The sequence below is a fragment of the Saccopteryx leptura genome, chromosome 12, assembly GCF_036850995.1.
Source record: "Saccopteryx leptura isolate mSacLep1 chromosome 12, mSacLep1_pri_phased_curated, whole genome shotgun sequence".
In the NCBI taxonomy this organism is placed as follows: domain Eukaryota; kingdom Metazoa; phylum Chordata; class Mammalia; order Chiroptera; family Emballonuridae; genus Saccopteryx; species Saccopteryx leptura.
Window position 1 is genome coordinate 32,947,844 of NC_089514.1, and position 144,179 is coordinate 33,092,022.

Here is a 144,179-nt window from a genome sequence, read left to right on the forward strand (position 1 = left end):
AGAGAGAGAGAGAGAGAGAGAAAGGAGGGAGGAGCAGGAAGCATCAACTCCCATATGTGCCTTCGGCAACGTCAGCATTCCAGGTCCACGCTTTATCCGCTGTGCCACCCACAGGTCAGGCGATTAAATAATTATTAAGTGGCTGTTGCCTTAAGAAATCTGTCTATTTGAATTCAGTTTGACAAATGTCATTATTATTATCATCTAGCATAGTGTTTGGCTCATAGTTGACATTCAATAAATGTTGGTTTTCTTCCTTCTTTTTCTCTTTCTCCCACCTTTTTACTAACCTCATGGTTGTGTCTTTTACTGTGAGTCTGGGGGCACAGATTATATTTAATTCAGAGATTTCTAACTGGTTTTCATGTAAGTTTGCCTTGGCTATTTTCAATTACTAATTTGTGAAGTGTTATTAGTATTCTGATCCCAGAGATTTAGTTTTCTTTATATTATTTGGTCAGCTGTACTGACACATTGTTGCCATCGACTATTATAGCCCAATGAGTGCACATCAGAGTTTTGCAAGGTGTTTTTAGAATACTGATTCCTGATAGGTCTGAGTTTGGTAGATGAGCATTGAAGATCTGTATTGTACTAAACATCCAGTATTTGACTTAGGTAGCAGAAGGACCATAATTTGAAGTTTTTAATTTGATTAACAGACCTTGCTAACTTTTTAGAATTAATGTTAGATTTTCATCAAATTCAGTCTTTAACTTTTAAAACTAATTGAATCTTGAGATGACTTATAACAGGCGGCAAATATTACAATCAGAATTATGTTCTGTTACAGGAAATAAGCTCTAAATGAATCTTAACATTTTACTCGACACATTACTATGTTTAAGTGTATTAAAGATGTCATTGAAAGGTGCAGTGAAGGCAAGTGAACTTGATTTGGCAGGTAGGTGTTCATGGTATGATTATCTACCACTGTCTGTGCTGATTGACAGCATACACATTACCTCTAAACAGGCATTTGTACTCAGTTGCATCAGATTTAACTGTATGGCATTTTTTTTACTGAATATTTGAAACTGTTTTAGTTAATAGTACTAACTGTGCATAGACCAACTCTCAGCCACTGTTTCAAAGTGCTTAATGGATAATAAAACAAAAGCTTCTAGGGTCCTCTGCTTAGAATAAACTTAGGTCAACAATGCCATGTTGCTTAGGGCAAATGTTTAATAGTTCAGAGAAAGAATCTTCCTCATATTGCAGATATAGAAACTGAAACTCAAAAAGGTGACATGCTCAAGGTCAATCAGACAGAAGGGGCAGAGCCAGAATTGGAGCTCAGATCTCCTGGGTCCTTGTTCCCTGCTCTTTCTACCAGTCCAAACGGCCCATTTTGCCTAGCTTCTATCTAATGAGAAACCCTCGGTCTAGTGGTTGGTAGAGATGCCACAAACCATCTTTATACTGCAAGGAGCATGGAAGCAAGGAATTTTACTCACTATTTTCTTTTGGAAAACCAAACATGCTTTATTTCATTTTTTTCACAATTTATTTAAACATCTCACATATACAAAATAGGTACAATTTAATTCTTCTGCTTGTCTGAGAAACAAGGCTTCTTTGGAACCATGGGAGCGAATGAAAGTGAGACTGGCAAAGAACAAGTGCTGAGTTTAAAGAGGGGACAATGTTGGGCAAATGATCGGCATACTTTTATTCAGGGAGAAGATGTAAAATACTGATGCAAAATCAAATGAAAACAAAAAACAATACAACTCAGTACAGAGGGATATCTCTTCTCAAATTCTTCTAGCACCATCAACATTCTTCAAGTATCTGAAATACTGTTAATTAGCACCTTTGTATTTTGAACAACACAAAACAAGTACCTCAGCTCATCTCTGTCTGGGTCAGCACCGAACGGTATGGATCACTCTCACAGCAAAATGTTTTTTGAGGTAGTTTAAACCATTGGAAGTTTGGGTTTTAAACTTCCCTCTGTGGAAGATATTCAAAAGCCACAAGTGGTGCAAATGTTCATGGTTTTTATTTTTCAATTTTTATTTTGGTTTTCTTACAAAGGTTGACATTTTCCACAACAGGTGTAAGAGTGTTGAAAAAAAAAAAAATCCAAATCTTTTGGGGAAGGGGAGAGGGAGAGGGAATTAATTAAACCATATTGCACAATGCTCTGATCAATCCTTCTCCTCTTTTGCCCACAATTTAAGCAAGGAGATGTGCGGAAGAAATGGAAGGATTCAGCTTTGAGTTAAAAAGAAGAAGAAGAAATGGCAAAGGGAGAGAGAAAGTTTGTTTCAGATATTCTTTCTTTTAATTTAGGTGGAGTTCATCTATTTGAAACAGACTGGGCCAATGTCCAAACTGAATTCTTGGTCAGCATCACCGATGTCCAAAAGTGCAATATCAAGGAAAGGCAGGCGAGATGGCTTGTTTGTTTTGTATTCAATGATTGTCTTTCCCCATTCATTTGTCTTTTTCTGTTTAAAAAAAAGAGAAGAAAAATATACATTAAGCCGCAATACTTTGGAATCTAGTATCATCTGAACCTTAGATATTATGTGAACCACTTTTTGGCTTGTGTCATTCTGAAGACATGTGTCCCTGGCCAACAAGTTCATCATTGAAACTGCAGCACAGCATCAGAAGTGTTTATAGGAGGGAGAAGAAGCTTTCTACCATTCTAGTTTTTTTAAAAAAGAAAAACATTGCAATATATATTCCAAGTGATTTATAGCTACATTATCATTTTCAAGAAGTGTGTGTGTCTGAGAGAGAGGAGGAGAGTTGGGGGGTATGCAGTATTGCTATTACTGCATTTAAATTTTTCTTCCATTTATAGCCTATTGTAGAGAAAGCATGAAGAAAAATCAAATGTAGGTCATACTATTAAGTCAAATAAAATACATGTAACTATAAATTATAGCTTGGGTCTTTTTAACCTCAAGTAATTTTAAGTTATGGATATACATTATCATTTAAGCAAAGAAAAGAAACTAATTCAAAAGAACAACTGTTAAGAAAAATAACAACTGTGTGGACATAGTATATATATATATATATATTACAGTATTTCAGAGAATTTCAGAAGGCAAGATCTGATAAGAATACTCTCGGGATTTACCATCTGAATTTAAATAAATACATTCATGAAAAAAGATTGCATATGTTAAGTCACTCATTTATCTGTTCATTTACTGGTGTAAACTAGGACTCCGTACTGTCCCCACCCCCCCACCCCCAAGTAAGTGATACTTGCTATATCCAGATTTCGTGATTACTTACAGAGCAGCCGTCTACAAGAACAGTGTAAGTGAACCTGCTGTTGCCCTCAGAAACAAGTTCAACATCATTGGAACCTTGCAGAATGACAGACTTTTTCAGGTTGCCGGTTTCATCCTCCATGTATGCAATGCTGTTCTTGCAGTGGTAGGTGATGTTTTGAGAGGCATGGTTGGCCAGCAGGCGCATAAAAGCGAGTTGGGTAGCCATTTCTTTGGTAGTTACTCCTTCAACATTGTATTCAAACTATAGAGAATGCGATGGAAATACCAGTTAAGTGGAGAAGGACTGAAACACTAAGAATTAAATTTGAAAAGAAGAGTCTAGTATAGGGAAAAATAATGGAGTCAGGTCAAGACCTTAAGAAGAAGGTACTTTTAAAGAAAACAAAATCCACTTGTCTTTGAAGAATTAGTTACCCAGAAGGGATATAGAAACAACCTAGTCAAGTCAAGGTCATCCCAAAAAGATAATTCTTTTAGACAAGCTTTTTATGTCTGTTTCTTATTTAGAATAAAAAAGCAAGGAGATAAAAATTGGGACCATTTTCTTTTTCTGTAATTCCCACCAGTAGGCATTCAATAAAGTTGATAAAAAGGTTGATTAAAAATTTAGAAAAGCTCATGTTCTGAAAATACATTTGCATGGCCAATACTCCTTCATACTAAGTGATATTAGTCAGTTTCTCCAGTGATTATCAATTAAGTCAAATTTTAATAATAACTTTGAACTGTATGGATAGGTCCAATCAATCCATCTTTAATGTGTAATAGAAGATAGGACTGGAGCCCCGCCCCCCAAAAAAAAAGAGCAGATTCTTTTAATAAGCCCATTTTGGTAAAGGATTAAAAAACAAACCTAACAAAATATTGTTTAGTAAGGGAAAGAACATTTGTAGGATTCCTCACCTGGGTGCCGCCATTGATAGTTTCTCCTAACCAGACATGCTTCTTGGCTTTGGAGCTTCTGTGCCAGTTCTTGGCAGGAATGTTTTCAGGTTGAGCCCGAATGCAAGTTTCGCCAGTAGAGAAATCACAGTATACTTTGATAGCATCCATAGTGCATCCTTGGTTAGGGTCAATCCAATAGTGACCTTTCAAGAAAACAAGACCCAGACCATAAAATCTCTCATTGATTGGAGCATAAATTCTAATAATCACTAGTCAAAGATTCTGATTCTCATAAGTAACATTTTAAATTGTGTTGTTATATTATCTACTGCACATTTAACAGAAAGAAAGAAGCTCTTTTGAAGATTAGGTAGTTCCTCTTTCCCTCTCCTCCATGAAAAATCAAATTAGGGTACATATTAACATGAAAAAGGAAAAATATTTATGTATTAAGAGAAGCTTGAGAATGAAAGATGGCTGGGAGATGTGAACGTTTCATTAGCTGAATATGGTTTCCCATAATGCAATTGTTACCCAAATACTTTTCATTCTAAGTGTCCGTGGGAAATGATTTTGAAAAGCCCAGCTTGTGGGAAGAGTCAGTCTGGCTTGGCCATCTCGACTTACCGCTGCTCCACTCTGGGTGGCTGAGTCTCAAGTCACGGCATGTGCGAGCTGGGTTCTTCCTAGAGCCTTCGGGAGTCAGAAGGGTCTCAATCTGGTTGTTGAGAGATTTCAGAGTAGCATCAACCTCATAATCCTTGGGTCTGAGAGAAGGCGGTGAGCGAGGCTGGTCCGCCCTGTAGAAGTCCCCATCAAAACCGAAGTCATAGCCACCACCACCTGCGCCAGGAGGGCCAGGCGGGCCAGGCGGACCAGCAGGGCCCTGCAAAGGGGAAAGTGAAAAAGAAGAGGCTTTGAATTTGGCTACACTGAGAGACGTTAACGACAGCAGATTTTTCAGATGGGCATCACACAAAAGCATGTTTTAATAAGAAGAAAATAATTAAGTCTCTATAACTAGACAATTTGCTCCCAGGCATACTTGCAGGGATGGACCCATCATTACATACAGACTACCTCTGCATACTTTAGAAAACATATGGAAGAAGGGGGCTGCTTTCATGCATGGACATAATTCTCTTGGTTTAGTCTGAAGGAAACATTCCTTAGGTTAGTGATGCTCTTTCCTCTTACCCCAAATAATACTTACAGCAGGACCTTGGCTACCCTGAGAGCCACGAATGCCAGCAGGTCCGACTGTACCAGGATGTCCACTGCGACCATCTTTGCCAACAGGGCCAGAAGGACCAGCAGGGCCCTAGGGGAGGAGGAACTGTGTGAGCCAGTGAAAACCCCATATGACAGCAGAGGCCCGGGGCTCACTGCCTGCCATAAGCTCTATTTTTGAAATAAATGTCTCTTAGGTTGACTTACCCTAGGACCAGCGGGACCCACAGGGCCAGCAGCACCTTGATCACCATGATGACCCTTTAAAGAGAGAATTGGAAAAAATCACATTTTCAGAACATGTGTCAATAAATGGATTTTTAAAACACTGAATGGAAAACTTTAGTTTCAATGAACTCTGGATTGAGAAAATTGAAAATGTAAAATGGGGCTCTTTTCTCCCATTATGTCTATTATAGTCAATTACTTTTTCCCTGTAAGCTATTCAGCAGTGCAGTATTAGTCATTCCTCTAATTATATTTGTTTTAAGTGGGGTTGAAGGACCTTGTTGCCAGGAGATTTTAATATATGTATATTTTTATTTCTCTTAACCCTCACCTTTTCGTGTTGGGATGAAACTGCATTATCTCCAAGAGATGAAGTTAGCCAGAGAATGGGAAATGCATTTGATGTAGGACATTTTAGAATAATAGCAATGAAAATCTGAGCATTAGTTTGAGTTGAAGGCCTTTAAGATCTGCATATATGCTAGATGTCCACACTTTACTCACAGCAAGACCAGGAAGACCTTGCAGTCCATTGTGTCCCTTTAAGCCAGGAAGACCTCTGGGCCCCTTGTCACCAGGCTCTCCCTTGTCACCCCGAATACCTTGTGGGCCCTGTAAGGAAAAAGATGGATGGACATATAGGATGTTTACCTTTTTTAGAAACATGACACTCACTTCTCAACAAATATTGTTTAATCTGTTCATATATGTAATTCAAGACATGCAAAGGTCTAAAAGTCATGTGGAGGCCACTCCCATTTTAATCTGCTTCAGTTGAGTTGTCTATAGTGTTGGCTAGATCTTTGTGACTACTTAATATAATCAAGCAGAAGAGATTCGACATAGAAGAGATTTAAAAGCTAGTTTTAGCAATTCTTAACATGGATTAAATAAAAAAAGATTGCCTATATATTATTTATTTTTCTAAGTGGACAATCTAAACTGCCTCTAAGTGTTAATTTGTAAAGAAATCTTCACCATGTACATACACTAGGACCTCTAGGACCCATGGAACCGGCAGGACCAACAGAACCAGCAGGACCCTGTGAATTAAAAAAGAAAAACATAAGTCATCGGCAAGCCCAAGATTTTCCTCCCAGCCCCTCACAAGTTCCCAAGTGCGGGGAGGTCAGGAGTGAAGCCTATGAGGATGTCAGCATTAAGGGACTGGTATTTACAACTTACAGGTTCACCACGGTTTCCATGTTTGCCAGCAGGACCCACAGGGCCATGAGCACCAGGTGCACCCAAAGCACCAGCTGGACCAGCGTTACCAGGGTAACCACGATCTCCCTATGAAAGGCAAAGCGAAGCTTAGCATCAATCTGGCCTGTGGTTTAGCCACTTTTAAATCAGAGGCAGATGAAGAGGTATACCAACCTTGTGTCCAGGCTGACCGTCACGGCCTGGGGGCCCATCGTTGCCAGGGTTGCCCTGTGAAGACACCACACCAATAGAGGCACTTAGTGAGGCTCTGTCATCCACCAGCCCCTAAAATTCCACCTTCACCACTCCCAGGGCTCAATAGTGAACTCCCTTTCAGACTTTTTAAACTAGGAACAAGAACTAGCCAACTTAGACTTTTTAAAGAGGTGTTTTTAATATTTTGGCCAACTTTAAAATATGCTAAAGACCTATCCCAAAGCCCAAGTAATTTTTCTTATTTTCAATACTGGGTTTGGTCAGTATACGTAGATATTATGGAGAAACAGACACCATGTTTAGAAACTTGGAACACATAAACCTCAACTCAGGATATAAAGTTGCACATGATGAAATATTGCTGGGTTTTATTTTAGAAACCAAGCGTTGGACTCACATCACGACCAGCTTCACCAGGAGCACCGTTGACTCCAGGATTACCCACACCACCAGGGGGACCACGGGCCCCAGGGGGGCCTGAGATTCCAAGAGGACCAGGTTCACCCTAAAAAGGTAAAGAAGACAAAACAGCATTTCTCTCATTGAACTAAGCACCAATCTCCCCTTCCCAGAACAACCCTAACTGGGAGTTTTCTGTTTGAAAAAAGAATGAAAATGAATAGGCCACCAAATGGTAAGAACTATCATTAGTTGTCACCCTTTTCCTCCTCCTATACACTCAGGACGATCAGCTTTATGTAGTTTGGAAATGTTCTCTGTATAAGGTGAGCCTAGTTACATCCGACAGCCCAACTGAAATGAATTCCTAAAGCTGAGAGAGTTGATGGAGACGAGATGGTTCCTAGTTGCTGTCACGTATAAGGTTTAATGGAATGACTCAGAACTTCCAGAGTTTCATTCTTCCTACAGGATAAATGATGCCAGCACTTCATATTGCAGAGGAGTCAATGCAATTAGAGCTTATATCATTCTTGAGCATGTAAAAAGAACAGAAAATCATTCTGCATAATGTTAACTGGTGTCTTTATTGTGTGTGTCTAAGTAAGGTGGTATTAAAGCTTCTTAGGTAAGTGACATGTGATCTGTATAAAGAAAATGCCATGAATAAAAAAATCTTAAGTGGAGTTATTCAGTGATCAATCTGTCACATTTGAAGTGGCAGCTTTTAAAATCTTTTATTATGTTAAAGAGAATAAGAATGGCGTCAAACACTCACCAGAGCTCCAGCCACACCTGGTAGACCACGTTCACCTCTAGAGCCAGGGAGACCCAGAATACCAGGAGCACCAAGAAGACCCTGAGGACCTGGAGTGCCAGGAGGTCCCTGAACAAGATGAAAAAACACTGAGTGTAGTATACTGGTTAACGTCATAGGTGATAACACAAGTTGGCTTGAAGATTGTGAGAATGAGGTATCCTCAGTTTAGATAAAGTCCTTCTATTAGCAGGACATATCCTTGGATGCCTTTTCTTCTGTGATGACTAGGAGTTTCCATCTTGGTGTGTATATTTTCCTTTTATTTTTTTTACAGGGACAGAGAGAGAGAGTCAGAGAGAGGGATAGACAAGGACAGAAAGACAGGAATGGAGAGAGATGAGAAGCATCAATCATCAGTTTTTTGTTGTGAGACCTTAGTTGTTCATTGATTGCTTTCTCATATGTGCCTTGATCATGGGCCTTCAGCAGACTGAGTAACCCCTTGCTTGAGCCAGCGACCTTGGGTCCAAGCCGGTGAGCTTTTGCTCAAACCAGATGAGCCCGCGCTCAAGCAGGCAACCTCGGGGTCTTGAACCTGGGTTCTCTGAATCCCAGTTTGACACTCTATCCACTGTGCCACCGCCTGGTCAGGCTTGGCATGTATGTTTTCATACATGATTCCTTTTGGAGACCAGTGGGAAAACATTAAAAAAATATGTGGTTGAAAATAATGAAGCCATCTGGAGTTATGGAATAGAGTTTTTATAGAATCTATGCCAGGAAGCAAATTTGGACCTTGACTTCTAACTGAACCAGGTCCAATAAAGGCACATTTCAGAGGGCAATAATACTGGACAATGCAAGTTTAAAGAACTGGTAGCTTACTGAGATGGATTCATGTACAGTAGGTGGCCATGTACCACCGGTGGTCATTCTACTGTACAGTAAGCTATCAGTAATATCCCCAGGATCAGTAAGGTGCTCTCAACAGCCTAAAGGGCTGTTTTGGTAAGACAGTTTTCTCACTTATTGTTATCTCCATCGAGTGCCTTCTGAGCATCTGCGGAAGCTATGACACCTCAATTTCTGTTGGACAGATTTCCTGGCTCACTCGAGCTCTACTTGAAAGCCTGCAATACTCATCAACAAATATACCCCATTTGAAGATTTGTGTAAGGGCTTGACTTTAATTCAACACAAGGTCTTAAGAAAGAGGAGTTAAAAGTCACTTACAGCAGTACCAGCCTCTCCGGAAGGACCCTTCTCTCCAGTGAAGCCAGGTGGGCCAACTGCACCTGTTTCTCCAGTTCGGCCAACTGGACCTTGGTCACCACGAGGCCCACGAAGTCCTTCTTTACCCGCAGAACCAGGGGGACCAGGAGGCCCAGTGATTCCCTGTGGGCAAATGTACAAGGTCATGTACTTTCTGTTAATCACCATGGACCTGGAAGAGAGCTGCTGCGGTTTTCATCTTGATATTAAGATGCAGGGTGAAGCAACAAAGTAATATCCTGGCCATTTGGGGCATATGTTTAGACTTTTAAACATTCTTTCTTGTCCAAAGAAGCAACTCCTATCTCTTTTTTCCTGAGGCTATAATAAAGAGACTGAGGCAGGAGCTATGGCAAATGTCTGTGAAGGAAAGCAATGCTGTGGCCCGATTAACCTGCATATTGGAATGATGTAAAGTTATAGAAGGTAGTTGTAAATAAATGGGGCTCTGGGTTTTGGAGGATTCTAGTCATTTTTTTTTTTTTTTCGGAGAAAGCCAATACCGGCGCTTTGTTCATAAATGAGGAATCACATATGCTCCCAACTAGCTTTAATTAAATGCCTACAGGGAATGAAGATTTTTCTGTTATGAACCTGTAAAAGGATTCCAAGAAATCAACATCTTTGCTATTTTTTTTCCCTTGAAACCTTAACTAGAAGACTTAATCCTGGGTAATTAATTAAATTCTCTTGAGTCCTGACAGAAGAGTCTGAATCAGAATTAAATTAGAGGCCAAACCACCTTTAAATTCGGGAACAATTATACCTTAACAACGGAGGCAGAATGTTGGCCATAAAGGCTAATTAGATATAGATATATCTTGATATGTGACTAAAACTATTCTGTTTTTTATTTCTTAAAAAAGACCATGCCCTTAACACGGGGCTTGCATTGACATGAATAAAATTTTCTTAAACCGGTATTATCAAATATAATTTGTGATTATTTTTGCTTTAATGGTTCAGAAAAACTGATTTTAGGCTAGGAAAGTAATAGCTAAATATTAGCAGCATGTTTTTATACAGCGTTTCTGACCAGCTTCCCACCCAAGGCCAGGCCTTTTGGCTAGAGTAAATGAAGACCTATTTTGAAGTGATTTACTTACAGAGGGTCCAGGAGGACCAGTGCGTCCAGCAGCACCAGGGAAGCCAGTCATGCCCTAAGAAACAAGCAAATTAAAATTCTACAGTCGACACCAACCTCAAAGATTTGGGTACAATGGAAATTTCTCCTCTGACATATCCTCAACACATGTGACAAGGGATGGACCAAGGAGTAGGTAGTGGCAGCCTCCTATAGGGTCTTATTTAATCAAGACCCCAAGGTCCTCCATCTCTACCATCTTCCTTACCAGCATGGCCCCAGTTACAACACCCATAGTTTGCATTAAAGCTCTGATGGTTGTTTTGAAAAGTTAACATATTAGCTGATGGTTGTAAGAGCAAGAAGGCAAGACACTCTGGAGTTATTACACATGGATGTGTATATATTAATAACTATATCTTAGCCACCTGGGTGGGTGCTAAGGGAATGGCCACTGACTAAGTAATTTTGTTTATAGAGGAGGACACAACAAAAGATTGAGTATGAATTGCTGTCCAATAAAAGAAGGAAAAGGTCAAAGGAGTTTATTCATGGGGAGCTCTGGGTCTCTAGTCGGCGCGATAGCACTGGCTGCCCAGGTGAAGGCCTTGGTTGGGCGGAAGAGGAGAAGCAACAACAAGAGGACAAACAGGACCAAGAAATGTTTTACTCACTTCATCATTATACTGCTAGGGGACAATTTTGGTTATTACCTCAGATGAAGTAGTAACAATGTATACGACACTGAGTTATACCTGGGATTATCTTAATATCCTATGAACCTGACCTTAAATTCAATATCAGAATTTCTCTAAATAGAGTTAACTTGAATCTCAAGCATCTCCTTATTTTAGTCCAAATTTACCAGAAATTTCCAAACTTTCAAGTTGTCCCTACTATATTATGAAGAAATAAAAGTTATCAGAGTCCATTTTAAATACTCACAGGAGGGCCACCATCACCACGACCTCCAGCAGGACCAGGGGCACCATTTGGACCCTAAATGGAAACAAGAACAACAAAAAAAGATGGGGTCAAATCACAAAACAATTCTTACAAATGTCATTCTTTTCTTCAAAGGAATCATTCCCATTTCTATTAGAAAAAAAATCCAGAAATTAAAAATAATTATTTGTGTCATGTAAAATAAAATAATGTTCTTACTTCAATATTATACCCCTATGGGATTATCAAAAAAGGTAATATAAATGAGACTTTTCCAAACTGTAAAGTAGTATGCAAATGTTAATGCCTATTTTAAAAATCATCTTTTATGTGGCATATTCCCTGGTGTAGATAGTAGGCACTTGATTGATGGATGTGAAACTCTAAGAGTTCATGGGCAATTACACAGGCTGTGTTGATCACCACTGAATTCAACTTACAGATGGTCCAGCAGCTCCAACGGGGCCAGTGGGACCAACAGGACCGTTTTCACCCTTGGGTCCTTTGGATCCTCTCTCTCCTTTAGCACCAGGTTGACCAGCAGCACCCTGTTGGAAAGGAACAGTTTTATAGTTCAGGTACTCCAACTCATTTACTTGCCAACTTTGGATGTTTTTCAGATTAGCCTGCATTATATGATACTCACAGCAGGGCCAGCAAATCCATTGGGACCAGCAGGACCAACTTCACCACGTTCACCCTAAGTAGGAGAAGGGATTTGAAAGTGTCTTAGCCATCTTAGGTTCGTCAATGTCTAAAAGTGGTGAGTGTTCAAAATGACCCAAGTTTCTACTTACAGGGCTACCACGAGGACCAGCAGGACCAGCAGGACCAGCAGCACCAGCTTCACCCTGGGATGGGACCAAGGATGCATTTATTAATGTGCCTCACAAATGCTCATACTGGTGGAAGGAGAGGTGACTGCGGTGGACAGCTGTCCCTTGTTAGAATTTGCAGTGCATTGGGAAAGATAACTAACACACAATGAAGTGAATTCTTACTTGGCTTATTGTTTGTATTCATTTTGGGGGTTGAAGTGGGATTGGTCACACACTTGCAAAAACTCTCTAAATTAATGCCTACACTACCAGAAGGAGGACACTTTAATTTTTAGATGAACATAGGGCTGATCTATTTGCTGCAATCTGTGTAATACAATAAATAAGGTCTAGTTTAAGTGTGAAATGAGCACACTATAGATCTTATTGATTTTTTAAAAATTACAATTGAAGGTTTTGAGAAGGCTGAGTGCATTAAGATATTTTTGATATCAAAAATATAGGGATTAAAATGTAGATCAGATAGCTGGCATATTTATAGGAAGAGAAAGAGAACTCCAAACACACAGTGTATGTTTCCTGCTGCCCATTACAACACATAGCTTTTAAAGTGAGTTTAAAAGCAAGCCATAATAATGAATTGCTGGGGCTTTGGGGGAATAAGGCAGGCGGGAAATTTTAGATACTGCTGTTGGCTCAGAGTGGTGCCGCTCAGTGAAAAGGCATGCTTACCCGGTCACCTGTGGCTCCGGAAGGACCAGGGGCACCCATGGCACCAGGAGCACCCTAGTACCAAAAATGAAACAAGTCTTACTAATAGCACTCCCATCCCATGCAAAGTGACCCTTGCTAGTCCCCTTTGCTGTGCTTATATGGTGACTGAACACTCTTACTGCACATTCTGGGTGGACATCAAGAAAGCCTTTGATGCATTTCAGTTCTAATTATCAAGACTATTAGAAGCCACTGCCAGGAGGAGAGTACTTCAGGGGAAATGATTATGGAAATGCATAAGGGAAGGGCAGGTTAGGAATTGAGAGCTGAACTCTCTGCTCTTGTCCAGTTCCTTGGAGGGCAACATATGAGTAGCCTTGCCTGGAACGGCAAGGACTGTGATTCAGAGAGAGGACTATTATGAACGTGCCACAGTCAGTTATCATCTCCGAGAGAGAGATAAGAAGGAGCCAAACCAGCCTATGGCCTGGAAGAGTCATTATGCCAACACCCTAGGTGTGGTTATTATACATGTATGGGGTTATCATTGGCACCTCCACAGCATTGAATGCTAACCTTTGGAGCTGCTCTTTGAGTGATAAAACATATATTTAAGAAACAGGATCTTGTTAGAAGTTCTGGCTTCTTAAAAATGTAAGAGTAATTGTTTTTTTTCTAAAGCCTATGATAACTTAATAATCCTTTAAAGTTCCATTAAGCTCAGAGTTTTGAAGGGTGTAGTTTTTACTTTGGTACAGTTAACAACGAGGAAGGTAGAAAATTCAGACTATCACTTTCAAAGGGGAAAGCCCTGTTGACTTTTTCTTTTGGAACATGTCAAGTGATATCATTAGTCATAGATCCAGGAAGGAATGGAATACTCTCTCACTGAACTTGAATCCTTCTTTTGTCAATTCTGTATTGAAAAACTTCTCAACTGAAATTGAGTGAGAGGTAAGGAAAAAAAAAAAAAAAGATAACCTAAGTACAAACAAAGCTTGACTCACCCGAGAACCATCTCTGCCTGTGGTACCAACTTCACCTCTGAGGCCAGTTTCACCCTGAAAATATAAAACAGGAGCAACTTTTTGTTTTCTGACCAAATTTTTGAATCAAAATTAATCTGAAGTGTTTTCACAGAAGATGCTCTAAGACCTCAGTCATTCAACACCTTCAGTCATGCCTTGATGCCTTATCATTCTACTGGAGGTTGAATGAGGACAATAGAAAAAGAAAAAAATAATCAAGGTCCTTTCCAGATTATCGTTAAATATCCTTTTCTAATTTTCATAACGCCCCTGAAGCATAATCGAGCAAAGTACAAATTCATGTGGACAGAATTAAAAGACAACGTCACAATGGGCCCCGGTGCCCGACCACTCCTATGGCATAACGAATGCGGCAGCACGGTTGACAGCTGTTCAATATAGCTTCTTGCCATTAATTAGGGCGGGATGAGGCATTATTGTTAGTGGCATTAAAATGAGCCTCATGTATTACTCAACACCATCTGTTTGTGTGAAATTCCATGGTAGCAAGGAATTGTGCCAGATCAGTGAGTTTAGAAATGTGAAAGGGCTAGTGGCAAAGGGAAACATGCATACACAGATATCAAAACGCCCCCAGACCACCTGCCAAGAATGGTAAAAAACAACAACTGGGCAACCTGGTGCAGCCCCCTTGCTAGAGTGCATCAACGATATGTATCAAAGCCCAGCGCTGAAAGAGGGCACTGACAGAGGTTACCTTTTCTCCCTTGCCTCCAGGGATGCCGGCAGCACCTCTCTCTCCTGGGAGTCCACCAGGACCAGAGGCACCAGCAGTGCCTGGAGTACCAACGGCACCAGGTTCACCCTTCAATCAAACACATGAAAATCAATGATTTCCGTGGCAAAGGAAGAAAATGAAAATTCAAACTCTTGAAGGATTCCAATTGAAACATTTAATAGATAGCATTATTGCCTACTTAGAGACACAAAGGAGGGCTAGGAAAGGAGGGAAAATGTGACGGAGGAAGATGCTATTATGACACAGTGACCAAAGAGAAGAGAGTAGTAGGAGGGGGTGCTGTGACTTTTCTATAACCGGCTCCTAGTCCTCCCAAGGGAGGCAGGCAGGGAAAAGAAAGATAGGATAATGGGAGGTAGAGAGTAAAAAATACTTGCCCAACAACATTTTTAAAATAAGTCTCTTAGCCCAGACAGAGATGGAAAGAGACCTTAACAATGGTGGAGATGTTTACATTTTACTCTCCTTAAAAGTGAGGACTACAGCTTCCATTTTTATATAAAGCTCCACAATTCTACTTACTTAAAAACCTGTTGACTAGCTGCTGAGATGAAACTCTCTGAAAGTACCACCTCACAGAATCATATTTACTTTCTGATTTCCACTCTGTCTCTTACCTTGCTTTTCCCCCCTCAATATCCTACCACATATCAAAATAGCATTTTGTAGCTAATCATATATATATATATTCGTAAAGGTAAGAATCTAAATATCAGTTGCCTTCTCTTTATTGTGGTTAAAGTGATATGCTTTTCAGAATGTATAATTACACTTATTTTAAAATCTAAACCATAGATTCTGTTTTGAAACACAAAATTTCAAGCTTATGTTTTGGGCATGCATGTACTGTCTATTAAATTCTTCTTATTATAAACTATTTTATTAAAATTTAGACTACTTTTTGAAATTTTACTCTGATATAGGATAATGAGAAGGTAAAAGTTTGTTCTCTAAAAATAGTGTCCAGATGTATTGGATGTTTCCCAACTAAAACAGAAGTATAAACAGTGTGATGAGAAAAGAGTGAGAAACCTATACTAATTCATTTATGTGTGTAGATCAGTGGGAGTTCCCTTTTTTGGAATAATTCAGGTCCACTGGAAACAGATTGTTATTTACTGGGATGAATATCATCATAGAACTGGAAAAATAATCTGAAAAACAATTAACTTACTATTGCAAAGGATCTAGAACATAGTGGGCCAAACCAGCAATATATAATGTGAAAATTTACCTTGTTTCCATCAGGTCCTGGGGGTCCAGAAGGACCTCGGCTTCCAATAGGTCCAGAAGGACCAACAGCACCACTTTCACCTGGGGGACCACGCTCGCCCTGTAAAGAAGAGATTAGAGGAAGTGTTGCACTGCTCACGATTTTCAGAGCTACTGTTCTACATACCAACATTCACACCCGTTTAGCTTTTGAATCCTGGTCTTTCCACTGATTAGCAAGTCATAATTATTGTTTCTTAATTTCTCTACTACTAAAACAAAGGGATGAGATGAGATGATCTTGAAAGCCTTATTCAGCTCTGATATTCTATGGCTACAACTCCAAAATTTGTTGCTCCTAGAGTATAATATTCAGCCTTTGGAATGACTTTCTTTTTTCTGTTTTTGCTTTTTTTAGTGATAGATTTATAGGTAAAAAGAGATGCTGGTTATTCAGAGGGAAATATTATGTCATTTTAGGTGAATAGCAATACCAGGTGTAAATAAGATTAGATATTATCATACCTATGCTCCCTTTTTACAATTGCATGCAATAATGATGTAACGGTTGTAGTATTTAACAGAGGAGCTATATAAATGTGTGTGTGTGTGTGTGTGTGTGTGTGTGTGTATTTGTGTGTCTATCTAAATATCTCCCAATTTGCCTGTAAACATTATTATGACAACATTTTGTGGCCCAGAATATTTAACAAGTAAGTCTACATTGCAACTGTTTCAAAGTTCCTTGTTCTAACTTAGCCCTATGGTACTATGGTTCTATGACACTAAATCTGCTTGGCTAGCCTAGATATATAGTAATTAGCCACCTAACAGGACACTTTAGGGGCAAGCTAATCATTCCAGTTATTCTAATGATCACAGACAAATTAAATGTATACATATATACATATATACAAACGTGTAAGTTAAAAATATAAATATATATATTTTGTAAGCGTAGACTCGCAATTTTAGCTTTAGACTTTGAATATCAGCACACATTGCAAAACTTAACTTTAAATCTTAGTAAGATATTACTTTTTCTTGGCCAAGTTTGAGCCATTGTCATATATATATATATATCATGCTTGTCTATATAAATCACTGAATATAATACATATATTAGTTAATTTATATTTCTTATAATCGTTTGGTTATATAGGCAATTAAAAAGTCTACTATCAATGCAGAAATCAAATCCTCTCTACAGAGTACACCTGGCTGGAGAAGAGTGTCAGGAACTTGTTGCAAGGTCATTGATAGTTTTTAGGAGAAAACAGTACTTGTTTTACAAACACATATCCCAAAGCTTATGAAAAGTTAGTTAAGTAACACTTACTCTTGGACCAGCAGGGCCTGGGAGACCAAATTCACCAGGGAGACCCTAGGCAAAACACGAAAATGAATAATGCTTGAAATCTATGTATGTCCTCTAATCTACTTATGAATATGATATTTAGAAAAGTTTTAAAAGAGCAAAAAAAAAAAAAAAATGCCAGATAAGCCCTACCTACATGAGTATCTAAATACATGGGTTATTAGGAACAGGAGAACTTTTTATGGTGTGTGGAAAGATACAAAAAATGACAATCCTGTTGCTCAAAGCTTTATCTATTCTTGAACCTCGTATCAGGAAATTTAAATTTCCCATTATTTAGTTTATTGCTTTTAAAAGAGTGACCAAACAGACTATCTTCTTTGATAATATGAAAAATAATGATGAACAATATCAGCCATTACCTATTTTTAGTTATATAACAGACTGCTGATTTTTTAAAATAAAAATGATCATATTCACACTATCCAGTTAAATTGAATATCCAAGTATACCTCTGTTATTACTGACCAGCTGTCTCTTTAATGTGCCCCACTGTTGACAGAGGAGACCAGGCCACATAATGTAACTGAATTGAGAAACATTCATCACAATTACCGAGAAAATGGCTCAGAAATCATGGTCAGTGGGTCGCAGCATCATGTATGAATGCCAAGAAAAACATTAAATGCGATTTTTCGTGGTCTAGTTTGATGAAAAATCAGTACATTTACTTTTTAACTGCAGAAAAGGACATAATTTGTATTTTCACATTACCAAGAGCAATACAAAATAAAAAGTGACTAAGTGGAATGTTCATTGATTTATTTTATTTCCATAGTGTGATGTTTCATCCAATCCTTAAAACAAAGTAATTTGAGCAAACTTGGGTAACTTGGTTCATTCTCTCCATCAGTACCAACATATCTAGAACACTATCATTCACATATAAAACATGAAGTTACCTTTTGCATATTACAATTACACCGCAGTGGGTAGTAAACAGGGGGAAAGTCCCAAGTGCAGGTTTATTTACTAAACTTGTTTTACTCACCCTTTCTCCTGGTTTGCCAAGTTCACCAGCTGTACCGGCGGGGCCAGGCAGTCCCTAGATGAAAGAAATATGAATCTCCATCTTATGGCTATATTCAGGGGATTTGCTGAATATAACAATTTGGTTTTGGAGGGAACTATTTAATATCAACGTGGCCACTAACTATTGTGTGTTATTAGAACATGTCTCAAAAGTTTGCCTTGAAAAAATACGTTTTCTTTGCTTTAGTTCCGAAATCGTGTTCTCTGTGGTGGTGATGAGTGGTATGGTGACCCAGAGTTGGATAGTCTAGCCAAAGGCAGTACTCTGTATGTTTTAGATAACTTACCTGGAAGCCTGGAGGACCAGCGGGACCCTGTTCACCTTTTCCACCTTGGACACCCTGAAAGTGATAGGAAAGACGGCATAAATAATGGTATATGCCACCATGACTATGTAGCAACAGCACTTTTGGAGTGGAGAAAGGAGATGGTCATTTTGTGGGACTAGATGTATTTTAAGGCAGCAAAGAGAAAGAGTGGGAGAAGTACTCACCTGTAATCCAGGAGGTCCCTGAGCACCATTGTTTCCGTCTGGACCTGGAGCACCCTAGAATGTTTAACAAAAAAGGCTCAGCATTACCTGTGGGTCAGGCAGTTTAAGATGCCTCAAAGCCTCATGCATTGCTTGCTTAAAATAAAGCTTGTCATTTTAGCATGAATTAAACTCATTGTGGGTCTCCTGCCAAGGCCCCAAAATCAACTACTAACTTTTGATATGGTTCACTGGAAGTCCACTGGTGGAGGGCAATTAACAAAGGCCAAAGAATGAATGAAATAAAATCCAAATGCATCTATAAACATATCTGACTTAATATGTATTCTGTTTTGTTATAGCTTGCTTCCTTTTAAGTGTGGTTTTCTTTTTAAAACAAACAAACACACAAACATTTTTTAATGAGCCCTAGGGAATGTCATCTTGGAAGCAAAGTGACGGAATGGTATCAAGTGGCCTCACAGGAAGTGTTTCCCAAGTGACTACTACATGAATAGATCTGCAGAGAAGTTAGTACCTACCCGAGCACCAGCTAGACCAGCATGACCTTTTTCACCACTTTTGCCAGGTTCACCCTATAATAAACATTAAAAAATTACACATTTATGTTAAATTAACCATGATAATTTTGAAATGTTAATTTCCTGCCCCCCCCCTCCTTGTTTTTTACAATTTCTATCCTTGAATTCTGTTATCTGAGGTAGGAGCCATTGTCCTGCAGCGCCATATACAACAAGCTACCCCTGTCTTTGCTGATGCATGACTTGGAAGATGGCTTTCAGCAGGTGCACCATGATACACCGGAGTCCGAATTTTAATGTGTCTTGTAATTTTCCCGTGTTGAAAGAAACCCCCTTGAGGTGGAGTGAGTTGAGGTTAGAGAGAAACACTAGAGTTTTGGTAAAATGTGGCAGAAAAAAAAAAAGCACCAAGGGAGACGAGGTTGTGGTAGTTCTTACACTGGGGCCTTTGGGTCCAGGGAATCCGATGTTGCCGGGCTCTCCTCTGGCTCCAGCGGGGCCGATCGGTCCAGGCCTGCCGTCGATACCAGGGAGACCCTGAAACCAGAGTTCAGTTAAACTTTGCTCAGCATCAGCAGGTCTCACGACCTCAAGTGTGTGACGCTGCCACAGGATGAAACGATCGTTCCGAATGCAGAGCTTCCTGTGTAAAGCATCGATGAATTATGAATCCGTTTTCCCTTTCTAAATAGGATGTCGATACACACATAGCCAGTCAATTTCAGATGTACACAATTCCCCCTCTCCCTCTTTCCCATATCCTTGTCACCCTCTTCAATTTCCCCTGCCCTGTTTATCTTTTCCCTGTTCTCCTTTCAGTCCTGCATTTGTTTGGACTCCATAATTACAATCTATTACTTCGCGTTCCCAGATGATATATGTGGCTGATATTTATTTTCAACATGTTCGTGTATAAATAAGCAACAGAATAGACTTGATCAGAGTGCACTAAGTGTCCTTGAAAATATAATGGAAAATGAGCAATACTTACCACAGGACCTTCTTTACCAGCTGGGCCAACACTTCCAGGGGAACCAGGAAAACCCTATAAAGCAAATGAGGATGCTCTCATATTGGCACCTTCATGCGCATACTCCAATTAGTATGTGCATGAGGCTCCAATTAATTGAAATCTCACAAAAGCACTTTCCCCCACTTCTTGTTTGTTGCCTAGGATAAATAATTAGGAGTATTAGTCACTAGCTGGGAAATATGAAAAGAACCCTAAAATCCTTTTCTTTCTGTTCTATTTGTGCCTTTCCTTTTATTGAATTTTAATACAAATGATCTGTTTGTAGATATCTCAAGAAACTTAAGCAACATACTATAGGAGCAAAATATGTTATTTACTCATAATAGGAAAATGAATCCTTTTAGTAAGCAATTTTTAAAGTGGATTTTTTTTATTGCTATAGTTGGTGTCTTTATTACTTGTTTATGGTACAATTATAGTTGATATTCATCCATAAGAGATAATGGAGGAAAAAAATTAGTCTATTTCTATGGATTAGAGTGTCTAAGGATCTAAAGGTCATTTCTCCATAGCAAGTGTGATGCTGAATACATTATAGCACTTTGTGATTGCTGGAAAAATGATTTCACTCTAAATCTAATAAACTGATAATGTATAGTCTTAATACATTTCATGAACACCTTATATAAAACTCACAAATTGAGATAAAGGATTCATGCTGATAGGAGAACCAACCTAATTTGGATATATTAAAATACATCTATTTTCCCCCAAACTTCATAGCCATTGTACTACATAATAAATAGGAAACTGATGAACTAACCAAATTCATAAAACTATCTACTACTACTAATCTTTGATGAAGATAAATTTCAAAAGCAACCATCAGCAAGCCTACTAACATATTAACTTTTAATTTTTTTATTATTGGTTTCAAATATTATTCATCTCTTTAAAAAAAGAAACAATGTCGTGTGTGACTTGCTCAGAATCAATCTGAAACTTACTCGGGGTCCCATGAGGCCGGGTTCTCCAGGGCGACCAGCGTCTCCATTGGGACCTCTAACACCAGCAGGACCAGTTGCACCACGACTACCAGCAGGGCCCTATTTAAACAAGGGACGGAGGGGCAGGGCTAAAGTGAATGACACACCCACCACTAGAACGTCAATTTCTTCCCAGGAAATAGATCACAGACAACCTACCATGACACCAGCTCTGCCATCGGCTCCAGGAAGACCACGAGAGCCAGGATTTCCCTGTAAGAAAGTACATGAAACAGAAGAGAATTGTAGACAATCCCTGAATCAGAGAGGGCAGAGTTTATTGAAACATGGCATGATGCAAGAAATCTTGATTTCCTCAATGGGGAGATATGAACACAAACCAAGTTAAAAACCTTCACACAATACCACAAAGGAATGTGTAGAGGAAGCATTTTGCACAAGTAGGTCAACATTGTTTCCAGACTAATTTTATAACATTCCAAAAGGAGAGTCACTGATTTAATAAACCAGATGAAAAGCAGATGCCTCCTTTGTCTAGAAAATGCACTCAATAATCCTGACTCATTCCCAACAAAAGTGTGTCATCATCTGTGTCTGGTGTGTCTGGGTGTCAAGAGCATTTGAACCTACTCTCAGTCCAGCAGGTCCTGGGGGCCCAGCGGGGCCAGCTTCACCGTTGGAACCTCTCTTTCCTTCTTCACCACTGGGACCAGGAGGACCCTGGGCTCCAGCAGAGCCCTGATTAATGAAAAAAACAAAAGAAGGCAGAATAAAAAAAGTAATTTTTGTTATATCCAGGTAGAAAAAAAAGTGATAATTTTGTAAAAAAATTAAAGTATTACTTTTTGGATTAAAAAAGTAATAACTTCATAAAATTGTGATTCTAGAACTACTTACAGGCTCACCCTTGTTACCGCTCTCTCCTTTGGAACCAGCTGGACCAGGCTCCCCCTAGGGTCAAATACAAAAGAGTGGTCAAATGACAAATATCTGTCACAACTCTCTTATAGACAGATAGCTTGGAATGGTTATGAATCAAGGTAAAGGTAACTCAAGTTCTCTAAGGAATGTGTCCAGTTCATATTTGGCTTACAGGGAAATAGTCTTAGTCAAAAGGACAACATGGACAGTAGAGCACTGTGCCTCACTGACCTTTGGGTAATAATCTGGGATAGCAGGAGGGGTGTGTCAGTACATGTTTGTGTGAGGGAGGGAGAGACTGTACATATATGTACATGCGCGTATAGAAGACATACAATGTAAAAATGCTGAGAGGAAAAAGAATCATAAGAAACTATAAGAGGAAGTCTAGGTGGTGATGAAATGACGGTAGAGGTGGTAGTTCTGGTTCGTGGGAGCTGCAGCCCTGACCACTTACAACAAGTCCTCTAGCACCAGTAGCACCGACAGCACCAGGAGGGCCAGGAATCCCACGGGGTCCAGGGAGGCCAGGAGCTCCAGCAACACCGGGCAGGCCCTGTGAAGGAAAACACAGAGCGGTCAATCCGGAGGCCGTCGACGGGAGAGGCAGCTCTCATTAAAATGCCTTTAAAACCACAGCAACAAGTTTTAGCCCTTCTGCCTCCCCCCTTTATTCCCACTGTATACTCACAGCAGCACCCTTAGCACCCGTAAGGCCATTGGCTCCAGGGTTTCCCTATGGGGAAAAGGAAGGGAGAAAGATATCAGTTAGTATTTTTCTTTGACCTCCACCTTCACTCTTGTTCTTTTCCTTCCACTCAATGAGGTTAATGGCAGTGGCCACTTACAGGAGGTCCAACGGGGCCAGAGAGACCTGGAAGACCCACTTCACCACGGGGACCCGCGGGGCCAGAAGGACCAGGGTTACCAACAGCTCCAAGTTCACCCTAAATGAAGGAAGACATGGATATTAGCCAGAAAGTAATGAAACAGCATATCTCCATTTTTTTTTTTTGCAAATTATTTTATAAAATTTCCTCAGAATTATGGGCAATTATTTTTCTTATCTGGTCTGGTACCATAAGGTTTGGTTTGGGGTTCTTATTTCCCTGGCCTGGTTCTGCCATCCTTGCTACCATTTCTCCCTTCACCTACCTACTTCTGTCTCCCTCTGGTAGATGCTGTGGTTCTCAGCCAGTCAATCCTGGCTAGTTTAGGAATATATTCCAGAGGAGCCCCATAGAATCAATTTTGATGTTGCCATGTGTGCCTACTACATTCATAGTGGTCAAGTGTAGAGAGATGATATATTTCAAAGTTAGAATGAAAAAAAACTGGTCATTCTGAACCCATTAAGGTACCTGTTCTGTACTTATCTCTCCTCAAACAAAGTCTCTCTCTCTCTCATCACAATAAGAATTTATCAAAGTATGACAGTAGTCACCCAGTTCTTACCTTGGGGCCAGGGGCACCGGGGAAGCCTGGAGGGCCAGCAGACCCAATGGGACCCTGAAGTCAAAGTAGAAGCTGGTAAGAAATTTCCTCCCAGTAAATGAGCAATACAACAACAACGGAATATTGAAGAGCTTAGAGGGGCTTGATCTTATTTAATATTGACAAAGAAGAAACTGAAAGCTAGTCTGTTGTCATTAGTATCATAGCAAAGAGAAGATATGCAAGGTATCCAAGGTAAAGTAGATTTTACTTTATCTTATCATTCAAAAGCCCCAGGGAGAGTATGTATAATGAGAACCTTCCAAAGAGCCCATTGAACACCTGGTAAGACATCTAAAATGCTGTATTTCATAGGAAATTAATGAAGAAGATAGCTCCCATCACACACTCTTCAGTGTCAAGACTTACAGCAGGACCCACAGGACCCACACTTCCATCACTTCCACGGGCACCCTACGAAGAAAATAAAGAGACAAAGTCAAGTGGAAAGTTAAATAGCAGTTATCAGAAGATCTTTTAAAAGGATGAAAATGAAAAACAAAAACCAAAAACCAGAAGCACTCACAGCTGGGCCAGGGGCACCGACTCGTCCTCGCTCACCAGGCAGCCCACGGGCTCCCTAAAAGCAAAAACATTTTCAGTGAAATCCAGAATGCTAATTAAAAAGAACTCACAGGCATCATTTGTTTTGTCCAATTTCCAACATGTGCAAATCCACCGGAAATAAATAGGTCTTATTCTAATTCTAACTAAAAGGTAATAGATTTCAATTGAGTATGCAGAAGCCTATTAAAGCTATTAGAAGAACATCACAGAATACAATGCTGAGGGAAATACTAATTAGCAAAAGTGTTGAAGAAGTTCCAGCTTGCAAAAGCATACATATTTAGGTTCACAATAAAGTAATTACTACTTACTGTTTGACCTGGAGTTCCATTTTCACCAGCAGCACCAGGCTCGCCCTACATGAAAAACAATTGAGCTTTTTGTTCATTATATATATATATATATCCATTTTTTTCTAATTGAGTAATTTTTACTCTATTGAACTATTTTACTCCATTTGAACTATTCATATATTTTGTAACACTTCTTACGCATTTAGATTGTTTTTTAATTATGACAAACATAAATTAAAATTTTTTTTTTAAATATGGGTTTTTATTTGGATAATACCAGATATGACAGTACCAGGGAGATGTGGTTGAGTGTTACTCCCTCCTCAATTTTTCCTTTAGATTTTTGGATATCATTCAGACTAGACTTATATATTAAGAACGATATCACAAAAAGATGGTAGAAGATAAATTTGTTCTCAATGTTACCATATTTTACCCTCTTTCAAGTTATTTTAACACTCAATATTTTTATTTTTGTAATATGTACAATGAAAATTTGAACTTCATAATATATTTTTGGACCTATCTTTTTTATTTCCAATCTAAAACCATGGTGGTGATGGTAGTGGTTTAATTTAATACCATGGCACATGTAGAAAGAACTTTCCTTCACAATAATCTGACTTAGATATAGAAGAAGAAACAGGGTTTGAGCAATCAGGTAAGGACGCTTCATTTCTAGGATTCTGTGTGATGTGTATTCTGTAGGAACAGGCGCGAGTGTGGGAGTCAGGAGGTCTAGCCTATGGGCTTCTAACCACTGGATGTGATTTCAAGCAAGTCACTCATTCCCTTTAAGCCTCAGTTTCTCTCAGCTGCAAAATAAGGAAGTCCCCAGAGCTCCTCGCAAGCTCTAACGTTTTATGATGCTGTGATTAGTAGTCTGCACTATTATATTAGGCTCCAGAGAGAATGAGTTTGACCTTATCCATTTGTGTGGCAGCTGGAAAGTTAGAACAGATTCTCCATATTCATGTTCATTTCTGGTCCCGCTAGTATTCGTTACTCATTAATTTGTAATTACGTTGGTATTCACTTTAATATCCCATTATCTCCTTAATAGGAAAGAGAACATTTTATAGTTGAAAACGCTGTCAGAGAAGAGCCAGGCCAAGAGATAACACACTTCTGAGACTTTAATTACCTAATTAAAAAAATTTTGAGTGTGCAGAGATAAATCACAGGAAAGAGGTTTTGAAAAGTATATTGTGACATGAATGTACCTATCTAATTAGTGTATGGCAAAGGAGAATTTACAGTTTAAAATAGTGTATAGTGTCCTAATATCTGTCTAATATATTGTATGTTTATTTACTTTTATTTTGGCTGCAGATATAGACTAAAACCATAGGAGGAAAGAAAATGAAGAGAGAAATTATTTATACTCTTATCTCAATTATGTAATCAATAGTGAATTAACTAAATATTATTAATGTTTGGCCTTTTGTCACAGAATCCCTTAGTCCCTACCATTGAAGGATTTGAAGTATAAAAGAAGGAATAAGATACTGTTTAAACTGTTAGTTGCCTTTAGTTAAAAGACACTTTCTGGTGGTGATGGGAAGTTACAATCCATTGCTTTATTTCTTTTTATTTTATTTTTATTTTTTTTTATTTTAGTGAGAGGAGAGGAAGCAGAGAAACAGACTCCCGCATGTATCCTGACAGGGATCCACCTGGCAAGCCCACTAGGGGACAATGCTCTACCCATCTGGGACTGTTGCTCCATTGCAACTGGAGCCATTTTTTAGTGCCTGAGGTGAAGGCCATGGCATCCTTAGCACCCGGGGTCAACTTGCTCAAGCCAATCGAGCCATGGCTGCAAGATAGGAAGAGAGTGGGGGAGAGAGACAGAAGGGAGAGGGGTGGAGAAGTAGATGGTCACTTCTCCTATGTGCCCTGACCAGGAATCGAACCTGGGACATCCACACACCAGGTCGACTCTCTACCACTGAGCAAATGGGCCAGGGCCACAATCCATTGTTTTAAAACAACATTTCTGACTTAGTATTTACCTTAATACCTGGAGCACCGGGCTGTCCCTTTAATCCATCCAGACCATTGTGTCCCTGAAAGACAAATCTTTACTATTAAAATTCCGTTCCATTATAGTGCTTGGTTGAATCAAATATCTTCTCTTTGCAGTTACTATCTCCATGGTGAATCTTGTGACCACTTTGGCAGAATGCAGTCCCAGGGCTCCGAGTCCCCATCAAACTTCCTCTATTGCCATAGCAGAGCTCCCTGCTTTGGAAAGGGAAGGACATGGGAACAGATGCTCTCTTTTGTCCTTTCCATCTTTAATAATTTTACTATCTTCAGATGGTTCTAAATACCTCTTAAGCCATTTTATGCAATTTTCTCTGTAGGGATCCTTGTTTCTTGGAAGCTATAAACAGAAGGGGGGGGGGAACTACACACTACCCTACTTTCCAGTGATCCTTAACTCTTTGACTCTCTATTCTAGCAAACTCCAGGGCTTTGGATGCAAATATGTGTTATCCAGGAGTTAACTAGAGTTGAGGTTTTCCCTAAAAATATTCAACATTACCTCCCATGGGGAAAATAATGGACTCACCCTAATGCCCTTGAAGCCAGGAAGTCCAGGAGTTCCAGGGAAACCACGAGCACCCTTAGAAACACACACACACACACAGAAGAAGATAAATAACATTTTTGTTCCAAATAAAAAGACAATAATTTCTTCCCTCCAAAACTAGTTCTTCTTACCAAAATTCAAGCTACAAATAAAAGACATACATTTTTAAGCACAGAGCACTAAATTAACTTGCTCTATTTGAGTAGCTAATACTGTGGTGTTTGTAGCAAATATCATTTAGTTGTTTATAGTATGTTTCCTACTACATGATCTACATTAGTAAAAACTGTACACATTCATTCTTTACTAGGCATTGTAATTTGTCAGATGCCTTTAATAAGTATTATAAGTATGCAGACATCTGTGTTGTTATTTAGACTGAGTTTTGTTTTAGCAACTATCTTGTATGTGAGATGGACTATATGCTGTTGTAAAATGCCTTACCTGTGGTCCAACAACTCCTCTTTCGCCAGGTCGTCCAGGTTTTCCAGGGTGACCCTAAAACACGCAAACATCATAAGGTTAACCCTCCTTGGTAAACCATCAGATAAAAACAGCCATCTTGGTTTTTATAATAAAGGAAAATGGCATCACATAAAAGTATGGGTCCAAATATATATTTAATTAATAATTATATTTTCTTAAATCCAATCCAATTAATTAATATTTCACAGAAGTACTATTTTCCATATGGGGACAGTGATGTCAGCCATATTCATCTCTTGGCAGAGTACTTCATCTGAACTAGAAATTCTCTCTGATGTGCGAGTGTTTAAGAGTCAATACTTACATCCTCACCAGCCTTTCCAGGAGGGCCAGTTGGACCACGACCACCTGCAGGACCCTAGAGAAGGGGAGACCCATAATTTAGTTAAGGATATATGAACACATTTCTTGAAAAAAAAAATTTTATCACAAAGGGGGAAAATGTACTCACAGTTTGACCAGGTTCACCAGGCTCACCAGCAGGTCCTTGGAAACCTTGAGGGCCCTAAGAGAAAACACTATGTCACACCCCAAGCCTTTATTTGATTCTGTCTTTTTACATAAGAGTCATTACAAGCTTTTGATACTTACAGGGGCTCCAGGAGCACCAGGAGGGCCTCTGGGTCCCATCAGACCCTATAAATAGGACAGATATAGTTAGCTGTGAAAAGTTGTCATGGACTTGGTTAGGGTTAGAGAGAACCAGCTTAGCAGTGCCGTAGACAATTTAGTGATGCACAGCTGCACAGAACTGTCCTGGCTTTATTTCTTAGTTTTTGTCCTTCCCAAAGGAAACATTTAAGGACCCAAGTTTCCTCAACTATTACTCTGCCTTTACCTTTCCTTTTCCACTAACCCAAATTAGTAGAACTTAATGCAAATTGGATGGCGTGACCACAGGGTCGCACTTAAAGTTGTGCACAGTGGGCATACTGAGATTTTTCGAATACAATGAAGCGAATCCGTCTCTTCACAGTACAGAACACACAACTGCCTTCTATGCAGCTGACGAGGCCTTTCCATTTGGATTTCCTTCATCAGAAGTCATCTCCCCATATCATCCTTAGCTAAGAAGTTGGTATTTTTATTGCCACTGGGGCATAAATTAAAAAGTATTAAAAAATCCTTCGTGATGATTAGAGGGAAGTTTGCTACAACCTTATAGCTCTTTGAAGGGCTGTTGGTGACCGATGGAAATGTCAGACAAAAGTGGATGTAATGAGGAGTAAAAGGAAAGCAAATTATTATTAAAACATCCTCCTGGAAGAACCTATTGTATAATATAATGATTGAAAATAGGGCCCAAATGGCAGCCGATGGTTCTCCCTTTTGTTCTTGAACTCTGTAGCACGTAAGTAGAGTAAAACAGAGTGTTACTAGTTTGCAAGCTAACTATCCATTCTTGATTCCCCCTTGCAGAGATCAGGGCCTGTGCAAGCTCTTCGGTGGGGGCCCGTTCCTCTAATACTGAAACGATCACATAGACAAGTCTCAGATAATTTGTTCGTAACACATGGGGACTTTGCTGTCAAGTCTGTTCCCCTATATCAATGCCTACAGTAAAATAATATGAATTTTATTAAAGAGCACATCATCTTAATGATAAGAATTATGTACTAGGTTTTGAAAATTGCATTGACATGAAAGAAACTGTCACTTTTCAATCCAAATAATTTTTTAGGTATAAATTACAAAATAATTTTCTATGAGGCATAAATTTTTAATTATATTTACTCATTTTTCCATGTATTTGCAACAATTTCATTTACATAAGAAGTAGTTTATTTTGTGAAGGCTGTGAGACAAAGATTACTCATTAATTCAGAGAAGAACCCTGTGGGGTTTTACAGTTATTGATTTTCTAACAAGGAAAATTATTTTAATACTTTATTGCTGCCTATATTTCCTATTTGTGAAACATATCTGTTGATTACATATGTCTGTGAATGTGGGTGGATGTGCAAGCTTAAATTATATTTTATTGATATTTAAAAGTAAAACACTCTGCCTTATGCCCCCCAGAGATGTGTTCCAAAGTCAGGGGAATCTGAAATCCATATTCATTTTCTGGGCTTCTGTAGGCTTTTTTTTTATTAGTGCTTTTTTATTTTTATCCCTTTGGCTTCTTCTTGAAATATAGGTACTGCTTTAAAGCTGACTAATGTCCAGCATTAGCTTAGATGGCGAATTTCAAATATCCAATATAAACAAAGCCAAAAGAAAATCTCTAATTTTTCATTTCTTATACAAATGTTTTAAATTACCAAGAAAAGTCAGGAAATTGCAAATCATCAATTAAAGGCACATTACTTTCAAGTGAGAGTTTTAATTTACAGAAAATATTATCTTGCCCTTATACTGTATTAGTTTATTGAGGATCATTAACTCCAGCAAAACATCTTCTTTTGACGATAGAGTACTGAATACATTGCCCAGGTAAGAATTATTTTTCAAAAACCATGTTACCTTTGGGCAGATAAATACCTTTGCTCGAAAACAATTCATTAAAATCACTAAATTGTATGTGTGTATTAAACTGTGGTGTTTAATCAACTTAATGTTTTTACTTCCAACCTATTGTCCCCCTATTGTATATATATTTTGCCTGCCCATATCAATTTTTTTCTTAACATCTCTCACTAATGCTTGTTGAAAAGTTCATGTGTTAAAGATAGAATATCATTGTCAAAATCATATAGCATTTTCTAAATGCTACTCAAATTGTAGGATATTTGAACATTTGTGCTGAGTGACGTAAGTGCTAAATTTTACTCACATTCTCTCCTATATTGATTTTTAATTAATAGACTAAAAATAAATTTTTATCAAAAAGAAAAAAAAAGAAACATTTCCTACATTTTCAACTTTTTTTAGGGAGGGTGAGAATCCACTATATTCACTGTTATATCCCCAATACATAATATAGTTTGGAGTTCATCATAGGCACCTGATAAATATTTTTTGAATAAATTAATATTTTATTCAAGTACTAGATACATGATGCCATCCAATATTAGACATCTCACTTAGAAGATAATTCTAGCCTGTCATTAACCACCTGCATGACCTTGGGAAAGAGCTTAAACTCTCTAGTTATAAAAGGAATGGTCTACACTAGACTTTGATCCTTTCCAACAAATTAATAAGACTTAATATTTCTGGGTCTCTAAGGATTGCTTAAAATTTTAAGCAATGTTAAAGGATGTTAAAACAAAAAGTAATCAGAGTGATCACTCTTTTGAATTAAATCGATTTACCTAAGTTATGATTGCTATGTCCAGAGATTACTTCTTGGTTATAAATATCTGGACTATTCTAAGGAAGTATGTTTGTAAAGAACATTGAACCCCCTTAAACTAAGCTTAAATTTTTATAGATTTAAATACAAAAAACGTTGCTACTTTTATCTGATCTAAGTAGTGAGTGCTAACCAAAATAGTTAAATAAATGGTAATGTGAAATTTAACATCAAAGAAATTCTCTATTCAGCAACTTTCTGCTAAGATAAAAAGAGATAAGCATACCATTGGTCCAGGGCCACCTCCCTTTCCATCAAACTGGGCAGCAAAGTTCTAGAAGGAAAAATATATATATTTATTAAACATAAGCATATATATATATATAATAATTGCCAGCCATGTATTTCATTATTTTATTCTATTTGTAAAGATTTGTTCTGTTATTGTTTAAAAGGAAGCAATATTTTTGATATAATTATTAGTTTATAATTCCATATTAAGCTAACCTTTAAAAAACTGAAGAAAATACAAGTTTAAATTTTAGTCCACACTTAGTTTGAAGTGTGTGTGGGTGGAGGGCTTCCCTACCTTATTTTTCAAGCTCTTTCCTGTCCCGTTACTCTTCTCTTTCCACCACCCTCCCTCAACTGTACACTGAGAAAGGGGGACTTTCTGAACTGTAAACGTCACAAAGGCCCCTGACAAATGAAGCAGAGACCAACTCTGCATATCCACCTGTTGCCCCACTCCTCCAGAATGACACAAAATGACTAAGACACCTTTTTCTTGCTGGAGTTTCAAAGAAAAGATATAAGGAGTTTTCAAGTTGAGAGGAAAATTAAATTAAAATGACCCTCAGAAGATTAAACTTTTAAAAAATAATTCACAGTAATAACTTTCCTGTTAAAAGATCTCTCTTATAGCGGTAGATCTATTAAAGAAGGTACTTTTTAATGCACTCAGCAGATAAGCAATCATAATAAGATCTTCGGGGGAGAAAGGTCTCATTTTCAGGCATACAGTTGGGTATTGGAATCAGGCTTCTGATTCATAGTACTAACCAATTAAGCAAATATGTTTTCCTTCCTGCAGCGAGGCCATTTGGCACTCATACCATTGTTAAAGACATAAAGCTAAAAGAAGATATTAATGAAAAAGGGAAATGTACTTTTCTCAAATTAGTTTCAAGCAAATTAAACCTAAAACTGCTTGAATGTTGGTTCAGCAGGCTTCAAGCCAAGGAGAATAAAAAAGAGTAGGATGTTTGCGAAATTGCTTAAGAGCAAGGATTTCAGTTATAATTCAATCTAATCAACTCTTTAATAATGCAACACCTCTTATTTGTGCCCTACTGATAAAAGATATTAAATTCTCAAATTAAATAATGGTGGTGAGAGCTGCAACTACCTTCAGTAAACACAAAGACCAGTTCTGTAATTGGCAAAAGCTCACAAGAGAATGGGCAAAGCAGACTCTTGAATGAAGAAACCAAAGAAATGAAATAAAATTTACTAATATCCACACGGCAAACTTAACTGCTAAAAATAAATTACACAATGAGCCTTCTTCCAACAGAGGTACAAAAAACTGAAATTAACTAAAAGTTAATAATACTTGAAACCTTACCCCACCAAGGCCAGGGGGGCCAGGAGGACCAGGTGGACCAGGAGGGCCTGGGATACCATCATCACCATCTTTGCCTGGTGGACCTGGTGGACCCTGTTATGTAAAAAGTAAATTAGCTTAGGATTAGGCAGATGCCATAGGAATGTATACATGAAATATGATACATAAGAATACACGTGGTAATATCAGTTGTTCAGACCTTTCAATGTGCAAGTGGTGTAGAAATTTAATATGCCGTATTTGTCACTGATTGAAATCGACTTATGACATGAGTTTGTTTTAGAAGGAGGTGTAGTAACTGATATATGAAGAAGACACAAGATAGGATAGTTCTGCCATGAAGAGAAATAACTCAGTCATTGACTGTTAATTAATAACGGAGCTCCAATATTCAAATAAAGATAGAAATTATAGCTAAAATTTATGGTCCTATAAACTTCATATGAGTAACAATGCACAGTGATGAGCCATGTATATTGATTTCCAGTTTCTGACTGTAATGAACTTATTCAATTGTTTTGGTATGTTATGTGTAAATGATAGATTAATTAATATGATAATTAATAAAGTAATTTTATTACAGGTTAGAAAAATCCTGAAGATTTCCTACTATTAACACTATTTATGTTATTAAAGTAATTTATTGACATGATGGTATCTCTAATAGATTGTTTGACAGGAATACATTTAAGTCTTCATTTCCTGATTGATATAAGATAAAGGTATTTATGCACTGGCAAAACATTATCTAATGCAAAATCATATATACCAAATAAGCATAGCAGGGAGATCTCAGCATACCATAAATAGAATGTAAGCCTAATTTGTACATTTATGACAGGTTGATTGCTAGTTCACTGTTATTTTCAGGCTATATAAGTTATCTTATTTAAAAAGCAAACAAATGCATTAAAAAGATAAAAACTATGTGGTGGTAGGTAGATATATTTCCATGATGTATGTGTTGGACAGGTCAACTAAAAACAAAGAAAGATAGACCATGTAAAGAATATGGCTGTCTGTAATAGCTTTGCTTTTTTGAAGAATAATCTTGGCCTGAAAAGAATATTGATCATATATAATAATGCTCATTTGTTTCTTCTGCAAGGTATTATCTGCTTAAAAAGTGGTACAATTATTCTTATAAACTGTCAGTCTTCAGTAGTTTCTAATATGTAATTATTCAATTATGGGCCAAAGCCCTTTAATAGTTCAAAAGTTATATACCCTTTCTCCGCGTGGTCCTCTATCTCCTGTTGGGCCCTACAAGGAAGATACAAATAGCACAATTCTAAATGTCTAAGCAATTTCCATTGAACAAGCAAAGCATTCTTGATAAAAATCAGTTAGTAACTCATCTAACAATACTGTTATTAGATAATAGCTATAAAAATTGCACAATACAATAGATAAGAGTATATTGTCTTCATTACAATTACATGTAATTTTTTTAAACTGGGAGATTGGAGGCAGAGTCTCCAGTCATTAAGACCCAGTATTATAACTACTATTTTTTAGAGATGGTGTCTGTGGATTAAGTGACCACTTTGTTTGTTGTTAACACCATATTCATAAAGTCAAAGTCCTTTAAAATACTTTCAGCTATCATCTATAATTAACATAAGTCATTTCATCTCCAGAATAATAACAAGTTTTAATTTCTTTAGTATGTATATCATCAGTTTGTATAATATAAGTGTAATTAGAGATGATTTGAAAGATAAAACTTTATCTTAAACATCAAAGCTACTTTATTTTATGGTTTAGCTAATGCATATTTATAAAGGTAAACCTTGATAAAGTATTTTTCTTTTATAGTCTACTATAAATTTAGTAAAATTGAAAGTTATCATGAATCATTTCAGATATTATGGACTCTTACCTTTCTTGCAGTTGCCTAGAAATAAATAAGTAAAACATTATTATGAGAGAAATCATATACATGTATTTTAAAATGGATCTCATTTTCACATAGTAAACAAATATAGTTATGGAGTATATACATTGTGCATTACTATTATCTTAACATTTCAAAGTATAATCTTTAAATTTTACAAGTAAATTAAACATGTACAGAACTGAAATAGATACTTATCTGTAATTATGCCTCAATACACAAGCTAAGAATTTGTTCATAATACTCTTCCAAATGATTCCAGGGGGATGACAAAATTCTCTAGCTGTGAAGTCTTCTCTTTGTAGTAGCTGATGCTAAAACCCAAACTTCCACTGGGTTATTTACTCTCTATTTCTTATGGGTGATCTTATGAGACTGGTCTTATTCAGTAGCCCTGCCCATTTTAGAAATTGGGGTGGGTATTTTCTAAGGGAGCCAGAGAGGTTTGACTACGTAACTCTTGATGATTTTCTTGGGAATCCAGATTGGTCAATACCAAGGTAGCTTCCCCTTCCTTGCCCAAAGAGGACATTACTTTGGCCAAGGCAACCAAAGTATAGAAAAAACAAATTCTCAAAATAATTTTCCTTACCTCTTGTAAAGCTGTAGAAGAAAGGAGAAAATGGGAAATAATTATTAGTATTATTTCATTGATCAAGAGCAGTGATTACTAAATAAATATATTAGTCTATAAAATTAACTTAATTAAAGAATCAACTGTATTTTTTATTAAGGATATTTTAATGACTTAGAAATTATGCAGGTCAAAAGAATGGCAGGGATCAGCAGGGTGATTTGCATGCAATATTGACATGTAACTATTTTCAATTAAATGGTTAATTATTTACTATTTTACAAACCTGTGAAATATTAATGTATTTGAAGGATATTTCTAATATTTAATACTCAAACTGGTAAATTGCATAGGTAGTAAGACCAATAGGTTGATAAGAAAATAATTTATGGTTAGATAATTTTTGATATATAAAAATACAAAAAAGAAAAAAATTTGGAAAGTATGTTACTTGAAGTCGACTTTGGTTTTTATAAAACATTAAAGTTACTTAGTACTTCACTGAGTTCATATCATTCTTAATGGCCTTTTCAAAATGTCTAATTGGCAAATACTCATTATGAAAATGAATTCATATAGATATCTGAAATTTTGCTTTAAATTAATTCACTTAAATTAGATAAGTTCATTTTACCAATACATACTTTTTTCCCTTAGAAAGAATTGCTTCTATAAATAAAAAAAACTGTGGATTAAAAATCTTGAAAAATAATGGGCAAAATACACTAAAGTAATATTCCCTCCTTTGCCATAATTGCTGTAAGTCCTTAAGACTGAATTCCTCTCCTGTGGTATAAAAATTATAGGTTAACACAGGATATAAGTGTGGGCAAGCTGGCAATAAGATGAATCACCTCTAAAAATTGCTTTAATTAGGTGGCCAAGAAGTTTGTCATTTGTAGTGAGAACAGCTATTGCAATAGTCACACTTCAGGAGGGTGGACTACATCCAGGACTGACCTTTAAGGGTAATTCATGAAAATTACTTTTAAATTAGAAAAATAATGTTTACTTCACCGTATCCATCAGCAGGAAGAATAATTATGCCCGGATTTGATTAACAAAAGTCCTTATGATTTTGAAAATTTGACTTTTGATTACTCAGACTGAGCTGTTTTAAAGAATGTGTGTTTGGTACATTTATTCCAGACCGTGGTCTGCTGTGGATCAGAAGGCAAGTTGCCTTTTGTACTTTCAGATGTCCTGAGGTTGGTTTTCACCTTTTCTCTAGGAGCCAACTCTTTCCCCTCAGCCTCAGATCTCATTTAAAAAAAAGAAATAAAGAACTTGGTAATGTGAATTTGCTCAATGCCATGACTCTTAAAGGTGGGTGAAGGGAGAAAACACACACACACACACACACACACACACACACACACACACACACACACAAATGCATCAGCCACGATGCAATTGTAGACATGATGGCAGGTGGGTGGAGCTAACATTTTGGACTGTTGGGTGTGGCCAGACACCACTCAAGCTCTATCCAGTTAGTACCTTTGTCTGGTGGTTAGGCAGCCAGTTTCAAGACAAAAACGTACTGCTTTTCTTCAGTCTTTCTTGACATGGAAGACTGGTCATAGGACTGGCAGCTGGAAAGCAGCCTTGGGGTTCATCTATCTTATCTTGCATTTTAAGAAAGGTCTAGTTTGATTTGACCGAGGTCACTTGGTAAGTCCGTGGCAAAGTCATGGGAAAAACCCATCTCTTGAGTCTCAGATCAGTGATGGTGTTTCCCAACTAGCTGTGTCCAAACTGTCTGCTTGCCATTGGAAACATGTTGAAGAGGTAACTCTCTGTCTCAACAAAAGGCAGAGCATATTTGGTTAAATAATATAACCATTTTTATGGCCAGATAATGAATTGAGAAACTAATCTTACTTTTCAGAATGTATCCATTCCAAGTAACATCCATTTTATTTCCCAGAATACACTGATTAGCTTATTGGAAATGGCTTCTGTCAGAAAGGAAAATAACCTCTCTGTCTGAACCTGTGTCTTCCATTAGCTTAAGGCTTGGTCCCTAGCACTTTCATGGTCCTCCCTCCAGAGGGCGCCCCATTATCATCATCATCATCATCATCATCATCATCGTCGTCGTCTTCGTCGTCGTCATTGTCATCCTCATTGACATCATCATCACCTTAACCATCATCCGACCAAGTCTTAAAACACCCAGTAGAGAAGAGAGCTTAGGGGATCAGTTTTATATTACTAAGTCAGAGGGCTTTCTGAAGCAGGCCTCAAGTTAGAGGGTGGGGTATCAGTGCAGTTATGGGGCCTGCTAGGGTCTTGGCTTCCTTCATCAAGTCAGTTGTTAATATCCCAACCTGGGAAAAGACCTTCTTCCTTTGAACTTCACTAACCCCAGGATCCAGATTAAGTCAACAGTCTCCCTGAGTTCAGAGAAAAGTTCCCTAACTTTCGGGAGTCGGGAACTTTCTGTTTCCATTCCTAAGATAAGTCATGTGTTTCTTATCAATGCCAGCGTTTCTCCACATGCCAGAGAGCCTTCCCTCCAAGCTGCACCTCGACCTTACTTTGGATTTTCCTTCTTGCCCAATCGGCTAACCTCTCCTCACCCCCGACCCCGTCCCGAACAAGCTGAAGGCACTTACATTGGCATGTTGCTAGGCACGAAGTTACTGCAAGCAGCAACAAAGTCCGCGTATCCACAAAGCTGAGCATGTCTACCACTTAGACATGCAGACTCCTTGTGTCGCAGAGCCCCTGGGTCACCGGCGGAGGTTTCACCTGGCGGGCGCAGGCATGCAGTCTTAGCCAGTACCTCCAACTTAGCCGAAACCTCCTGCCGCCTTGGTGCTAAAATAATAAAGCCCGGATCTGCCCTATTTATACGGCCAAAGTTTCTCTGGCCCGAGGGTGCCTCCAAAAGCGCTTCCACCAATGGGAAGGCTGGGGCTGGGGGCCCGGGCAGCCACAGCTGGGAGGAGACTGCGGGGGCGCGGAGGAGGGAGCGCAGGGGGGAAGGGACGTGGCCACGGGGCTGGCTTCTTAAATTGGTTCCATTCTTTTTGAGGACGTGGACACTTTTGAGGCTTTCGAGGGGAAACTCTGACTCGCTGTCTCCATACCTCCGCCCTCCCCTCCCCCTCCCTCCCCCGCCCTTTCCAAGTTTGGAAACACTTTTGGACACGTCGGAGCGCTCGGCGGACACCGATGTGGGCCGAGTTTGCAGACTTGGGGCAGCCGGGCAGCTGTAGACGGGACAGGAGCCGGGATATCAAAGCAGGAGCTGTCCAGCCCGGCCTCACCTTGTGCCCTGCGGGCCACCTGCAGGGTGGCAGGGGCCCCGCGGGCGCGAAAGGGGCAGGGGAGGCAGGAGACGGGACCCGACGACGTGGCGTAGCTGGGGCCGCCCCCTGCCCCCCTCCAGCCCGCCCCAACCCCCTCCAGTCCGCCCCAACCCCCTCCAGCCCGCCCCCTGCCCCTCCCCAGCCCCCGCCCAGCTTTTCTCCCGCTTTGGGAGTGTGCGCGCCCACTTTTCCAGCAGTAACGCTCTCAATTCTGGCTCCAGGAGAGGGAGAGAGGGGGGTTTTGCCTGTGGAGGGTTGGGCTGCAGACCGAGGCCACTTACTGTCGGGAGGTGGGATGGGGAGCAGAGGAAGGGCGGCGTGGCACCCAGCACCAGGCGGGATATGCTTTGTGCACATGCCTTTCGCACATTAGAGGGAACCAAGCCATCGGGGCGTCCCTCTGCTGAGGCTAATTTAACACCGAGGTTTGGGGGATTATCTGGCCCTGCGAAATGACTGCAGTGGACCTACCGGGACACCTCTCTTAGGCAGTCGCCTTTCTGAGCTTGCGGTGGAGAGTCCATGCCCTCCCTTCAAGTTTCCAGTCTCCCTACTCTTCTTCACAGACTCCTTGTGTCTGCATTTATTAGCTCCATCCTGAGCCAGGACTCAGGTAAATCTCTAGGGAACCCCCCCCCCCCAATCCCTCTTGGCCTCCCTGCCCGTTCATTAACCCGACGCTTACAGGCGATCAGGGCCCGAGCACCTCCCTGCCTTGGTCCCAGCTTCTTCCACAGCTTGGGGAAACCGCTTACTCCATCTTGAGGGGCTTCTAATTCCAGTTTGGGATAAGGGCTGTCTTCTCTGGTAACACCCCAAGCAGTGCCGGATCGACAACCAAGGAGAACCTCCTTCTCCCCCTGTGGCCCCATCCCACTCCACGACGTTCCCCACCAGAGAGAGGAGGAGCTGGGACCTTGACCTGGAGACACTCACTGGGGGTGGGAGGCCAGAGCTCCTGAGGATTGTGAAATACTGAGTGCAGTCAGTGGAGGGCCTTTCCCCAGCCCCCTTCAGATGTCATCACGCCCCCGAGGGAAGGCCATGGGTCTCCCCTTCCCTCTGCTTGCCCTGCACCCCTAATGATTCAGCCGTGGATTAAAGTGGCATCCTCTCCCAGAAGTCAATGCAAAAGGGACATTTTTAAGGTCAATTCCATCTCCCCGAAAGCAAAATTAAGTGGGCTATAGTTTCTTACTAATCTTTTTTCCTTTCTTCCTCCCATCCCTTCCCTCTCTCCTCCCTTTTTTTTTTGGGTTGTGCTTTAAGAAAGAATTTCTTTCTACCTCACTCATCAGCAGCCTCATAAACCAAGAGATTGAATACCCTTAAACTGTTTGCTTCCTCTATACTTAAAAACAAACAAACACAAAGGTAATGGAAATAAAGAGAACAGCCAAAAACTATAATAAACTCTTCTTTTGCACTAAATAAGGGGACCTACTTGGGAGATAACTTTGGAAGACATTTGAAATAACTTGAAGTGAAGGAATTTGAAAGGGTGTCAGTTCCAGTCTAGGAAGATGTTTGCAAAGAAGAATGAATTCTCCATCTGATCATTTAAACTGTAGAACAGTTTTTGGAAGTGCAATTATAATTTTCCTTTTAGCATAAAAATGCTCAGCTAGTTTTTGAGAATTAGAGAGGTACGTGTCCAAGCACACATTTAGAAACTTAACGGAAAAACCTCTCTGCACAGCAAACGGGTGAACTTGCAAAGCATTCCTGAAAACTGATGCAAATACCAAACGCGGCTGGGTTCCCTCCCTGCTGATGTGGCAGCGGATAGGAGCAGGCAGTCCTCCGCGACTGGTGGGAGGCCCTGGCTCCAGATAGAACAATGAAAATGGAGAAAAGTAAAGGGGAATTTTTCTTTTTAAAGTGAGAGACAGATTCCAGTTCTCGTAGTTTTTATGCATTATTTTGACCCTCTTTTTTCCTCACCACTTAATGGGAAAACTAGTTAATCAAGTGTTTGTATTATAGAGGAATTCTTTAATGCTTACATTAATATCTCTTTAATATTTTGTGTCTCCAAACAGCGAGAGACTTTTTGTGTGAATAGGGGTGGGGCAAGGGAGAGGACTGACTTGAAACTTAAAATGAGTGTGGTGATGATGGCTGTGATGGTGTGTGTGGATTTAGGGGAAGCCTGGTGACTAGGGGCAGAGACTGGGGTGTTGGGGGGTGGGGAGTTTGGAGACTGAGCGGGAGGGGCAAGCAGTAAGGGAAGAGCACAGAGGTTGAGAGTAGGGAATAGAAGGCAAGCAGAGAGCCAAGACTTCCACATTTTGCTGCTAGACAGTTAACATCTGGGTTCTTGTTCCTAAAACACTCTCTGTTGAAAAACAAACGAACAACAGATGATGTCTACAGATCCCTGTGACCTGCAGATGACAAGTTGCGGCACCCTTTAAAGCAGGGGTCTCAAACTTGCGGCCCGCCGAACAATTTTGTGCGGCCTGCAGACTAATCCACGAAGTTCAAAATATTTTGGATAAAGTTAAGTAAGCCTAGGGGCCTACTTGTATTTTTCATTTCTCTAGCATCCTAGCTAGATATTAGCTTAGTTAACAGCGGTTGTGATGCGAACTACAGTTTCTGGTTGTTTTGTGACACTGAAAAGTGTTGCGTAACAGTTGCCTTTTGTAGACCTAGTGCGGCTCACCGAATGGCTGTGATCTTGCTCTGCGACCCACATGCTGAGTTGAGTTTGAGACCCCTGCTTTAAAGTATGGGAAGAGGGTGGCCCATAATCCTGACTGCCGAAGGAACACAGAACAGCCTGAAAGAGCAGATTGTCTTACACCTTTATTCTTTCTTTGATCAAAGTAAACATCTGACTGACATCTCCTTTCGAACACTTATTAAGGATCCACTCTGTGGAAAGCATGAATACTACACTATCTCATTGTAGTTCTAGCTCTAGCTGAGATCGTTGTCAAACAATTGCTAAGTAGGTATTAGCTGACAATTAAGATGGCAGCTGGAAAGTTTTGAGGGCTGACTGTCTGTGTGATACTTCTTTGCAAAAAATGGAGATTCCTGCCCTACATTATATCAGTTAGGTTATTCAGTTCTTGCTGATTATTTAAATGAGACCATATATATATATATATATATATATATATATATATATATATATTCATGTAAGATTTATTGTTGTGTCAATTACTGTATTAAATGGTGGGTGTCTGTGAAACAAAATGACATGGTCATTGCCTTCAGGAGGCTTATAGTCTGTGGGAGGATAGAAAAGAATGTAGAAAGAGTACTGTGAGGGGGAGTACAGGGAATTTATGTGTTTATGGGAGGATTTAAGATGAATAACTAATGTAGATTTAGGTGGGTGGAATCAGGGAGGGCTTCCTGGAGCCTGCAACAAGCTCAAGCCTTACATGTGAACAGGATTCAGAAGAGACGGGGACAGACCCAAGCACAGAGGCATGAGAAAATCGAGCAGTTCTGAGGAATGGAAGTGTTTCAGCCTGCAGGATTGTGGAGGGGAAGGGGAGAATAGAGGGAGGAACTAGACATCAGACTGGTGGATTTAGCTGAGATCAGATCAGACATCCCCTTTTACTGTATTCTCGTGCTTGTGTTTTCTTAAGTCTGCTATGGGAGTGTTCCGAGGGTTTAAACACAGAAATGATGTAATGAGAAAGTGCTTTCAAAAAAACGACTGCAGCTTCAATGATTAGAAGGAGAACAGAGCAGAGACAGAAACTGGTTAAGAGGCTGCAGCAGTAATTCTGAAGGAGAATGACCGTGGTGGGTGGTCTGAACTAGGGGAATGCTAGTGGATTTGGAGAGAAGTTGCTGGGCTTTAGATATATTTTAGAATTAGAAGAAAAAAACTCTGACATTTGGTTGTGACAATTAAGGGAAAAGGACTAGAGGAGCATCACCAGGCTCCTGGCTGCCTGCAGGTATTATTGTCTACCCAGGAGGGAAACATTCTAGGAGGAGAAGGCTTGGGGCATGAAAGGGGAGGAAAAAGAGGTCTAATCTGAGTATGTTCAGTTTGGGGTGACTGTAGACCATTAAGTAAATAGATGTCATAGATTATTAGGTATTTAAGCTTTAAGCCCTAAATTTATACTTGGCCTAATGGATAAGAAGTCATCAGATTACTGAAGTCATTTGCATGGAGGAAATCCTCCAGGTTGTATGTGTGTATGGAAATAGACAATAATAAAGCCCAGGACAGAACCCTGAGTAGCTCCATCATGTCAGCAGTGAATAGAAGAAAATCCATAAAGGCGCCTAAGAAGCAGCCTCATTGGGTGGAAGGAAACCACAGCGTCTCCATCACAGAGGGCAAGGAACAGGTGGTTTGGGAGAGAAGAGCTTAGTTTTCTGGGTGCTGAAATTTTCTGTTTCCGAGAGGTCAAGTAAAGGCTAAAGAGGTTACATGAGTTAACAGCTTAAAGGTCACTGGTGACCTGGATGACAGTGGTTTCAGTGGAATGGAATCCAGTTGAGAGAAGGTGGAAGAGGGAGGTAATAAACACATTTGAGAAATGTGTTACGCAATTTTGTCTGTGTGTGAACATCATAGAATGCACTTATGTCAACCTGGGTGGTATAGCTTACTGCTGGAATTGTGTGTGCTATACTTTCATACACCTGGCAGCCCACTAGGTGTGTTTACAACAGCATCACCACAAACACGTTGAGTAATGCATTGCTCTACAATGTTGCAACAGTTACATCATTAGGTGATAGGAATTTTTTTGAGCTCCATTATCATCTTTTTAAAAATTAAGTCTATTCAGGTAACATTGATTAATAATATATAAATTTCAAATATATAACAATATAATCAGATATCTGGATATTCTGTTGTGTGCTTACCACCCCAAATCTAGTTTCCATTATAATCTTATGGGACCACTATTATGCATACTGTCAGTTATAGACCAAAATGTTGTTATTTGGCACATGACTATATAACAGAAATTAAGAGACAGCTGGGGTGCAGTTTAAGGATGATGGTAGGATTAATATGGGAGAGAAATTTGCATGTTAGAATGAAACCCTCCAAAGCAGATGTTTAATCTCACCCTATTTTAAAGACTTTCATTGGAACATTCTCCTTTTTGAGGTTTTCTTGATTCTACCCCCCTCATTTGCTTTTAAGTATTAAAACTTGCAACTATTTTTTTTTAACTTGTAGTGAAGGATCAATATTTTTGGAGGTCTTTTAAAATGTGTAGACAGAGTTGATTTATCTCATAGTTTATAAAGCCTAGTTTAATCTGGGGAATTAATCTGGGATTTAGTGCCCCATTTTTCAATTTTAGAAATATGAAATAACCACTTGAGTATTCTTGTATTCATACTGATTGTGTGGATATGATTGTTTTGTAGTATCTTGTTATTGACTATTCCATAGTCAATAGTCCATATTTCAGAGGGATCTATTAGGGCACACAAATTCCAGCTTTAAATTAAGTCTACTTTTCCTTTGAGAAGATGCTGATTACATTTCTTCAGCTAGTTTCAAATTCATCCTTAAATTGTAGAGCACCAGAATGCTGAAGCATTCCAAAAGTTCACTCTAGCTAATTAGAAGTTTTGTTGGCTTGGTTTCCAGGCTCATATTTCTCAATTTTTTTTTTCAAGTGGCTGGAATAAATAAGGAGACTTTACTTCAGTTGCAAAAACAGTTCTGTGTGTTGTTAATTGATTGATTCACCCATTAAGTTGAATCGAAATACATTCTCTTTGGTTCCTACACTACCAGAGCAAACAAATTAGAAAGACTTAATTGTATATTTAAAATTTATATATTTTCTATGATTGATATTTTATCTTAAAAAAAAACTAGCAAATTAAGTTAATGGTATTACTGACAAACTCTTTAGAATTTAAAATTTGATTTTTTTGACCTTTGAAATTTTCTCCTTGCATGAACAATCTTTCAGTTGGTTAATATGACACTATTACTACCTTTCATATAGTCTGCTAAGCACTGTGCCAGGAATTTTACATAAATTATTTCAAACCTTTAACAATCATCTACCAGGCATCCCCAAACTACGGCCTGCGGGCCACATGCAGCCCCCTGAGGCCATTTATCCGGCCCCCGCCGTACTTCCGGAAAGGGCACCTCTTTCATTGGTGGTCAGTGAGAGGAGCACTGTATGTGGCAGCCCTCCAACGGTCTGAGGGAGAGTGAACTGGCCCCCTGTGTAATAAGTTTGGGGACCCCTGATTCTAGACCTTAGTGGAGTGTGTTTTATTATTTTCAATGTTTCAAGCAAAAGCCTGAGGTCTCAAGAGATGAAGTGACTTGTCTAAGGTTTCCTAGATATTCTACAATGGATCAAGTCCACTTGCACATCTTTAGAATGCCTATACTCCTAATATCTAGTATGTGTCACAATGATAACTGATTAATTAATTTGATTATTTAATAAAAGGAGCTAATTGGTCACTGACTGACTTCATTTGAATGTGAAGTCTTTAATAGCAGAGATGATACCCATTTTATTCATACTTCCAACCTAGATATGGGCATAGTGCCTACTGGAAAATAGATACTTAACAAGTGTTTGCTCAATAAATGTAGACTGACTTGGCATGACATAACCAAAAACTGTAGAACCAAAATGTAAATTTTGGTTGTTTTTTTATTGATGGTTTACCATTTATTTAACTCACAGATTTAAAATTTCCTTTTTATTGATAGGTAAGAGTGGCAATTAACACAAACAATTTACTTGAATAATATGCAAATGTTAGCCAACTCACCCAAAAGTAGCATAGTTATGATATCTCATAAACATTTTGCTTAATTAAGTCAGATTTATGAATAATAAAGTGATTGAAGAATAGGAAAAAGCTAATTTTATTAATTATAATGTCACAAAATTTTAGAGTTAGAAGATAATTTACATGTCATCTAAATCGTAATTATAAATGAATAGAATCAGAATTCATTTTTCTAACATATTTCTAATGTCTAGCCAATGTCAGGTACACAGCAGATATTCCATACATTTTAGTTGCATGAATTAATACATTTTATTTTTTTTTAGTGAGAGAAACAGAGACAGACAGGCAGGAAGGGAGAGATGAGAAGCATCAATTCTTCATTGTGGCACCTTAGTTGTTGTTCATTGATTGCTTTCTCATATGTGCCTTGATCTGGGTGTGTGTGGGGGGGTGGATCCAGCCAAGCCAATGACCCCTTGCTCAAGCCAGCAACCTTGGGCTTAAGCCAACGACCATGGGATCATGTCTATGATTCCACGCTCAAGCCAGTGACTCCATATTCAAGCCGGCAATCTTGGGGTTTCAAACCTGGGTCCTCTATGTCCCAGGCCAATGCTCTATCTACTGTGCTACTGCTTGGTCAGGCATAAATTAATACATTTTATAAAGGAGTAAACATTCCTAGAGAGTTGTGTAATGAACTAGCTCATGGTCAGCCTGTAACCAGGGCATCTCCTGATTCCCAGTCTCTTGCTCTTTCCTTTAAATTAAGATAATATCTATAATTTGTCAGGAATATTTTGCAATATTTAACCTTTATAACAGCTGTAAAATTAGTTATTATTTTATGGAGGAGAAAATTGAGGCTCAGAAAAGTTAAAAGTTTTCTTTGGATCAGTGGTTTTCAAACTGTGGTCCCTGGATAAGTAATACTAGCATCGCCTTCAGACTTGTCAAAAATACAAATCACATGCCTCCTCTCAGACCTACTGACTCAGAAACTCTGTGGGTTAGCAGCTATCTGTGTTTTAATAGTGCTCCAGGTGATTGAGTATTGAAGAATGATTAACCTTGAGATAGATCTAAATTTAACATCATGGAGGATAAATGTGACCAAGATGAAAAAGGAGGAGAATTCACTACTGTGAACTATAAGATATTCACTCCTGTTTTTTCTCTTCACTCCAAAAAGCTTCCTTCAACCCATTTTTGCTCTCTCTCTCTCTCATATATATATGTTGCCTGACTGCTTTTTTCTTGATTCTCCTTGGTACAAGGGGATAGGTAACCAAACATTCTGAAAGACTATTAATTGCTCTTTATTTACAGTATTTGTAACAGCAAAGGTAGGCTGTAATAAGTCCTTTTTTGTTGTTGATACAAACTCTATTTAAGTTTATTTAGGTAACTTAACATTTACAATGGAAAAATGTATTCCGAAGGATATATATTAACTCTTCAAGAAAGCTGTGTGGTTGAACCAATGGGTAGAACTCAGTGCTCATGAATTCTGGGTGTTGCCTCAGTTCTATGGACCAATTACCTTCTCCTTGTTACAGTACTTTGAAATTTAGCACTCTGGAGACCTGGTATGTAATTCCCTAGGTAATTAAACAATTCTTAGGTGAGACAAGAAAGATTATGGTTTACTGCAAATCCATTTACTACTCATTCTAGAAAATATCCCCTACTGCCAAGGCTCAGATGATGTTTTGAAACATTTTATCTATTGACGTCACAGACATATGCTTCTATTTCCTATACTTCCCATGTCACAGACATATGCTTCTATTTCCTATAGTTCCCATGTCACAGACATATGCTTCTATTTCCTATAGTTCCCATGTCACGTTGTGATGCTGGAATAAAATGAAACTCTGGAGCCTTAAAAAGCAGACTTTCCTTGTGAAGCACCCAGAGGCTAAGTAAGAGAATAGCTGTTCCTATATCAGGATGTGCAAGATGCTGGACTAAAACAATCAGAGAAATTATTGTTTTCTGCCTGAGTCCCTGCTGGGCTTTCTGACAGCGTCCTTATTTTACAACTGTGGCCTCATATGCACACCTGCAGACCCAGTCCTGCACAGACTTGAAAACAGGTTCTGTCCTTATATAAGATGAATTTAAGAAGCTCCAGAGGTCGTGTTTTCTAACTGCTATTCATTGGATTTCATTCTGTAGCACTGTTCTTTTTCTGGACTTCATATATCTAAAACCCAATCTAAATTTCACCCAATCTAAATTAAAGTATGCTTCTTATAGCATACTTTCCATATTCTTGCACCTGAGTTCCTCTTTTGATAATAGGCCGGTTTCCTCTATAGTTAGCTTTATTCATTTTATTCACTTATTCATTTATTTGTTCATTTCACTCAACAAGTCTACTACTGTTTAAGCAAGATGCAATGCTGAAATGAAACTAAGCCTGAAGTGTGATCTTGACAACCTTCCTGACACCCCGGAGACCAGAGTCCTACCCCTAAACTTTAGCATCATGTGTCTGTGTTCATGTCTTTACTATTGCAGACCGGGCTGCTTGGATCTGCAGTGATGCTTCCCTGGGGCTCTATATCCCAGCACCTGCTGCAACACCTGCAGTCCTTCTTGCGGGACCTCACCGACGGCGGTCCTGGCTTGACCCAACACATACTGGTATCTCCATGCTGTCTCTGCTTCTGAATTCCAGCTATTGCCTGCAGCTGAGTCTGTTTCTGTGGCACCTGCTCCCAGTCTTTACTTTTTTCTCAGACTTTCCATCTGAGAGAAGAGGATGGGTTTTTGCCAGTTCCTCTAGCCACGTCCTGTTTTGGATTGTATGCTCAATGAACAATGATGGTGTTCCAATTATGTGCCTGGTGCAAATGTGGAGATAGATAGAAGGATGAGATATAGATTCCAAGCTCAGAAGATGTCACAGAGATAGTAGATTCTTCCTAATTGTGAGGATAAGGAGATATTTCAGTTTGAGATACTTCAGAATTCAGGTGGGGGGAAATAAGGTTAAAGAGGAACCAAATGCAAACCTTTATAAATCTCTGTATAATCTCTAAAGTAGAACCATCAAGACAGCATGCTAAATAAGCACAGCATCAGTGACATTTTTTCACGTCTCAAATTGCTGATAATGGTTACAGTACAGTTACTTTCGTTTACCATTTTTTGCTCAACAGAAATTTCTCATAGTCTTTCCCCCCTGCTATTTCAATGAAATGCCCATAAATTTGCTTTGCTTTGTTTTGTTGAAGATAATATACATATGAAAGGATCTCCTCCCCCTGTATTTGGTTCTCCATCCAAATTCACAATGTCTTTCTGATTTCATGATTTGGAATTGTTGACTCCAGACCCTTAGTCCAAGACATAACTCCCCAGAGCACATGCCACCAGTCCCCTCTTACACAAAGGCCACTTCCCTCCTTACTTGCAGCTGCAGGTGTGCCATCTTAAGGTCCTGGTTTATGTCTTCTCAAATTCCCTTATTTCCTAAAGCTTCAAGGCAAAAAATAAACTCTGTTCCTGCCATGCCTTCTGCTTTACTTTACTTGTTTTATCCCTAACATCCAATTTTCCCCCCTAATTATTCCCAATAGGAGTGACTCATAATTCTTATATACTGAAATTAAGATTCTTGCGGTTGGAAAAAGATAGACAAAGCTAAATCTGTATTTACTAGTACCTCTTGTTTTCTAAAAGCTGAAATAGGGGAAATTCACTAATGGGGAAGGGTTACTTTACCTGACAGGAGAAAATAGTGCATTAGCTCATTAAAACAAAGACATTTTGATCTCTGTTACTATGAGTCTGCTTTTGTTTTATTTGTCTGTGGGTATATTTTTAAGATTCTACATATAGCTGAAATCCAGAGGGAAAGGATGGGGAGATGTGTGAAAAAGGGGAGGGGAATATAGTCAATAATATTTTGATAAGTTTACACGGTGACAGATGACCGCTAGACTTTGTGAGGTGATCACATGGTAAGGTAGAAAAATGTCAGATCACTATATTGTACACAGGATATTAATATAATCAATATGATTCTATACCAACTACACTTAAATTTAAAAAGGTAATAAAATATTAATATAAGAACATATAATACTTATAAGATTATAGAGGTAATTCCCCAGGGCTTTTGGGATGAGTATTTAAAACATACCATGGGTCTTGGATTGATGGACAAGAAACAGAATAAAGGTATTTGATCTCAAAATAAAATAAAACAAAAGGAACATACAAAAATATCTGCTATTTATTCAGTGAACAATGTATTGAGAAGGTCTAAGGGAGTCCACAAGGAAGCTCCGAGAGCAAGAAGGACTCGACTCTACTCGCGAAGGTTGGGCCGGGGAAGGAAACATTGAGACTGAATCTTGGAGGAATTCACCAACCTGAAAGGAAAAGAGAAGCCCTTTCCATGGCGATGGTACAACATGTGAAGAGACAAGTGATATTTTATCATAATTTCTAACTTAAACATACATTTCCCTCTAAAATCGTGGTTCTCAACCTAGGGTGATTTTGCCTTCATGAGACATTTGGCAATATCTGGAGACAGTTTTTGCTGTCACAACTGGAGGAGAGGGTAGTGTGCTACTGGACGGTAAAGGTCAGGGATGCTACTGAATATCCCCCACACACGGACAAACTCCATAACGTATAATTATCCACCTCAAATGTCAATATTGTCACTGCTTTATATGTTATGTCCCATGAGGGCTAGGACCTCCTCTGTCTTATTCATCTCTGTGTCAATAAGACCTACTGTGGTAGGAGGCAGCACTGCTACTCATTTAATGTTTGATGAGTGAATAGAAGCAGGAAATAAAAAGGGAAATGTTTGATAAGGGGAAAGACAGCAGGTCCTCGAATATCATCTTTTCATTCATTGTCATTTTATTATAATGTTACCGAGAAAATAAAATTGATTCCTGGCCATTGCAGCTGTCTGTATGGAGTTTGCTCTTCTCCCCATGGTACATAGGTTTTCTCCAGATGCTCTTGTTTCCTCCCACATCCCAAAGATGTGCATGTGAGATGAACCGGTGTGTCTCAATTGTCCCCAGTTTGAGTGAGTGTGTGTGCGTGTATGTGTGTGTGATGTGCCCTGTGATCAAGGGCATCTTGTCCAAAGTGGGTTCTGAGCTGCTGAGATATGGTCTGGCCATCCGTGACCTTGAACTGGAATAAGCAGGTTGGAAAAAATTCACTTCATTGCTTTTTATTCATCTTCCTTAAATGTGTATATAGCCCACATTTATTTCAATGTTTAACATTAGAGTGTTTTGGAACTTTATTTAGAAGTTTGGTGATGTTTTTGGACCAGAACTATGCCCTAAGAACTTAACTCTTATTTATATATCAATAAATTAGCTTATGGTAACACTGGTTTTGTTTCACATCCTTTTACTTAGTGTCACAATTTCTAAGAACCTATCGATGACTTTAAGTGAGGCTCTATTTAGAGTTAAAAGTTAGGGTACAATTAAAGAGCAATAGGAAAATAAGGCTATCAATAAGATAAAGAGAAATTATGAATGGCATCTTGTGCTATATTAAGGAGTGTTTCTTTACTATATAGTCCATAGATAGAACTACTGGATGGTTTTAAGCAGGAGAATGACACCACCTGATATGTGGTTTAGTAAGATAACCAATCAGCAATGCCAAGAGTCTGGAGGTTGGGCAGTCACTTAGAAAATATTATAATAGTACAAGGATGATGAGGGTCTAACATACAGCTAAAGTAGTAAATAGAGAGAAGAGAGCTGATCTAAGAGATATTTAGGACTTAGAATTGATAGAACTTGATCAATTAAATATGGGAAATGGAGAAGTTCCTGGTTTGAGCTACTAAATGGATGTTGATGTCATTATTTAAGATGAGGAAGAGAGGAAGAAAAGCAGGATGTGTGTGCATGTATGTGTGTAAACTTGTCTTTGTATATTCATTACATATATCATTTTATTCAACAGACATTTGATTGACCAATTACCCAGGCACTGAGGATATCAAGATATATAACTCTAGTCCTTAAGAAAGCTGACATATTTAAAGGAGCACTATTCAATAGTCCAAAGGTGGAAATAATTCAAATGTCCATCAATGAGTGACTGGATAAACAAAATGTAGTATATGCTTACAACAAACTTTTATTCAGCCATAAAAAGAAATTAAAGTGATACATGCTCAACATGGGTGAACCTCAACAGTATTATGTTAAGTGAAGGAAGCCAGACACAGAAGGTCACATAATGTATCATTCCATTTATTTGAAATACTCAGAATAGATCAATCCACAGAGACAGAGCTGTGGCCACAGGGCTGGGGGGAAGGGGCATTGGAGAATGACTGTTTAATGGGTGTGGGAACTCTTTTGATGATGATGAAAATGTTTTCAATTCTACAGTAGTTAATGGTTGTATTTCACCTTGGATGTACTAAATGGCATTGAGTTTTACACTTTAAGATGGTTATTTTTATATTAGGGGAATTTACCTCAATCATTTAAAAAAAAAAACAAAGAAGAAGCTCACAGTCACCCTGTCCGGCTGGCTTAGTGGTAGAGCATCGGCCTGGCATGTGGAAGTCCTGGGTTCGATTCCTGGCTAGGGCACACAGGAGAAGTGCCCATCTCCTTCTTCACCCTTCCCCTCTCCTTTCCCTCTATCTCTCTCTTCTCCTCCTTCAGCCAAAGCTCCATTGGAGCAAAGATGGCCCGGGAGCTGAGGACAGCTCCTTGGCCTCTGCCTCAGGCACTAGAATGGCTCTGGTTGCAACAGAGCAATGCCCCAGAAGGGCAGAACATCAACCCTTGGTGGGCATGCCAGGTGGATCCTGGTCGGGTGCATGCGGGAGTCTGTCTGATTGCCTCCCTTCTTCTAACTTCAGCAAAATAAAAAATAAAAAAATAAAACATAAAAAAAATAAAAGGAAGCTCACAGTCTTATGAGAAAGACTAGTAAAAATATGAAAAATCAGTGTGAACCATCTATAATTGTCCCAAATAATACAAAATGTTCTTCAAGCTGAAGAAACTGTCTGAACCTTAGCATCTATGAAAGTTCATAGCAGGAGTGGGGAGCAAAAATGGACTTAAAATTGTCTCAAACAAACAATTTTAAAAATCTATTTATTTTACAGTCTTGATTGCCACACTTCATGGACATAATGGAGTTATTCCAGAGACACAAAGTGGTTTTATCAGTGTCTTGTGACTAGTTAATGGCAAAGGTCTGAAACAGTACAGTTCACTGTTTCTTGGAACTTTAATCTTTTTCTTCTATGGACTTCATCTCGAAAATATTTGTGCAAAGTACAGGTAAGGGATGATAGAGCTAATTCAAAGAATTACAAATAGAAAAATAATTGTTTAAGAATAGTGGAAACTCATGACACAACTTGAAGTCGTATGGCCTTTAATATTTTAGATGGATTTTTCCAAAGAGCATTAAGAAATCTGTACTACTTAAAAATTGTTTTTAAAAATAAAGAATGGGCTAAAATATGTATTGTAGTGAACAATAAGGAATTGGCAGAATGGTTTCACAAGTAACTGAAGGTATTTTTCTTTCTTTCTTTTTTTACAGAGACAGAGAGAGAGTCAGAGAGAGGGATAGACAGGGACAGACAGACAGGAACAGAGAGAGATGAGAAGTATCAATCATCAGTTTTTCGTTGCGACACCTTAGTTGTTCATCGATTGCTTTCTCATATGTGCCTTGACCATGAGCCTTCAGCAGACCGAGTAACTCCTTGCTTGAGCCAGTGACCTTGGGTCCAAGTTGGTGAGCTTTGCTCAAACCAGATGAGCTCACGCTCAAGCTGGCGACCTTGGGATCTCGAACCTGGGTCCTCTGCATCCCAGTCCAACACTCTATCCATTGCGTCACTGCCTGGTCAGGCCTAAAGGTATTTTTCTAATGTAAAATGCAAAATGACTATATTTATACCCTTATTTTCTATGCCTTTTTAAAAAAAGTAGAATATTGTTTCTTTATGTTTATAATACTTTTCAAATATGGTAATGAACAACTGAAATCATTGGTCAGTTAAGATAGCTCCATTTCTAAATACTGGAAGTCATACTGCTTTAATTTACCTCCTTCTCAAACAAACAATTTAAAAAATCTATTTATTCAGAAAAAAAAACATTGAATCATAAGCATTGAGGAAAGAAGAGGGCTTAAAATAATAATTGCCTTCAAGTTGCTCATAATTCAATGAGGATGTGTGAGAAACAAAACAATGTAATAAAAGTCTTTCTGTGGGAAAACAGAAAAAAGTTATGTAATTTTGCCTGGTAATATTAAGGTGGGTCTCCATGAGAAGATGGTGAATCTTGATGGTGGGGGTGGGTTGGACAAGAGAAGGATGAGGAGATTTATATATTTCAAGGACAGGTTCATAGAATTTGTAAGAATATTGGGTTAAAGAAATAATTGTGAATGATTCTTAAGTGCCCTTTAGAACACTAGGTGGATGGTGGTGTCATTAACAGAGATGGGCAAAGCAAAGGGAGAGGCAGATTTGTGAATTTGAACTTAGAATGCACATTGTAAGTTTGAGATGATGCAGGACATTTATCTGTTGCTGACTAGTAGGCAACTACTTCTGACTTCTGTGACATCACCATTGGTAGTCTTTTAAAATATTTAATTTATTGATGGTACAGAGGTGGGTGTACAGAGCAAAAAGTATCAACTCATAGTTGTTTCACTTTAGTTGTTCATTGGCTGCTTGTCATATGTGCCTTGACCAGGCAAGCCCAGGGTATCATACTGGTGACCTAATCATTCCAGATCAATAATCTATTCACTGTGGCACCACAGGCTAGGCACCATTGGTAGCCTGATTAATGATGATTCATTACAATATTCCTCTATAATTCCTTTCTTTCTCTCTTTTTTTTGGGGGGGGGTGATTTTTCTGAAGCTGGAAACGGGGAGGCAGTCAGACAGACTCCCACATGTGCCCGACCGGAATCCACCCGGCACGCCCACCAGGGGGTGATGCTCTGCCCATCAGGGGCGTTGCTCTGTGGCGACCAGAGCCACTCTAGCGCCTGGGGCAGAGGCCAAGGAGCCATCCCCAGCGCCCGGGCCATCTTTTGCTCCAATGGAGCCTCGGCTGCGGGAGGGGAAGAGAGAGACAGAGAGGAAGGAGAGGGGGAGGGGTGGAGAAGCAGATGGGTGCCTCTCCTGTGTGCCCTGGCCGGGAATCGAACCCGGGACTTCTGCACGCCAGGCCGATGCTCTACCACTGAGCCAACCGGCCAGGGCCTCCTTTCTTTCTTTTGATCCCTAAACATGAGCCTCCTCTTTTCTCTGTACACTATTCCTCTTAAAGACCTTTTATCAAAATATAACTGAATATCACTACCACTAATTGTTGACTCTTGTTCCATGAACTCAATGTTAGCCTTACATAGACAACTAATTCTGGGTATTTCAGTTTGGATATTTTGCTGTTTTATCAACTCAGCATACTCATATCTAGGCTTTCCAGAATCCTTATCATTTTTCCTGAGTCTCTTTGTGCAATAATGTTCACCTAATCATACACATCTGAAACCTCAGAATCATCCGATTCTCCAATAATCCTGTTGTCTTAATTCAGGACTGTAATCATAAAGTCCTATTTTTTTCCCTTTAAGATGCCGCTTGTTTTAGTCCTTCTTGTATAGATATCTCTAATGTTCTAGTTGATAAAAAGAAAATAAAAACATTTATTAAGACCCTACTGCGTGCCAGGTAATCAAAGTTGCTTAGAATGTAGTACCACTGGAGAAACAAATATGTAAACCAACAGGTGCTACTTAATATGATGTGGAATCATTATAGAGTACAATGTATAGTGGAGGACAGAACAAACAAGCAGTTATTCAAACTATGCAAAGCAACAAAAGTTTACAAGAGAAGCATAACCCTAGTTGAATCTTGAAAGATGAATTGGAATGGCATGGTAGATCAGGAAAGACCTAGAGGTAGGGGCCCAGCAAGAACAAGCATGTTGGAGCTTAGAAAGGGTGTGGTGTGTTGCAGCCACCCTCCACAGTTAGAATGGCTAGAGTACAATTTATGTAGCAGAGTGTGTCTGGAATTAAGGGTAGAGAGGGAACAAATCAATTACCCTCAAAAAGGAGTGTGTCACACTCCACCCAGATTATTGTCTCAGCTTTCTAGCTATTTTTTATGTCTCTAATCTCAATTCCATATTTTATATGCTACTCAGAATTAATTTTCAAAGTACTTTCATATATATGACCCATTAAGCCAGCACAAGTTAGTAGCAAGCTCAAGTTAATAAACTTATCAGTCAGCCAATGATTTAGACCCTAGATCATCTATATTAAATTGCTCAAAGCTTGGCATTTATCCATGTATTTTGTGTATTTCTTCCAAAGTATCTTTCATACAGTGCTATGATTATCATTCCACTGTTTAAAAGCTTTAATTAGCTCCTTTTTATCCAATACCAGCAAGAAGAACCTCTCTGCTTGACATTCTCAAGGCTCTCCATAATTTGGAACCATCATACATATTTAACCTTCTTTTTGACCACTCAACAAAATTTGCCTTTGTGCTTTGGTTATCGATTGCTATCTAACAAACTAGCCCAAAATTTGTGGCTTAAAACAACAAATTTTTCATTTATGGATCAGGAATTCAAGTAGAGTTTAACTGGGTGATCATTCTGTTCTACTTTGTAGTAAATGAGGTCACTCAGGGTTCAGCTGGCAGCTGGTCTGGTTCAACTGGCCCAAGATGGCTTTGTTCATCTATCTCTTGCCTTAGCAGAGATGACTGAGAAGCTGGGCTCAGCTGGGACTGTTGACAGAAATGCCTCCATGTGGCATCTCTAGCGCAGCAGTCGAATTTCTTATTTGGCTCCTGCAGAGAGTGATCTAAGAGACGAAAGCAGAAGTTGCAAGACTTCTGCTGTCTTAGCCATGAAGTCATGCAGTGTCCCTTTCATGACATTCTGTAGTCATAAAGAAAGCTTCAGTGGCAGTTGAGATTCAAGAGGATGAGATTACCCCAGGGTATGGTTACCTAGAAGCGTTGTTGATTAGGGAGTTACTTTTGGAGACTAATAGACACACTTGGCATTAGTAAAACACATTCTTATGCATGCACGCCTGCCAGGCTTCTTCCTGGATCTGGACCACTACACATGTTGATCTCAACAGATTTCATTCCATCTCTCTTTTGATTTACGCAAATCCTTCCTGTCCTTCAAGGATTGTTCAAGTCTCATCTTGAGCGTTTTGATTCTTTCTCTGAATACTCTTGTTCCTCCAAAAACCTTCCCTATATTTAAAATATAGTAGTATTTTATAGTCTGGCAATACGACTAGCAAGGAGGAGACTGAATTAGAAATATTTGGATGGAAGAATCAACATTGAGCTACTATTAACAGAATCACAAAACATCTAATGAGCAGTGGGTTTGGGAGGAAAGATTAATCCCATTTGAACATGTTACTTTGGAGATGTAGTGGTAGAGACAGATGGAATCTTACAAACACTAAAGGGAGAGAGGTGGAAATTGGGGGAGAAGTAAAAATGAGAGAGAGAGAGATCTGGGAATTTCCTGGGGAGGAGGTGCTAATTGAAGTTGTGGGGTTGAATAAGCTTGGCAGAGGAGAATTTGGAGAGAAGAAAAACAAAAGAGCCAAGTGCTGATCTGGGGGAAATTTTTGCAGCAGAAAGAACATGAGGATCCAGAGAAAGAATGAAGACAGAGATAAGAAGAGCACTGAGGGCTTGCAGAGCTCCTTAATATAAAGGAGGAAGGGGTGTCAGGTAGGTGGAGATAGTCATGTATTGAGGCTGAAAATAGGTTTAAGAAGCAGGGAGCCTGACCTGTGGTGGCGCAGTGGGTACAGCATCGACCTGGAATGCTGAGGTCTTTGTTTTGAAACCCCGGGGCTTGCCTGCTATAGGAGTTGATACTTGGGCTTGCCTGGTATAGAAGTTGATACTTGGGCTTGCCTGGTATAGGAGTTGATACTTGGGCTTGCCTGGTATAGGAGTTGATACTTGGGCTTGCCTGATATAGAAGTTGATACTTGGGCTTGCCTGGTATAGGAGTTGATACTTGGGCTTGCCTGGTATAGGAGTTGATACTTGGGCTTGCCTGGTATAGGAGTTGATACTTGGGCTTGCCTGGTATAGAAGTTGATACTTGGGCTTGCCTGGTATAGGAGTTGATACTTGGGCTTGCCTGGTATAGGAGTTGATACTTGGGCTTGCCTGGTATAGAAGTTGATACTTGGGCTTGCCTGGTATAGAAGTTGATACTTGGGCTTGCCTGGTATAGGAGTTGATACTTTCTGCTCCTTCCCTTTCTTTCTCTCTCTGTCTCTCTCCTCTCTAAAATAAATAAAAATTTAAAAATCTTAAAACAAAAAGGAGCAGGGACTGAAGATGACCATTGAATTTTATGATTAAGAGGTCATTGGCCACTGATCTAAGAATCATTAGGAGGAGAGCTAGATTGTATCCAGTGTAAGTGAGCAATAGGGTTAGGAAGCAGGAGTATTGAGGGGCAGACTGACCACTCTTTCAAGAAGTTTTAGCAATAGAGAAAAAGTAGGAGACTGTCTGCTATAGAATTACAAACAGAATGCTTCATGATGACTGTTTTTCTCTGATGGTAGTCATTAAGTGGGAGTAATGTGTGTGTCTGTAGGAGATGGGGGAAGTGTTGCATACACACTAGGCAGCAGTGTTTTCCAAGCCCATCCCAGCATTAAAATCACTGGAAGACTAATGCCACTTTCTAAGGTCCCAAACCAGACCTACTGAATGAGAATTTTTGAGGCTAGGCCCCCGGTATCTGCAGGAGAAGAGAAGCTGTGGACATCGATTTGGGTATTTTGCTCTATCCAGGGACCTTGGGTTTTACAAAACAGCTGCTGTTTTTATGGGGGTTGGGTTAAAATAGAATTAAGTTGTTAATATGAAAAATTGCAAAATAAAAACTACAGTTAGAATTCAAGATGTAATAAAGTATAAACACAGACAACAAGTATCTCTAATTGAAAAACAATTTAGCGGCTACAGAAGTCACATACTTCAGATATTTGGTGTTTTTGTTCTGTTTTTTTGTTTTTTTTTTTTTTTTTTTTTTGCCTCAGCAAGCAACGTGGACAATTTTAAGCAAGTCTATCATCAGAACTCCAAGCTTTTTTCCTTTTCCTTATTTTTTTTTTTCTTTTTCAACCGGGTTGAGGGAGGAGGGTAAAAAGAATGTGGTTTGTGAGGCAAACTAAAGCTCAGGAATTATTTCAAACCAAACACTCTTTCTAACTATTTGAAGTCTGGAAGTCTGGATATTGGGGCCAGAAGAGTGAGCCAGACCTTGGCTGGGGAATCATTTGTCATTTCCTGGGAGGCTCCCTGTGCTTAACCCTTCAGGGAAGCACATCTGAATACTCACTCTTCTGAGATTTGACCAGGAGCAGCAGGTCCAACCCTAGCCTCTTTCTTGATACATTTCAGATTGGTGTTTTTCTAACATACAGCTCAGTGGTAAAGGGGTGTTATGTTGCATGCATGTTGTCACGGCAAAATCTTCATCCACAGGGAACGCCTGGCTTTTGTTTTGCACTGGCGTGCCAGGAAAGGGTTACAGAGCCTGTCTCTTCTTGATGTATAACAGCTGGTAAGAAAGCACAGCAGCTTCCCGAAGGTTCAGCTCCAGCTCCTCAGCTCCAGATTGTACTAACTCTCCACCCGTCACCATCCCCCACCGCCCCTCCACCCAGTAAAATCTCTGCAAAGTTGACATCCAGTTGTAAGCACAGGCAGCGGATTTAGTCCATCCATTTGGAGAGGCCTAAAAATGAGACTGTTGTAGTTGAAAGGGAGGTTTTGAACTACAATAACTGGCATGCAGTCTCCAAGATGTGTGGGTTAGAGCAGGGGTCCCCAAACTACGGCCCGCGGGCCACATGTGGTCCCCTGAGGCCATTTATCCGGCCCCCGCAGCACTTCCAGAAGGGGCACCTCTTTCATTGGTGATCAGTGAGAGGAGCACAGTTCCCATTGAAATACTGGTCAGTTTGTTGATTTAAATTTACTTATTCTTTATTTTCAATATTGTATTTGTTCCCATTTTTTTTTACTTTAAAATAAGATATGTGCAGTGTGCATAGGGATTTGTTCATAGTTTTTTTTATAGTCCGGCCTTCCAACGGTCTGAGGGACAGTGAACTGGCTCCCTGTGTAAAAAGTTTGGGGACCCCTGGGTTAGAGTGTTGTTTCCGAAAGGAATGGTTCAGGGTGAGGAGAAGCCTAGGTCTTATTGAGAGCCTGAGCTAGACTTGGAAGCCCAAAACCAAAATAACCATCCCGGCCGAAAGCTTGGCATCTTCAATTATGTGAACCCTAGTTGGAGTTTTTTGCTGTATGCAACTCGCAGTCAATAACAACTTCCTTTGTCCCTCTAATCAGTGTCTTACAGAGCGGAGTTTGCTCTCTGCAAATAAACAGGGACACAAAGATGAAGTGTCCACAAAATGGCACACCCTTGGGTCAGCATAATAACCACTTAGGTTGTGGAGAAATCCACATGATTCATGAGGTCCTTAACTAAAACACATTAAGGAACTATATATTACGTTTTCTCCAAGTCAGAATCAGTGCTTTAAATAGCAATGAGGAAGGAAAGGTCGAAATGTTGATCTCGGAATGGAGCTTTCTCTCTCTCGTTTTCTCTCTTCCACTCTGTCCCTCCGTCTCTTGGTCTCTCTCTCTCTCTGTCTCATGAAGATAAAGTGTCGGTGTACGGCCTTCATCTTTTGAGTAAAATTAAGTCCCCAAGGGAATAAAAGCAACTAATTTTTTATTTAAATCCAAGGATAGCCTGGGTGGAACCAATATACTAAATTTCTCACGTGATAGCCACAAAACTGATTTAATAGATAGGACTGAGAGAGAGAGAGAGAGAGAGCCAGAGAGGGAAGTCCTATAAATGCATCAATTCTGCTACAGAGGCTGTGCGAATGCCCTGTTTCTGGCTCCCCTGTGCAGCCACGCTGGCTTCTCCCCGGAGGGGAGGGCTGTGGGGGCAGCTGGGCTGGGCTCCAGCTGGTCAGCTATGTGGCACTGCTGCTATTGTTGAACAAAATTCTTTCCTTATGACACATTCCTCTTCTCAATTCAATAGGAAGTACAGTTCTTGGGATTTTCTCTTCTTTCTCTTGAAGGAAACCAGATAAATGAAACTTATTCTCTCCTCATTTGACGAATCAGTAGATGGAAGCCCCTTTGTATAAAGTTAATTCTGAGAACACAGATAAAAGAAAGAGAAATTTGGTCAATTCTATAGGATAAATATTCAAACAGCATTCCTAATCCTAATTTACCAATAGAGAAGTAAGTTGAGCTGATGAGCTGGTTTTAGTGGACCCATGTGGTGATTTGGTTTACATTGGTTATGTGAATTTAACTATCAGTCTAATATTGTTCTTATCATTTATGTTAAGGAAAACTTCTGGAACTGGAACATTAATCCTTTTGAAAAGTTATCAAAATCTTGGTAAGAACAGAAATGAGACAAAAGGAAAATCCTCTTCAAGACTCTTCTTTTATCTGTAGACTGGGGATAATATTTTCCCTGCTTACGTACATAGAATGATGAGCAGAATCATTATTTTTGAATTCAGAAATTGCTCTTCAAAATCAAACGGAAAGGCTTTGCAAATTATAGATCGTGATTCTCAAGCGGAGCAGGGAAGTTGGAGGGATAGAAATGTAGTCACGTAGGTCTTCAACTTAAAGAAGACTGTAGCCAGATTTGAGGGCACCAATTCACGGTCTTTCCCCTTGGGTTTCTGTTCAGTGATTCCTAAAGTGCAGTCCCTAAATCAGGAGAATCAGCATCGCTTAGGAAACCTGCTAGAAAGAGAAATTCTGGTCCTCTTCGCCAGACCTCTTGAAACAGCACAGAACCTGCAGGGGCGGGCCCTTGCAATCTGTGTTTTATCAAGCCTTCTAGGAGATTCTGGCTTGCACGATTGAGAACCACTGACCTAGTCCATTTCTGTTGACTACTTGGTCACATAGCCTGTTTGAGTAATTACATTTGTTTCTTAGCTGTACTTTTCTCTCCTTCTAATGCCTTCTTTACATTGTCACTAATTATCTTTCTAAAACATCATTTGAATTATTTTATTCCTTCTGTCAAAGTGTTTCAGTGGATCCTGTTACTTACCACATACATTTATATAGAAGCAAAAAGCGGTCCTCACTATCAAATTTAACCAACTAGTTTTACAAAGGAGACTGTTCTGGGCTCGGAAGGCAAAGTAGGGAAGCCTGAGTAAATCAGGTGATAAATCCACGACGTTAAGTTAGAGTATTTAAATTTGGTCAAAGCAAGCAGTTTGAGGAGCAGAGGGATATGGGAGAAGAAGAAGATGCCATGAAAGGGAAACACCAAACTGGGATATTTATTTAGAAGGGGCAAGAAGTCTAGAATCCAAGGCCATTGCTCTTTGTTATTTGGGATCATTAAACCCTATTTTCATCTTCTTGGAACTAGCTCGTGGGGTGTATTCATTTTCTAGGGCTTCTGTAACAAAGCATCACAAACTACATGACTTAACCAACAAATGTATTTATTGTCTCACAGTCCTGGAGAAAAAAAAGTTACCAAATAAATCGTTTTCAATGAAAAGTCATCTATTTCCTGCAAATGGTTACAGGAAAAGAAAATAGATTTGGACAACTTTTCAACTTTTTATCTTTTAAGACAAACAACTGCAGAAAAAATTTTTGCCCTTGAAAAAGGTAGTAGAAACTCTTATAAATTTAAAATTAATTTTGAGTTTGTGATTATATAACTATATGGGCTAGTATAAATAAAACACAAGGGGAATGATTAATTAAAAGAAAGATTTTCCTCCCCAAGTTTATAAGAAGCAAGCAGGTGAAGAAGTACCGTACTTTTTGCTCCATAAGACACACTTTTTTTCCTCCAAAAGTAGAGGGGGAAATGCCCGTGCGTCTTATGGAGCAAATGTTCTTTTTTTTTTTTTTTTGCTGCTGCAGGTTCCTGGAGACCTAGAAGAGTATTTGAACATTAAAGTCTCTTCTCTTTTGTTAATAACAGTGATAATGGTTGTTAATACTGCTGTTGAGTTTACATTATTGAAATATTATTGTGATATATTTTATTAAATATTTTAACACACCATTTTGTTCAGAACACTTTTTTTCTTATTTTCCTCCTTAAAACCCTAGGTGCGTCTTATGGTCAGGTGCGTCTTATGGAAAGAAAATATGTTAATTCTCTCCTGTTAATGATTCTGTCTCTAACATCTAACATAGTCCTTGGCAAATAATATGTGCTCAGTAAGTTTGTGTTGAAAGAATGAATGAATAAATGAATAAGATAATATAATATAAGCAGACATTGGCGATACTTGGACTGGCAGCTGGATATGATAATATAATTGCAAATCTTGCTTCGTTATTTATTAAATTTGAATCTCAACGAAGCAGTTCTCAGTCTGGTGTTAATTACCATAGATTCTTTAAAGCAATAAACCTGAATTTCATTAAAAGAATTATATTACCCAAACTTCATTAATTCATACTCCTCTTTTCCTTTATTTAGTATGGCATAGTGAGGTCTAATTTCATTGAAATGACCCAGAGGGAAGTAAGTGATACCAAATAAGAGACAAGAAAACTGATTTAAAAAAAAACACCAATATTCACCAGAATCCCTGTCTTTATGAAAGCCAACTTCACCCAAGAGTGAGAGAAGAAGCAAAATATACTTTTAGGGAAGTGAGATAGATGATTGTAGGTGTCTTGGGACACCTGAGAAATAGTTTGGAAGTATAGAAAATAATTACTGTTTTAAAGATAAGAATCATAAACATTTCCTTTGATACAGTAAACACCTTCACCCACATGGAAGAAGCAACCTTTAAATCCAGCTGGTTATACAAATTCTAACAAAATAGTACATTATATCTTACTCAACTTTGCTTGACCCCAGAAGTTAAATAACACCTAAAATGTTGGTGTCTTTGAAAAAATCTTATTTAAATTCTTTATTTTAAACTTCAGTTTCTTTTATATTTGTGATTGTGTGAGATGAGTCTAGAGAAGTCCCTGGGCATAATTTTACTGCTCACAGCCAAAACTAAAGTGGACATTCTAAGGCAACTCCACTTAGTCATCTCGTATGGTTGGTCTTACCGAGCTGGAGTCTTCCTTTTCCCTTGAGTTAAAAGCCAAAGCTGATGATAATCAAGAGAATGGAGGAGAGAGATAAAGAATGGTTTTCCTTTCCCTAATCGTGCCTGTTTTATTTAGGCCTACTGTCTGGGTTTTTAGTATCTAATCACTCTTTTATGTCATTCCTGGTACCAGGGCTTATTTTCATGCTTTTTCTCTGACATGTTCAGCATGCTGTTGCTTTTATAGCAACTTGTTTCTCTTTCCCAATCCACAAATGTATTGTCCCTTGGGCCCATTCTCTCACATTAAGCAAATACAACTACTATGCCTTAGTAAACTTTTGCATTCTTTATTATTAGCAATGATATTCAATTGGGCCTAATGGAAAACCACTCTGTAATAGCTATATCTTTTTATAAAAATGATAACAAGCAAGATTTTTAAAAATAATTGCTGGATGTGATCAGAATGTGGTATTTTGCTGCTGCAAAATATTATTAAGAGCTGCTCTTTATGAATACTTCTCTTGTACAGGTATTTAGCATATATTTATAATTAGTTTTCAGCACAACTGAAAAGTGTAGATTATTTCTAATCACATAAATATAGACAAAAAAAAAAAAGTAAGATTCAGGTCAGATAACCAATGGGACAAAATGAAATCTGCCCACCTCTGAATTCCACGCTATTCCAATCAAGAGCTGCCTCTCAGTCTCAATATGGTGTCTAGTGCAGTAGTAAAAATAAAATTTCTAAGCTTTTAAATCACTCCAAAATGCCTCCTTAACATGTCATTTCCCAGAATATTGATAGAATACCTCTACTCAATTGTGATTACTCCTAATTAAGTGGAAAATGGTGGTGGGGGTGGGGGTCAAAACAAAAATAGGTGCTTGGTAGAAGGGAATAGCTTGGTAGAAGGGAATATTTTCCCTTCTACCATATGCCTCCGTGGCACTTACAGACTTGCAGTTCTTTTTGAGAGCTGGCCAGAATGAATAGGGTAACAGAAATGAAAGCAGAAACAGATGTGGGCAAGTCTGGGTGACCTGCCAAGTGGAAGATAATGTTCTATACAGATGCAGACTCAAATATAGTTAATAAAAATCTTAAAGACACAGTTATCTCCATTTGCCAAGTACCAAACAACGAGCAAGATACGCATCTTCCAGGGGTGACTCTTTAAAGTTGAGAGCTAAGGTTTGGCATATAGAATTTTATTTCCATTCCGAACTGTCTTCAGCTTCCTTTGCTAAGCATTATGGGACCATCATTTAACCGATTGCAAATGTTTCTGTGGTAAATGTTTCCATGAGAGTCACCAGCTGGGTGGGCAAGGCTCTTCTTTTACATTGAAACGTGGAAAGCAGGAGTGGGTAACAGCTAAGTCCTCCTGTAGGACAGCGATGCAGAAAGTTGTCTCTAAATCAATTTTCTGTATTTACTTAATTTTAAGTGCCAGTTGCTTAGAAGGTGCAGGTAAAATGAAGTCATAAAAAAAGCTCTTGGGCTCTAACTCCTTCTCAGCCAGACTACTTCCAGTGGTTTAGGAGTGCAACCCAGAAGAAGTCCGAGTGGTTTCCAGAAAAAACAGTGTCAATGGCCAAACCAAGCAATCTACTTAAAGTGGGCAAAGCAGAGCTGGAAGCCATTATGAGTTCGAAGCAAGAGACACTATTCTCCTTCCTTCTCTCACTGGAGGCCCTAAGAATTAAGTCTAAATAGGGAATCAAAACTTAGATTGCTGGGAAGGAATGGAGCCCTTAGCAGCGAATCGGTTCTTCCCTTTGTTGTGTATCTTTATTAAAAATTTAAATTCTTCAAAATGAGCCTTTCTCTCAGGATTAAGACAGAAAATCTATTACCACCATCTCTGGATGTTCTTTCTTATATTTCCCAGGGGTCAAAAGTCTTCACGAAAACAGAGTCATTCTCAAATTGGACTTTCCTGGAAAGGGCTTTATTTTTTAAGGCATCTTTAGTGGGAAGGCAGCAGGGTTTTTCTTTACAGAGGAAAATTGTAAACATAGCAGGCAATCAATTAGCACATTAACTTAAAATATTTACTTGCTTTTGTTTTTACTTTTCATCAAAGGTGAAGAGTGGTATTATTCCAAAGAGAAATCACTTTTCTTTGTTCGCTAGATAACATGAGATAACTATTGCCTATAGCTCAGTCCCCTTCTCATTGGGAAGGAAACGACAATATCTGAGGGCAGCAGTGTGTTCTGACTGACATGGAGTGACCCACCCATGTTAGTGTTTGTCACCTCCAAAGGGCGAGGCAGCGATAGGCTCAGTCAACTGGATTTGTCTCTGGTCCTCCCTGCATTATGTCACTTATTGGCTGTGGTGTGTGGAATCCCTCTCTTATCTTGTGAATTCTCTCCAGAGGCCCAAGACCTTCTGGGGGCTTCCCTGTGGCAAGAATTCGTGAATGTATCTCCCTTATCTTATCCTTCAGGTATGAATGGTAAAGCTTTCTATATGATGTCTGGGGCTTACCCCGGGGGAATAAATTCCTAAATAGCCTTATATAGCTTCTGAGCAGAGCTAATCTGAGAATTAGAGGAGACTTGGAGGGTTGAAGAGAAGGTATTCTCCCATTGCTTCTGAAAGGATGCCGAGTGAAAGGTACCAGGTAAGTAGCATTTACTCGCTCAGCTCTGTATCTACTCCCTGGTGTGACTTACACAACCCTGGGAGAATGAGCCTCACAGCAAGGCTTCCTCGGGGACGCTGAGGCTGGCTGCACCCACCCAGTGCAGAGCTACGGACAGTCCAGATCTGTGATTTACATCATTGATGTCTTTGTCCCACACATTTGAATTCTAGGTTGGGGAAAATACACTTGTAAAGGCGAATAAGTGAATACCAGTTTTCAAAAAAAGGCCAACTTTCAGAAAACTAAAAACACTTACTGAAGTTACCATCTTCATCAACTAGTCACCCTTAGAGTCTTCAGCTCGGGCCTCTATTTGAATCAAGTTTCTGCAGCTCTGAGCACACTTTGATATTCAGGAAGCGAGATCCTCACACGTTCCATGATCCTTCACTTTCTCTTTCATTCCAGGTTGAGTTTAACCTTTCATCTCTTACTCTGTCAGCAAGGAATACTCTATATTACACTGCCTGGCCACGTCGGTTCAGTGGCCCATTTGAGGACATCACCACGAGGGCACATGTGCTCGGTTGCAGCAAAAACTATTGCACTTATGAAGCCCAAACTGTCTACTGTCGAAGGTCTGCAGGACACCAGTGTGCTTGCACTAGCTGAGAATCAGTGCTCCAAACCCCTCACATTCTGGCTCTCTCTAGCCTCCCGTGGAGGAAACGTATCGGAAGCAGGCTCTGGTGCGGAAAAGAGCTATATCACTGCGCATCTTTCTTAGCTAATCCTTGTGAAGAACTCTGAGGGGCTGGAGATTTTACCCTGCTTGCAAACGAACACATGTATGATAGCCAGTTTCATGGTTACTGGTAGGAAGGAGGCAGAGAATCCTGGGTAAGAGACAAAGGAATGTTTTGACTCACAGGGATAGCAATGGTCAGAGTATATGCATTTCTGTTTTCTTCTTTTTGCCAGTTCCCTGAGTCTAACACGGTAATGCAAAACAAAAGGGCCAAATGACACCCCTCCTATGCAGTAGGTGGCATTGTGGGAGAGGAACCCTGACTTTGGGGAGCCCCAATATTTCACAGGGGGAAGCAAGCGTTTCTGTGTTTGTTTTCGGAGAGGCAATGTCTTTGTTTCACTGCATGATAGGCATGCAAAGCATCTCCCTTTGTTCCTGAGGGAGATATTGCCTTTTTTTCCCCCCAAGGCTGTTTGCTGTAGAAACATTCTTAAAAGTATAGCCCAGAATAAAAGAGCAATCAATGCTTCTGTTGTAAAATGTGCAGAAATGTGAGACCCACAGAGAATCATCTCCCAACAATTTCGTACATATACAACAGAGCTGGTAATGCATTGCTTTGAGATGAAAGAGAGTTTGAATTATTTCCAGCCAGGACTCTAATGCCATGTTATCTTTCCGTAGGGTTGTTATAGTGATTTGGGAGATTAAAGATAAGAGAGATGGCAGAGAAGCTGTGCTGGAGAGCAGAATGGACTCAAGGACTCCTAACTCGTCAGTTTCTCGTAAATACTAAGTAGTGGAAGTAAATGATTCTCCACTAAATGGTGACCTTTCTTTTCAGGTTAGTGCTCTTGAGTTCATGCTTCAAGAAGCTACCAGTGGGTAGTATACCGAGTTGTCATCTTTTCAACATTCAGACAGTACCCGGCCACTGTAAGATCATTAAAAACTTTAAATCATCCTCCCCCACAAATTGTGATATTAACCTTACCACTTACAGGTAGATTCTAACTTTAAAAATTGGTCTTGTATAATTGCATTGAAAAAAAGAATCCATTTATAGACTGGAAATCAATTATTGTTTGGTAGTTCAGAAGTTTATAAAGTTAACCTTTTAACTAACAAAAAATGATCTAATGCTTTCAAAACCTCAGTAGACTAAAAACGCAAAGGAGTGGAACTTTTCATGAATTAAATTAATAACGGGGGTGTTGGGCAGATAAAATGTATTATGCTCACTTTGTTAAAAATAGGCGCTGCCCACGTGAGGCCATTGCCCAGGTGATATTAATGTGTGTTGAGAATTGTTGTAGCCTGAGGCTTGGTTTTGGGATTAAGCCTGTCCCACCCTTTTTGGTGTGAGGTGGTACAATCCTATCATGCCTCAGAGAAGTGACTTTGTATTAGAGACTTCCCTATTATGTATATTGGATTAAGGGTTTGGATTTCTACACTATAAAAGGGAGGCAGAACAGGACTCGGCTCTTGGTTCCTGAGGTTAGCATGAGAGAGCGGAGAGAGTAGAGCCAGCAGCTAAAGGAGGCCACGTGGAGGAGGCCAGGAGAAGCAGCCAAGATGGCGGAGTGCTGAGTGAGATGGGGAACTGAGGAGAAGAAGGCTGGTGAGCTAGAAACCTTTGATTCTAGGAAACTCGGATAAGTCAGTGGCTTTGTGAGCACTGAGTGTGACTGGGTTTTGGAGCCCAGTGTGTATTTTTACTTGCCCGCCGGGTGCAAGCTGGATTAAAGGCTATGGCCCACCAGTTTTTGGCTCCATGGTTTCTTTACCGACTGTCCGAATCCAATGGGAACCTGCATGTGAATGGCCACGATGGCAGCTCCTGGCCTTACAGGGGGGCTCATTTGAGGAGCGATGACAGGAAAATAATTAAATCAGTGTCTCTGAAACAAAGGGGCTGCGGGTCAGTTTTCTCTCTGGAAAAAAAATACGACACATTTTCTCAGTAGGATGCTGCTTTGGTGAGCAATTAATTTTAAATGATCATTTTCTATGTTCTGGGAAATGTAAATATCAAGACAAATTCTCCCTGCCCTCCTCTCTCCTTGTGTTCTCTTCTCTCCAAGATGGGTCGAGTGTGGAATGAGAATGCAGAGTTCTCTCCGCTGAGCAAGGAGGTGCGCTGGATGAGAATGCAGAGTTCTCTCTGCTGAGCGAGGAGGTGCGCTGGGTGAACGCTCCAGGGGAGCGCGGCTCCGGCAGATAGGGAGAATGGCAGGGGAAAAAAATGACTGCATTGCATCGGACTCAGATGATTTTCCCCTGAGGAAAAGGACAGCTCCAGCCTTCTCTTTTGGGAGCTTTCAGCCTGCCATCACTCTTCTGCATCTCCGCCCCGAAGTAAATAATGTCCCAGTTGCTTTCACTTTGGAAAACAGCAAACACCCTGAGAGGATTTAGAGAAAATAGCCATGCACCTCAGAGATACCCAACTGCCCACTCTATTTTCTGTGGAATTCCTAAGGGGACTTTTCCTTAATAGGGGCGGACTTTTTCTTAGGCTGTTTCTGCAGAGCATATACTAATGTTAACAATTAAGCTCCATGTGAAATGCAGAGAAAGACATGTTTGGTGCATGTTGGGAGAGGAACTTTCTTAAAAGGCATTTTTTCCTTTTCTCTGTATGTATTGCTAAAATAGACTATATGTATATATTTAAAATTCAATCCCAGTTGGTTATGAAACTCCTCTAAAGTCTATCTATCTATCTATCTGTCTATCTATCTATCTATCTATCTATATCTAAGTTTCTGTCCAAAAGGTAAAATTTCTTTGGTTTCTAAGGAGCGCTTTTGTTCAATACATACACTATTTCTCTTCTCTGCTCATTATGTTGTCTTTTGTATAGTTTTTCTATTCAAATAAATCTCCTTCTATTGGTGGTAATTATAGAGCCTTTCTGTTATGCTAGTCAATGGGGAGATTACTAGGTGAATGTTGGGCAGATAAAATGTATTATGCTCACTTTGTTAAAGATGGTGCTGCCCACGTGAGGCTGTCGCCCAGGTGATATTAATGTGTGTTGGGGATCGTTGTAACCTGGGGCTTGGTTTTGGGATTAAGCCTTTCCCACCCTGTTTGATGTGGGGTGGTACAATCCAATCATGCCTCAGAGAAGTGACTTTGTATTAGAGATTTCCCTATTTTGTATATTGGATTAGAGATTGTGAAGCTACAATATAAAATGGGGGCAGAACAAGAGTTTTCCCTCTTGGTTCCTGGGATGATTAGCATGAGAGAGGAGAGAGCAGAGCAGAGAGCAGAAGGAGGCCACGTGGAGTAGGCTAGCAGAAGCAGCCAAGATGGCGGAGTGCTGAGTGAGATGCCAGTTTATACAGAGTTTGTATCTGGGATAAGGAAGGAGATGGGGAACTGAGGAGAATAAGGCTGGTGAGCTAGAAACCTTTGATTCTAGGAAACTCGGATAAGTCAGTAGCTTTGTGAGCACTGAATGTGAGTGGGTTTTGGAGCCCAGTGTATGTTTTTACTTGCCCGCCGGGTGCAAGCTAGGATTAAAGACTATGGCCCACCAGTTTTTGGCTCCATTGTTTCTTTACCGGCTGTCCGAATCCAATTCGAACCTGCATGGGCCAGTCTGCTGTGATAGTGGCAGCCGTGGCTTCTGGCTTTACAGTGAACAACGTCTGTGCCTTCAGGAATTTACAGTCTAGAGCTGTGCCGTCTGATACAGTAGCCACTAGCCACATGTGGCTAATGAGCATGAGGTGTGACTTGTGTAAATGAAAAACTGAATTTTTAGTTTTATTTACTTTTAATTACCGTATTTTTCACTCCATAAGACGCACCTGACCATAAGACACACCTAGGATTTTAAGAAGAAAAATAAGAAAAAAGTATTCTGAACCAAATGGTGTGTTAAAATATTTAATGAAATACCATATTTTTTGCTCCATAAGACACAGGGGCATTTTCCCCTCCACTTTTGGGGGGGAAAGTGTGTCTTATGGAGCAAAAAGTACAGCAATTAAAATTTAAAATGCCTTAATTTTTAAAACATTGATTACAGGTTGGAATGATAAAAATGAAGAAAGACACAGAATTTTAATATTCATTTCATCTGTTGGACAGACAGATTTATCAAATAAAATAATGAAATGCCCAGTTAAATTTGAATTTCAACTAAACAGGAATTGTTTTTAAAATATGATTATATTGCTACTTTTTACATGATAAGTCTTTTTTCTTTACTCCTTTAATATGACTTTTAGAAAGTTTGAAATGACATATATGGCTCCCATGGTATTTCTATTGGATAGTGTTGCTTTATAATAAATATTGTTAGTTTGACTTTTCTGAAATATATACTTCATGAAGGCAAGCAATTTTTTTGGGTTGTTTGCTAACATAAATGCAGTTGATTTTCAAGTGTAGGATTTATAATATATTGTAATTTTTTCCTGGGAACCAAAGCGACTGATTTTAGAAGAGCTCTTTAAAGTTAGAGGACAAAAATGTTCAGGTACTGGAGTTCTCTCCATGAATCTGCATTCACTTAATCCATTGTTTTTCTCCTCTTTTTCATCCCTCCTCAACCACGTCCATGTGTTATTATTTCAGTAACGCTATGGCCGACACCACTAAATGGCCGACATCTTTGGCTTTTCATTGCACCCTTCAGGCATAAAGTCGGCCCTGATTAACCCAAAGGTCTTCCCTTCCGTGCTTGCACCTAGCCGCCCAAAGGTCTTCCCTTCCGTGCTTGCACCTAGCCGCCCAAAGGTCTTCCCTTCCGTGCTTGCACCTAGCCGCCCATAGGTCTTCCCTTCCGTGCTTGCACCTAGCCGCCCAAAGGTCTTCCCTTCCGTGCTTGCACCTAGCCGCCCATAGGTCTTCCCTTCCGTGCTTGCACCTAGCCGCCCAAAGGTCTTCCCTTCTGTGCTTGCACCTAGCCGCCCAACCTGGCTGTAGAAGGTTGCACAGAAGGCTCCTTGTATCTGCTATAAATGTATAATCTACACTGCAATTGGGCTTTTTAACTTGGTGCATGTCTTTGGTTCATTCCCACCATCATTTTCTTAAAACACTTTAAAACTCGCCGTTCTCCATAATGCTCCAATTTCTTTATCCTTACCACTGCTCTCAGAAAATGATATTTTCACAGAGAAAATGAAAACTATTAGATAAGATTGTGATCCCTCCTCTTCCCATTTCCAAACATATCTCTGCCTACATCTGTATCTAATCTATTCTCATTTCCTCCTGTTTAATGGAGGAGCTGTTTGCATCCTCTCCCAGCCAGTCTGTTCCCTTGCTCTTTAGAATGGTCCACTATCTCCGTCTCTGCCTCCCTATCTGTCTCCTATTACCACTGTGTAAGGAGATTGGCTTGTCCTCATCGCTGAACTGTGACATTTCTTGTTAAGATCAATAATGGCCTCCATGAATCTAAATCCAATGGACAGTTTCAGGCTGCTTCTTTCTTACTTGACTTTCCTGTGGTGTTTGCTACTGTTGATCACTTCTCACTTCCCTTAAGTGTGTGGACGCAACGCTTCTCTGTTTACTTGCTACCTCTCCGTTGACTTTTACCTTTGTGGGCTCATCCTTCTGTCTCGGGACTTTTATATAAGAATTCTCTGATGCTTGAGGCCCTTTTTTTCACTTGATACTCTGTCCCTAGGCTCTCACATTATGCCTCTGGCTTCCATTACTACCTGTATGTAGATGATTCACAAATGTGTTCCTGCTGGACACTCCAGACCCACGTTTCCCTTTGAGAATTCAGGATTGATGTGTAAAAAGCACGGTGAGCTCAATATGTCAGAACTGAATTCATTATTTCTCCTTCTCCTCAAACTTGGTTCTTTTCAGGTGTTATCTAATTCAGTGACCCCTGCCCTTTCACCTTCACAAAGTTCAGACTTGCACCGCTAGCTGACACCTCTCTCTGCTTTTTCTGACGTTTCCCCTGATAAATCTATTACGCATTTCATTTCTTCTTAGTGTCTGTTCTTTTTTTTTTTTATGATGGGGGAAGATAATACACAAGGTAAAGAGAGGCTTTTATTAGAAGTGAAGCAACAAAGAATATAGCTAATACCATACATCAAGCTCAGTCCTTTATTTTTGTAGAAAAGATGGCGAAGCTTAAAAATCCTTAATTGGGATAGAACTGAGCAAGACCTGTCATCTTCAGAGTGTGTAAGTGTAACCTCTGTTTCACAGCTGATAAATGCAAAGTTTCCTCAAAGGTAATGGTGGTTCTATTCTGAATATGTTTTCAGACATTTTTGAAGGTTAAATTAATTTTAATGTGAACTTTAATTATATATATATTTGCACATAGAAAACTGCATAAATCATGTGTGTTCTGCTCAATGAATCTTCACAAAATAAACACATCTGTATAACCTCCCACAAGAAATTATAGAACAATGCCTGTACTACATAAGATCCTATGGGCTCCCCCTCCAAGAAATGAACATTTCTTCCTCTTCAAAGGAAACCACAATTGTGACTTCTAACATCAAAAGCTAATTTTTAGTATACTGTTATGAAGTAGCTCAAATCCATTTTTAAAATAGATTTATAGTGCCTCAAACAAGTAGGTGTATGTACCTACAGCAATTTACTATGAAAACCTCTAAAATCATTTGGTTCATTATTTCATTGCTGGAGTCAAGATTCTTTTTCTATCCTGACCTCATAATATTTTGTAAAAAAGACATGACATCTGTAAAGCCAGGAGCCACAGCCAGGGCCACTATCACAGCAGCCCGGCCCATGCAGGTTCGCATTGGATTCGGACAGTCGGTAAAGAAACAACGGAGCCACAAACTGGTGGGCCATCGTCTTTAATCCTAGATTGCACCCGGCGGGCAAGTAAAAATACACACTAGGCTCCAAAACCCACTCACATTCAGTGCTCACAAAGCCACTGACTTATCCGAGTTTCCTAGAATCAAAGGTTTCTAGCTCACCAGCCTTATTCTCCTCAGTTCCCCATCTCCTTCCTTATCCCAGATACAAACTCTACACAAACTGGCATCTCACTCAGCACTCCACCATCTTGGCTGCTTCTCCTGGCCTCCTCCACGTGGCCTTTCTCTGCTGCTCTCTGCTCATCATCATCCCAGGAACCAAGAGCACAAACTCTGTTCTGCCCCCATTTTATATTGTAGCTTCACAACCTCTAATCCAATATACCAAATAGGGAAGTCTCTAATACAAAGTCACTTCTCTGAGGCATGATTGGATTGTACCACCCCACATCAAAAAGGGTGGGAAAGGCTTAATCCCAAAACCAAGCCCCAGGCTACAATGATCCTGCCTGCCCCCAACACACATTAATATCACCTGGGCAACAGCCTCCACGTGGGCAGCGGTGCCATCTTTAACAAAGTGAGCATAATACATTTTATCTGCCCAACAACATCTTTGCTAGAAATTGAGCATGTTCATTCTGCTGTGTCACCTTGGAAAAGTTATTTAGCACCTCTAAAGTTGTTCATCTGTAAAAATGAGCATAAAAGCCTTAAATACTAAGGTGATCACCATCATAGAATACATTAATATGTATAAAAATCATATCATTTTTGGGAGTTATTTATTATTAGTAGTGCTAACATACACAAGTTCATACCAGAACTCTTTAAAGGCAATGTGCTAAATTAGTGACTTTCTATCCAACCTTGGGCAAATGATTTAGTTTTTGAGTGTTTGAATTTTTCCTCTTTTCTAAGGAGACAAAGGGTAGAGAAACAAGGAGTTGTTTTTGTAAGCACTGAGTTCTACAGATGATAAGATAAAGACACCTTTTAAATATGCAAATTACCTTTTTGTTTCAATGCACAGCAGTGCAAAAGCAAGTCACTGATCTCTTGAGAGATGATCTTTTTGAAAGAGTTAAAGTCATACTGACTTTTGAAATTCCCTAAGAATATCTGGATTACATTCTAATATGAAAACCTCTCTCCATTCTAGAAAAAAAAAGATATTTAGGACTAATATATTGAAAAAGAAGTCCAAATTTAGTTCTTCCTGAAGCAATGAGGTTAATAACCACAAAGGCACAAATAGATATATATTGTTAGTTATAAATTGTAGGGGTTGGGAAGTAGATGCTAGAGAAGAGTCAGGAATCCTGGGATTCAGTCTCTTTTTTTCTGCTATTCAATTGTACGACCTTGGGCAAGCCATCTTAATGTTTTGTGGTTCAATTTACTTGCTTGTAAAATGAAGTTGTTAGTTCAATAACTTCATCATTCATACCACTTTTTATATCTTCCAATGAAAAATTTTAAACATGTATGTTAATTGTTGATGGAGCAGAGATTTAGAGACTATAGATTCATAGTTAAAAAAAAATTTCAAACTGAATTTAAACAAGTGTGTGTGTGTCTGTGTGTACTGAAGTGGTTCAGACACTGAAGAGAAAGGAGTTTATAAAAAAGGAAAGGAAATATTGTGGTGACAAGAGAATGAGTGTTTATAATGTTGAGTCCTAGATTTCTTGTTTCTGAATATAGCGTGAACCTGAGAGTTCTCAGTTTGAAATTAAGACAGGCAGTGTGACACAGTAGAAATAGTGCTGAAATAACACTTGGAATCTGGATTCCAATAGCTGTTCTGTGTGACTAGAAGTGTGATATTTGACATGTCATTTCACCTGCTGGCTATTCTCAGATGAAAAAAAAGGTGGTTGGACATGACTACCTGGTTCACTTTCAGTTCTGAAAGTGCTTGATTTTTTAAGAAGAGAATGAACCAATTTTACTGTGTGGTGTGGGTATTGGATGAAGAGGCTTCATGATATTTGGGGATAAATCTAAGGCTCATAATTAGAGAAGAGTCCAGACAAAAATGTTGCATCTTATTTTTTAAAGGCTCTTGAAAGCCTGACCAGGTGATGGCACAGTGGATAGAGCATTGGACTGGGATGCGGAGGACCCAGGTTCGAGACTCTGAGGTTGCCAGCTTGAGTGCGGGCTCATCTGGTTTGAGCAAAGCTCACCAGCTTGGACCCAAGGTCGCTGGCTCGAGCAAGGGGTTACTCGGTCTGCTGAAGGCCCGCGGTCAAGGCACATATGAGAAAGCAATCAATGAACAACTAAGGTGTCGCAACGAAAAACTGATGATTGATGCTTCTCATCTTTCTTCGTTCCTGTCTGTCCCTATCTATCCCTCTCTCTGACTCTGTAAAAAAATAAAAAAATAAATAAAGGCACTTGAAAGATTTATAACTCAACTTTGGTCTCAGTCAGCTACATTCACCACAATGCTGCATACCAACCATGGCAAAACTTAGCAGCTTCTAGAAAAAAAGTCATTTATATCTTATTCATGCCTCTGCAGATCAGCTGACATCTGGCTGATGGTTGCAGGTTAGTTTTGGGTGTCTATAGGGGACCAGTGAACTATCCTGGGTATGTAGACTGTGTAATTGTGCAAGAGGGCAAGTCCAATTACTCATGCAAATTTCAATATTTATGTTTAGGTTGTCTCTGCTCGTGTCTTATTGGCTAAAGCAAATATTATGATCAAGTCCAAAGTCAAGGGGTTTAAAAGTACATTATACTTACCATGGACTATAGCAAAGGTATAGCACTATTATAGAAGAGAGAAGAGTAAAAGACTTGGGAGCAATAATACAATTTATGACAATTTGACATGTTTGTGTATGTAGATGTGTAATGGAACAAGGAAGGCAGAACAGACTTCTGAGTGGTTAGCTAAGAGAGCAGCATAGATTTGAGGAAATGTAGGTTCCATCATCAGTTTTACTACTATATACCCAAATATGTACCCACAAGCAAAGTAGCTTCTTATACTCTATATTGCTGATTGAATGAATTTCCATAGAAAAAGTTCTTATAATGCTCAGTATGGCCTCCCTATTGATAAATCCCATAACTAATTTTCAATTCCCATCATACCTGACCTATCAATGGCATTTGACACGGTTGAGCACTGTCCTCCTAGTCACTTTTTCACTTGACTTTACTTCTGCTTGGAGACCATTGGTGAAAACTAGTCACATGACTCCTTCCAACCTCAAGGACAGCTGGAAAAGTGAGGGGTGCATTGATATTCAGAGAGCATTGATTGCTTCTGGCACGTGTTCTGAAGGATTCTCCGAGTCCACTTTATTTCCTTTACCTCTGTGACTCTAAGGGTGTGCCTCATTGTACCTTCTCCATACACTGGTCACATTCTTTAAAGCAGGGGTCTCAAACTCAACTCAGCATGTGGGCCGCAGAGCAAGATCACAGCCGTTTGGCAGGCCGCACTAGGTCTACAAAAGGCAACTGTTATGCAACACTTTTCTCACTGCAGTTGAAAACAAAAAAAAATCAGTACAACAAGCACAATCGTACATGCAGTTTACTCAGTGTCACAAAACAACCAGAAACTGTAGTTCACATCACAACTGCTGTTAACTAAGCTAATATCTAGCTAGGATGCTAGAGAAATGAAAAATACAAGTAGGCCCCTAGGCTTACTTAATTTTATCCAAAATATTTTGAACTTCGTGGATTAGTCTGCGGGCCGCACAAAATTGTTCGGCGGGCCGCATGCGGCCCATGGGCCACGAGTTTGAGACCCCTGCTTTAAAGGTAAGCATTATCAAATAGCACTCAATAACAGGCCCTAGGGAATGGAGAAGGAAGGGGAAAAGAAGAGGTAGATATGTAGATGATGGCCTGTAGGAGTAATAGGCATTAAGTTCCGGGTACCACTTGCTAGCTGGGTATGTGGGCTTTAGTATCTTATCTGTACACAGAAGAGTAGTAATAATAGCACCTACCTCATAGGATCCTTTTGAGGACAAAATTAATATACATGAGGCCCTTAGAAAAGTGCCTGGCATGTGGAGAGTGCACTAAGTGCCAGCTATAATTATTTCATGAATTGAGCAATTAAATTCTAAATAACAGAGAACTGAATAAAAAAGTGATAGCAAATGTATAAAAATTTAAACCGCCTCCCATATAAACCTCAGCCTAATGAGGAAGATTCTCATTTTAATGTTTTATTACCAGGATTATCAAAATATAAAAAAGAAAAAAAAAAAAGAAAACAGAATGTGTTTTTTCTCTGCACATGTGGCACTTTGGCTAGAGGTAAAAATAATAATAATTTTTTTTTTAAAGCTCTGAACAAGAACATTTTGGAAATGGAGCCGAGCCCACGAGCGGGGGCACCGGAGGTGTGTTTGGCTACCGCACATCATCTTGCTGGATGGAGACTCCTCTCATTCAGTGTCAAGGGACTGTGAGGAGTGACTGGACGTCTAAAGACCTCGTTAGAAACCTGCAGGGGACTCAGGCTGGCCCCTGCTGATGTGGCTCTGTGGTGATGGCGTTCTGTCCCGATCACCCGCAGGGAAGTGTTCTTGCTACCTTCTCCCCCCCTGCGTTTCCAACAAGGCGGAACAGCTGAGGCAGACGACGCAGGATCTTTCTCCGATGACATAATGAGCATATTTCATTTCAGCTGCTGCCTTGAAGAAACACGATACTGAGTGATTTAGAGGAGCTGAGGCAAAGCCAGCCTACACAAGATTTGGGGGGTACCTCGTTAAATTTCCGGAAGATTATTTGGGTAAAATGACGTGGTAGGTTAAGTATCAGGCTGAAAAGGTGTAAGGCTTTTAATGGCTACAGAGGAGAAATTGCAGCCCTAAATAGAGCCCCAAACTACTCTTAAATTTAAAATGGCAAAAAAAAAAAAAAAAAAAAATTGTGACAAATCAGTCCGGTTTCGTAGACTGTACATTAGGGGTCCCCAAACTTTTTACACAGGGGGCCAGTTCGCTGTCCCTCAGACCGTTGGAGGGCCGGACTATAAAAAAAACTATGAACAAATCCCTATGCACACTGCACATACCTTATTTTAAAGTAAAAAAACAAAACGAGAACAAATACAATATTTAAAATAAAAAACAAGTAAATTTAAATCAAGAAACTGACCAGTATTTCAATGGGAACTATGGGCCTGCTTTTGGCTAATGAGATGGTCAATGTGCTCCTTTCACTGACCACCAATGAAAGAGGTGCCCCTTCCGGAAGTGCAGCGGGGGCCGAATAAATGGCCTCAGGGGGCCGCATGTGGCCCGCGGGCCATAGTTTGGGGACTCCTGCTGTACATACTTGTTTCAAAGGGGAGAGGGCAGAGCTGGTGGCATTAGCTGGGTGGCATTAGCCGCTAACTGCTACCTTGAAGAAAGGTATGTGTGAATTGATTTTCCTAACTTTACATCATCATAGAACTCTTAACTCTTCGTAAATGTTCCTGAGGGAAAAGGCCAAGTGAGAATTTTCCTTGTGCTCCACTAAGTAAAACATTAGCCGAAATTCAAGACAGCGTTTTGTGCAAAGGCATGTTTTCTGAATAAGGGTCTATACAAAGTGAGTTTTTTTGTTCCGATACATCTCCTCTTTCCCTTCTCTCCCTTGGATGTGTCCTCCCTTATTTCTTTTCACTTTTTTTTTTCTTTCTATCCACAAAATCCTTGGACATCCTACAGTGGAGTAGACACTGTTAGATGTGTTGAGGGAGGGAAGGGGAATGAGTGATGGAGAAGGATGAAATGAATATCTTTCTTCTGTCTCAAGAATACACAGATTTCTGGGTATGATCCATCTAGAAACATACTAATAATTCAAGATGCTTTCATGGGGGCTTTTGGTCAAGCTGAAGTCTAGAAGGTCTCTTCTAAGTCTCCTGTTTTGGGGGTATAAACCAGTGTCAGTTTCAGCTCTACTATTTACTAATTGGGTGACTTGAGATAAGTTTTTTAAATTTTGGAGCCTTTGGTTTTCTGATCTATACAATGCAAGTATAATGAGGGCTTGAAGTAAGGAAGAATGAATAGTACCAAGGGGATGAAGAGGATGGTGAAGAAATATTAATATAATATGAATATATTAGTATTAATACTTATATAAATATTAATTGATAAAATCAGGTGGTCTTGAATAGCAGTTGAATGTGAGGGAATTAAAGGATTCAAAGCTAAGGATGATTTGGAAGTTTCTAGCTTTAATCTCTGGTAATGCCATTAACTGGGATTAGAAATTCAGTACAAATATACAGTACTCTACTTTGGGTCTTAGGTTTTGAGGACCCTGAAGAATATAAAAGAAGAGGTACCCAAAGGATAATTTAAATACGTCTAGGAAAGTTATCAAATTTCAACATTTATTTGCTAAGCACATAAGATGTGCTAGATAATCTGTGAGACACTGAATATAGAATAGTTATAAAAGACTTAATTATCCCTTTGCTTTCTAGTGGAGGAGAAAGATGTAAATACAAATTAATATGGGAAAATATAGAACTAAAAAGTATGTTATATGATAGAAAATCACAGAGTGCTATGAAAATATCTAGTAGGAGGTGCTAATTTAGAGTGGGAGGTTTGCAGGGTCTTTCCAAGGAGATGTAAACTGGGACTGGGGAAGAATTAGAGTTAGCTGGGTATGATTTACTCCTAGACTATAACTCCAGAAAGTCAATTTCTTGACTTTTCCCAATGGTAGCAGGTTGGTGACTCTGGCCCTCGTCAGCACATCTACACTTTAGCAGGAACAATTAGGAAGAGAGAGGAGGGCTACTTATGTATAGTGGGAACATCAGCACAGACTTCATTTCACATCTAATTGGTCAGAGCTGCATCACATCCCTACCCTACGGTGGCAGGTTATGAAGGAAGAGGGGCCGGGAATTCAGGTTGAGGCAGTTGGTCAATGGCATCTGCTATTTTAAGCAAGAATAATGTCTTCAAAATTGAGACAGAAGAAAGTTTCAAGTCGATGAATTGGCAACGAAATCAAATGTCACAGAGGTTGAAAAGATGGGAGTTGAGCCTGACAAGGCGGTGGCGCAGTGGATAGAGCGTCGGACTGGGATGCCGAAAAAGATGAGTGTTGAAATGGAGCTATGAATTTGACATTTAGAATGGCAGAGACCTTGCCCATCATGCTCTCTGTTGTATTCTAGGCACCTTCTCCAGTGCCTAGGTTAAAGAACGCAATTAATCACTGACTAGGGAAATTAATCTGGCTGTGGTGTATTAGATGTATTGCATGAATAAAGGTCTGTATTGATCATCTAGTATAAATTAAATTCTAATTTTCTTTAAGTAAATACTTTCTGGAATGAGTGAGCATCTAGAGAGTTATCCTTCATATGAACATCAGAAATCAGTTAGGAGGAACAGACTAAAATTTAAAAAATATTTTCCCAAAGCTCAATGAAGGAAAGGAACTACCTGGAAGAATTTACTTACCTCTGTAATTTTAGTAGCTGTTTTTAGTAGGTACAGGTGGTTTGTAGACTTGGAAAAACTGTTTTTGTATCATTATACCTATTTATTTATATGCTCTCTTGTTATAAGAAAGATTAAAACGGTTTTCTGTCTCATGGAATAAAAAAATTCCAGGGAAGACATTTATGTTATCAAATGTGCTCAGTTAGTGGCCCTGGCTGGTTGGCTCAGCGGTAGAGCGTCGGCCTGGCGTCTTCCCCTCCCACAGCCAAGGCTCCATTGGAGCAAAGATGGCCCGGGCGCTGGGGATGGCTCCTTGGCCTCTGCCCCAGGCGCTAGAGTGGCTCTGGTCGCGGCAGAGCGTCGCCCCTGGTGGGCGTGCCGGGTGGATCCCGGTCGGGCGCATGCGGGAGTCTGTCTGACTGTCTTCTCCCCGTTTCCAGCTTCAGAAAAGAAAAAAAAAAATGTGCTCAGTTAGTATCTTATGTTTGCACAACACGTTAGAGTTCACAGAGCGCATTTAAATATAACATCTCATTTGCTTCTCTCAACCATAGGGGAGGTTATTAGGGCAAGTGTCATTAACACCCCCCATTTTATCATTGAAAAAAATCCAAGAGATCTTAAGTAACTTACTAAAAATTACACATGTATTTTTAGTAAGAGATTGAGCTAGGATTCAAATATGAATTTTAATTTATAATTCAGTGTTCTTTGCCAAATAAAGTTTGTTTCCAAATATATAGAATTAGTTCGGTAGTTTTATATTGTCACGTGAATCCCCCAAACTGGAGGCTATTTCTGCCTTCTGCCTTTTGTGTGGTGGGATGGGCGTGCACATTTTGTATCAGTGGACAAATAAATTTATGCAATACTCCCTTCTTCTTGCAGACATGCTGGGAAAGGCGAAAGGGGACAGTCTTTCTTGATGAATGAGAGTATTTCACTCAAGGCATACTTTATTCAGGGATCGTGTGTTAAGTAGTGTTCTTCACGCAGGACAACTACAAGGATCACTTCCTTTTTCCATTGGGGAATCATGTAGTTTGATCCTTATGGGATTCTCTGCTCACTGTCAAGTATTTATTGCGCATATGTTATTTTCATTGGCCATAAGAACAAACATCACAGCAGAGCTAAGTTATAGGTACGTGAGGTAACGATCTAATTTAAAGCCTGATTAGAATTTCATATTTCAGGATTTAGCATTTTAGTTCTTTAGGGACGATGACTTCTCTTGCGGACAGTCTGGCTTTCCTTGCTATTTTACATTGTACCTCACTTTCAAAATTGAGTTTTCCTTAACTTTCTTCTTTTGTTCTGGAGTCTTCTGTGGCTTGCCATCTGTGACTAATCCGTGTGCTTCCCTCTTTCAGGGGAAATGTTGATATGTTTATTTGGATCCCTTTAGTTCCCTGCCTTGTCCTCCTTGTGACCAACGACAGGATGTACTTCTTTTATGATTTTTTTAAAGCACTAAGTATAAATCTCTTTGTGGGCTATAATTCCAGGATGTGATTTGGTGAGGAATAAAAGGTGAAGAAGAAGAGGAATAACTCACTATTCTATAAAAGTTACTTACATTGTCAATTATTACCCATTTGATTTGATGAAGTCTAGGTTTGGAGACCTCGAGGCCAAGAACAGTTCTGAGCTGCCTGGGAGATAAATGAGGGCTGCTGACCAGGTGAGCAATGGCGCTACGGAACTCCCTTGTCACCGGGTGACTTTGCAGATTATGACTCTGTGTGCTCTGAGAAGCCTCACAAGTGGACACGTGCCATAAATCAAAACTAATCCTATCCTGAAGAGAACAATAGCTGTGTTTATACCCTTATGGGCTTATGTTGACCCTCCCAAGTGAGCCTTCTACATAGAAGTGTTAGTTTGGGGACCTGCTAATGGTTTATCCAAAACAGCTTTAGAATCCATTCATTAAAGTTTTTTTTTTAAATTTTTTATTTATTCATTTTAGAGAGGAGAGGGAGAGAGAGAGAGAGAGAGAGAGAGAGAGAGAGAGAGAGAGAGGGGGGGGGGGGGGGGGAGAGAGAGAGAGAGAGAGGAGAGATAGAGAGAAGTGGGGAGGAGCTGGAAGCATCAACTCCCATATGTGTCTTGACCAGGCAAGCCCAGGGTTTCGAACCGGCGACCTCAACATTTCCAGGTCGACGCTTTATCCACTGTGCCACCACAGGTCAGGCTTTTTTTTTTTTTTTTTTTTAAATTTTCATTAAAGTTTTAAAGATTTATTTTGAATCTTTCAGAGTTCAGGGTTCAGCACATTCATTTATTCACTCAACAAACCATTCTTAATGTTTTCTCTGTGCTAGATGCAGTCCAGTGAGATGCAAAGATAAACCAATGTATTTTTAATTAAGAAACTTATAATTCAGTAAAGAAGATAAAACACATAGATCAGCAATGTTTAGCCCGTGTACCGTGGCAGGCACACTGGTGCACCACAGAATTTTTAAAATGTGCAATACCTGTCTATTTAGTCAGGGGCACTGACCTCTTTTGCCTTAGATTGCCAAATTAAAAAATGACAACAGCCGACATAATAATAGTCATCCAGTATGAATGAATCAAAATTATATACCTATTGTTTTGTCAGATTGGCAAAGAATTATGTTTTTTTAGCATGCCACAGAATTTCAGTAATTAGTTTATGTTGCCATGAGATGAAAAAGGTTAAAAATCATTGACATAGATCATAAAGAAAACAATGTGATACAGGAGTATTTACTACTGGTATTTTCTATATTAGTAGTTAATAGGAAGGAAAATCAGAGAAGAAACAAAGAGCATATAGGGAAAGAATGGGCAAAGGGAAGGATTAGTGCAGACATTATGTATTCGCATTTTGTATTATTGACTGCTTTCATCTGCAGAACCCTTTTTGAAAATAAATGATTGTTTGGTGATGTTCAGCTAAAATTATCTAGTCATGAGGAATCAAAGGAATAGTGAATTTGTTCAAAAAGCAAGCATAATTACTGAGGTTTACAAATAGGCAAAACCCTGCAATTATAAAGTGATGGATTTGTTTGTCTTTATCTCCATGATTACTCACATTAGAGTGCTCTGTACAATTTTTGGCACCAGAATTTCACAATAGTATAGAGAACTTGGAAAGATTCAGTATAAAAGTTCAAAAATGTATTAAATAACATACTCCATAGGAAATGTACTAAGTGGCTCCAACTTCCCCAAATAAAGATACAATGCAACTAATATTTACATTCATCCTCAGGAAAAATGTTGGCATCCTTGCTAGCCAACCAGATTATTACCCCCGGGGCCCTTTTAAGTAGAAATTCTGGAACCTCTAAATGTTCCTGAATGATGGAAATAAGATTTATGGGGACATCTATGGGACTTCCAACATGTGCTTCATCTTGTACTCAATATTTGTCAAATCAATGAAGATGAGGATGAGAAGTGATTCTGAGACTGACTTATTTATTATTTCCTGTGCCATCTTTGTACCTTATTTGGATTTGGTAATAAAATAGCCCCCCCTCTAGCTGCTATCTCACTTTCCACAGTTTCAGTTACCCATGGTCAACTGAGGCCTCAAAATATGAATGGAAAATTCCAGAAATAAACAATTTATACAATTTAAATCACGTGCCATCCTGAGTAGCACGATGAAACCTCATGGCACCCTGCTCCCACCTACTGGGGACATGAATTGTCCCTTTGCCCCATCTCCACAATGTACATGCTCCTCACCCATTCATCCCTTAGTAGCCACCTTGGCTCTCAGATCGACTGCCGCGGCATTGCAGTGCTTGTGTTCAAGTCACCCCTGTTTTACTTACTAATGGTCCCAAAGTGCAAGAATAAGGATGCTGGATACGCCAAAGAGAAGCCATAAAGTGCGTCCTTTGAGTGGAAAGGTGAATGCAGTACAGTAAGATATTTTGAGAGAGAGAGAGAGAGAGAACACATTTACATAACTTTTATTACAGTATATTGTTCTACTTTATTCTTTGTTCCTTTTTGTTAATTTCTTAATGTGCCCAATTTATAAATTAAACTTTATTGTATGTTTGTACAGAAAACAACATAGTATATAAATATACAGGATTCAGTACTATTATGGGTTTCAGGCATCCACTGGGAGTCTTGAAATATTACATTCCCCTTAAATAAGGGAGGCTACTGTGTCCAGAGGTGGATTAAGGCTGGTTGAGGCCCTGGGCGCAGAAGAAAATATTGGGCCCCTTACGTTAGAAATAAAGTGTAAAGTTGGGGTTTTGCGGGGCCCTTCAGAAGTCAGGGCCCGGGGCGTGCACCCAGTGTGCCCGCCGTTAAATCCGCCTCTGACCATGTCATTAAGAATCCCTCTCCTCACCATCAAAAGACTCAATGTGCAAAAATCAGGATTTAGTGTAGATATAGAGAGTATTTCCTTACTGACATGGCGGACAAGAAAAAGCATGAACAGATTCATTTATAAAACTTTTTTTCAAAAAGAGAGTCTGGGATAGTTTTTAAAGAACAATTTGAGGACTTATAAAAGTTGCCTTTTTCCCTTTGTGTAACAATATAGGACTATATTTACATGGAAAATTTAATGATATGTAAAAAAATTAGAAACATGGAATCTTGATGATGAAATAATCTATTATTTAATCTATTCTCAAGTCGTCTGTACTTTCTCCTTCCAGCTATCCTATTGCTTAACTAACACCAGTCTCTGAAGGTTTTTCTTTATTCACTTTAACATGTCTATATTGAAGATCTACAGCAGATGAGGTGGTAGTGCTAGGAGCTGTGGGGAAGACCAAGATTACTAAGAAATAGTTGCTCCTGTCCGTCTGGATAGCTCAGTTGGGTAAGAGCATCGACCTGATGTGCAAAGATTGCTGGTTTGATCCCCAGTCGGGGCACATACAGAAACAGATGGGTGTTTCTGTCTCTTTCTCCCTTCCTCTCTCTAAAATCAATAAAAAAAAATTAGAAAGAAAGAAAGAAATAGTTGCTCTTTGCTTTTAAGGAGCATACAACCTTGTTGGAAAGAAAAACTATGATTCTAAAGGGGCTGTGAATCCTCAAACTCATCTTGATTAGTAACAAATACCCAATTCAATTGTTAACATCCAACCTTTATTATATTATATATTCATGGTTCCATTGTTCTCTGCTCCCTCCCCCGTGCAAAGCAACAAATGGATTAAGGTTACAGACTATTTGGTCAGCACAATTTTGGCTGTAAATACTGCTACTAAGTCACTACATGCCCATGGCATGCACACACGCATGCGCACACGCACATACATATGACCCACATGTTTAAATTTTTAACTGATATGACTTTCCATGTAATTATTTCCTAACAGCTTAATTCTGAATAGTCTTTCTTCACTTCGGAATGCAGGGGTCTGCTGAAATAAAAGCAGACTTGGGCTTGCACAAGGGTGTGGGCTTCTCTCCGGGTTTTCACATTTTCCTTTGTGACTCTTTTGGAATGGTTTGTGGAGAAACCGAAAAAGCAGAAGCTGACAGCTTACTCCTCCCCCTTCCCCTCCCCCCCCTCCCCTCCAGCTCATCATCATCTTATATAATCCAGTAGAAATCTGGTTTTGGTTAGAATGTAGTTGAAGACAGAGTAAGATTTTTTTTTTTTTTAACATGAAAAAATTCCAAATTTGTATGAAAGTTCTGTCAAAGCAACAACTTAAACAGAGGCAGCTGGAAGTCATTAAGGAAGCTTACAGTGGACAACGATTAATGGAATTTCCACTCTCTCCGTCTCTCTCTTTTTATGGTGCTTTAAGCAAGTTTGTGTTGCTTTTGAAACTGGAATTAGGTCTTCGACTATGAGAGTTGGAAAATTATTTTACTCCTTTACTTTATAGAGACCACTCCACTGATTTCCAAGGCTGTTCCTACAAATGAATAAATGAACACATTCGGAACGAACTGGAACTCGGTAGCGGTATGCCTTATATTTCAGGGTTACTCTTGCATTGTCCTGGTCTGGCTCTGATTTGAAATGATAACCACCCAGGAACATTAAGAACATTTTGTGGCTACTTTTCTAGTCTCACATGATAACAGAAAGCTATTTTTGGAGGCCCCAATTTTTACATCTCCCCTCTCTTCGTTAATGGCTGTGCTACTTTTAATGACAATAAATAGTTGCAAATCAGTCATTCCAAGTTTTTTTTGTTTGTTGTTGTTGTTCCAACTTTCTATGGGCTCAGCTGTAAGGCATCCTGGGTCCTCAGTAGCAAAGGCTGATGGGTAGAGGCTGAAGTCAGAGCTGGGAAAGGCCGGCTGCAGGCTCTTCCCTGTGGGTGTGGCAGCGAGTGGGCGGGTGTTGCTATAAAGAGGAGGAATCTGGTCAGTGGGGCAGGGCGGGGGAATCTGTCGTGGATAGAGCTTGCTAAGTAGAGATTGTCTAGGGGACTAGTCTATTGAGAGAGTGACCCTGGCTCATGGCAGGGCATGCGGGACAGAGCATCCAGGCCTCTCCGGGGAAGCAGCTTACCATTACACAGTCAGGAAACAAACTGGACCGTTAGTGTGGGTCATTAGGAGAAGTCGTGGGAGAGACTGGGTCAACGGGGTGAGAGAGTGAACTCAGCCACGGCTAGTATGGAATTTCCAGCAGCAAAATGAATTCACAGTACTGTTTGCCTGCCTGAGTCAGAGTTGGTGACCCACAAGGGTACCCTCAGCAGGACTGGGTTGGACAGAGCAAAAGGAGTCTTTCATGACCTGTCTCTAGCTCTTCTTCCGTGAACCACATCGATATCCAAGAATTAAATGTGTTCTTTCCCTCAATGATTATAAAGACAAGAAAACAGAACTTACTGGAATTTTGAAAACAATTTATTGGTAAAATTAAAAAAATATATATATTTACCACCTTTTAGCAAGCCTTGCATAGATGTGGCAAAATAACCTAGCCGTCATGAACGAGCAGTGCTTGTCAAGTGGAATGACAACACATCCATCTTTCCCCACTTCCCGTTCCAACCCTATTGTGAGACAAATTCTTTTATGTCCTTGGATAAATACCAGAAAGGACACCGTGGTTCTTTCGGTCACTCTTGGATAACGAGAGGCTCTTAGTGTTCCTCTAGTCACCCACGAGGTTTTATTTCAGTCATTAAAATGTCTACTCCCACGTAATAACCTTAATATTGTTTGAAGCTGAAGCTTCTCATCTCTCCTAGCTTAAGTCTGCAAGAGCTGATGCCTGAAGTGGGGAAAACAGACCTGGTGAGCTCTGTCTTCAATTCACCATTTCCTGTTTTGTTTTTTTTTTTTTTGCTTCCTCCTACGCTGGCTCCTTAACTGCAGCCTCTCACCCCTTCAGCACAGGAGGGATCTGAGGCAGAGGGAGGAAGTCAGAAGCAAGAAAAGGCATTATTTGATAAGTGCTGAAATGAGCTGATGTCTGTGTTCTCTGTGCCTGGCAGTTGTGTTTTTTTTTGTTTTTTTTTTTAAAGCTGACACTTTTTCTTGGCAAATGTTAGTGCATTATTTGAAAACTACCCACCCTCCAACCCCACATCGCTGGGGTATCTAACCTGCTATGCTTTAGATTCATTGTTGCAGTTGCTTGCTTCTCTGACGTTCTTCCTCAGTCCCTGGGAATGGAGTGGCACACCCCTTTGTTAGGGTTACTGTGTATCTTGAGGCCGTCACTTTGGGCAGTATTTATAACACCCCAAGGCTAGCTCTTTTCTCGTCTGCACAGTAAACCTTCACTTCATCCTTTGCACCAAGAGACTCTATTGAAATCTTTCTTTCTCGCAATCTCTCTTTGTCTCCCAACAGAGCAGAGTTGCTAATCATCTACAGATTTTCTATATTCCATTGTCATCTGGCATCCCCCCTAGGGACCACTTCCCCTGGGCTTGACATGAGGGAAAGTAACCCTAACCCTTCCTGCATGGGGCATGAGTGGGACTCAACCCAGCCAATTAGCTCTCTTACAAAATCCAATTTTTGAAGTCTTCCAATTCTCCTTTCAGCCCCCACCCTCCTTTATAGGTTAGGGCTAGGTGGTATGGTTAATGTGAAAATTTAAAAAAAAATTTTTTTTTTACCACCTTTTAACAAGCCTTACGTCAGGGGTCCCCAAACTTTTTACACAGGGAGCCAGTTCACTGTCCCTCAGACCACTGGAGGGCCGGACTATAAAAAAACTATGAACAAATCCCTATGCACACTGCACATATCTTATTTTAAAGTAAAAAAACAAAACGGGAACAAATACAATATTTAAAATAAAGAACAAGTAAATTTAAATCAACAAACTGACCAGTATTTTAATGGGAACTATGCTCCTCTCACTGACCACCAATGAAAGAGGTGCCCCTTCTGGAAGTGTGGTGGGGGCCAGATAAATGGCCTCAGGGGGCCACAGTTTGGGGACCCTGCCTTATGTAGATTATATCAAACTTCTCAATGGGTTGAAGGAAAGTTTAGTACCCATTATGTTGACGCCTCTGCAAAACAAAAGAGAAAGAATCAAATTTTAAAAAACTGTTAAAACCTGATTCAGACATTAAAGGTATATTGTATTCTTGGTAGAATCATTAAGAAAGAATGAGAGTTTTGTTTTCCCTCCCAGATTTGTTAACTTTGAGCCTTAAAAAAATGAATGTATGCTCTCTTTGTTCATAGAAATTCCAAGTGCTAAACTATACTTCTGTATATGAAACTATTATTGAGAGGTAACTCTTGTCAAGACTAAAAAAAAATGCTAATATGGCAGAGGTCTTAAAGCCTATAGTAGCTGAGTAGACAAACTATATGATTGATTAAAAGGATTTTCACACAAGGATAAAATCTACTTATTTACTAAGCATTGTATATCAAGGTTAAAAAATCCTGGCTACATTTTAAAGCAGGGAACATCAATTAGAACATTCATTCGATTTCTATTCACACTTTAATTGTCAACTCTGCTCATTTGTTGGAACCATTTTTTTAATCATTAGTGTCTGTCAGTAAGAAATATGTCTTAATTTTACTTATATTCATTTATTCATCCTTGCATTCAATCAACAAACATGAATAATGTACCAGGCATTGCCAGCTTTTAAAAATATACTGTTGGAAAGACAAAGCTTATCCTCAAGGACATAGATATTCACCTCAAAGTTTTATGGAATCAAAATTAGTATAAAGGCATTAGGTTTAACTCAAGTTAAAAAAATAATTGCCTTTCACAATGGGCATACTTATAAAAGACCCTAATATATACCCTAATTGTTCTTTTCTGTTTGGGGTTGTTAACCCATTTACTTTTGACGTTTGAAATATCTGTGTTTTGTTTTAGCTGCTGTTGGCCTTGTATCTGTTGTAAGTTGGAGAGCTCTTGAGAACAGAGATTATGTATCTTCACTTACATTCTGTAGGACCACCCAATGCAATACATCTATTTCCTGCCTAGGAGAAGAAGGGGCCTGCGCCACTGGAATGCAGAGAGTGGATTCAATTGAATTTCCCAGATTTTGAACAAAGGAATTCCTGACTGTAGTAAGAAGGAGGGCCCTTGTAAATGTCAATCTTCAGAGGAAGACCATAAGCTCTCCAAAATCACCTATATGTAATGGGTAGACTCTAACTGCCTTCAGATTGGTTAGCTTGGTGTACAATTCTTTAGACAAAGAACTGCCTCCCACTTCATTGCTACATTGGGAGATGATCCGGATCAGCTCTTTGGCCCACCAGACTGCTGAGTGCACGACCCACACACTTCTGAACCTGTGGCAGTCAGAATAGCAGCATGCAGTTTCTTCTCTTGGAGCATAATTCCAGTGATAAAGTCATTTTGCATCAGAGGTTTAATGCATATCATTCAATTTGATCTTATAGATTTTAATACTTAGAATGGTACCAAACATTGTGAAAGATTCAAAAGACCCACCAACCATATTCTTCCCTGTTAGATAGACACATGACAGTAGAAGAGCAGCAGAGTGTGGTGGCCAGAAAGCCAGTCCAGGAGCCAAGAGGACTGGGGGATCATTGTCTGCTCTGCCATGAATTAAATGCAGGGTGGGGCAAAAGTAGGTTTACAGTTGTTCGTATGGAAAATAATATGATAAGTAATAATTCAATAATAAACTCAGTTTTACATACTCATAACCATTAACCTACTTTTGCCTCACCCTGAATGTGAACTTGGTCATATAACTTAATTTCTTTGGGCCTCAGTTTCTTATCTTTCAACAAATATTTATATTATTTAAATAAAATTTGAAAATACTTCAAGCATATCAAAAAGTACAGGGAACACAATAGCAAACACCCATGTATCCACCAATGAAATTTAACAGTTGTGGCCTGACCTGTGGAGGCGCAGTGGGATAAAGCATCGACCTGGAACGCTGAGGTCGCCGTTTCGAAACCTTGGGCTTGCCTGGTCAAGGCACATATGGGAGTTGATGCTTCCTGCTTCTCCCCCTTCTCTCTCTCTCTCTCTCTCTCCCTCTCTCTAAAAATCAATAAATAAAATGTTAAAAAAATTTAACAGTTGTTCTTGAAAAAGAAAGAATAAAATATTGCAGAAAGAATTAAAATCCACCCGATCCGATTTTTCTCTCCTTTTTATCCCAGAGATTACTACTCTCCTGAAATGAATGTGTATTCTTGCCAAATTATTATAATTTCAAAAACTATAGAGGGTACAATGTAAGAGCTTTTAGACATAAGCACATTTTGCCACATTGTGTGGGTATTTTTGCAAATTCTTTTGTTTACTTCCTATTATGTTAGTAGGATTCATCCATGTCAATACCTGGAACTCTATTTATTCTCTTCAGTTGCTATACCATTAAATAAATATACCTCAATCCCTTTCCCTATGTTTGAACATTTAAGTTCTTTCCAATTCAGTAGTTGTAACCATGCTGCAATGAACATCATTGCATGATGTCTGCTTGTGCACCCAGTTGAAGTTTTTTCTACTGCAAAGCTTTCCAAGTTCTCATTTGAGGTACCTACCACATCTAAGATGCAATCAGATTCCGTGTCAGTTCAGGTCCGCTGAGGAGCAGATATCAAGATGAAATGAGATGTAAAAGAGCTTGATTTTGGAAAATGCTTGTAAAAGAGAAAGGCAGAGGGAACAGGACTGGGTGAGAGCTATTACGTGTCAATGCAGGTTTGACACCTATGAACTAAAAGAGCAAAAGGCAGGTTGGATAGACCAGTTCTGAGAAAATGACCACCAGGCTAATGGAGACTCCTCAAATGAAGATTGCTGCTTGGAAAAGTCCACTGTCGGGTAGGAAGAGCTGACTCTCATACCCTGTGCTATGCTGGGGTGTGGTCTGGGGCAGCTGGGGAAAGCATGAGTCCTAAGAGGCTCAGCTGGGGCTGTCAGGCAACTTAGTTCTTTTGAAGGAGATCTTAGGAATGCACCTCAATGTCCTCTACAGACCTTTACCACCTGAGCCCACATGGTGAGAGAGAACAGGTAGCTACAGATCTGGCCAACGGTGAGGTTCCGAACCTCTAAAGTCATGGCACTGCTACTTGAAGCTTACTGTTCAGGCCAGAAGGGGTTTCCTGTCTCCAATTGTCTCTGAGCATCCCTGTTTCCTCTTATTTTTTTCTTTTTCTTTTGAGGCTGGCTATACATTGAGCAATTTTAAAATTTCCATATTATTATACATGCTACATGGTTGAACAGGACTGAGTTTATGTTTCCTTAATTGCCTGTGTTATAAGAATTAGAAAGACTTCATTTTCTTTTTTCATCTGTGAAATGGGAGGTTAGATTCAATAATCTCAGGGCACTTTCTGCTCTGTTAATCTGATTCTGAATTGAAAAAAAAAGAAAGAAAGAAAGAATGAAAGGAAGAAAGAAAGAAAGGAAGAAAGAAAATGTGCCAGACACTAATGTTAATGGACTGATATTTCCAGAGATAACCTAAGAGAAAAACTGAGACTATAGGTCTTGAAAGAAAGATGGGAACAGTGTGATCTGTAAACTATCTACATTTTATAAAATAAAAATATTAAGTTTTACTTTTTTGTGACATGTTGAAAGAAGGGCTCATGGCTGAACAACAAAGAATTGATGCTTCTCATCTCTCTGCCTTCTGGTTTGCCTGTCCCTCTCTCTGTCTCTGTCAAAAAAAAAAAAAAGAAAAGAAAAAAAAAAAAAAGAAGAAGAAGGGGTCATGGTTTATTCATGCTCATGTATATGGCCCTAAATACAGCACTTGGAACAGAAGAATAAAGAACAATAATGTGCATTAAATAGGGCTTAATGGAAGAATCAACAGTGTTGTTCATTATTGAGAGAGAGTTTAGCTTTGTATTTAGGGACCAAGAATTTGGGATGAGATGATCTTAACTTCGTTTTGATATAGTGAGTATAATAGAATTATTCTGACAAGGTTATAAAATGTAGACATATTGTTCATTTCTTTAAAAAAATAGAATACTCAAGTTGTCAATAAGGGCAGAAACTTAGGGGTCTTTCTACATGGCCTTTCAAGTCATTCTGTGACAACAACCAACAATATCATGAGAAAGAAGGTGAATAGTTCCAGGTTGACCAAATCATAAATACCAAATTTGCAACACTCACCATTCCTATTCTATCATCAGATGGCATAGAAGCACATTTGGATTGTCTTCATGATTGAAATTGCCCCTTACTCAACAGGTCTGTTTTTAAAACTACATTTCATTTCTTCTGAATTGCAAAGTTTTTCCTATCAGTAAACAAACTAAACTTTGGAGAGCCCATCTTAGTGAGCCCAGTTTTCTCATTTAGTAATTGTAGCACTGGTGTTAATGTCAGTGGAAGTCTGGTGGTTGTAACCAAAGCAAGAAGCAGCCTCTCGTTCAGTTGAGTTCACATGAGTTGGAGTCTGCTGATTTAGGGTTCTGGGATTTTCTATTCTTCCCTAGCATTTATGAATTCAACTTCCATTTTCAGATTTTCAAAGGCCACTTGAGGGTTTAAGTAATGCCTTTAATTATAACTTAAAGTATAGGCAATTGCCTTTCATGAAGCTAACAATTATCCAGAGTATATTATTAGAGAGTGAGTTATTGAAGTCTGCATATTTTGTGAAAACCCATCAAAATAACTGAGGGAGCAAAGAGATAAAGGAGATTGGACAATGAAGTGAAAACAAGTTTGATTATGTCTGGAGTTTACATGATAATAAGACCTAATCTCAGGCATTAGAATTCTTTGTAAAAATTCTTAGTCTCTCTTGTTTGCCCTTATTCAGAAGTAAAGCTGTTGGAAATGTTTTCATTAACTTTAAATATAAACACTGAGTGCTAATGTGGCAGTTGACTATGTTTTTGCAGACTTTATTTCATTTTACGTAATTCTTAAAATTTCCCTCTGACATAGGTCATAATGTTCCCTACAGAATGGATGTTAAGAGGAAATAAATAATTTGCCTTTGGTAACATAATTTAGAAGCAGCAACACTGAGTTACAACTCAAATTTTCTGATCTGGGATCTAAACCAAAAAGCCTTTTATATGATCAAGAGACTAGAATGATAGAACAATTCTTCAGTACTGAGGTATTTTTCAAGAGGTTTTTAAAAATTGAGCAAGTAAATACTCTTATGAATGACACTGAAACATAAATACATTTGTTTAAAAATCAATTTTTTCTACCAGCCTGGTCCATTTTTCTTGGTCATGCTCATGTGTCCCAACATCTTAGTGATGAAGAGGAGTCTGGTATGAAGAAGAGAAAACAGCCTGACCTGTGGTGGTGCAGTGGATAAAGTGTCAACCTGGAATGCTGAGGTTGCCGGTTCGAAACCCTGGGCTTGCCGGGTCAAGGCACATATGGAAGTTGATGCTTCCTGCTCCTCTCCTCCTTCTCTCTCTCTTTCTCTCTCTTTCCCCTAAAATGAATAAATAAAATCTTTAAAATAAATAAATAAAATATTCATGAAAAATATTAAATAATACCTGGAAAAAAAAAAAGACTTTAAGAAGAGAAAACATACCGTATTTCCCCATGTATAAGATGCACCCTTTTCGAAAAATTTGGGGTCTATAAACTGGGTGTGTCTTATACAGTGGTTGTGGCAGTTCAAATGCCATAGGTGGTGTAAAGTTGGTGGATAATGGGGGATGGTCACGTGGGGAACTCAGGCCCGGGAACTTTGGTCAGGACCGCCCACAACCAAGCTTGCCAAAAGAAACTTTCCAGGAGCCCTTTGGAAAAGAGTGACACCTCCATCAGCCAGTGAGATTTCACCACGTCATATTAGCTCGACCACCCTAAGGACCCTTTAAATATCTCTCATGGATCACCCTTTGCGACCTGCCTAGCCTCTGTTCCCGGGGCTAGGGAACCTCATCGGCTGGAAGGGCTCTGTACTCAATAAAGCCTTTTCTTTCTTTCTTTCTTTCTTTTTTTTTTTTACTATTGATAGCACCTTTATTTCTGCATTCCAGAAATATAACAATGACTGGTGGATAGGAAGGCTGGTGAAAGAGGGCTGCGAGATTGGCTTCATCCCGAGCCCGCTCAGATTGGAAAACATACGGATTCAGCAAGAACAAAAAAGAGGACGTTTTCACGGAGGGTAAGGCTCCTTTCTTTCTATAAACTTTTGCGGGGGGGGCGGATAGGGACATTAGGTGATATTTTCAAGTTGGCTTATTAGGTTCAAACTGTAAACTTTCAAAATAAAAGTCACTTTCCTGAGTGCGAGGTGTTTCTGAAGTTGACACAGAGGTGTTGCGGAGATTCGTTCTCCCTGATGCCTGGCACCGCTGGAATCAACATGAACTTCCACGGCCTTAGCAAACCCTCCTTGGAACCAAAGCTTTTCTTCATCAGTGTCATATGGGGCACCTTTCTCAGTACAGGAAGTGGGAGCCTGACCTGAGCCAGCATCACGGCTCTTCCTGGTTAACTTTCAGAGACTCTCTCTCCAATTGGCTCGGAATGTCATGGTCCACGCAGGGCCTGCTGCTACACAGTAGCACTGTCTCCACCCAGGGCTTTTTGTGGCATCTGCCATCTCTTGATAATAAGGTAAAGACTGTCTAGATTAAAGCCTTTTCTTATTCCACACTTCGTGGCTCTGGCCCCTTCCTTCTTTCTTGGCAGGGAAAAATACCTTACAGGTGGAACTGAGGATGAGGCCACATATGAAGACAGTGATTCATCATCAAACACAGATGAGGACAAGCTCACGGATGGGAATTTTGACAGTGATGAGGAGTTGTATGGATGTTATGATGCATAAAACTTGAGTTCAATAACTTTATGTAATACATTTTTTTTTCAAATTTCGGGCCCCAAATTTTGGGTGCATCTTATACATGGGAGTGTCTTATCCATGGGGAAATACGATATTTGAAGTCAGATATGGATTGAATTCCAACCTTCACTTATCAGTTGTATAACCCTGGGTAAAACTCTTTGGTTTACTTATCTGCAAAATGGTAACAATGGTAGCAACCGTGACAAGATTTTTAGGAATTAATGAATGAGATAGTATTTGTAAAGTACCTGTCATTCTAGGTACAAACAAAAGATGGCCATTTATAGTAATACCAAGTGGGACATTATTTCAAATTAGAATATTTGAACCCTTTAGGAGATAGTTTAAAAATACATCATGGTAGATTTGTGATAATTTAACTGACTCAAATAGGCTATATTTTCTTGGATTTTCTATATAATGTTTTTTGTTTTTATTTTTAAATTTACATTTTAATTTAAATATCTAGGCTCTAGGATGGAAAATTCATAGCCCTTTTTATAATTTCTTATATTTCCCTGGACCCTTTAAGACCATAGCTAGTGTTATCCTTTGATCCTAATATATAACTCCCTTTGAGTAAAATAGCAAGATGTTTTCCAGAGTTAAAGGCTTTTCTAGGTCAATACAACCTTCTCATTAACTTTTTTTTTTTTTAGGATTTTAAAAAATTTTATTTATTCATTTTAAAGAGAAAAGAGAGAGTGAAAGAAGTTAGGGGGAGGAGCAGGAAGCATCAACTCCTATATGTGCCTCGACCAGGCAAGCCCCGGGTTTCAAACTGGCGACCTCAGCGTTCCAGGTCAATGCTTTATCCACTGCGCCACCACAGGTCAGGCCTCCCGTTAAGTTTGTGACCAACTGAGATGTTAGTCTGATTTGTTTACTATGGTCTCTCTGAATGGAATAGGATGAGACTAGTGCAGAAGTAATTGCATTTTTATTTCCTTCGCAATAGAAATTTGCAGCGAACTCCTCTGGAGGTGGCACTTCGAATGCTTCTTCTTTTAGCAAATAACAGCTGCGCACTTGTGAGTTTGTGGGAAGGAGACAGAATCTGGAGGAGTTCAGTGGCTCCTCCTCCTCCCTCTCCTCTTCCACCGTCCCACCATATCTCTACTCCTTTTATATCTCCTTCTGCATTAGAGGATATTCCTGAAACAAGCCTGAGGATGTCTGAGTATGCCAGGCAGCTGGGCGGTTTTCAGGGCCAGTAGGAAGCGGGTGCCTTTTCCATCTGTAGCACTCCTTTAAAAACCTAAAAGAATAAGTGCCTTCAGAGATGACAACTGTAATAATGATGATTGCATAGCTAGCATCCGCTAACATTTATTTAATACTATGTGCCAAATACAATGTGCTTCGCTTAATTTTGTGTATTTCTTTTTTTTTCTTTTTTTTTTTTTTGTATTTTTTTGAAGCTGGAAACGGGGAGAGACAGACAGACTCCCGCATGTGCCCGACCGGGATCCACCGGGCACGCCCACCAGGGGCAACGCTCTGCCCCTCCGGGGCGTCGCTCTGCCGCGACCAGAGCCACTCTAGCGCCTGGGGCAGAGGCCAAGGAGCCATCCCCAGCGCCCAGGCCATCTTTGCTCCAATGGAGCCTTGGCTGCGGGAGGGGAAGAGAGAGACAGAGAGGAAGGGGGGGGGGGTGGAGAAGCAAATGAGCGCTTCTCCTATGTGCCCTGGCCGGGAATCGAACCCGGGTCCCCCGCACGCCAGGCTGACTCTCTACCGCTGAGCCAACCGGCCAGGGTCTGTGTATTTCTTATAACAATCTTACTATGGGCCAAACTGTGTCCGCCTAAAGTTCATATGCTGAAGCCCTTACCTCCAAGATGATGATAGTTGGAGATGGGGCTTTTACAGAAGTCATTAAAGTAAAATGAGGTCATAAGTGTAGAGCCCTGGTCTGATGGGATTAGTGCCTTTATATGAAGAGACTTTAGAGAGCTCTCTCTTTCTGCACTGTGAGAGGGCACAGTGAGAAGGCATGATCTGCAAGCCAGGAGAGGAGAGCTCACCAGAAACCAACCCTGCCTGGCCTTGACCTTGGACTTCTAGCTTTTGCAACTAGAAAATAAATTTCTGTTGCTTAAATTCAAGTATACGGTATTTTGTTATGGCACCTGAACTGATACAAACTATTTTATCTCCTTTTTGAGATGGAAAAGCAGAGCCTTAGATTATTGAGTTAAGGACTTCTGACGGTATTCTAACCATGTTTCTAACCTCTCTGTCGTTCCAGCTCAGCGTGAAATTTGGGAGCTGCTTTGTAATTGTTTCCTCTAACCACATGGTTTCTTCCACTTCTCCCTCCTAGTTTTCCTCTCTTTCTTAAGAGTAATTCTGTCTCTGTACTCATCACTCTTGCTTTTCTGCTTTCTTCCCAAACCCTACCCACATAGAAGCATTTTGTTACTGTCTAGGGTCCTCTCTCATCTCTTCAAAATGTTTTCTGAAAAGCATTTTCTTGCTTGATGCTGAGGTTGTCACTTTTCAGTCGTATCTTTCCCTGATTTCTATCACAGTGTTGTTTCCTCTTGGATAAATATCTCCTGAAAGACACTGCTTGTTTTCTTCATCTTTGGTAATCTGAAGGCAAAGATTAATAAGAAAAATAGGCCAATTGTTTGTCATTTTCCTAAGTCAAGATTTAGTGATTTAACCTCTATTAACTATCCATTTCTTAAATAATTTAAAGATGATTTTTTTGGTTTATGTTTTTTTAAAAGACATCCTACCTATTTCTCTTTTATTTCAATTATAAAACAGTCCTTTGAAATTTTGAATTTTCCACCTATGGGGGGTGCAAATATCTCTGTAGCTTATTGAGCTGTTAAGAGCAAGACACTCAGTAACAAACACTAGACACCACTTTTAGTCTTGAACACCCAGGGCCGTCCTATTGTTTACATTACTCATCTCTCTCGTGGAAGAGAAAAATAAAGATATGCCCCATAGATCTTCCATTTTATCAACTTTGTGAGTCATCCTTTCTCTCCTGCTCCTTTCCTTGAACGTGTAATAAATCATTACGTCCTAGAGATACAGCTTCCTAAATACAGCATCTCTTGCCATCGGTCTCCTTGTCTCCAGTCCCCTGACGCTATGTCAGGCCCTCTTATTACTGCCTTCCTGCTCTTGTCTTGCTTACAATCTGTCCCCGACTTCCCTTTGGACAAAGACTAACATCGAGACAGGGCAGAACACCTACGGCCTTTCAGGCTTTAATTCTTATCTATAAATTCAATCTTATTACCTCTCTTTTCTCTAGCCTCATCCTATGCTTGGAAGTTTTGAACAATTGATTCATTCTGCATGCATTGCAGAATGGATGGCAGACACTCTGCTAGTGATGGGGATACAATGGTGACCAAGATAGATATGGTCTTGTCCTTTTAAAATGTCCTGCAAGACCATGTTAGCATGTGCTCAGTGCTTGGAAAGTGATGGAGGTGGGAGAAGTGGCTGTGGAGACAATTGAGGACCGTATCTCATCAAAGAGAGGTGGGTTCCCATCTGACTCAGCTCACATTAAAGCAGGGGTCTCAAACTCGCGGCCCGCCGAACAATTTTGTGCGGCCCGCAGACTAATCCACGAAGTTCAAAATATTTTGGATAAAATTAAGTAAGCCTAGGGGCCTACTTGTATTTTTCATTTCTCTAGCATCCTAGCTAGATATTAGCTTAGTTAACAGCAGTTGTGATGCGAACTACAGTTTCTGGTCGTTTTGTGACACTGAGTAAACTGCATGTACGATTGTGCTTGTTGTACTGATTTTTTTTTGTTTTCAACTGCAGTGAGAAAAGTGTTGCGTAACAGTTGCCTTTTGTAGACCTAGTGCGGCCCGCCGAACGGCTGTGATCTTGCTCTGCAGCCCACATGCTGAGTTGAGTTTGAGACCCCTGCTTTAAAGGATGACAACCTGAGATCCATTTGGAACCAAACACCAGCCAAAGGAAACCGCTTTATTTCTTTTCTAAGCTATTTCCGGACTCTCTCATGGTCTCGCTCCAACAATGCTCTTCCATTGCGTCCCTCCTCCCTGGCCTTGGTTGGGAGCAAAGGACAGAACGCTGCAAGTCCAGGGACAAGGGTTGTCCTTATATCATATGTATGAGTTGCCAAGTCAGTCTTGGAGGTGACTCTTTTATTTCCTCGTGCAAAATGGTGTTATTGCAGGGTTTTTTTTGAAAGTATGATATGTACTGTCTTTGATGTTTTTGAGATTTAGGCTTTCTCTTTCAATGAGATACTCAAAAAAAGAAAATTGAATGCATTTTAGTAAAATCTGTTTGCCACTGTGGAAATAAGTGAGCATTAGAGTGATATGAAATTGAAATGATATTTAAGTATGAATTTCCAGAGAAAACTGGTTTGCAAGTTCACAGAGATAATCTAATGTGTAACATTTTCTTAAGGAGTTGTGAGTTTCCAATGAGTTTTATATACCAAAACACCACTCTTGGGGAAAAACAACCCAAACTTCTAAAAAGGAGATTTAAAAAATGAAGTCTTCATTATTTTTAGATTTTAAGTTTTCATTTTAAGTGTGGGTTTAAAACAGCTTCTTACCTCAAATTCTGAGTTGCACGTGTATCTGCCAGGAGATGCCTTCCAGACGCCAAAAGGAGACGAAACAGCCTTACCTCTTAACTATTCCTTTATGCCCTCTGCACTTTTTCCCCCCTCCTCCTTAATTTTAAGAATTTATAGTGCTATCCTGAACTTTCATAAACTGTAATATTCCTGCAGAAAGTGATAACAGCCAGCTTAGATACTGTGATTTTTTTTAATAAAAATGATATACCATCTCTCCCCAACAGATCTCAAACCCAAAATTAAAATCTAGTTAAGTATTGCAGATGATGTTGATATCTGTGTCATTATTTTCTGAAGACTAAATATTTTTAGAGGAGTAATGGAGGTTCAATTTTGCTGTGATGGAGTGATCTTGGGTGAAACTTTTGAGTGAAACTGATAACTTGAAATTAAATAAAAACTTGTGGCTGTAGTTGTACTGACTTATGAAGCAATAAAGCCCTTTATGATTACCTATTAAGTCCCAGAAAAGATCTGAAGTATTTTCACAACCTTTACCAGTGGGGGATGTTTTCAAAGGTATTATCTTATTGCTCCCTGGACCCTTCTATAAGATATGATCATTCTCTCTCTTTTCAAAGAAGAGGAAACCCGACCTCAGAAAGACCACAGGTCTTCCCCACAGTCACACGGTCATTGGAACCGGATCCTAGGTTTTCTGAGTCCAACGCCAGCACTTCGGAGGTGTCAATATGTAAGAAAAATACAATAAACACTCTCTCACAAACACACAAGTGAATAAACACAAACACAGGCTCAGCGGTTCGTTCTTCCTATGCCCTGGCTCTGCCAGACCCCTTGCCATTCCTTCATGTCACTCTTCTGTTTCTGTGATTTTGCCATCTTTTTCTCTTTAGATTGGACTGTTTTTTTCTCTTCTCTGCCTGTTGAAATTCCAAGCACTGTTTTCGGTCCATCTCAGAGATCATTCTTTAGTTGGGTCCTTTTTCTTGATTTGAATGAAATGTTTTCCTCCTTAACTTTGGCCCCTTCAAACAACGTCATCTCTACACGACTCGGGATGCTTTGGTGCCTCGTGTTAGAATTGTTCATGTTCATATCTGGCCCTGCTCAGGAGGGCAAGGTTCAGAAGAGCAGGGAAACATGGCTTATTTTATTTCTGGGCCTTCCAGTGGCTTGTACATAAAAAACAAGGAGTAGGCATATACCACATGAATCGAAATACTTGTGTGAGCAGTTGATACCAGTTACAAGCTGATTATGAGAAACTTACCTTCACCTCCCTGAGCAGTAGTCCTGAGCTCCTGAGATGATCAGACAGCAATCACTGGGCACAGGGGCAACAGCAGACACTCGAGAGGGCACCTTTGGGACAAACAACGGGAGAAAGAGAGTGGTGGACACAAGGGAAGATTGAGCTTCCCTTTTAGAAGCGCAGCAGGTCCTCACATGACATCATTTTGTTCAATGTCCTTTCTTTATAACGTTCATGAAAAAAATAGGTTCCTGGCCAGAGCCACTGTTCCTGTGGAGTTTGTACATTTTCCCTGTGTCTGTGGGGGTTTCTCTGGGGACCCCGTTTTCCTCCCATGTGCCAAAGGTGTTCACATGAAGCAAACTGACATGTCTGTGTTGTCCCAGTCCGAGTGAATGTGGGGTGTGCGTGAGTGTGCCCTGTGATGGAAGGGGCTCCTGCCCAGGTGGGTCCCACCTGGGGCCTTGAGCTCCTGAGAGAGCCTCTGCCACCTGCCACCCTCAACTGGATCAGATGGTTGGAAAAGAATTCTCTTTCATATTTTTACGTATTCAGCTTTTTAAAATGTATGTATAGCTCACTTTTATTTCAATGTTTAGTATTAGAAGTGTTTTTTGACCTTTTAAAAATTAAATTGGGATAACATTGGTTAATGACATTATGTAAATTTCAGGTGTACAACTTTATAATAACACTATCCATATACTCCATTGTGTGCTCACCACCCAAGTCCAGTTTCCTTTTGTCACGGTATATTTGACCCTCTTCACCCTCTTCATCCTCTACCCCCCTCTTTGTCTCTGGTAACCGCCATTCTGCTGTCTGTATCTATGATTTTATTTGTTGCTTTTTGTTTTATGACCCATATGAGTGAAATCATATGGTTCTTGTTATAGATTGTTTCACTTAAAGTCGCAGTTTACAATAACCTATCAAAAATGTTAAGTGAGGGTTTACTGTACTTATTCTGTTTCAATTACCTCAGTGCCTAGCACAGTGCAAGGAGAGAAACGGCACTCACAAACATGTCGACTGAATGACTGATGCAGGACAGCTGAGACTCTCGCAGTGAAAATAGCATAGGGGAACACATGTCACACACAGATTGTTTACCACTGATGATGGTCTGTGTGTAAGTGTTTTGATTTTTTAGTGTGTATTTTGGATCTTTGGATGGCTATGCCTTTTGTAGATTTTTTCCTGCATATGCCTCTTTGTTTTTAGTTACCTTCCTACACTGCCAAAACAAAATAATACAACAGCTGTCTCTACTTGACTTTCCTTCAGTATTTTCTTATGATATCTGTAAGGCCAGTGGCTGTCACCATGGCCATGAAGATTCGCATTGGATTCGGGCAGACGGTAAAGGGACTGTGGAACTAGAAAATGGTGGGCCATTCCATTTATTAAAGTCTCCTAATAGCAGATGAGCAAACAGGCAGGTAAGACCACTTCCCTTTCACTCAGGGCTACCCAAAGCCAATACTCCCCTGGACTCACAACCTGAACTCACAGACCCCCACCAGGCTCAGTATTCTCTTGTAAAACAGGCTGGGGAAAAAAAACCCTTCTCCAGCAAACAATAGCAAACAGTCGCCCCTCCCCACGGCAGCAGGGAGTCTACAATTTGCAATCTGCCACACTGAGGGCAAGCACCCACAGCCTTCCATAGACTTTATACACATGGCGCTGCCCCGTGCCAATGCAAAATACAAGGGAGGAAACCTAAAAAACACTTTGGAAACTTGAAGCACATTGGTTCTCCCAACAATATCCCATCTCCTTTAAATATCATATATATCCCAAGTAGAGGATTCCAAGATGGCGACAGAGTAGGCGGATGTTCCAACTGCCTCCTCCCAGGACCAAATTGGATTACAACTTAATTTAAGAACAATCATCTTGAAAAACCAACTTTGGACGAAACGAAGAGGAGTCTATGACAAAGGATCACAGAAGAAGCCACACCAAGACTGGTAGAAAGGGCAGAGACATGGAAAGGGCTGCTTTGCTCCCAGAAGTGAGCAGTGGCTGAGGCCAGAGGGACTCTCACTGTGGGGAGGGTCACCTGAGAGGGGAGGGTCCTCAGCCCCAGGCCTGGAACCCCCGCCTAGAGCCCCAGAGCCTAGAAGAGGTGCCCACACAGCATTTGGAGGTGAAAAGGCCAGGTTTCTGTCTGCGAGAAAGATACGGAGCTCTCAGAGACACAGGCTCCGTCTTAAAGGGCCAGGGCAGAAAATCTCATTCACAGCCACTTACGAGGGACTCTGGCAGAGGGAGGGCTGAGAGGACTAGAGTTACATGAGGAGAGAGTGAAGTTGGTGGCACAAGAAGAGACACTGTGGGGGACAGTCACCAGAACCCCTGTGCTGGGCCATTGCAGTCTCCACTGCAGTCTCCATTGTTCTTGGGTGAAGCAGTCCCCTCTGAGCAGCAGAAGCCTGAGAAAAAGCAACTGCTCCACCCTTGGGAGTCTCTCCTGCACCACCCCATGGAGACTGGGTTATTCTGAGAAGCCAGGAAGCAGGGGGGAGCATCAGTGACTCAGTTTTCTGGTGTTGAGGCCAGAGTTTTCCCCCACATGCTTATGAGTCTAAGACTGATAATTCTACCTCATGGGAGACTCAGTAGAAACTATCCAAAGAGCAGGCAGATCACACCTCTGGGTCTGAGAGGCCACACCCAATGGACTGCTGGTGTCATACCCTACTGAGGGCTGTGAAAAAGTCTGGACAGACTGACACTTGGGGCTGAAGGGCAGAGCCACACCCATCACCCTTCTAAATCCCTGCATGGCCACAGGCTCTAGACTCTACCAGAGGTGTTTTTTTAGTGGCTGAGCCCAACAAGCAGCCAGCAGACAGGCTGAAGGAGGCTGGACTCAGGGAACCTTGGCCTTTTGCGGGCCTTCTCCCAGGCCCAGTGTGGGTAAAAGCTAGCCTAGGTGTGCAGCTTGGTATTTGCATGCACATCTGGGCCCAGCAAAGACAGCCACAAAGTATGGATTGCTTGTAGCTCTAAGAAGGTTGCTGAGGGCCAGTCATGGGCAGTGAGGGCCTCCAAGGAGGCCCAGGGCCAGCACACCCAGTGGCCAGTTATGGAGAGCATCGGTTTAGGACCTAATGGCCCTTGCTGGTGGCATGTCCTAAGGAAGGGCTGATCACACAAGGCCCAGCTAAGGTGAGTTTCATTTCCTGTGATCAGCTCCAGCACAGTGGCTCATGTGCATTGGACATGTTGAGCTTCACAGTCAGCCAGCCTGGGTGCTGGATATCCTGCTCTGTTGGGCCAGGTTCCACAGGGGGAAGAAAGAGAAGCTTGGAGCATGGACATTTAAAGTGTAGGTCCCCACAAGCCTACTGTTGGGTCTGGCTGAGGGGCTTAGCCACCTTTTGTGTGCACATAGTCTGCCCCAGGGGAGGATTCTCTGTGTTCCTCACTGAGACCAGGGCCTCATCAGCTGGAAGAACATCTGTAGCAGGGACTGTTGGCCCCACCCACTATGAACCTGTTACTCACCACACTGGGGAGAAATAGAATTGGAGTATCCAGCAGTTTTTGAGGGATTAAGTTCTGGAGTAGTGGCCACTTTCCTCCTACTGAGCTCCTGACCAAGAGACTCGTGAAGTACGGGGTCCTACTAATGTTGTATTCCCAACTTCAGCAGCATAGGTGTACAGCTTGGATAAGAAGTAACTCTTCAAGCTCCCAACCTATAGTCTGAACCCACACTATAGTCTTTGTACAAAAGACTCTGTGGTAAGACTAAGCAGCTGCAAGAAGAGATGGAGCAGCTGAAAAGTGGAGGTAAGTCTTATGGGACTTGGGGCTTTTATGGAGCTGCTGTCATCTCTAAACAGGAGGAAGTTAATCTTTATACACAAGTTGGCCCCTCCCACACTAGCCAGGCACAGAAAACACAAACACAAACAGCAAGCAGAGCAGTAGCTCCAGACAGATAGCCCATAGCAGACTATAAACAACAGCTGACCCCAACTCAAGAAGACCCAAAACCAACACAACCAGTAGTGAGTGGCAGACAACATCAACATTAAACTCAGCTAGCTACACAAGCAGCACGCCCAAAGGAGGAGTCCAACAGGCACCAGACATTGCAGAGAATAAATACGCCCAACAGGACAGACACTGCACAGTGTCTAATATACATGATTGAGGTTGACCCTTAGAGCCACCCAGCCCGAGGAGATTGCTGCACCCATGAGAGGACCAACTGCATTCAATACTCACACACAACAAAAGGGTAGATACCACCCTCAAGAAGCATTCCTAGAGTGAGGAACTCAGGTGGCCTGGAGGTCAGTACCACTGAGCCCACCTTCCTCATAAAGACATCACAACAAATTCAGGAGTCAGATCAGAGCTACTTAATACACAGACAAAATGAACAGACAAAGGAATATGACTCAAATGAATCAATAAAAGAAAATATAACTAAATGAAGCAGAAGTAACCAAATTACCAGACAAAGAGGATAAAATAATAATTTTTTAGGATGCTCAAGGATTTTAAGCAACAGTAGATAATCACAATGAGAACTTAAACAGAGATAGCAAGTATCACAAGGACATTGGAATCATAAAAAAGAAACGGTTTGAAATGACAAATACAATATCAGAAATAAAGACTGCAATATAGGAAATCAACAGTAGGCAGATGATCAAATCAGTTATTTAGAGGACAGGATAAGCATAAGCACAGAAGCAGAGCAGAAAAAAAGAAAAGAGGCTCAAAAAGACAAAGGAAACCCTAAGAGTCCTCTGTGACAACATGAAGAGAAACAATATTTTCATCATAAAAGTTTCTGAAGGAGAAGAGAATGAACAAGGGATAGGGAACCTGTTTGAAGATATCATAGCTGAAAATTTCTCTAAATCGATGAAGAAAAAAGCCACATAAGTTTAAGAAGCACAAAGTCCCATTAAAGACTAACCCAAGGAGACCTACACTAAGACACATCATAATTAAAATGCCAAAGTTAAGAGACAAAGAAAGAATACTAATAACTGCAAAAGAAAAAGTTAATTACCTAAAGAGGAGCCCATAAGGATGTCATCTGACTTCTCAAAAGAAACACTTAAGGCCAGAAGGGATTGGCAAGAAATATTAAGTGATACAAAACAAAAACCTAAAACAAAGACTATTTATCCAGCAAGGCTATCATTTAAAATGGAAGGAGAAATAAAAAGCTTCCCAGACAAAAAAAGACTCAAAGAATTTATTACAACCAAATCAATACTGCAGAAAATGTTAAAGGGCCTGCTATAAAAAGAGCAAAGGAAAAAAGAAATTGAGAAAAAGAGAATTGTAGGTTTAAATAATAAAATGGCAATAAGTAAGTACATAACAATGATAACCTTAAATGTAAATGGATTAAATACTCCAATCAAAAGACATAAGGTACCTGCATGGATAAGAAAACAGGACCCATACATATGCTTTCTATAAGAGACCCACCTCAGAACGAAAGATACACATAAACTGAAAGTGAAAGAATGGAAAAAAGTATTTCATGCAAATGGAAATGAAAAAAAATGCTGAGGTAGCAATACTTATATCTGACAAAATAGCCTTTAAAACAAAAGCTATCGTAAGGGATAAAGAAGATCACTACATAATGATAAAGAGAGCAATCTAACAGGAGGATATGACCATTGTAAATATTTATTCACCTAATATAGGAGCACCTAAATATAGAAAGCAGATTTTGATGGACATAAAGGGTGAGATTGACAGCAATACTATAATTGTAGGGGATTTTAATACCTCACTAACATTAATGGATAGATCCTCCAGACAGAAAATTACAAAGAAACAGTGGCTTTAAATGATACACTAGATCAACTAGATTTAATTGATATCTTTATAAGCTTTTACCCTAAAGCAGCTGAATATACGTCCTCAAGTGCTCATGGTATATTCTCTAGGATAGACCATATGTTAGGACACAAAACAGGTCTCAATAGATTTAAGAAGATTGAAGTCATATCAAGTATTTTCTCTGATCACAATGGCATGAAACTAGAAATTAACTACAATAGAAAAACTGAAAAACATTCAAACACTTGGAGGCCAAATAGCATGCTATTAAATAATTAATGGGCTAACAATGAGATCAGGAAGAAATAAAAAATTTACTTGAAAAAAAATGAACCTGAACATACAACAACCCCAAATCTATGGGACACAGCAAAAGCAGTCCTGAGAAAGAAGTTTATACCATTACAGACATACCTTAAGAAGCAAGAAAAAAACCTCAAACAAGCAACCCAATCCTGCACCAAGAAGAACTAGAAAAAAAACCAACAACAAATAAAGCTCAGAGGAAATAGAAGGAAGGAAATAATAAAGATCTGAGTGGAAATAAATGACATAGAGGCTAAAAAACAGTATAAAAGATCAATGAAACCAAGAATTGGTTCTTTGAAAATGTAAACAAGATTGACAAACCTTTAACCAGACTCATCAAAAAAAAAAAAGAGAGAGGACCCAAATAAATTAAAATAGAAATGAAAGTGGAGAAGTAGCAACTGACACAGCAGAAATACAAAGAATTGTAAGAAAATACTATGAAGATCTGTATGCCAAAGAGTGGGACAACCTAGGTGAAATGGATACATTTCTAGAAACATGAAATCCTCCAAAATTCAATCTGGATCAGAAATTTTAAACAGACTGATTATAACAAATGAAATAGTTATCAAAAAACCCCCAGCAAACAAAACTGTTGGACCAGATTTTTTCATAGGCAAATTTTACCAAACATTCAAAGATGAACTAACACCTATCCTTCTGAAGCTATTCCAAAAAATTCAAGAGGAGGGAAGACCTCCAAGCTCATTTTATGAGACAAGCATTATCCTTATTCCAAAACCAGGTAAAGATACTACAAAGAAAGAAAACTATAGGCCAATATCCCTGATGAACATAGATGCTAAAATTCTCAATAAAAATTACCAAACCAGATGCAGTAATACATTGAAAAGATCATACATCATGATCAAGTGGGATTTATTCCAGGGAGGCAAGGCTGGTACCATATTCACAAATCAATAAATATGATTTATTTATCACATAAACAAAATAAAGAATAAAAATCATATGATTATATCAACAGATGCAAAAAAACCCATTTGATAAAATTCAGCACCCATTTATGATCAAAACTCTGAGCAAAGTGGGAATACAGGGAACATACCTAAATATAATGAAGGACACATATGACAAACCTACAGTTAACATCATACTCAATGGGCAAAAATTAAAAGCAATCCCTTTAAGACCAGGAACAAGACAGAAGTGCCTCTTTCACCACTCTTATTCAACATAGTTCTGGAAGTCCTAATCACAGCAATCAGACAAGGAGAAGAAATAAAAGGCATCCAAATTGGAAAAGAAGAAGGAAAACTGTCATTATTTGCTGATGACATGATACTATACATAGAAAACCCTAAAGTCTCAGTCAAAAAACTACTAGACCTGATAAATGAATTTGGCAAGGTGTCAGGATATAAAATTAATATTCAGAAATCAATGGCATTTTATACACCAACAATAAACTGTCAGAAAGAGAAATTAAGGAAACAATCCCTTTCACTATTGAAAAAAAAAAAAAAAAAAAAAATTAAAGGACCTAGGAATAAATTTTACAAAGGAGGTAAAAGACTTGTACTAAGAACATTATAAGACATTGAAAAAAAGTAATCAAGGAAGATACAAACAAGTGGAAGCATATACCTTGTTCCTGGATAGGAAGAGTAAGTATCATTAAAATGTCTATACTACTCAAAGCCACCTATAGATTCAATGCAATTCCTATTAAAATATCAATGTCATATTTCACAGATCAAGAAGAAATACTCCAAAATTTTTATATGGAACCAAAATGGAACCCAAATAGCCTCAGCAATCTTGAAAATAAAGAACAAATTAGGAGGTATCACACATTCCTGATATCAAGTTATACTACCAGGCCATTGTAACCAAAACAGCTTGGTACTGGCATAAGAACACAAATACAGATCAATGGAACAGAACAGAGAACCCAGAAATAAATCCACATCTTTATGGTCAATTGATATTTGGCAAAGAAGGCAAGAGTATACAATGGAGTAAAGACAGTCTCTTTAATAAATGATGTTGGGAAAATTGGACAGGTACATGCAAAAAATTGAAACTAAACCACTAACACCATTCACAAAATAAACTCAAAATAGATAAAAGGCTTAAATACAAGTCATGAAACCATAACAATCATGGAAGAAAACAGGCAGTAAACTCTTGCAAAGAGATATTTGCAATATTGTGTATAATTTATTTCACAGGCAAGTGAAATAAAGTACAAAATAACAAATAGGACTATATCAAACTAAAAAGCTTTTACACAGCAAAAGACACCATTAACAAAATAAAAAGACAGCCCATGCAATGGGAGAACATATTTGCCAATACATCTGATAAGGGGTTAATAACCAAAATTTATAAAGAACTTGTAAAACTCAACACCAGGAAGGTAAACAATCCAATTAAAAATGGGCAAAGGAAATGAATAGACACTTTCCAAAGAGGACATACAGATGAACAGTTAGACATATAAAATGTTCAATGTCAATAATCATTAGAGAAATGCAAATTAAAACCTCAATTAGATCCCCCTCACACCTGTCAGAATGGCGCTTATTAACAAATCAACATACAACAAGCTTTGGTGAGGGTGTAGAGAAAAGAGAACCCTCCTGCTCTGCTGGTGGAAATGCAGACTTGTGCAGCCACTGTGGAAAACAGTATGGCATTTCCTTAAAAAATTAAAAATAGAACTGCCTTTTGATCCTGCTATCCCACTTTTATGAATATATCCTAAGAATCCTAAAACACTGTTTCAAAAGAAGACATGCACCCCCATGTTTATGGCAGCATTGTTTACAATAGCCAAGATCGGGAAATAGCCCAAATGTCCATCAGTGAACAAGTGGAGAAAAAAGCTGTGGTACATATACACAATGGAATACTACAAGGCCATGAAAAAGAAGGAAATCTTACCTTTTGCGACAGCATGGATGGACCTGGAGATTATTATACTAAGTGAAATAAGCCAGGCAGAGAAAAACAAAGATTATATGATCTCACTTATATGGGGAATATAATGAATGTGGTGAACTGAGGAATGGAATAGAGGCAGAAGTGGGGTCATGGGGAGCAGAGGGACAGCGGTCAGAGGGAAGGGGGATTAGGGGACGATATCAGAGAAGGTCAAGGGATCAGTGAAATTATATATACATGACACATAGATACAGATAACAAGACAGCAAATCCCAGAGGGAAGGTGAGGAGGGAGTCAGGGGGAGGGGGGCAAAAGGGGTGTAATAGGGGGCACATTTTGGGGGGTAAGGGTGTTATATTAAGTGGGACACTTGAGTCCATGTTAACACAATAAATTCAAAAATTAAAAATTAAAAAAAAAATATCCCAAGTATGGTGTTTGTGTGTGTGTTTGTATTGCAGGGGAGGTATGAATCTGCAGAGATAGCAGACAAGTCAGTGTCGATCTTATCTTAGTACAAAAATTTACTGTTAGAAGTATAGCTGTGAAACTCACTTACCTCCATTTTCCCATAAAGATTCTTTGCATGTTAACTACCTTCTTTAACAACATTCTAATTATTCATTATTTTCTTAGTTTAAAATAAAATCAGTAGGGAGATATTCTTTCTAGGAATGCATATTAATTAGACTCATCTCATTTTTTTAAAAAAGAAGTGATCTTTAAATCTAGGTGAGTGGTTTTATTTAAAATACTCTAGATGTGACAAACTTAAATATATTTAACGAGAGCTAATTTAAACAATTTAATATGTACTATCTTAAGGGAAATGAAATTTCAGCATATGTGACTTTCATTAGTGACTTTACCATAAAGAAATAAGCCAAAATACTTAATAGGGAACATTTAATGATTAATTAATTGGTCTTTAACTTGTTTGCTAATGGGTATTACATACTCATGAAACACATCTTTTCTGTATTTTTTGAATTGCTCTCTTAGGGAAAAGGGAAGATGTTGCTCAGAGTAAATCAAACCTTGTCAGCTGTTGATAAGACAGCAAAGGGTTTTATCTCTGAATATCCCGGACTAGGTTTCTTGATTTTCTCAGATTATGAAAAGTGAAGAAAAGCATAATTAGATGTCAAACTAAAACAACATTTTATGTAAGCACTTAGGATGAGATCATTCTTGATACAATAACTATAATCAGAAAAACTATCTAATGGATATTTGCAAGGAAATTAAATCGTAAGAAGGTGACCCTGTGGCATCTTGTTGACTGATTATGTTTTCATCCAGAAAAAAATCAGCAAAGACTCACAAAGAGCATAATCATGAATTGAAGCTAAAATTCAATGAGGTTTGATTTATTCTTTCATTACATGTTATTTAGTTTTTTGGTTTTTTTGTAAGTGCAAGTACAGTTAAATGCAATTCGTGTATTACATATTGTTTTTGATTTAGCATAATAAAAGGGTTTAAATACTACTTGTGCCAAATAGGTACTGAGAGTTCCCAAATTTTTGTACCTGGCCTGGACTTCCTCCTGTGCTCCAGACTTGTGTGTCCACCAGCACGCATGACATGTCTACTTTACATATAACAGACATCTTTGACTTCACATGTCCCAAATGGATCTTCTGATCTTTTCCACCCCTATCCTTATTTCCCTCCAGCCTGTCTCAGCTCAGGTAATGACAGTTTCATCCTTCCAATTGCTCAAGCCAGAAGCTTGGGAACTACCCTTGAGTTTTTCCTTTCTTCCACATTCAACATGTCAGGTTTCAGAAGGCACACAGAATCTGACCATTTCTTATCACCTTGTTCTACCATTTGGGTCTGGCTCCTCCGTTTCTTGTCTGGATTTATTGGAAGAATCTCTGAGTGATCTCTCCATTTCAATCTTTGCCCTCCCAACCCAGTTCTCTGCTCAGAAACCTCAAGTAGCTCTCTGTCTCAATGAGAAATTGCAAAGGTCCTTGAAATGGTTGCCAAAGCTCTACATGATCTAGCCTCTCATAACTCCCTGACCTCATCTCCAATGACTCTCTACATGGTTCACACAGTTCCAGCCACACAGGCTTCCTTGCTGTTCCTGGAAAATGCCTCTCCTCAGATGTTTATTCCCTATACGTCCCTGGTTCACTCCCTCTCCTCCCTTAAGTCTTTCCTCAAGTGGACATTCTTAAAGAGGCCTTCCCAGAGTCACCTGAATATTACCACGTGTGCCTGCAGAGTGTAAAGAGCGTATCTTGTATCTGCATCCACAGGTTTTGTTTGTGTTCTGGACAATGTAGTTTTCTCTCTAGGTTTCAGCATTCCAACTATACATTTAGAAGTTTAAGAAAGATGTCCCACAAAGCCCTTTGGGTTCTAAAATTTAAAAAACTGTATGAGACCAATTTGACTCTGATTAACTAGTGGGCTTGAAAGTCTACTCTCAGTGAAAGAGACAGACCCCCATTTTCCTATAGGAAACATTAGAACATAACATGGATGCTCGCTAAGGCAACTTCTGAAATACACTTCTGAAATAAGTGTTACTTAAAAACGTACTTATGTGCCCTGACTGGTGGTACAGTGGATAGAGCACTGCCCTGGAGCATCAGGGTTGCCAGCTCAATTCTGCGGGTTCCGGCCCCTATCAGGGTGTATATGAAACCACTCAATGGCACAGCTAGGTGGAACAATGAGACGATGCTTCTCTCAAAAGCCTGTTGATTTTTGCTGTCCCCCATTCATTTGGACCCACCTAAGGGAGGCCTTGGAAAAGGAAATCAAATTTTCTGGGCTTTGGGTTCATCATCAGTAAAATGAGAGTACTGTGCCAAATGGTCTCCAAGTTCTCTTCTAGATTTAGAATTCTCCCTTTATAGGAGGAAATGGCACATTCTTTTTCATGGTCATGACTCTTCATCTAGCTGTGTAAAATATTCATATGCAATTTGGTGACTAGCGATGTAAAGTCCTTTGGCTTTGTGTAGCATGGCACCATTCCCACTGAGGATAATTGTAGATGTTTCTTATTGTAGTTCTGTTCATATGCCTACTCAGCCCACAGAGTCCTCAGAATTGCGATGACAGTGAGTGTGACTTTAGGACACATACCATTACATTTATTTTCAGTGTTAAGTAATTATGCAAAAAAATGAAGTAGAATGAATAAACACAGCAGCTGTTTTGTTCCCAGTGTCTGAAAACTTCTTGTTAGAATTGAGAGTATTGTTATGGTCAGAAAATCATAGCTATTTGAATATTTTAACATAAATACTCAAAAGGTTTTTGAAGGAAAGTTTCTTTTCCAGTCTAATGTGTTCAACACTTTCAACTGTGAAAAAGATCAGTTTTATGTTTTCCTTTACAAATGATACCTGTGAAAAATAACCAACTTAAATTATGCAGTTGAGTCATTTTTTTCAACTTAAATACAATTATTAAGCTATAACCTTACTCAGTAAAAACTTTCTGTATATAATTGAGGCAAGCAATTTTTGAAAGCAGTACCTTTTAGGTGTGTGACTGTATAGCTTTTTGGGTGTGATTATGTGACTAACCAGAAGGATTGTATAAAAAGAACATTTTTTGCTTTTATTTTTTCTTCATGAAACAAAAATGAGAAGACTGACAGCTGAGAAGTGTAAAAGCAAAAGTTGATGCAATTATGGTACATGGGGGCAGAATGTTGTCAAATTTACATTTGTATGGTTTTCAAAATGTTTTTGAGTTGCTACCAACAAATTCTAACAAAGGTCCTTTGTGAGAAAAAAAAAGCATTAAGACTGAGGTGACCATTTCCCCCAGGACAGGTCTTAATTAATGGAAGCAAAGGCTGTTCAACATCTTATTTCTTATTAAGTTATGTGACTAATGTTCCTTCCTTCCTCCCTCCCTCCCTCCCTTCCTCCCTCCCTCCCTCCCTCCTTCTCCCTCCCTCCTTCCCTCCCTCCCTTTCTTCCCTCCCTCCCTCCCTCCCTCCCTCCCTTCCTCCCTTCCTCCCTTCCTTCTTTCTTTCTTTTTCCACCCTTTCCTCATTTTTGAGTTATATATTGTTCTAATTTAGGCCTTGTTGAGACTTTGGGAATGTGATTATCTTGTCACTGGAAATGTATCAGGAACAATGCACTAAAATGCCCAAGGATAAACCAAGGTGTCTTGAGTAACGTTGGTACCTATTCTAGCTTTTCTCATTTGGTAGCAAGGCGATTTTGTGAAACGTGAACCTAATTGAAATCATATGTCACTCTTCCTGGTGTTTCCAAGCAGGCCGATCAGCAGTAGCTGCGCTACAGAAACTCAACACTCACACGTTTTTGTTTTGTGTTTTTTTTTTCTTTATTCCTAGGGAGGATTTTAAGAAGACTGAAAGCTTATAAGTAGTTGTAGAGTCTGAGAAACACTTTCAGGTATAAATTCCTGGGATTTTGAATGATTTTCCTTGTATCCAGAATTCAATTTCTTTTAAATTTCCTTTCATTTTATAAATGAGTTTTATAAAACCCATTTCTCCTAATACACACAAACAAATAATCTTGAAATGATGGAGTTCCTTCTCATTTCTGACCAATCATTTGAGGTTATATATCTTTTTTTCCTGGTACAATCGAGATGAGGTCATGCCCAGAAATTAGAGCAGTTTGATCTTGGTTGTCCAGAACGGGGTGCCTTGTTCTTGGTTCTCTCAGGGGTCGCATGCTGCCTCTCTACCTCATGCCTCCTGTTTCTTGCTGCAAAGAGCAAACTCTCTAAAACACTGGCAACAGCCCTTGTAAAAGGTTTAAGTAAACTCCATTTTAGCTGTATCAAAGCAATCATGATAGGAGAAGAGAAAAAGTCCAATCCTTGAGTCTCTAATAAGGCTGTTTGCCATCACTTAAAAAAAAAAGTTTTTCAAATACAGCTATGGAAATGAAGAATAATAGAGGAAATTGAAAACTTACTCATTTGGAAGGAAGGAAGGAAGGAAGGAAGGAAGGAAGGAAGGAAGGAAGGAAGGAAGGAAGGAAGGGAGGAAAAGAAAGAAAGAAAGAAAGAAAGAAAGAAAGAAAGAAAGAAAGAAAGAAAGAAAGAAAGAGAAAGAAAAGAAAGAAAGAAAGAAAGAAAGAAAGAAAGAAAGAAAGAAAGAAAGAGAAAGAAAGAGAGAAAGAAAGAAACAAGGGGGAAATAAAAATGGAGGAACAAGGGAAAAGAAAGGGAGAGAAGGTGACGTGGCTGTTGGTAACATTAGTCTCCGAAACCAGCTGGAATATTGTGTGTCTCTCAGTTGCTGTGTAAGGAATAAAGGTTTTCCAAATGATACAGGTTTGGTTCCAAGAGGGAGGAGGCCAGTTCAGCGCTCATTCCTCCAGAACCACAGTATTGCAGACTGCACCATCTCACTGCCTGTGTTTCAAAGAGAAAGGGGGTGGAGTTCCTTTAATTATTAGCCTTTAAAAATCCTCTTTATTATTTGTGGTCACTGCAAAAGCAAAACTTCTATTTATAGATATTTCATTATTTCAATCTCTACTTTTAGCCTCTCTTTACTCAACCTTTCACCTGAACCAACCCCCCAATTTAACAGATGTGCAGCAGTTGGACCAAAAGGAAAGAATGCAAAACAAGTCAGGTCCTGTGTGAATCCGCCCTGGTAAATGCAGAGAGAAGTCCCTAGGAATGTCCCGACTTACATCTAGGGCACTAGTAATGCATAGATCAGAGGAGGACATGGTCCCAAATGACTGCATTTCATTTCAGTACTTCCAAGGAGATAAGATAAAGTTTATTCCCCAGTCATCCATGAACATTTTGCATAAAATGGACAATTCTTAAATAAATCCTAAAAGGCCTTGTTAAGGAGTTAGGACAGTGTTAAGAATGGACAAATTGTTCTGAAAGTTTATTTGGGTTCTCTCATGCCTAATTTTTAATAGATTATTATTTTTATTTTTATTTTTATTTTTGTATTTTTCTGAAGCTGGAAACGGGGAGAGACAGTCAGACAGACTCCTGCATGCACCCGACCGGGATCCACCCGGCACGCCCACCAGGGGCAACGCTCTGCCCACCAGGGGGCGATGCTCTGCCCCTCCGGGGTGTCGCTCTGCCGCGACCAGAGCCACTCTAGTGCCTGGGGCAGAGGCCAAGGAGACACCCCCAGCGCCCGGGCCATCTTTGCTCCAATGGAGCCTTGGCTGCGGGAGGGGAAGAGAGAGACAGAGAGGAAGGAGGGGGGTGGTGGAGAAGCAAATGGGCGCTTCTCCTATGTGCCCTGGCTGGGAATCGAACCCGGGTCCCCCGCACGCCAGGCCGATGCTCTACCGCTGAGCCAACCAGCCAGGGCCTAGATTAATTTTTAAAATCTGTATATCTCAGATTTTTCATGTACAGGACGTCTGGTGTGACCCTGAGTCATGACAAAGATAACATATTGAGTTCTTTAGAGCAATTTTTAACTTAGAATTAAAGGTAAGAAATTGTAGCCTTTTCAGACATGATTGAGGAAGAAAGTTTCTTTTGGCCTTTCTTTTTCTAATATTGAGACAAAGTATTAACTTTTGGGGTTCAATATCTACTATTTGAATATTATAAGCAGTGTTTAGCATTGTCTTGATATATATTAGGTATCTGGTGTTTATTTAATGGTGAATTCTACTTGGCATAATAGAAAATAATAAAATTAAATTAATGTATGAGACATAATTTGCCAACAAGTTCCCCAATACCAATGTCTTTTTTCTCTTGTTAATTTAAATTGACATGGGACTGAAATTATTATTATTTTGACTCATAGAAAGAAGCAGATTCTATATCAGGTGATTAGGTTTGTGGGTACTTCTGGGTTTTTCTGTCACATGTGTAGACCAGAGAAATACAGAACTCAATCAGTATTCATGTTTTGGAACTAACAGTTTCTGTGTTTAGAAAGATATACCTAGGGATGGTATAAACACTAAGACAGACATAGAAATATCTCTTAACATGAGCATATTCTGGGAATTATATTAAAGCTATAATTGAAAGCTAGTGCTATAACCTCGAAAGACTACAGAAATTAATGTTTGACTAGGCTTTTCTTTGCCGGGGTAAAAATGTATTTGACTCAACTATAATGATTTTGAGGGCATTTCAGAGTCAAAGGGCACAATGTGCCATCTTACTGAGGAAATTAGTAAGTGTTAAATGATGCTAAATGTTTCACTCTGTGTGGTAAATTTCTAGTGTTAGATTAAATAACGAAAATCATCAGTTAATGAGTTTCTATTTACTAATGCTAGAAGTTCAAAATGAAACAAAATTTCCTGGAAAATTATTATTTATCTCAATTGGAGTGAGTAACCAGAAAATAGATAATAATGAAAAGGATCAGGCAGAACTATGGGTCAAAACAAGGTTTGTATCAAGGAGCTAGCTACAGATCTGTGAGTGAGCTGGTAAAGATGATCCAGTGGAGAAAATCACTTTGGGGAAAAAGGACCCACCCTGGCTGGTTGGCTCAGCAGCAGAGCATCAGCCCAACATGTGGAACTCCCCGGTTCAATTCCCGGTCAGGGCACACAGGAGAAGTGCTCTTCTGCTTCTCCACCCTTCCCCCTCTCCTTTCTCTCTTACCTCTCTCTTCCCCTCCCTCAGCCAAGGCTCTATTGGAGCAAAGTTGGCCCCAGGCGCTGAGGACAAATCCATGGCCTCCACCTCCATGGCCTCCGCTTCAGGCACTAGAATGGCTCTGGCCACAAGGGAGCAACGGCCCCTGCTAGGCAAGCCAGGTGGCTCCCTGTTGGGTGCATGTGGGAGTCTGTCTGTCTGCCTCCCCACTTCTAACTTCGGAAAACTACAAAAAAAAGAAAAAAAGAAAAAGGAAAAAGACCCAACTGAACTGAACATAATGAAGTGAGTAGATCCAGATACCCCATTTCAATACCGTCAGAAACAGAACAGACAGTGAAAGGATGATGTCTAGTAACGTAAACTTATTCAAAGTCCAACCATCAAAGGAATAGCTAAGAAACCAAGGGAAGATGCTATAAGATCTAAATATGAAGAAAAACGAGGAGGACTAGGATGATTTGGGTCAGGGGACAAGAGCATAGAGGTTCAGAGCAGACAAAAAGTAGATATCGAGACCCAGCCTCAAGAACTTCTTGAAATAATGTAAGTTCTGTCTGAAGGATAATCAGCAAGAAAAGGATGTTGAGAGAGGACACTGGAGAGGTAAGGAAGGGACAGATCTTGAAGAGTCTCATAAAACCTGTAAAAGATTTTAAGCATCAATCTAAGAGAAATGGGTATATCATCACTTTATTCATTCACTTATCTGACTTGTAGAAAGAACTAACTATATATCCCAGACATTGGGCTGGAAGCTCAAGAGAGAAAACAATAGTTTGTCTTCAAAGACTTCACAGTCCAGTGCCTTTTCCTTTGGATGTCTGTGTCTTAAAAATAATTTAGTTTATTTTCTATGTCCTTTGGGTTTCTCTTACAAATGAGTATAACTTCATCAAGATAGTCAAGAGTGAAAATGAAAATTATTATCCAATTACTAAAATATATTATGTCTTTGACTTCACGATGCCTCAGTTTCTCTCATTTAACAAATTTGATAAATTCAGGTGGTACCTTCAGGGAAAATGGGAAATAGGAGAAGTATTTCACATTAACAATAGATGATTTCTTTTTTCTCATTTTCAGACTTTATTGAATATTTTAGTTTACAAAATCTACAGTAAGCTGTTAAGTCCTACATTTAGGTCATGCAGAAAGAAATTGATATAAGTTTCTATATATAATGGTCCCTAAGTCTAGAAATGTATGTCAAATGTTTCATGTTAAAAAGTATCTACGAATTGGTCAAATTTCTGAAAGGAATTGCAGATTAATCAGTAGTACTGGTTAAGGTAATCATTAAAAATAGTATGACATCAATATTTGTGCAGAAATTCACTTAGCTAACATGAGTCTACACTTTTTTTTTTTTTTTTTTCATTTTTCTGAAGCTGGAAACAGGGAGAGACAGTCAGACAGACTCCCGCATGCGCCCGACCGGGATCCACCCGGCACGCCCACCAGGGGCTACGCTCTGCCCACCAGGGGGCGATGCTCTGCCCATCCTGGGCGTCGCCATATTGCGACCAGAGCCACTCTAGCGCCTGAGGCAGAGGCCACAGAGCCATCCCCAGCGCCCGGGCCATCTTTGCTCCAATGGAGCCTTGGCTACGGGAGGGGAAGAGAGAGACAGAGAGGAAAGCGCGGCGGAGGGGTGGAGAAGCAAATGGGCGCTTCTCCTGTGTGCCCTGGCCAGGAATCGAACCCGGGTCCTCCGCACGCTAGGCCGACGCTCTACCGCTGAGCCAACCGGCCAGGGCCGAGTCTACACTTTTGTTTTGTTTTGTTTAGCTCTATATACCTTGGAGCAAAGGGGGTAAGGTTGGCAAACTAATCAGTGCTGAGGGTAAAATTACTCTGACTAAAGACTTCTACCTAACAAAAATCTTTTCATTGCCTCTTTCATCTAATGCATTAATTCTAAGGAGTGGAATGGTCACCATCATACCTTGAGATAAGTGCTGTTCGATGCTTGACTATTTGGAGGCTAGTCCTGCTATTCACCTTTGTCTCAGATGTTCATCTCCTGAAGTGGTGACATAATGACAACAATGCTATTATTAATATAAAGATTGTGTTGGCAGTTTTGTTTTAAAAAATAATAAAAGAAACTGTAGGACTAGAAGGGACCTAGAATGACCAGTTAATTAGTCTTAGATAGATAACCTTTAATCCTCCTTCTTGGGGTTTTCAGAAAAAAGGATATTTGGTCCTTTATTCATATACTTACTAATTCAACAATACACACATAGTGCCTACTATGTATTAAGCAGGAAGGCAAATGAGATTCTACAACTTTCAGTGAATTTATTATCTAGTAAGGAAAAGGTGCACTAAAAATATGATAAGTGATGATAAATTTTATAATAAACAAAATATAGGGGCCCATAGGGGTCCTTATGGGAATTTCTCATCTGGACTAGGGAATTGGAGAAGACTTGTTTGAGGAAGTAAGTTTTTTGTTTTGTTTTGTTTTTTAGTGAGAGAGAGAAAGAGAGAGAGAGAGATTGAGGAACAGAAATGGACAGACAGACAAGAAGAGAGAGAGATGAGAAGCATCAACTCATAGTTGCAGCACCCTAGTTGTTCATTGATTACTTTCTCATATGTGCTTTGACCAGGAAGCTCCAGCAGAGCCAGTGACCCCTTGCTCAAGCCAGTGACCTTGTACTCAAGCCAGAGACGTTGGGCTTCAAGCCAACGACCTTGGGCTTTAAGCCAGCTACCTTTGGGCTCAAGCCAGCAACCCTGGGGTCATGACTGTGATCCCACATTCAAGCTGGTGACCCCATGCTGAAGCCAGTGACCTCAGACTTTCAAATCTGGGTTAAGGAAGTAAGTTTTAAACTGAACCTAAAACAAATACACGAGCTTCCAAATGAAGTCAAGGTTGAGGTGGGGCAGGGAAAGGGGGAAAAGAGAATTTTCTAAACAAAGAAAGAACATGTGTGAAGACTGGAAGGTAAAGGTTTTTGGCTACATTCCAGACTCTGGACTGCCTTGGACATCAGGCGAGATGCACTGCTGATGGGAGGTAGTATTCTACGGTTGCTTTCGAGGTAGTATTCTACGGTTGCTTTCCAAGTCATGCTTCATGCGCACCACCAAACTTTTGTGATCCAGTTGTGCTCCTCCTCATGCTTGTTTGCTGGTAGGATTCCACCAGAAGTCTAGGCCTGGCCTCCTGTATGAGTTGGAGGGATGAATTTGGGCAAAGCTCTACCTGGGGCTCTGGTAGGGTCAGGGCTCCAGGGATGACAGCGCCTCTGTTGAGACAAAGTGATGATTCAGTACAAGCTCTAACATAACAAAATCCTAGCTTGGTAAGTCAATTTAAAAACTTTCCAAACCTCCCTCTGACTTTGGACAAATTAACACAGATTTATAGTTTATCTCCACATACATTGCATGTAGAAACTATATTTTAAAAATGTCTTTTTTTATAGGTTTGTTACAATGAATGATTCAGAGAATTAGTGAAAGGAACACCTTAAAACACCCACTAAATATTAATTGTTATTGTTGTTTTTGTTGTTATTAATTATTCCTTTCTCATCTGATTCCAAGGAGCCAGTTTAATCACCATTTCTAAAAAACGTCATTACTTCTTTTCTCTATTCTTTATATTTATTTCAGAATCATGGTATCTTGTTCCCAGACTTTGATTTTTCCATCCCAGCCACAGGCGGTTTGTAAGTTGCCAGATGTATAGCTGATTTAAAACCCCTGGGTGTGTAGTTGTCACTAATCTGGGAGAACATTTGAATATTTGGAAACTCTAAATCTAATTAGCATCTGGTAAGGTGTGTGTGTTTCTGACAGCAGAAGGCTGGGGTACAGCTTTCCCCCCAAGTGTGAGAGAAGATGAGAGGCATGTCATCAAAGCTCCTTAGTGACAGTCACAATGACATCTGCTTTTTAGACCTGGACCCTGTTTTCTCTGAATTGGAGTTTAGTGCATTATATACATTTTTTTTTTCTTCTGAAGGAAGAATAGTGAAAGCAGACCAAAGCAGACCGGAATCCTAAAGTACTGATTATTTAAAAGGCAGAAAGGTCATGGAGGTACAGGAAGGGAAAACCACATGCTAGAATCACTAATTCTAAGTCCCAGTGGAAGATGAATAGGGTCTATTTATACATACTGGTCTGAACTCTGAGACTACATGGGATAAGAGGCAGAAAGGCCCCCATTTCAAATTACCAGGCATCTGTAGCTAATGACTGTATTCAGTTACAGTGCGTATGGCAGGTGAATGTTCCCCTCTCTGAGTTGTTCCTGCTATTATCCAGATAGCTACTCTTGTTTTCCTTTTTGCTTTTTTTTTTTTTTCTCTTGCTAACATCACAGAGCTGAGCTAGTAGTGGCAAGCCATCGGGACCTGCTAATCAAATCTGAGAGACTAGGGCTTCAATCTTCGCTCATCATATGACTTAAGAGGCCCTCATTAGACAGGATCTGAAAAGTCCCTTCTAAAGCCTTTACAAAGTGAGAATAATCTTCATTAAGTGCTACGGATTTCACAGAAAAAAAAAATGGATTAGGGGCTTGCCACAGAAAAGATAATTAACGTGCTGGAGAGAAGTATAGGCAATAGAAAGAAAAATTTCTCCAAAATAGAAAAAAAAGAAAGATTACAACAGCCAGGGCACATAATGATTAAATGTTAAGAAGCAATTCCTGCTGGCTTGATTTTTTTACAATATAATTAAGAGAGAGAGATGGAGTTGGGGTGAAAAGAGACACACACTGATATATACAAAGGAATCACACACAAAATATAATCTCAGGATTAAAAGATACGTTAAAGGTTTTTGTTGTTGTTGTTGGATTGATATTTATTTATCTCTCCTGGATCTATAAAGATTATATCTTTTACTGTGTTAAAGTCCTCTAAAACATCTTTCTAAATTGCCTTTCAATATATTCTTGGTCAAAATATTGTTGTTGGCTGAAAAAATATTTTGAAGTTATTTTCTAAGTTATTTTATAGCAAAAGAAGTCTTAGACAGCAATTTTTCTCCACTGTTTAATTCAACTATCTTGCTCTCATAGGTCTTGCTGAAATTGGTGTTATTTCAGGCCCTGAAGCAAACGGTCCTTTGCCCCTTTTCTAATTTCCTGCTTTCCAGACAGCAAGACTTGGTTTTTTATCAAGGAATCAAATGCCCACCCAATGGGCCTGCTGGGACTTTTTCCAACCAAAACACATTTCTTTCCTGCGAATGTGTAATCATTTGCAAGTGAGTACAGAGCCGGAAACCTGTTGATAGAAAATGTTGGAAAAGCCAAGTTCTTTTTTTTTATGGTGCTAGTTGTATCTTGGACACAGTTTATAACTGTGACTTGCTAATTTATTTAATTATAATTTCAATGAAAATTAGGAGTCACTTCTTCCTTAGGGAGGGTGACATCTCATATCTATACTCTGGTGGGGTTGTACTGAATTCAGAATCAAGTCCTCAGCTTTGCATTTCATTCAAGTTTTTTCCAATTAAAAAATATATTTTATATTTGTGTTAGACACACACAAATATAAAAATGAATAGAATCCTCTTGCCTTATGGTTTACTAGAATAAACAGGCACAAATAACCTCCATAAAATGAAATAGTCAGTACAGGATGTGTAAAGTGCAGTCATATACTGGGAAGATGCTCTAAATGCTACCTAGGTATGTTACCGGTTTAGATTTTATGGAGGAGGTGACCTTGGAGTTAAGGCTTGAAGAATTGAGGAAGAATTCCCCTGACAGAAAAGTTGGAAAGGATTTCACCTGTCATCCAAATTATCTTGCAAAACACAACTGTGATCATGACATTCTTTTGCTTAAAATATTCTAATGAACCCATATTTTTAAAAGAAAACCCCCCAAAATATTTAGAACTCATTATTTTAAATCTTTAATAATCCTGTGCCTGCAATATGAGGTTTTTCTAATGTCCTTGAGGGAAGTTTCTATGAACAAAAAAAGAATATTTGTGATTCTTTCCAATTTTCAAATTAATGTTTGACATATTACAGATCTAATTTAATGTTTCCTAACTCTTTTACATTCAACTTAGAAATGTTATCATTCTATTAAAAATGTAGCATATTTCAACAACCACTCTCAAGGGGATCTTTAAATCTAATTAATTAAAATTGTTTAAACACTTTAAACTGAATTTATCAATTTAAAAGCTTGATTTTTAAAAAAAGATCCTAATTAGCCAGTAATACTGTCTAAGTACTTAAGTAAATATCAAGAAATCCAATTAATTAGACTTTCAAATATGATGAAATTTAAGTTTTTAAATGCTTTGGTATTATTTATAAGCTAATAAAATTCTCCTATGTCTTTGAAATTCAAATAAAAGCTTAATAAACTATCAAATTATACAATTTAAATGGGAATCACAAAAATAATCTATTGAATACTCCAATACGCCAAATTCTCTTGTGCATTAAAAATAGCAGCCATACACAGATATGTCTATATATAACTCCCAAGTTAATACTATGAGTTTAGTTTACTTCACTATTTAAGAATAACATTGTTTCATCCGATGTCATGTCATTATAATATTGATGAGATGCAGTTGGAACTTAACTCTTGTTTATATGAAGCAGCGATTGGAAAAATTGGTTTTATTATATGTTATTTTGCCTAAAGATACAGAAGCTATCCATGACATTAAGTGGGGACTTATATTTATTTCCAGATTCCCTGGGGTTATCTGACACACATTGTAGCAGAGATTGTTAACTGCCACAGAGTTTCTAGTGTCTTATTTATTCTTAATAATACTATCTTCATTTTATTTAGGGCAGCAATAGACCAAATAAATTACATTTCCCAATCCGTTTTGCATCTAAGGGTGGCCATGAGACCAATATCTGGCTAGTGAAACAGAAGTGTTATGTGTGACTTCTAGGAGAGCTGCTTAAAAGAAACTGACTTATTTGGGAATAAAGTTGTTTTTTCTCTTTTTGCTTTCTTCTTTCTTCCAGCTGCCATCTTGGACTACAAGGTGACTTTGAAAATCAAAAGAGAAAGAAACTGGGTGATTGTGTTAGTCTGCCATAACAATATACTATAGATGGGTGGCTTAAACAACGGAAATTTATTCTCTCATAGTTCTGGAGGGTATAAATCCAAGGTCAAGGTGCAAGCAGGTTTGGTTTCTTCTGAAGGATCTTTCCTTTGTTTGGAGACAGCAAATTTCTCATTGTGCACTCACACAGTTCCCTCACAGTCTGTATATTGTATGTGTCCTGATGTCTTCATGGAAGTCATATTAAATTAAATCCATTATTACCCATATGATCTTATTTTACCCCTTAATTTCTTCTTTCAAGGATATAGTTCCAAATACAGTCACATTCTGAGTTATCGGAGATTAGAAGTTCAACATATAAATTTTGGAGGATCAAATTTCAGCCTATTACAGTTACTATGAACTGAATGTTTGTGACTCCTTAAAATTCATGTTACAGCCTAGTCCCCAATAAAGCGGTATTTGGAGGTGAGGTTCACGAATATTTCATCTACTGATCTCTCTCTCTCTGCGACCCCGACTCACAACAACATGAGGCTTTTGGGTGGGGCCTTCCTGAATGGGGTTAGTGTCTATATAAGAAGAGATACAGAAAGCTTGCTTCCTCTCTCTGTTTTCAGCCATGTGAAGATAAGGGTGAGAAGGTGGCTATTTGTAAGCTAGAAAGCGAGATCTCACAAGATACCTGATTTGTCAGTGCCTTGATCTTGGGCTTCCATGCTTCCAGGATTGTGAAAAATATGTTTTTTGTGTTTTTTTTTTTGTATTTTTCTGAAGCTGGAAATGGGGAGAGACAGTCAGACAGACTCCCGCATAAGCCCGACGGGGATACACCCGGCACGCCCACCAGGGGGCGACGCTCTGCCCACCAGGGGGCGATGCTCTGCCCCTCTGGGGCTTCGCTCTGCCGCGACCAGAGCCACTCTAGCGCCTGGGGCAGAGGCCAAGGAGCCATCCCCAGCGCCCGGGGCCATCTTTGCTCCAATGGAGCCTTGGCTGCGGGAGGGGAAGAGAGAGACAGAGAGGAAGGAGGGGAAGGGGTGGAGAAGCAAATGGGCGCTTCTCCTATGTGCCCTGGCCAGGAATCAAACCTGGTTCCCCCGCACGCCAGGCTGACGCTCTACCGCTGAGCCAACCAGCCAGGGCCAAAAATATGTTTATTGTTAAGGCACCAGTCTATGGTATTTTTAGCATAGCAGCTTGAAATGACTAAGATAATAGTGCTATAAGAACTGATAGGATTTTACCAAATCACGAGGTTAAGGATGGCTTCCCAGACGTGTTGGATAAACAGAGATTCGAAGAACAGAAATGAACAAGTGAAGGAAGATATGGGGTTAGGGAAATGTGTATTCCAGAAGGAGAAATAGTGAGAACAAAAGCATATGGTGGAAAGAAAGGCATATGGCTGGGTTTCTAGAGTGACAGAGCATCTCGTGAGAGAAAAGGCCAGACAGGAAGTGGAGTCAGACCATAAAGGTCAGGTAAGTTAGGGAGTTTTGTTTTATACAAGAGCAACAGAAATATTTTGATTCTTTGAAATAAGGATGGCATGATCAAATTTGCATTTTGAAAAGGTCACTATGGCTTCAGATTGGAGAACAGATTGGAGGGATGCCAGATTCAATGGGGGAAACAAAATAGAGGGAAAAAAATATAAAGTCATAGCACTGGGTCTGGAAGAGTGCCAACGTTTTGTTTTCCTTAAGTGAGAAGCAGGGCGGCAGAGTGACAGACTCCCGTACCCGCATCCACCCTGTAAACCCCCAAGAGGGGGATGCTCTGCCCATATGGGGCAGTTGCTCCATTGCTCAGCAACTGAGCTATTTTAGTACCCAAGGCGAGTCCATGAAGCCATCCTCAGTACCTGGGCGAACTTACTCCAACTGAGCCATGGTTGCAGGAAGGGAAGAGAGACAGAGAGAGAGAGAGAGAGAGAGAGAGAAGAGAGAGAGAGAGAGATGAGAGAAGTGAGATGGAAAGAAGTGGAGAAGCAGATGGTCACTTCTCCTGTGTGCCCTGACTGGGAATCGAACCCAGGACTTCCACACGCCGGGCCGATTTTCTACCACTGAGCCAACTGGCTGGGGCTGAGTGCCAACATTTAATGGCTGGGGAAAGAAGGATGAGCCTATAAACAACTTTTTCCAGGAAGTTGCTCTGAAAGGAGGTGAGAGAGAGATCAGTAGCTGAAGCAGAGCACAGGGTTCAGATTTCTTTTTCTTTAATCAGAAAGACACGAACGTGTTTGAAAGTTGATGGGAAGCCATTGTGGAAAAATGGTTTCACAGTTCCCCAAAAAGTTCAACATAGAATTACCATATGACCAGCAATTCCACTTCTAGTTATACATCCAAAAGAATTGACAACAGGTGTTTACACAAAAAACTTACACACCAATTTTCACAGAAGCACAGTTCCCAGTAGCCAAAAGGGGGAAATGACCTAAACGCCCATCAACTGATGAACAGATAAACAAAGCATGGTATAGTCCTATAATGAAGATTATTCAATAATAAAAAGGAACTTTGAAAATCCTATGATAAGTGGAAGAAGCTAGACACAAAAGATCACATATTGGATGATTCTATTTATATGACATGATGACATGTCTAGAACAGGTAAATCCGTAGAAAGCAGATTAGTGGTTGTCAGCAGATTGGTGGTTGTCAGGGGTGGTGGAGAAGGGGAAATGAGAAATAATTGCTTAATGAATATGGGGTTTTCTTTTGGGGTGATGAAATACTTGGAAATAGAAGTGATGGTTATCCAATATTGTAAATGTACTAAATGTAATTCAGTTGCATACTTTAAAGTAGTTAATTTTATGTCATGTGAATTTACCTCAATTTTAAAAAATAAAAGGAAAAGAGAAGTTATTGGGAAGACTACAGATATAAAGCAGAGAAAAACTTTAATAAAGAGTGGTAGATTTTTGAGAGATTGTAAGGTGCGAGAACGTGGAAGTGGAGAGATTTGCCTAAAATAATTTGTGGGATAACACATTTATTGTAAAAAGAAGTAAGTGAGAGTGGTAGGCAGGTATAGAAGGGTTTGTGCATTAGCTAGCAAGAACTTGAGGACAGGCCTGATCTGTGGTGGCGCAGTGGATCAAGTGTCGACCTGGAACGCTGAGGTCGCCAGTTCAAAACCCTGGGCTTGCCCAGTCAAGATGCATATGGGAGTTGATGCTTCCTGCCCCTCCTCCCTTCCCTCTCTCTCTCTCTCTCTCTCTCTCTTTCTCTAAAATGAATAAATAAATAGAGATAATTTTTTTTAAAATTTTTAAAAAAAATTGAAATTGAGGACAGCCTCTATTCTGGCATGTCCTTTTTCTATGAATTAACATGTGACATTACCATGTGCTGAGAGCAAAGGAACTACAGGATAGGTTAAAAATATGAGAAAAAAATTGAAAAATATTGTGAAAAAGTCATCGGAGAAAGTGAGAGAATGTAGACCAGAGATCAATATAAAACAGCTAAAGTGCTTAGGTTTGCAAACTCTTAGAGACGGGCCCTTTGAAGCTATAAAGGAACTAACCAATCTGCATGCTATGTGATTTATTTTTCCTGGTATGTTTAGCTACTCTGGAACAGGCATGAAAAAAGAGTTGGATAACTCAGGATTGGGGTGTTGCTGGAATTATAGGGTGAAAAGATATTATATAGTAGGAGGGTTAAAATATTGACAAGAGTACTATTGAGACAGTGAGTCATGAAATAAGATTTTCTCAGGAGGGAAATTAGAAAAGGAAAAGAAATAAGCATTGATTAATAGGAAAATAGAGGGATCGATGCACTGGAATTGCTGATGAGGATGAATAAAGGCCATGAGGTACCCAGTCAAGTGTGCTAAACATGGAGAGATGGTGAGTAAAAAGATGTATGGGAATTAGTGATATTGGTAATGGAACAGGTGAAATAAAGGTGATATCATGAATATGGAGCCAAATGGAATGGAGAAGGACCTGGAAGAATGAGGCCAAGAAGCCAAAAGCTCAAGAGGTTGGATGGGTCAACAGATCACCCATGTAGACACTGAAACCATTCAGGCTTTCAACAGGACTTAGATTAAAAAACCAAGCTTGAGGCTAGCTGTCAAACTCTTTGATTAAAGAAAGGGAATATAGCAGGGTGGTGGCTTGAGTAAACATGGGTATGATTAAAGATTATTAAAGTCAGATGCACTTAGTCTATATGAGCAGGATTTGAAAAGACAGGTTGGGAGAATGCAGCAATGGAGATGAAGGTATTGACACTACCTCCTGGCTCTAGAATAGTTGGGACATGAAATAATAAACAGTGACTCAGGAGTGTGTTGCAGAGAGACTGTCATTGCAGAAGAGATACATTTAAATTAAAGCAGGAAGGTGGAGGAAAGACTTGGAAATGGGTTTGAGGACGGTGGTGTGTATCAGAAGGACTAGTAATAAAAAAAAGAGAAACCATCCTGTCTTTAGTGCCATGGGGATTTAAGACAAGGAATTGGTTGCAAAGCCTTTGGCAGGACTGGACGAAGGAGTAAGACGAGGTCGATGAAGGAGTATAAAGGGAAAAGCAGAGGCTCAAGGATCGGAAGCTGCTAACGCCTGTCTGCCAGTCCTTGCTGTGTGCTACCAGAGAAACTGTCACAGTCAGTTCTGGGTCCATCTCAGCCAGGACTAGAACCATTACGAACGTGCTGCCCTGGTTGAGCAGCTGGAGTCCAAAATTCTCTGATTTCTACCGTCATTGTTACATTTGCCAACAACTACCACACAATGGGAGCCAGAGGCAGGAAACTTCTCTCTCCCTCCCACGTTCTGTTCTTCCCTCTCTTCTGTTGGCAGGAGGAAGCCACTGGCAGGGGACCTACAAAAATATGTTCCCGATCTCCCAGCCCCAGCAAAGTAGATCCAAGTGTAGAAACAATCGTAGGTAGGGGCTGAAAGAAAACGTGGACTCACTGGCAGAAGGAGAGCTTACTGGCTATGGGTAAGCCATCCTAGAGGGCACAGTGGAGGGCTTGCATGGTGGTAGAGAGGTGACAACTGGGTCAGGGGAAGAATAATGGGAAACATCTCCTATCCTGATCATCCATTGAAAATCCAAGAAAAGAGAATCAAAGGGAGGAAAATTTCCACAACTCATCATCACCTCTACGAACACACCTGAAGCTCTGTCTTCGCTCCTGCTGCTGTGGACGAACCCAGACCAGTTCCATCCCCTTGCTCCTGCTCAAGGACATCACTCTAGCAAGTGTTTCCTCATTCCCTAGCATCACCATTTCTTTCCTATCTCTATTGGACCATTCCCATTAGAATAGAATCATGGTATATTTTTTTCTTATTAAAGCAAAAGAAAGAAGGAAGAAAAGAAGGAAGCCCCTCTCCTGACTGCATGGTATTCTACATCATAGTAAATGGCGACTCTCTCTCTCTCTCTCTCTCTCACAGGCTAAGAACCTCAGAATCATCTTTCACTACTTTCTTCTTTCTCTGCCTCCACCCACGTCCATCTTGTGCACCAATCTATCTGTTGAATCGTAATAGCTCTATCTTCAAGGTACTTTATGAGTTATTACTGCTTTTACTGCTAATATTTTATTCTATTTTACATACAGTAACCATATGATCCTTTTAAAATATTTAAAATCATGTCCTTTCTTTGCTGAAAGCCATTACTACCTTCCATTTCAGCCAGAGAGAAGTCCCAAGTTCATTTATTTGATGACTGCTAACTGGCCTCTATAGAATGTGTACCGTCTTTCCTTTGAGCTTTCTCACATCATATTTCTCTTACCCTCACTCACTCTGTTCTGGCTTTACTGGTCTCCTTGCTGATCCTGAAACATACTAGACATGCCCCTACCTCAGGGCCTTTGCACTTGCTGTTTCCTCTGCCTTTGCACTTGCTGTTTCCTCTGCCTGCACTAGTCTTTCCACAGTAATCCATATGACTTGCTCAGTCTCTCCTTTTAGGTCTCTACTCACAGGTCATCTTCTCTGTGCAGGGTTTTAAAGACTAACCTACTTAAAGCAGCAATAGTTCCCACACTCTTAGTACTTATCATCATCTGCCATCCCATTTATCTATTTGCTTATTTCTTCCTTTCTGTCTTCCCCCACAGAAAGTAAAGCTCAGGACAAGGACTTTGTTCTGTGCTTTTCCAGGTCTCCAGAACCTAGCTATACATAATACAAATAAATAACACAATAATTAATGAATAAACAATAATCCAAGAATAAACTCTTTTGCACACTCACAAATGTTAACCTTCGTTTGCCCACCTTTGTATAAAGCAGCAGGGAAGATAAGTAGGTAATATTTTATGAGGCTCTGTTCTTTAGCTTTGGATACAACTCGGTGGTACCCTTACACTTAGGAAGACCAGTAAAACCTATAAATTCTCTGGAGAGGCCATTGTCACTTCATTCTGAGCTCCTACCTTTCTACCCTGAACCAAAAACACTCACACTTTTAGATCAAGCTGTTTAGTTTTCATTTTTGAGAGGTTGAGGACTGTGATTTATTTTCTAATTTATTCCTGTGAAAAAACACGAAACATCATACTGAAGAAGAAGAAGAAGAGTATCTTAATCCATGAAATGTTCTGATCTTAAACAAACGTCTCTTGGATTGGATGGTTGTTTTGGTTAGGAATATGGAAACTGAACTCCAAATCTGGAATTTTATGCAGGAAAAACACGACTTCTGAAACACATTGATTTATATCTGGTAGAAGTTTCTGAGGTATATATATTATTTTCCCCCAAGCAGTGTACTATTTTGTTTTTAGCCTCCCAAAGGGCAGTATAATTTGCATGTCCTTCTGAGCTGTTTGGATAATGTATTTGCTTTGTCTCTTCTGTGTTTAATACTTCCGCTGTGTTTGAGTGATTATTGGTGAGTTCTTCTGCTGGCTAAGGCTATGGTGTGTGCTGGCCACTCACACCTGCTTCCTCCTTCCGGGGCATGCTAGGGAGGAGGAGACGGGGCGGGAGCGAAAGGGTGCAGGCAGAGAGAGTAAGAAACAAAGAGCAATAACGGAGCTGGAGAGGGAAAGAGTGCCTGGAGGCAGGGAGAGAGGTGGGGAGAGAGGCAGTGGAAGATCTCTGAGAGGCCGGCTTGAGGGGAGAGAACAGCTGCACCGCATATTGCTTTCTGCACATCAGTTGAAATGCATCATAAAAAGTCCTCAACCCTTTCAGCAAATATATATATGATATATAATATATTTTTTTGTTTTGTTTTGTCTTTTCTGTTTGAAAAGCATCTAATAGGGTTGGAAAGAAAGTGTTTAATTAAGGGGAAAACAGATCAGTTCCTGTGAGTAAATTAACACCCACCTTTAGGCAACTTCATGAAGCAGTTCATAAGCCGAATGGAAGACTCTGGAAAATAAAAAAAATGCAAGTAGCTGATTCTATGAAAACAAATTAAGGTCTGGGATTTTTAAAGACATAGACAAGAAGACTTTCCGGCTCTGGCAGTAAACTTGTTTCTTATTGATTAGGCAAACCAAATCAGAGAGATGGACGTGGTTGGTCCATTCCGGTTTCCAAGGCACATTGCCCTAGTTGTGTGGTGTGGTGGCGATCTGGCGACCCTGGGTGAGGAAGATTTCTGGGAATCTACTTGATATGATTATTCAGATTGCTTCTTTTGCTTGGTAGTTCTGGGTGGTTGAGTAGCAAAGCTTTGCTCGGTTTATATTACAGTGATAGCTGTGTACACTAAAGGCAACTGATGTTAGCAAGCGATTAAGAAAACAATTTAAATTGCTGTTCTGGTGCTTTTGTTCCGGGCAGTTCAACAGACATTATCAGCTTGAGGGTAACAGGCCAGTTTTTTGTTTTTAAACATGGGAGTTATGCTAGGTATAGTGTGTGGGAGGCGTATGATCGTGTATAGGACACAGAAAATATCATCTACTGGAGGCATAAGAAGTGCAAACAGCCACGATGAAGGTCGTATTCTGACCACCTAGATATGAAAACCCAATTGTAAGAATTTAAATACACAGTAGTAGATGTGTAGGATTAAAGTGAGCAGAGGGTGGGAGGTAGGGAGTCATTCTAGAAAAAAGAAATTGCAAGAGGGAAGCTATCAGGAGGTAATTAGAGGGAGGGATTCAACAGACTCCAAGTTCATAAGGACATTAGAAAGGGTGTGTGGGGGGGGTGAGAAAAAAAGAAAGAAAGGCTGTAATCAGACCTTTAAAGGCTTTGAGTTCCAGTCCAAACAATTGGTTGGAGAAAGGAAACTCATGAAGATTTCTTCAAAAGAAAATATAATCAGGACTTCCTTGCATCAGTTTCTGTATCTTCTCTATTAATATCTAATATGTTTGATCAGTGGATAAATTTGTTACGCAGTTAACAAGATTAAAGAAGTGTTACACTTTTACAAAAAGCAATCTAAGAAGTTGTTCAAAGTCACAACTTCTTGGTGTACATCTTTAATTAAGAATAAATTATTACCAAAATTATTAGCAGATCTTTAATTGCCCTTTTAGTCTTTCAAACTTAAGTCAAAACACCAGCACAGAACACAAACCGAATAAATATCAATACCAGTTTACAAGCTAATACTTCACTAAACTGTCATAAAGCAAAGCTCAAGAAAGTTTAATTTTTGCTTTCAGGAAAACATTTTACTTATGTAAACAATCTATCCCATTTCCTCAATGTAGCATGCAAAATAAGGCCCCATTTTATTACATCTGTGTCGACTTCAGCTGTTGCTTTGTATTTAAAGGAGCTAGTCCTCTAGTTTTATTCTTTTTGATATTGTTATGCAGATTTCGACAAACAACTGGTTCACTGCCTCTCCTGGAGACATGGGAAGGAGAGGGAACAACTCCCTGGTGCTGCAGACTTCTTTTCAAGAGTTCATGGTCACAGGCTAGAACTCCTCGCGGACGGCACCATTTCAGAGCTGCTATCTAGGACTGTTATCTTGGAAAGATTTTAATGTGTGCCTGCATTGTGGGCCTCTTGAGCATTTCTTTAAAACTTGCCCTTGGGAGTGTTAGCAAGGTTGGCATCTGCCCAAAAATCTGAAAATGTGGGAGGAAGGGAAAAGGAATGTTGTCTTGATCTTTTAGTTTTTCATTTTGAGCTCTCTCTCGCTCACTCTCTCCTCTCCCTCCCTTGTCCTTGTCCCTTTATCCTTCACCCCTTTCTTTCTTCTTCTCTCCTTTCTCTTTTCTCTTCCTTCCCTCTTCCATCTCCTTCTCTTCCTCCTCCTCATTTTCTTTCTGATTCTCTCTCTCTCTCTCTTTCTCTCTCTCTCTCTCTCTCTCTCACACACACACACACACACTCACACATTTTTGGGGAAAAATTGTAGTCCCTCCCACAATTTCAGTTTTCACCCCTGCCTTGAAACATTATTTCCATCAAACTTAAAACAATGACTTATAGTATTATTTTAATTAAGAATAAATTATTACCAACATTATTAGCAGATCTTTAATTACCCTTTTAATCTTTCAAACTTAAGTCAAAACACCAGCACAGAACACAAACCGAGTAAATACCAATACCAGTTTACAAGCTAATACTTCACTAAACTGTCATAAAGCAAAGCTCAAGACATGAGCTTTGAATGCTTATAGTATGGACGCAGGTGTGTGTGTGTGCGCGCGGATGTGTTACAGGCACTGTGGAATGACAGAAAAGAGTTGGTAATGGTTCCCTACCCCCACCCTGAATCAGGCACTGGCACAGGTCTGTATTCTCCCCAGGTGGTCCTTAGATGAGGAGTGGGGAGGAAAGTTTGCTTGCCTCATGAATCACACTTTCTAATTTTCACAGGCTTTTAGGACATTCTGGCTCTCCGAGCTGGGGCGTTGGTCAGCAGGGGAACTGTTTCCCTCAAGCACGCTGATGTCTCTGGCAGTGGAAGGCTCAGGGCTCTCACAGGGGGAGATTCCATTTGTCTGAGCTTGCAGAGTCTGACTCACCACCCAGGGAGGGCAGGGTTCAGCCCCCAGTTAGGAGCAAGCCCCTGCCTTAAAGGCACAGCACACGGATTCTGGCTTAAGAGGAGAGGAGAGGAGGGTGCTAACAGGAGCTGATTCCAGCTGCCTTGTTTGTGTGGCCATCACTGATAAACATAAATTTCAATGCAAAGGCAATAGTTTATTCCAAAGCCCTTTCACTTGGGAATGAAAAAATACATATTGGATTTTCCATGCCCTTGTGAAATTGAAGTCACCTGCATCATGCACATGGTGAATAAGAATATTTATTGTACGATTAAAGTTCTGCTCCATAGGGGGAGAAAAATATCATTTGCACGTCACGATTTTTCCGCCTCCTTAGTTCTCAGCCCACTCACTTCATAAATTAACAACAGGTAGCATCAATCTCTCTTCAAAATATGTAAGACACATATAACCTGGGGGCTCAGGCTTTGTGAGCTTGTGAAAATGGATGTCGTTGTTAACTTGAACACCCACACCTTAAAGTCTAAGATCTTGCTCGGCTGATTGCCGGAAGTTGAGTGTTTTAGGAACACTAGTCCAAGTGCGTTTCTTCCACAGGCTGTATACATATATTTATAAATCACTCCTTGTCCTTTTCAGGCTGAGATGACCAGTAATCAAGGACTTAATAGACTAGAGCCTTGACAGAACTAGCGATGCCTTTTGACTCTGGCATTCTGGCTGCGTCCTGGGCACCATAGCCTGGATTTGTGACTGGTGCTGCAGGGGCTAGAACTCATTCACTCCCACACAGCTGGAATGGTGACGCTGTCGCTGTCCCCCAGAGCCACTCCTGGAGGTGGAAAGATGCCAGTTACATCTGCGATCTGTTCAGCTAATGGGTGGGGGTGAGACAGATTATTTTCCTCTTATTTGACAGGTTTTAGATATGTATGAAGAAGGAACTTATATTTAACATTTTTATTTGAGAAACTTTGATGTGTACTTCAGTTTACTAGCTACCACCTTTAAAACTCCTTGACATGCTGAAATTATCTGCTTGATTTAACTTTGTCTTTTGAAGGTTGACTCATTTAGAAATGACATGACATTTGCATTTGAAATCAGTACTGTATTTATTTCATTGTTCTGAGTCTTCCTAAATAAACCTGTTTTCTTTTTTTAAATTGTGAGAAAAATAATAATGTAACAACCATTTGAGAATTTTTTGGGTTATCCATAGTTCACAATTCTTTTAACTTCAGTCTTCACAACTCTGCTCAGAATAGCAAAATGACCATGTTCCACCATAGGGGAATTTATGTTCCAGCACTTTGGCTGGAGCTAGATTAATAATAGTAACAATAAAAAATTTAAGAACACGTAATGTAATTTTGCCCATGTTTCTTCATTCCTAGTAACTTTAACAAAGAAAAATAATAAAACTGATCTTAAAAGCAGGGAAATAAAAAATCTTCCTCATGAGGATAAAGGTGTGGAAGTCAAGACAGTCTGACTTTGGTTGAAATCCTTGGATTTGTGGCTCAGGGTAAGCATAAATATATATACTATGCTGTGATTTTTTAAAAGATGCTATTAGTAATATTCTTGATAAAAAGATGGATTTTGTACTTAGGATTTTTAAAATTATTCATATCCTTGAGACCCAGTTAGATTGCTATATGTAGAATTCAGATTACCATTGATCAAAAAGAGAAAAATTTAAAATGAAAAATGGGATGTTGTTTAAAAGTCCCAGTGCCAACCACTATACTTACCTAAATTCTAAATATGGAAATGAAAGAGTCTGATAATTATAGCAAACTTTTATTGAGTAACTACTATTTATCACACACTTTTCTGACTTTTAAATGAATTTACTGACTTACTCTTCCCAACAACTCCCTGAAATAGTACTATTATTATTACCATCTTAAGGAGAAGGAAACAGGCTCAATGAAATTGAAGAGCTTGCCCCAAATCCCAGAGCTAGTTAGTGGGAGGGCTGGATTCAAACTCAAGCAGTCTGGCTTAGGAGCCTGCATTCTGAGTCACCACAGGATATCTCTTGGATGTGAGATGTGCCTGAGATAATAAAAATTCATCAGAGAGAAGAACTGGAGGTGGCAATAACCTCCCCACTGAGAAAAAGGATTTTGGAGAACCAGTCTTTGTACAATAACTGCATTATTTTTACAGAGGAAGAGACTATAGCCAAAGAAGCTCAGAGGACTTGCTTGAGGTTACTTACAGCTAGTTTGTGGCAGAGGTGAGATTGGAGACTGGGTAGACTCTTCTGACATTCATTAATTCACGCTTGTTGTACTAAGCGTGTTTTCAGGTATTGATGCTATAGAGCAACACAACAGATGAGGTCTCTGACCTAGATTACCAAGGAGGACTGTGGAACACCCATATTAAAATATTTGAAAAGCAGGAATAGACCATAAGGGGTCAATGAGCTTGATATTACTTCTATCCCATTTTATAGACGAACTTAGTAAGATTCATGGACAATAATATATCCAAGTCATCAGTGTTAGAGGCAAGCACAGTTCAACCCACTCTGATTCTCCTTCACAACGGACAGGATGTGTATGTATTTGTGTGCATGTGTAAGAAGGACATTACAACGTCCTGGTTAAGGAGTTGCTCTTTACTCAATAAAGCTGGTTGGGGCAGGATACTGAGACAGTGTGCCTGGAACCACAGAGACCCATTTTCCTGGCAGGGCTCACATAGTCTAACAAAACCTCACTTTTTTTCCCACACTTAATTTTATTAGAAACTGAAACTCACTGATGTGCATTTGGTTCAGCTCCTCCAGGTGAGGAAGCCTGTGATGTTGGGAAGCAACCGCCAGCCCTGCAGGTGCAGAGGAGACGGCTCAAACACCGAAGCTGGGACCAGTGTGCCAGCGCCTCCCAAAATAAAAAAAAAGAAAAAAAAAAGAAAAGAAAAGTGAATCACTTTGGTGTGTGAAGATCTACTTCACTCTGAAAGGCCAAGTGTGCTGTGCAACCTGGGAGGGAATTAGCAAAAGGTGGCTCTTCCAGGTGGAAGTTATTAGAATGAGGTATGTAGCACTGGAGGAAGTCTGTTAAAGGCATTCCTCCTCCAAGTCTCCTCTGTAAGCTCACCAGTAGACAATTCCGTGTGGGTACAGCCCTGAGCCGGGGTGTTTGGATGGGTGGACTACAGCCTCGCTTCTGAGGGTCTTGGTGCCTTAAACCCTGAAGAGCCCAGAGGGGAGTAAGATCTGCACTTGTTACAGTTCTTTTGGGGGTAGGGGTGCAGACTAGAGGCTGGGAGCTTTTTGCCTGTGAGTCACTGTGGAGGGTTTCTGAGCATGAGAGTCCCTGGCCTGCCTGAACCGCAGCTCACCCACCTCCCTGTCAGAGCTAACGTGGCAGAGGTGCTGGGCAGTGGTTGGGAGGCGGTTATTGGCTCAAACCTCTGAAACACTGAGTAATTCCTAGGATGGTTGGGACTGAGGGCACCATTCCAGACACTTCCACGTTGTCTAAAAGTATAAAAAACCCCAACGCCACCCAGCCCAAACTGCTGGAGGCAGATCCTGGCTCTGAAACAAGACCCACCCCTTTTATGGAATGGCATTGCTGGAAAATTCTACCATGCAGGAAAGTCAGGGTTCTTCTTCTTTCTGGGTGTGTGTGTGTGTGTGTGTGTGTGTGTGTGTGTGTGTGTGTGTTTACAGAGCAGGGAGGGATCAAGTCAGGAGTGAGGCATGAAGGGGGATGGCTTGAAGGGAACCTCATAGCCTTTCCAAAACTTTTTGAATCTGCGTTATGACTCTTGGCTTATAAAGGCAAAGATTAGAGCTTCCTTTCCATCTCCTCCAGTGGGGACGGTCGGCCACCTTTACGGAGCCCCTGGCACGTTGTCAGTGCCGTGGACTTACTGAGAAGTCCGAAAGCCTGGAGTTCGTGATTTAGAAGAAACAAGAGAAGATAAATTTCAGATCAAATCCTATAAACAACAACCCAGCATAGTCAACAAAAAAATAGTTCTCTGCAGCTGCACTCTGGCTGAGTGTTTATTTATTGGAGAAGAGAGAGGTGCACTCAAGGAAAAGGGGGATCATGTCAGGACGTTATTGGAGTCAAGCAGACTGGCTGCAGGGAGCGCCCTCCCTGACTGTGCAGAGCAGGGAGGCCCGCAGCCAGGTCGGGGACGGGAGAACTTTGGAGACGGGAATTTAGAGGCTCCATATCAATATGACATCGGATCCTACGTTTTCGTGCAACGAAAAGCTACTGCAGTCTTAAGAGGAGAGATGGTATGATCAGGTTATTAGAGCACGATGGTTTTTATTTTAATTAGGACAGACTACAGGCACCAGGGCGATGAGAGTTATCAGCTCGTGAGGAAATTCACCCCCCAGATCAGTTCAGGAGCTGACGAGGTCTTTCCAAACTTGGCAAATTAAAGTTACAGCTTGACACTATAAACAAGAAGTTCTTTTTTTCTTTTAATTTTATCTGATGCAGTTACCTTGTTAGTGCTGAGAGACTTGGACTGCCAGCTTGTTAGCTTCCCTCTGATGAGTCCATAAACACCAAAATCAATTTTCGCCGTGTAAAGTCTGATCATGGCCACACGGGTTAGCCCGAGTGAAGAAAAAACAACAACAACAAAGGAAAACAACGTTCAGACTATAAGGACGACCCAATTTTGTCTCTATCTTATTTTGAAAAGAAGGAATTCATGTTTTTCTTACTTTCACGTTATCAGCCTTACCCCTCTTGGAGGATTTTAGTCTGAAATCTAAATGTGCTTACCAGCTGGGAAATATTTGACATTTACTTGATTTTATCCCTTGGATGTAAAAAAAAAATTGGCAGCCTTATTAAACAACAAGTCTGCTTATTTATTCCCTCAGTCTCTCCCCAGGATGCAGGTTCTTTTCAGAGCTCTGCTAGGTCTCTAACCGGTTTTCTAAAGATAATTTCCCAAAGTGCTGCCTCTGGGCATAGAAAATGCCACGTTGTGCTCTGGGTTTATAAAGGCTGAGAAAGCCATTTGGTTATATTTGCAGGAGGTTTTTTTTTTTTGTATGTGGTTCTGGGTGGTAACACCCTATTGCCAACATTATTCTTTCCTTCTTCTGGGAAGAGCCATAATTGTAGTTGGCTTGGTTAACACAAAGGACCTAAAAAACATGAAGCTGATCCCTCTAGTGTTCTTTTGTGAAGACTACAGTGCAACAAAACACTGAATGGAGGGAAACAGCAGCAAAATACCAGACAATAGCTCCTGAAGTCAATCTGGTTTTCAAATGACATTAATAAAATGACTTACAATGACAATTTTGTCATTGTACAATTTAAATAACACTGGCCAGAATTCTCAGAGGCACAAAGGCAAAGTAACCCTGCCTTGTTTTCAAAAATGAATTTACTACGCTGGTTAGGATGGTCTGACTCTATGCGTAGGCCTTTTCTGGTCATACAAAGAGATGTCATACATTTTTGCATTCTTTTTTCTGATGCTCCTTGATGTGTAATAAAAAGCGGATGCTATCTTCTTCGTGCTTTTCTTTGACATTTCCCTCCACATTCAGACATTTATTAAATAGCTATTCTATTCCAGGCACTGAAGATAACAAAAATGATAAGATAAAGTCACTTTCCTCAATAAACTGCATCATCCCACTGCATCCACTACAGTCGAGATGGATACAAAGTTCATAGGACTCAGGGAAAAAGGTGTTAATTATCAATATTAGTTAGGAAGTAGGGTGAGATATTTAAACTGGGTTTTAAAAATGAGCAGGATTTAGAGTCCTCCTATTGCAGACAATGCGTAGTTTATCATCTTTGACTACTCCCCAATCCACTAGCATTTTCCAGGGAAAGCTACCATGAGGTGGGCAACTAATCTTGGAGCTGTGTAGCCTTCATTTCCATGCAAAGTGCCTCTGGGTTCCTATAGTTTCTCTTCTGGTGGCTCCCATTTTTGATGTGAAATACAAAGGACAGCCTGGCCAGTTGGCTCAGTGGTAGAGCATTGACCTAGCATGTGGAAGTCCCAGGTTCAATTCCCAGTCAAAGAATACAGGAGAAGCACTCATCTGCTTCTCAACCCCTCCCCTCTCTCTTCTCTCTCTCTCTCACACACTCTCTCTCTCTCTCTCTCCCTCCTGCAGCCATGGCTTGATTAAAGCAAGTTGGCCCTGGGGGCTGAGGATTGCTTCATGGCCTCTGCATCAGGTGCTAAGAAGAGCTCAGTTGCTGAGCAATGGAGCAATGCCCCAGATGGGCAAAGCATTCCCCTTAGTGGGTTTGCTGGGTGGATCCTGGTCAGGGTGTATGTGGGAGTCTTTCTCTGAAAAAAAAGAAAGAAAGGAAGAAAGGAAGGAAGGAAGGAAGGCTGGAAGAAAGAAAGAAAGAAAGAAAGAAAGAAAGAAAGAAAGAAAGAAAGAAAGAAAGAAAGAAAAGAAAAAGACAAGAGACTACACTGTAGAATGTAGCATTCAGTTTGAAGAACAAGATAAAATTTGGAAGCATCATAGGGATAGGTACTGAACTGCTGCTATAGCTCTGAATTCTAACCAGGAAGAGGAAGGAACTGCACAAGTTAGATAGTGAGCAGAACCAGATTTGTCGTGTAGCTAGAAGCTCGTCCTGATTGAAGGAGTTGGGCTGTATCAGATGATCTCGAAGAGCTGTTCCAGTTGTGATCCCATGAATCAATTATCAAAATACTCAAAAGGGCGGATTGGTCCAGAAAGTGCCTAGGTAGCTATAGAGCCACTCAAGACCCTACTAACGTGATGCTCCCGCCAGACATTGCCTAAGAAGTTCACCTTCAAAAAGGCTTCCAAATTGAGAAGATAATATTAGCAGTGAAGTTGATCTTAAAAGTTCACTGGCTGGTAAACACTGAGATAGTTTTCAAAGTTCCTGACATTGCGGTTTAGGATGTTGAGGTCATTTTGGTACATCACAGAAAGCATATCCTCTGCGATTCTGCAGCTACATTTTACCTGTACAGTTAAAACCAAATTACAATCATAAAAGCTAAAAGCTAAAGGGGGCTTAAAAAATTGTAGAATGCAAAATTGTGCTGCAATTCAGTGTGGATGTCACTATAGTAAGCAAATTGTATTTTACAGGCAGTTAAAGTGGTATTATTTTGTCAAGACTAGTATATAGAGATTGGCCTTGTTTCTTCAGCCTTTTTATTCCGGCATTAATCACAATACATATTGTTGCATTTATCCTGCCAGTGTCAGATAATTTTTATATATGTTCTCAGAAGAAATTGAGTCCTCCTAAATTAATTTGGAAATCAAAATTTCAATATTTAAAAGGAAACCTGCATTTTGTAGTGGGTATGTCCATTAATTATAGGAGGAGTAAGAGGAACGGAGAACATACATTATGAAAGGGGACAGAAATGTGTTATGCCCTTGTAATCAAAGAAAATCTTCAGCCTGGCGTGCGGAAGTCCCGGGTTCGATTCCCGGCCAGGGCACACAGGAGAAGAGCCCATCTGCTTCTCCACCCCTCCCCCTCTCCTTCCTCTCTGTCTCTCTCTTCCCCTCCCACAGCCGAGGCTCCATTGGAGCAAAAGATGGCCCAGGCACTGGGGATGGCTCCATGGCCTCTGCCTCAGGCGCTAGAGTGGCTCTGGTCGCAACAGAGCCACGCCCCGGATGGGCAGAGCATCGCCCCCTGGTGGGCGTGCCGGGTGGATCCTGGTCGGCGCATGCGGGAGTCTGTCTGACTGCCTCTCCCCGTTTCCATCTTCAGAAAAAAAAAAAATACAAAAAAAAAGAAAAAGAAAATCTTCACACTTGAATTTCTCTGTGCTTTTACTAGTCTTTGCAGAGAAATCAGGTCATGTCAGTGGCCACGGCTCAAATTTCACTGGTCTGTTTTATTTATGACTGATGTTGAACTTGGGCAGCTTCAAAATGCTCATCTCTCTACCCAATATTTTGAAAAATGTCTCCTGGAGATGGGTCTTATGTGCAGGGATGAGCAGCTTCCCTTGAGCTCCACTTCTGCCCACCACAGTCCCTTGCTGCCTGGCCAGCCTTTTAGTTCCTGTCTAGGGAGGCTTATGTTCTCATGATACATTAGCTACATGTCTGGCACTGCTAATTTGTACTGGGCTGATGCGGTTCCTTTAGAGTCCTAGAAATGCCAACACTGGGTAAGGAAAGAAGAGAAAGAAGGTGGAAGGGAGGGAGGGAAGATGATGATGAAAGCCAGAGAACATTTTTCTCCTTGATTTTGTTTCATGGTTAAAAATGTTGCTTATGCCTTAGTTTGTTAACAGACTAAAGCAGCCTTTGAAGGTTTTACTTATACTGTAGTTCATTTTCTTTGAGATTCAGGCACATATATATTATGCCTACATATGTGTGTGTGTGTGTGTGTGTGTGTGTGTGTGTGTGTATATATATATATATATATATATGAATTCATATATACATATGAAAGATCAAAAGGTAATAATTCTGGGATTCTCAATTTTTATTTCCTTCTCCATACTTGATATTTAAAAAAATTGGGCAGGTTTTAATTTTATGTAAAAAAA

General features: G+C 39.7%; 1 protein-coding gene across 1 annotated transcript; it reads right to left on the reverse strand.

The window, feature by feature from the left end:
* Positions 1–1,986: 1,986 nt before the first annotated feature.
* On the reverse strand, positions 1,987–38,118 carry COL1A2 (collagen type I alpha 2 chain). The gene is made up of 52 exons (XM_066353679.1): positions 37,703–38,118; positions 35,100–35,110; positions 34,493–34,507; positions 33,838–33,873; positions 32,611–32,703; positions 31,270–31,317; positions 28,337–28,381; positions 28,197–28,250; positions 28,050–28,103; positions 27,704–27,757; positions 27,239–27,292; positions 26,676–26,729; positions 24,679–24,723; positions 24,327–24,380; positions 24,170–24,214; positions 23,762–23,815; positions 23,155–23,253; positions 22,998–23,042; positions 22,764–22,862; positions 22,283–22,336; positions 22,016–22,123; positions 21,584–21,637; positions 21,386–21,484; positions 20,397–20,450; positions 19,844–19,942; positions 19,406–19,459; positions 18,885–18,938; positions 18,679–18,732; positions 18,351–18,404; positions 17,321–17,365; positions 16,004–16,102; positions 14,728–14,835; positions 13,989–14,042; positions 13,000–13,053; positions 12,286–12,339; positions 12,135–12,188; positions 11,929–12,036; positions 11,489–11,542; positions 10,566–10,619; positions 9,421–9,582; positions 8,206–8,313; positions 7,426–7,533; positions 6,987–7,040; positions 6,792–6,899; positions 6,596–6,649; positions 6,111–6,218; positions 5,586–5,639; positions 5,362–5,469; positions 4,776–5,034; positions 4,167–4,351; positions 3,262–3,504; positions 1,987–2,456 (listed from the first exon to the last, which is right to left on the reverse strand). The coding sequence occupies exons 1-52, from the start codon at positions 37,770–37,772 to the stop codon at positions 2,310–2,312; spliced, it is 4,095 nt and encodes a 1,364-aa protein (XP_066209776.1). The 5' UTR covers positions 37,773–38,118; the 3' UTR covers positions 1,987–2,309.
* Positions 38,119–144,179: the final 106,061 nt, after the last annotated feature.

Bases quoted from the DNA above. Each gene is read 5' to 3' on its own strand.
- COL1A2 (XM_066353679.1), bottom strand. From the start codon at position 37,772: ATGCTCAGCTTTGTGGATACGCGGACTTTGTTGCTGCTTGCAGTAACT. The intron at 28,251-28,336 runs GTAAGTATCAAA...GTTTTCTCTTAG, and splicing joins CTGGTGCTCCTGGAGCCCCT to GGCCCTCAAGGTTTCCAAGG. The intron at 24,215-24,326 runs GTGAGTGCTTCT...TTTTCTTCGTAG, and splicing joins TCGGTGCCCCTGGCCCAGCT to GGTGCCCGTGGAAGTGATGG.